Raw genomic sequence first — 106,986 nt, 5'->3', positions numbered from 1 at the left:
AGCCTGGGCAACACAGCAAGACCCTATGTTTAAACAAAATTGTGTACCTGGTTTAGAAAAAAAAGATAAAAGGATACAACTTAAAGTCAGTCATCTTCCTGCCTCTTCTCCAGCTATTTTCCCTCCTGACAGGCAAAGGCACTGATGCAAAAATCACTCAGGTCTCCTCCCTGTGACTTGGTGCACACCTGGGCATCACTGTCTTTTACACACTGATGTGTCCCTCACTTTCTTTTTTAAAGGGAGGTCCGTAACCACCCACCTGCCTCCCTCTTGTCTTTATGGACTGCGTGATGTCCCACCATATGGATGCTCTTGGGCCTAGCGTTCCACCATCTGCAGCTGGGGAACATTTTGTTTGCAGCTAATCATTGTCATGAATATCGTTTATGTGTGCCTTGCTGCGATGGTGTCTGTGGGATAAACTCTTAGAATTGGCATTGTTGGATTGAGAGGTATATGCCTTTTATTTAGATATAGATGAATTAAAAAAACCTCTTGAGCTCAATTTGTACTCAATATACCGGGGTGCCTGTTTGCCATGTTTTCAGCAACACTATATTAAAATATGTTTTTTTAACCTGATAGACAAAAACTATATTTTGTTGCTATAATATAATATTTACCTACTTATGGGGTACATGTATTCGCTACATGCATAGACTGTGTAATGATCAAGTGAGGGTATTTGGGGGTGTCCATCATCTTGAGTATCCTTTCCACATTCCAAGCATTTCAAGTCTTCCCTTATGTCTACTGTGAAATACACAGTGCATTGTTGCCGACTGTGGTCACCCAGTGCTGCTATAGAACATGAGAACTTATCTCTGCTAACTGTATGTTTGTACCCACTTGTGGGGCACCCGGTTCTGTTGCTGTTTGGGGTGCAACTAACTAACCCTCATGGACCTAGGGAGACTGAACAAAGGGGGCGAACATGGGAATAAAAGACAAGAGACAAAAGAGTATGTTTGGAAGAAGGGGTCAGGGGGCACCTTGCCTCTAGCGGACAAGGGCCCTGAACTTTACACAGCCCTCCGTATTTGTTATGCAAAAGACACAGTGAGAAGGGGGGTGGAAGAAGGGGTCAGCTGCTCAGTCCGGAGTAGGCTTGCAAGACTGCATTCCTCAAACAACAGGCTCTGGATGTCGCAGTAGATAACCTCGGTGACAGGGAGTGATGGCCTCCAGCAAACCTGTTGGCAGGAGCAGTCATGAGTTTGCCCACATCCTGCATTCATGATAAACAGTTTGCTGTTTGATCATACAGCCTCCAGTGGAATGCTGAGTTGGTCACGTCCCACGGGCCTTCGGCTCCCTGCACCCACTAGCCAACATCCCTTGCTCCCTCCCTCCCACCCATACATCCTTCCCATCCTCTAGTATCTATCGTTCTTTTCTCTACCTCCATGAGATCCCCCCTTTTTTTTTTCTTTAGCTGACATACATCAGTGAGAACATGCAGAATTTGTCTTCCTGGGTCTGCCTTTTTCACTGAGCATAATGACCTCCAGTTCCATCCATGTTGCTGCAAATGACATGATTTCACTTTTTATGGCCAAATAGTATTCCATTGTGTATATATACTCTTTCTTTTTTTAAAAATTATTTTAAGTTCCAGGGTGCATGTGCAGGATGTGCAGGTTTGTTACATAGGTAAATGTGTGCCATGGTGGTTTGCTGAACCTATCAACCCATCACCTAGGTATTAAGCCCAGCATGCATTAGCTATTTTTCCTAATCCTCTCCCTCCCCCAGCCCTACCACCAACAGGTCCCAGTCTGTGTTTTTCCCCTCCCTGCGTCCATGTGTTCTTACTGTTCAGCTTCCACTTATAAGTGAGAACATGCAGTGTTTGGTTTTCTCTTCCTGTGCCAGTTTGCTGAGGATAATGGCTCCCAGCTCCATCCATGTTCCTGCAAAGGACATGATCTCATTCTTTTTGATGGCTACATAGTATTCCATGGTATATATGTGCCACATTTTTTTAATCCAGTCTATCACTGATGGGCATTTGGGTTGATACCATGTCTTTGTTATTGTGAATAGTGCTGCCTTGAACATATGTGTGTATGTATCTTTGTAACATGATTTATATTCCTTTGGGTATGTACCTAGTAATGGGATTGCTGGGTCCAGTGGTATTTCTGATTCTAGATCTTTGAGGAATCGCCACACTGTCTTCCACAATGGTTGAACTAATTTACATTACCACCAACAGTGGAAGAGGAGTCCTGTTTTTTCTTTTCTTTTTTTTTTTTTTTTTCTTGAGACAGAGTCTCACTCTGTTGCCCAGGCTAGAGTGCAGTGGCGTGACCTCGGCTCACTGCAGCCTCCACCTCCCGGGTTCACACCATTCTCCTGCCTCAGCCTCCCGAGTAGCTGGGACTACAGGCGCCCGCCACCACTCCCGGCTAATTTTTTTGTATTTTTAGTAGAGACAGAGTTTCACCGTGTTAGCCAGGATGGTCTCGATCTCCTGACCTTGTGATCCGTCCACCTCAGCCTCCCAAAACGCTGGGATTACAGGCGAGAGCCACTGCGCCCGGCTGCGTTCCTGTTTTTCTACAATCTCATCAGCATCTATTGTTTCTTGACATTTTAATAATTGCCATGCTGACTGGCAGGAGATGGTATATACCGCGTTTTCTTTATCTGTTCATCCATTGGTGGATGTTTAGGTTGTGTCTACATCTTTGCTATTGCGAATAGTGCTGCAGTAAATGTGGGCATGCAGATATCCCTTTGACACACTGATTCTTTTCCTTTGAATAAATACTCAGTAGTGGGATTGCTGGATTGGATGATACTTAGTGATATTGAGCTCTTTTTTTTTTATATAGCTGTTGGCCATTATATGTCTTCTTTTGAGAAATGTCTATTCATATCCTTTGTCTACTTTTTAATGGGATTGTTTATTTTTAAATTGTTGGGTTCCTGAATTGTTTTCCCTGTTTTCTTCTAGTAGTTTTATAGTTTTGGGTCTTACATTTAAATCTTTAATTCATCTTCATCTGGTTTTTGTAGATGGTGAGAGGTAGGGTTTCATTCTTCTGCATATGGATATCCAATTTTCCCAGCACCATTTATTGAAGACACTGTCCTTACCCCAGTGTATGTTTTTGGCAACTTTGTTGAACATAAGTTGGCTATAGATATGTAGACTTATTTCTGGTTTCTCTATTCTGTTCCATTGGTCCATGTGTCTTTTTTAAAAATTTTTTTTAAAGCAATACCATGCTATTTTGGTTACTATAGCCCTGTAATTGATTTTGAAGTGAGGTGGTGTGATGCCTGCAACCTTGTTCTTTTTGCCCAGGATTGCTTAGGCTACTTGGGCTCTCTTTTGGTTCCATATGAACTTTAGGATTTGTTTTTAATTTTGTGAAAAATGACATATTTTGATAGGGATGGCATTGAATCTCTAGATGGCTTTGGGCAGTATGATCATTTTAATGGTATTAGTTCTGATCCATGAGCATGGGATGTTTTCCATTTGTTTGTGTCCTCTTCAATGTCTTTCATTAGTGCTTTGTAGTTTTCCTTGTGTAGATCTTTTACTTCTTGGTTAAATTTATTCCTAGGTTTTTTTTTTGTAGTAATTGTCAATGGGGTTATTGTCTTGAATTCTTTCTCAGATATTCCATTATCTGTATGTAGAAACACTACTGATTTCTGTATGTTGATTTTGTATCCTGTAACTTTACTGAATTTATGAGATCTAATAGTTTTTTGATGGAGTCTTTCTAGATATAGGATCATATCATCAGCAAAAAAGGGACAATCTGAGTTCCTCTTTGCCAGTTGAGATGCTTTTTATTTCTTTCTCTTGCCTGATTGCTCTGGCCAGGACTTCCAATATTATGTTGCACAGGAGTGGTAAAAGTGGGCATCCTTGTCTTGTTCCAGTTCTTAGAGGAAAGGCTTTGAACTTTTCCCCATTCAGGAAGATGTTAGCTGTGGGTTTGTCATATATGGTCTTGATTATGTTGAGGTATGTCCCTTCTGTCTAGTTTGTTGACAGTTTTTTTTCAGGAAGGAATGTCGTATTTTATCAAATGCTTTTTCTGCATCAGTTTACTAATTGCTTATATCTGATCATATGGTTTTTGTCCTTCATTCTATTAATGTGATGTATCACATTTATTGATTTCTGTATGTTGAACCATCCTTGCATAACTGGGATAAATCTCACTTTATTGTGGTGTATTATTTTTGTTTTGTTTTACTTTTTGAGATGGAATATTGCTTTGTCGCTCAGGCTGGAGTACAGTGGCACAATCTCGACTCACTGCAACCTCTGCCCCCTATGTTCAAGCAATTCTCCTGCCTCAGCCTCCCAAGTAGTGGGGATTACAGGCACCCACCACCACACCTGGCTAATATTTGTATTTTTACTAGAGACAGGGTTTCACCATGTTGGCCAGGCTGGTCTCGAACTCCAGGCTTCAAGTGATCCACCCTCCTTGACCTCCCGAAGTGCTGGGATTACAGGCGTGAGCTACCACACCCAGCCTGTTTTCTTTTTTTCTTTCTTTTTTTTTTTTTTTTTGATGTGCTGTTGGATTCAGTTTGCTAGTGTTTTGTTGAGGATAGCTTGCTTGGATGCTAAAGGGCAGCAGTGGGCCAGGTGGCTGGGCTCTTGGGCCCCTGGGCAGCCAGTGTGGCATAGGAGATGGTAGTGGCAGTGGCAATGGCAGGTTAACCCTCTGGGTCCCTAGTAGTGTACCTGGTAGTGGTGGTGGCTGTGATGAGCTGGGTGGGCCAGTCTCTAGGCCCACAGGTGGCATGTGCAGGTAGATGCCAACTAGTGCATGTAGTGGCAGGGTGGGTGAACCCAACCTCAGCAGTCTGAGAGGAGTGCTCAGGTACCAATAGTGGTGGCCTCGGCTGGGCCGTCCCCAGTCATCTAGACTGTGTGTTCCAGCATAGGGTGTGTGTATTAGTCCGTTCTCATATGCTGCTAATAAAGACATATCTGAGCCTGGATAATTTCTAAAGGAAAGAAGTTTAATTGGCTCACAGTTCAGCATGGCTGGGGAGGCCTCAGGAAACTTACAATCATGGCGGAAGGGGAAGCAAACATGTCCTTCTTCACATGATGGCAGGAAGGAGAAGTGGAGAGCAAAGCAGGAGCAAAGCCCCTTATAAAACCATCAGATCTTGTGAGAACTCACTATCATGAAAACAGCATGGAGGTAACCACCCCCATGATTCAATTACCTTCCCCACCCGGCTCCCTCCAATGACACGTGGAGATTAGGGGAAGTACAAGATGAGATTTGGGTGGGGTCACAGCCAAGCCATATCAGCATGTGCAGCAAAGCCAGGCTGGGCAGGCTTGTCTGAGGTCTCTCGATGGCATACGCAGGCATTTCCTGTGGTAGGTGGGGAGGTGGCAGTCCCCAGGCCTCCGGTGGAATGCTTGGGTGGGAGGTAACAGCAGTTGTGCTGTGACCTTGCCACTGGGGAGGGTGAGGCTGCTTTCAGTGGCAGCAGCCCATGCCAGTGAGTGGGAACACGCACCCCACTTGCACCTTGGCAGTGGCAGCCTGCACTGTGCTGTGCCTCTGCCCTGGTGCTGCTGAGTCCCAGGCTGGTGTGCAGTCTCTTGTGGGCTGGGCTCCCATGTGGTGTCTTGCTCAAAACTGTACTGTTTAAATTTTTCTAACGAGTGACAGTGAACAGCCTCATTTTTCAAAAGCTTTCTGTATCATATCTTTTTCTTGGTTTTCTAGGGTGTGGGTCTTTTTCTTATCGATTTGTAACAGTGCTTTTAAAAAATTAAATAGAAATGAGGTCTCAATATGTTGCCCAAGCTGGTCTTGAACTCCTGAACTCAAGGGATCCTCCTGCCTCAGCCTCCAAAAGTGCTGGGATTACAGGCGCAAGCCACCACACCCGGCCAACAGTGCTTTTTATGAATGAAGTAGCATTTCCCATGTATGGTCAATGTTTTTTACAGTTTATTTGACTTCGTTTGTGGCGTTTTTCTGCCCATAAATTTTACAGTTTCTGTCATATTTCCCAGCATTTCTGCTTAAGGGTCTTTGGATTTGCCGTTTGTTTAGGCAGTCTGTCTCTACTCTGAGTATTAAAAATATCATTTTCTTCTACTGTGGTTTCTGTTTTTACCTCTTAAATCTTTTATCTATTCAAAAGGCATTTATATATATATATGTGTGTGTGTATATATATATATTTTTATGTGTGTGTGTATATATATAAATTATATACGTGTGTGTATGTGTATATATATGTGTATATATATATGTGTGTGTGTGTATATATATATATATATATATGTATATATATATATATATAATTTATTTACTTTTTGAGATGGAGTCTCACTCTGTCACCCAGGCTGGAATGCAGTGGTGCGATCTCAGCTCACTGCAACCTCCGCCTCCTAGGTTCAAGATATTAGCCTGCCTCAGCCTCCCGAGTAGCTGGGATTACAGGTGCTTGCCATCACACCTGGCTAATTTTTGTATTTTTAGTAGAGATGGGGTTTCACCATGTTGGCCAGGCTGGTCTCGAACTCTTGACCTCAAGTGATCCTCCCATTTTAGCCTCCCAAAGTGCTGGGATTACAGGCATGAGCACCGTGCCTGGCCTTCAAAAGGCATTTAAACATATACTCCTATCTTAGCCCAAAATAAAGTCCCATTACCTTGTATATTAAGTGGTTTGTCTTTTTCCCATTGACTTCTAATGATACTTTCTCATCAGCTGAGTTTCTGTATGAATTGAGGTCTCTTTCTCATGTTTTAATTGCTGGAATTTGGTGATAAAAATATGTAAGAGCCGTTTTTCTCTTACTACTGTTTTTTGGAATTTTTTGGCAAATGCTTGGCTGCTTATTTTCTCCGACCTTTGCACTGTGACCACTTCTAAAAAATAGGATAGTACTTTCCAAATGGTTCTGCCTATGTTAATGTATATTTAATGCTGACATTTGGCTAACGTTGATGCTTCTATCCAAGAACAGGGACATCGAGCTTCTTAGGCAAATTTTTATTGTCATTTCTGGGACTGTCAGTGGACATTTTTTCCTAAGTGATGGTTATTTTAACATAGGAAGCTCTTGATTTTTGTAGTTTTTATTCCCAGTTACCTTACTGAATTCTTTTTTTTTTTTTTTTGAGATGGAATCTTGCTCTGTCATCCAGGCTGGAGTGCAGTGGCGTGATCTTGGCTCACTGCAATCTCCGCGTCCTGGGTTCAAGGAATTCTCCTGCCTCAGCCTTCCGAGTGGCTGGGACTACAGGCGTGCAACCACCATGCCTGGCTGATGTTTTGTATTTTAGTAGAGATGAAGTTTCACCATGTTGGCCAGGATGGTCTCAATCTCCTGACCTTGTGATCTACCCACCTCAACCTCCCAAAGTGCCAGGATTACAGGCGTGAGCCACCGTGCCTGGTTTTTTGTTTTTTTTTTTTTGAGACAGGGTCTTGCTGTATTATCCAGGCTGGAATGCAGTGACATGACCTCAACTCATTTCAACCTCCGCCTCCAGAGTCAAGCAATCTTCCCACCTCAGCCTCCCGAGTAGCTGGGACTACAGATGCACACCACCACTCCCAGCTGAATTTCGTGTTTTTTGTAGAGGTGGTTTCGCCATGTTGCCCAGGTTGGTCTCAAACTCCTGAGCTCAAGCAATCCACCCACCACAGCCTCCCAAAGTGCTGGGATTCCAGGCATGAACCACCGTTCCAGGCCTCTTACTGACCTCTTTTATCCAGTAGTTCTCCCCGCTTGAGCATGCATCAGATTTGCCTAGAGAGCTTCTTAAAATGCAAATTGCAGGTCTGCATTCCTGCTTCTGATGATGTAGGTGAGGATGGGATTAACTCTTGACAACCTTATTCATTTCTTTTACCATTGGATTGTTTTAAATCTCTGCTGGAAGTCTTCAAATTACTTTATGTAATATTGACCCCAAAGTATTGAAACTCTTTTGTAGTTATGTTTTTTTTCCTTTTCTTGTGTTTTCATTTTCTTAGATTGGATTCAGTTACTAATTTTGCTTTTATATTATTCCTGCTTTTCTTCAGTATTTTTTTTTCAGTTTTTTATTTTACTAAATAAAAAATAATGGAAGTAGATGAATACATAAAGCTATTACTTTTTTCTTGGGTCCTCAGTTATTTTGCAGTATTGTATAGATAGGTGTGCGTTGATCATAAGCTTCTATATTTTCTGTGACCTTCATTTTGATTTTCTCTTGTACCCAAGAGGTTTTAAATTTTGGTATGCTAGAGAATTTCCCCTAGTCCTGTCACTCGTCTTTAAATTAGATTGCATAGTGATTAGAGATGTCATCTGTATTATTATTTTTTTTGAGACAGAGCCTCACTGCATTGCCCAGGGTGGAGTGCCGTGGTGTGATCTCAGCTTACTGCTACCTCTGCCTCCCAGGTTCAAGCGATTCTCCTGCCTCAGCCTCCCGAGTAGCCTGGGATTACAGGCGCCCACCACCATGCCCAGCTAATTTTTGTATTTTTAGTAGAGATGGGGTTTCGCTATGTTGCCCAGGCTGGTCTCAAACTCCTTACCTCAAGTGATCCAACCGCCTCGGCCTCCCAAAATTCTGGGATTACAGGTCTGAGCCACCATGCCCGACCAAGAAGTCATCTATATTAGATCTACTCTTTGGAATCACTGAGGTTTTGTGTCCTTTCATGTGGTAAGTTAATATAATGAATTTTTTGTATCCTTTGCCTGAATTTCCCATACTGTTTCCTCTTTAAATTTGAATGTTGTGTTGGTACATAGTCTGGCCTATGGATTTTTCAGTGGTGATTATATCTTGTTAAATTTCCTTCTTGGTCTCCTTTAATGCTTTTGGCCTTTCTTTTAATCTTGTCTGATTAGACTGTGTCACCTTGGTCTTGTGTGTTGTTTGTCTTTACCTGGTGTATTTTTGCCCTATGAGTATATCTTATCTTCTTATACACTTTGAAATAATTTTAGATTCATATAGACTTAAAAAAATTGTACAGGAGTTTCTGTCACTCCATGAGTGAGTGGATAAAGAAATTGTGGTACATCCATGCAGTGGAATACTAGTCAGCCATGAAAAAGAACACACATAAAACAACTTGAAGGGACCTTACAGGTATTATGCTTAGTGACAAAAGCCAGTCTTAAAAGGTTCTATACCATGATTCCATTTATGTAACAGTATTGAAGGAACAACATTATAGTGATGAAGAAGGGATTAGAGGTTGCTGGGATTAGGAGGGTGTTACTATAAAAAGTAAGGAGGAGTTTTTCAGGGGCGATGGAAGTTTTGCCTCCTCATTGTACCAGTGGTTACCTGAATTGATGTGTGTCATACAATTTCATAGAACTTGTGTTGTGGGGGGCAGGAAACCACCCTCAGACCCAGTGATTTGCTAGAAAGACTCAGGACTCAGAAACTGTTGAGCTCAGAGGGAGAGGGTGACCATTCTCTGCAGTTGCAGCCCTGGGGCTGTTCTAATCTGTATCTTTTCCTGGTAATAGACATGGCTGTGAGCATGACAGGTGTCAGTGAGCTCTGTGTGCCCCATCAACGAATCATCCAACCTGAAGATGGTTGTGGGAGACTCTTGGACCTGCAGTCAGTATTAGAAGGCCTGGGCAGACTTGGCCAGCCACCTGGAGCACTGTGCCTTTAAACTCAGGTTTGCCTAACATCAGGTACTATGTAAAAACCAGTGAAATTGAAATAGGTCTGCTGATAACAATATCATAACAAGCTTGTTAGAACAAGTTTATCTGTGTCTTAAAAAAAAAAAAACCTGGAATTTTGATGGTAATTGTGTTAAACCTAATACAACAATCTGGGGAGAATTGATACTTTTTTTTGAGACAGACAAATAGTATTCAATTTTAAATTTCAGTTTCCAGTTGTTCATTGCTAATGTATAGAAATATGACTGCTTTTTGTGTGTTAACCTTGTATCTTGTGGCTTTACTAAACTCGTTAATTCTAGGAGGGTTTTTCTTTTTTAAAAAGATTTGTTGGGATTTTCTGTGTGGACAATTATGTTATCTGTGATTTTCTCCTTTCCAGGCTCTTTTCTAATGCCTTTTAACTTTTCTTGCCATATTACACTGGCAAGGACTTCTAATACTATGCTGAATAGGAGTGGTGAGGCTGGTCACCCTTGGACCTTATCCTGTGGGGAAAGAATTCAGTTTTTTCATCATTAAGTATGATGTTAGCTATAGGTTTTTTGTAGATGTTCTTTATCAGGTTGAAGAAGTTTCCTTCAATTCCTAGTTTGAGAGTTTTTATTACAAATGGAGATTGAATTTTATCAAATGCCTTTTCTGCATTAATTGATATAACCATGTGTTTTTCCTTCTTCAGACTATTAATATAGTGAGTTATATTGGTTTTTGAATGTTGAACTTTTCAGTTATATTGGTTTTTGAATTTTGAACTTTTCAGTTATATTGGTTTTGAATGTTGAACTTTGGAATGCTTGAATTCCATTCCTCAATTAACCCCACTTCGTTCTGGTGTCTTATATTCTTCGTACCTGGCTAGATCTGATTTACTCACATTTTGTTGAGGATTTTCGTGCATATATTCATAAGGGATGTTGGTCTCTAGTATTTTTCTCTAGTTTTGGTATCAGAGTGATTATTGACCTTATAAAATGGAGAAGTGCTCAGTCCCGTTTTATTTTTGGAATTCAGTGTATCGAATTGCCATTTCTTTACAAGTTTAGTAAAACTCACCAGTGAAATCATCTGGCTTCAGAAACTGCCTTTTTTGGAAGGGTTTCAACTTCAGCTTATCTATTTCATCTTCAGTGAGTTTTGGTAGTTTTTGGTTTTCAAGGAATTGGTTTATTTCATCCAATTGATTGAATTTAGGTACATAAAGATGTACATAGTATTATTTATTATTATTGTTGGAATATCTTGAAGGGTTTGTGGTGATATACTTTTTCATTCCTGACATTGGTCATTTCTCTTCCCTTTTTTCTTCGATAAGCTTATTGCAAGACTGATAGTTTTATTGATCTTTTCGAAGAACTAGGTTTTGATTGATTTTCCTGTATTTTTGCTTTTTCGTTTGATTTCTGCTCTTTATTTTGGTGACTGTCTATGCTACTCGTGATGGGGTGTTCTACAAGTGTAAATCAAGCTAAGTTGCTTAATGGTGGTGTTCAAGTCTACTGTGTCCTTAATGAAAAGAAGGTCTTAGTTTTAATGTAGTAGCATTTTGTGTCTTTCTTACTACAGTTTTATCCCTAAAGTTTTACATGGTGTAAGCAAGAGTTAAGAGTAATTTTTGTTGTTATTGCAAATATCAGTCGACCCTGGTATTTTGATTACTTAATTTTAAATGGGAAGTAAATGTCTCGGGCCAGCAGTGTGCCCAAGGATCCTGAAAAGTAGAGCAGGAATTGTCCCTGACTCAGGGGGAGGCACTCCTTAGCAGACTGTGGAAGTGGCACAATTCAGCCTTGACCTCTTAGTGGTTCCAGGGGTTGGCAGCTTCTGGGAAGACAGCCCCACGGCTCAAAAGGTTTCTTCTCCAGCCAGCCCTGTATCTGTGTCTCACTAGGAATGGCCCATCTCTGCATCTCCTCCTGTGGCCCTGGTGTCACAGGTTGGGCCGGAGAGGGGCTTCTTCCCAGGCTGTGAATCCTACTATGGAGGACTTTGGACTCTGCCTAGAACCCTGGCAGGGGTGCATTCTGACCTTCCTTATCTTTGTCTGACCCAGCTGTTACCACCCCTGGTAGCCCTTTTCATAGCTACCGTGGCTGGGTGCAACGGTTACTTTTATCTGACAACTTGGCCAGGCCAAGTTGATTTTCGTCAAACACTGTTCTAGATGGCGCTGTGTAACTAACACGTAAGCCCGTAGACTTGAAGTAAAACAGTTTATCCTTCATAACGTGAGTGGGCCTCATCCGATCAGTTGAGGACTATAAGAGGAAAAGGCTGAACTCCCTTGAGGAGGAGGAAATTCTGCCTCCAGCCTGCCTCCCCAGCTCTTCCCTGGGTCTCCAGGATGCTGGCCTGCCCTCAAGATGTTAGACTTGCCAGCCCCCAACATCCTATGAGCCAGTTCCTTAAAACAAATCTCTGCATCTCCCTCCATCCTGTTGGTTCTGTTTCTCTAGTGAGGCCTGACTAGTAACTGGGGGGTTCTATCTAGCTCTGGCCTTATTTCCTGAGAGATGGGGATGGAGTTCCCCTTCTGGTTCCCTTTGGTGGTTCTGGCGTGGCTTCAGGCAGAAGAACAGCATGGAGACCTCTCTCCTCTGCCATCTGTCATGTGGGAGAGCAGATCGGTTTTTGGAAGTCTTTGGGGCAGTGGGAAATCAAGCTTGTCTGCAGGCAGCAGGAGATACTACAGTTCCTGGTTCCGGAGAGAAGGGCCACTTTTTGAGAGAGAATCTTGCTTTGTTGCCCATGCTGCAGTGCAGTGGTACAATCTCCGCCTCCTGGACTCAAGCTATTCTCCTGCTTCAGCCTCCCGAGTAGCTGGGATTAACAGGTGTGCATCATCACGCCTGGCAACTTTTTTTTTTTTTTTAACTTTTAGTAGAGACAGACAGGGTTTTGCTGTGTTGGCCAGGCTGGCCTCAAGTGATCTGCCTGCCTTGGCCTTGCAAAGTGCTGGGATTACAGGCGTGAGCCACCATGCCCAGCCCTACTCTTTATCTCCAAAAGCCGAGGCCTTCCTGTAGGCCATTCATGATGGATTGCTGCTCACCCCACGTGGCCATTAACACATGGCTGTGGGTTTCCAACCTGGCCCCTTGTATGAAAAACCCTAGGTAAACACATCAAAATAATTATCCCCCGGCATAGCACTTTATTTAAAAAGCCCTCATTTTATGATGAGGAAATGGGGCCTCCAGGAGGGCAATGGGCAGAGTGTGATCATCCTACCCACTGCCTCTCAGGAGCCCCTTGTATCTGCCACGAGTGGCCTGCCTCACTGCAAGCTGTGCCACAGATACGTAGTTAGACATGGTTAATAAAAAATCATTGTGATTTAATAAATAGTGTGATGTTTCTGTACAGGCCCCTCCCTGTCTGTCCCACAGCCAGCGGGAACGCTGGATGGATGGGGGCCTGGGTCCCTGGAGCCCACGAGGTTCCTGCAGCTTTCCTAAGAGGAAAAGCTGATCCGGTGACGGAAGGCTGCGGCCTCCTAAAAGTCTCCCCTGAAGAGGAGACACGGCAGGGGCCACAGTCACAACCAGATAGAGATGATTAGGGAAAGTGCCACGGAGTGAGGTCCACTACACATCTTGAGGGTGCATCTGGACTCTCTTGGGGCTGCAACAGTATTTTTCACATAGTTTGAGGAGCTCTGACAAAATGAAGACGGATGAGGCCAATCCAGTTAAAAACAGCAAATCTGCCAAAGGAGAAAACAGAAAAGTCAGGACAGGCTGCAGCTCTGGTGCACCGGCAGGAGGTGCCTTCCCTGCCAGTCCTCCTGATAAAGTGAGAGGTGCGGAGGACCAGCCCTTTTCATTCCCCTGAAGGCAGGGACATCTTCCTAACCCAGGATCCAAAATGCTGCAGTTCCAGAAGGGCCTGCCTGTCGTTCCAGGCAAACACCAGGCAGCTCCAGAGCACAGGGTGGGTCTGGCAGGCAGCTGGGAGCATGTTATGGACTCGGGCTGGAAGGGGAATGAGTTTCCTTTCCCGACAGCAGCTGTCCCAGTGCCCTGCTGCTTGCAAATGTCCTGAGTGAGCAGTCTGGGCTCCCTGTCCTGTGCACCCCGACATGTTCCCTGGGATGAATTCCCAGCGTCTCCCTCTGCTCCTGTCACATGCTGTTTTGAGGAACTATCCCTGGCTCCCTGTTGATGATTCCTGATGTACGGGCTGCCCAAGCACAACCCCTTCAGCCGTGGGAAGCTGACTTTCTCCCCGGCGGGTGGAAACAGCCAGTGAGCAGAGGGTTTTGGGGGGTCCTCTTGTCTGTTCCTACAGGGCATTCACTGGTGACCCACACTGTCACTGCAGCCTCAGGTCTGATGCATAATCCCATGACCCTCCAGATCTAAGCCATGACCCACTCTGGGCCCTGCCAGGGGGGAGGCGGTGGGCCTGTGGGGGCTGCCTCACTGGCCTCCCTCGTCCTCTATTCCAGGGTGGGTGTGGCTCTCAGCACCCTGGAGAAAAGGGTGGGGTCGATGACTTGTCCCTGGCTCCCTCCCCTTGCCTGCCATAACCGCAGCTTCAGAGAAAGGTGCCACACTCGCTTGGCTGACAATGTCGGGGAGTCCCCTGGGCTCCACACCAGGGCGTGTGCCCTTGGAAAACCACGGTGACTGAATCATGTCCCTTTCAGTCAAAACTGGAAGACAGCCCAGCTCCCTGTCTTCAGGTGACCAGATCTCTAAGTCACACTACTGGCCCCAGGGTCAAGTCCAGGCTCCCCAGCTGGGGTACATCCCAGGCTGAGTCCAGGCCTTGCTCCCTCCCGGCACGTGCTCTGAGCCTCCAGCCCGATGCCTTGGATGCCGGTGCCCCTTGGGCCCCCAGACCCTACTACTCTTGAGTGACAGGCCTCTTCCTAGGGGTTTCTGTGCATCCCTCACATCACCCATGTTAGAGTCCCTTCCTGTGAGGACAGAAGGGCCCTGAAGACAGAGCCGGCCCCTGGTGAGCTCCGCTTTCCCGCACTGACCCCTCCTGGGCTGCAGCTCCCCACCCGGCAGCTGCCGCCCCCCCATGGCCCTGGTCGAGGTCACCTGTCGTTCCCGTCCCCACCACTCACCAAGCACTCCCAGGTTCTCCGTCTGGAAGACCCTCTGCAGTGGGGGGATGTAAATGACCGCCAGCTGCCCCAGGATGGACCCCAGGACGGAGTAGAGGAACATGTGGTTCCTGAGAAAGCCGATCTCAAATATCAGCTTGGTCTGCGGGGAGAAGGTCACACGGGGGATTGTGTGCTGTCCACACCCCAGGTACAGGCAGGGGAGCTCTGTCTGCCCACGCTGAGTCAGAGCTGCTCAATGCTGTGGGCAGGGCCGGGGCGTTGCTGTCGAGAACACACGGCAGCTCTGCAGCAAGGAGAGTCAGGCCGGGTCTCACCTGAGAGCGGCAGGTCAAGGCGTTGAAGAGATCGAAAAACACAAAACAAGTGAACGTCATTGTCGTGGTGCGGGGAGTGCTTGCTCTGTCTTCAGGCATCTGGAAGGTGAGCACAAAGGTGAGAGGTTAGGCGGGAAGAGAGAACCTCCATCCTGAACCAAAGGGCACAGGCCTGCCTCACTGCTCCTGGGGCATGGCTGGGGGCCACTTACAAGCTCATGAATCGGTCACACAGCTTCCTCCAGGTGTGAGGTCAGTGGCTGCTACCCCAGGGTCTCCCCAGCACATGGTGGTTTGCTGCCACCATGAGGATGGGGGCAGGGCACCTATGGGTGGAGGAAACACCACCTCCTCCAGGAAGTAACTGTCTCCCGGGGAGGTGATGCCACTCCATTTAAACCCAGAGTGAATGTCATTTCCTACAAGGAAGGCTGAAGGATGGCCTTCAGCAGTAGAGGGAGAGCTGGAGGGAAAATGGAGGCAGGGTACCCAACCAGGGTCCCCTCCTACTTCCTGCACATGGGCAGTCTGTGCTGTGGTCACATGGGTCACCTGCCTCATTTCCCACCTAGATCATTGCCCGTCCTGGCCCAGAGCTCCCTGAACCTGCAGGCCATGAAAAGGTGACCCAGGCCTAGATCCAAAGCAAACAGTCACCTCTAGAGTGTAACACAGGAGGATCTGTAGCAGATTTCACATTGTTTCCTGGTGACAAGGGAACAGGGGGCAGCCTGTCCTCATGTACATTTCAACTCCCGTCTCGGCAAAGTCATCTCCACCCCGCTGGCCTCTGCAGTTCCCAGGCACACAGCTGGCAACCTCCCTTTCAGGGGTCACCCAGTCCCTTTGCCTCATGCACCCCACCCCTCTGATGGCATCACATTGTCCGGTGTGTGTACATGTTTGCCTCTCCCAGATGTGAGCTGTAGCAGGAGGGCAGGGACTGCAGTCTCCAGCGTCTGCACCGCACCAGGGCTTGGAGAACAGGCTGGGGTGGCCCTCGCTCACCTCCTTCCAGAAGATAAACAGGGTCCCGCTGATGATGATGGCCGCAGACATGAGGATCTTCAGGATGAGGGCTCTGCTGAGGATGGTGTCCCGCACACTCCGTGGTGGCTGCCTGAAGGCGTCTTTGTCAACAGGCTCTACCCCCAAGCTGCTCCAAACAAGACACAGACACTTTGAAATGAACCAGGAATGAAATAAAGGACCCTTGAAACAGCTGTGCCTGAGCCTCCCAGGCCAAGTTGGCACAGGGGGCAGGGCCAGGCATTTGCTGAACGCCCCCAGGCATCGCACCTGCCCTCCTCGGCACCTTCCAGAAGCCCCAGAGCCTGGGTCCATGGGCAGCTGTGGCCCTCCATCTGTCCCGCAGACAGTGAAGGAAGACCACCCAGTAAGGCCAACCACACACAGTTCCATACACCCAGGTGATCTCCATCACCCCGACGGGACCACCCCCCCCCCCCCCAATGTTGCACCTGGAGAAACAGGCTCCAGGCTCCGCCCTCCGCAGGGCCCCTCATCGGCTGAGAGAGACCAGCCTCCAGCCAACTCCACACAGCAGGGTTGAGGCTAGACCAGCAGCGGGCGGTATGGTGGGAGTGGCCGGGTGAGGCCCTGCCGCTCAGACACAGCTGAGGCCAGCTTCGTGGTCCCACTTCTGCTCCCAGGGAGAGCTAGCAGGAGAGGTAACCCTCACACTTGGCTTTGGGGACACAAATGAGGACTCTTTTTCCCTTGGCAGCTGTCACTGGTGATAAGAGCAGCACTGAGCTCCAGCGGAAGCATTGGCTCTGTGCTCATACAGTTACGCACACGTGGCCAGATGGGTCCCCTGACTCCAAAGCGCATTCCTTCCCCCATACCACTTGGCCAGCTTGTTGAAGGGGATATTAAGTCGCGGAGTGGGTGGACTCCTGAGCACCTACTGAGTGGCAAGCCCTTTATCTCTAGACATCAGGGATGAAACACAAACTCCGCCTCCATGAAACTGATGTTCTAAAGGGGAGACAGATCACAATCAGATCCATAAGGAAAAGTGTGTCTGTGTGTATCTTCCTCTCTAGGGAAAAATACAGCAGGGTGAGGGGATTGAGTGGGAGTGCAATCAGGGAAGACTTCCTGAAGGCAGTGACTGGTGACTGGAATGAAGCATGAGAATGAGCCATGCAGGTTGCCCAGAGAGAGCATCCAGGCAGAGGGAGCAGAAAGTTCCATCCTCGCCCAGCTCTGCCGGCCCATGTACTTTCTCCTCTGCCTTCTACTCGCAGTCTCACTCCAGTGCAACACACTTCAGTTTTCTGGGAACTCCTGATGGAAAGTGGCTGTATTTGTTCATCCTATAGCCTTGGGGCACAGCCAGCAGCCCCTGGAGGAAGCCCCACAGGTGGGTAAAGAGACACAGGGCTCCCAGCCGGCCCGGCCTCACCTCTGCGCCGGTGGCCCATCCATGATGATGTTGATCCATAGGATCTGCATGGCGTTGAGGGGGCTGGGCAGGTTGAACACGGTGGACAGAGTGATGAGACTCAGGGCAGAGATGCTCCTGCGGGGCACACGCAGCCAGTCAGCGGCCACCCGCCAGTCGTGGTGCTTAATGACACTCGGTATGCTGGCCTCTACTTACGTGCTCAGCTGGAATCGGACAAAGTTTTTGATGTTGTAAAAAATCCCCTTGCCTTCCTCCACTGCATTCCTGCAAGAGAAGAGAGCCATTTACTCATGGAGCAGGCCTGTGGGAGGGCTCGACCAGTGCATCGGTTGCTGCAAGGGGCAGTGGTGACTCGCCCAGATTGATGTTATACTTGGGCCCCTGCTGGTTCCCCTTGCTGGCATTCTTGGGGACACATTTGTAGGAGACGGTGGTGTTCTAACAGGTGCCCCTCGGCCACTGGGAACTGATCCTCGAGCCATGTTCGCCCTTCTGTGCCAAGGGCACACCTGATGCCTCCAATTAGACCATGAATTACTCTCCGGCCGAGCCCAGGGGGCCCCATCCCTGCCCAGACTCCCGAAGTGCACCGTGCATCTCCGCGATTTACCAAAGAGGAGAGAGAGACGCAGCAAAACCAGTTCGGCCTAAAAATGAGGTCCGGAGGACGGTAAGGAGGGAGGGATGGGGAGGCTGAAGGACATTGCCTGCTTCTGTCTTTAGAAGGCTCTTCGCGGAAGCCCTTTTAAACCTTGACCTGGGGTCACTAATGTAGAAAAACAATCTATGCACCGTGGGTGCCCCCACCGCCAGATTTTACTAAAATATTTTGCAAAAGAACTATAGAGCTGATATTATGACTTTTTTTTTTTCTAAGTGTGTTAAGGCTTCCTATGGCGAATCAATTGTGGAGACACCTTTGTAAAGTGCACGATCCACCTAGCCTCAATATTTGTTTATTTGGATTTTTTGTATCAGGCTTAAAAAGTTTTCCCTCACCCCCAACTAACTACTGTGATTAGCTTATGAGGAGAGTCTCAGAACTAATTAAAATTAGGAAGGTAAATGTATTAAGAAAAAAATACAGAAAAGTGAAACAGAACAAATAGTCTTGTGCAACCCCCAGAACCTAGAGAGCACCTCCGTCAGCGATGGGGGTGTTTCTGCCCAGGTCTCTCTGCAGTGCCTGAGATGTATGTATCAACACGCGGGCCTCAAACTGAAGATGTTCATTTTAATCCTTTCTCACCCCACACTCAAGTGTGAGCACGTATTTGGCCACAGGTTTTCCTTACAGATTCAGCTGCTGCCCACCAGCCTGAGCCAGGCGGGCATTCCCAGTAACACATGAAATGCACCCGCAGGCAGCAAATCCCATCTCTGCTTCACGTCCGCAACATTCCCCTGGGGGCAGCATGTGACTAGCCCCAGGCATCATGGACCCCATGACCCTGCTATGAGAGGCTGTTGGTACTTGGGGTTGGGGGCACCTGCCACACTGACGAGCCCCGAGATTCAGCTCTCCCTGGGGACTCCGCGAGATCCCCCCTCCCCCATCTCCACAGTAGCAGGTTCCAGGGAGAAGCTGGTGACCCCAGGCATTTTTGCAACTGAAAAACAACCAGAAGGGCAGCTTACATGATGGCTGAGAAGTCATCATCCACCAGGATCATGTTGGCGGCCTCTTTGCTGACGTCCGTCCCTGTCTGCCCCATGGCGATCCCGATGTCTGCAGACTTCAGGGCCACTGCGTCGTTCACCCCATCCCCAGTCATGGCCACGATCGCCCCTGACTCCTGCAGAGCCTTTGGAAAGAGCAGGCAATGAAGGCCTGCAGCCTGAGGACCACCTCCCAGTGCCCGGCCATGCACACCCTGTGGCCAGCCACAGACACCTCTGTCTGGAGGGCACCGGGAATTCGAATCCCAGCTTCACCCACATTAGCTGTGGGAATTGGGCGAGCCCTTGACCCTCTTGACCTCAGTTTCCCTATCTGCAAAGTGGGAGCAACAGTTTCTTCTTCCCAGGGCTGTTGTGAGGCCCAAACTGAGATGATGGATGTGACGGTGCCCAGCACGGTCAGTAAAGGCTCATAAAGGTTATCCAGTCCCAGTAATAAACAGTAATCAACAGTGCGGCCCTGGAAACCATGGGGTACCTGGTAAGTATTACTACCTTCTTTGAGGAGTAACTCACATAGGGATTTACTCTGTAGAGCTAAAAATAACATGAAAGAAGAAAGCCCATCTACTAAAAGAGCTCAAGAGCAAACTTTCAGAGCACAGGCGAGAAAACCAAGCACATTTTCTACCTTTTTTTGGTATTCAGAGTCAGAAAAATCACATCAGCTCTTTATTGGGCTCCTGCTGTGTGCCAAGAGATTCATGGGCCTGGCTTTGTTTAATTCTCTACCAACCCTGTGAATCAGCTGACGGCATTAATAGTTCCCCCATTTTACAGATGAGGAAACGGAGGCACGGAGTTGAATAACAGGAATAAAGCCAAAAAGCACCCAGCACTTTGGGAGGCGAAGATAGGCAGATCACCTGAGGTCAGGAGTTTGAGACCAGCCTGGCCAACATGGCGAAACCCTGTCTCTACTAAAAATACAAACATTAGCCGGGTGTGCTGGTGCACACCGCAATCCCAGCTACTTGGGGAGACTGAGGCAGGAGAATCGCTTGACCCTGGGAGGCAGAGGTTGAAGTAAGCCGAGATTGTGCCACCGCACTGCAGCCTAGGTGACAGAGACTCCGTACCTACAACCCCACCCCCACAAAAAAAAAAGATAGCTTCTGTTTTAGTTTTTCCCTTTACGTTATCCAATTACAGCTCCCAGTTTTCAGTGTATGTAGCAAAGGTCCCCCAGTTCTCCCATCTTCTTTAAAATTATCCCCAGGTTTGGTGGGGCTCGTGTCCGCCCAGCTATAGATGACACTTCCCAGCATCCCCTGCAGCTAAACCTGGGCCCGTGACTGTGTTCTGGCCAAGGGGCTGTGAGCGCAAGTGTTGCTGGCAACTTCAGAGCCTCGTCCTCTCCAAGGGAGCTGCCCACGCGCCCCTGCTCATCCTCCTCCCCTCCTCCTGGCTATGAAAAGGTAACTCCCGAGGCAGCTGCCCTGGACCTAGAGAAGGAAGCCACGGTCGGGCCCTGCACTGTCACCCGACGGACGCATGAGCTCCTCGAGCCACAGTGTCTCTGGCCCGGCCCCAGCAGCAGCCTGTGCCCGCCTTGCCCAGCGAACCTTGATGATTTTGAGCTTGTGCTTTGGGCTGGTCCTGAAGAACACGGACACCTGGACACGGAGACGGGGAAGACGAAGAATCAGATTTCAAAGCTGTGACCCAGCCCCACCGCCAGCCGAGCCTCCGGGGACCCACCTTCCCCACGCGGTCGGCAAGCTCGCCCTTCTCCACGCTGTCCACCTCCTCCCCGGACATGGCTTGCAGCTTCCCGTTGCACAGGCCGATGTTTCTTCCTTCAGAAGAACCTGTTCTGAGGGCCTGCTCCGAGGCCCCCGTCCCCACCCCTCACTCCCGGCCCTACCTCGGCCATGGGGAACACCAAGAATAAAACCATGCTGGAGACGGTTTACTGAGGACCTACCATGCTGCACGGCCTCGGTTCTATCCACAGGATTAACTTACACCAAACGCCTCATTATCCCCACTTTAAAGATGGGGAAACAGAAGTGACTTTGCCGAGGACACACAGCTAGTAAGGAATAACATTGGAACCTGACACGGCTCTGATTCCAAAGCCCGTGAACCTTTTCCCAGCAGCAGGTTGGGACCACCCATATAATAGTAACTAGAGGGGCTGGGCGCAGTGGCTCATGCCTGTAATCCCAGCACTTTGTGAGGCCGAGGTGGGCAGATTCCCTGAGTTCAGGAGTTCAAGACCAGCCTGGGCAACACAGTGAAACCCCGTCTCTACTAAAATACAAAAAATTAGCTGGGCGTGGTGGTGGGTGCCTGTAGTCCCAGCTACTCAGGAGGCTGAGGCAGGAGAATTGCTTGAACCCAGGAGGTGGAGGTTGCAGTGAGCCAAGATTGCACCACTGCACTCCAGCCCAGGCAACAGAACAAGACTCCATCTCAAAAAAAAAAGTAACTAGAGGAGAAGGGCTGCTAGCCCTCTACTGATGAAGAGACTGACGGGCAGAGTGGTTCAATGGTTTGCCAAGGGTACACAGCTAGAGGCAGAAGGCAGACTGAAACTGTACATGGCCATGATGCTGCCTGTGAAGACAGCGGATGAAAAGCCCCTGACACACAGTAGGTCCTCAGCATCCATGAGGACTTCCCTTTTGCAGAACCTGCCAACATTTCAGAAACGAGAACACCTCAGAAATTGGAATGCTGGCACACGAATACTCAGCGTCTTTTCTAAGCCCATAGGGCTGGGCGTGAGCACTCCTGACCGAGTTTGCTGAGGCTTCCCTTTGGTAGCAGCCCCCCATCGTAAAGGATGGATGGGTCCTTTCGTCCTCACCCCCGACCCTGTCCCAGTTACCTATGGCCAAGGCCGTCTCCAGGGCATCTCCCGTTATCATCTTCACAGACACACCAGACTCGGAGAGAACCTGGACTGCTTCCTTCACGCCAACTCTCGGGGGGTCGATGATGCCCACAAGACCTAGAAACGTCAGCTGCCCCAGCTCGGGCCCAGAAGCCAGGGCCAGCACTGAGGAGAGAGGGGGAGTAAGGAGGGGTCACCGGGGGCTTAGGGGCCATCGTTTTTTGTTGTTTGTTGTTGTTAGTTGTTGTTTTTTAAGAGAGTTTTGTTCTTGTTGCCCAGGTTGGAGTGCAGTGGTGTAATGTTGGCTCACTGCAGCCTCTGCCTCCCGGGTTCAAACCGTTCTCCTGCCTCAGCCTCTTGAGTAGCTGGGATTACAGGCATGCGCCTCCAGGCCCAGCTAATTTTTGTATTTTTAGTAGAGACAGGATTTCACCATGTTGGCCAGGCTGGTCTCAAACTCCTGACCTCAGGTGATCTGCCCACCTCAGCCTCCCAAAGTGCTGGGATTACAGGTGTGAGGCAACGTGCCCAGCCCTTTGTTAGTCCCCAGCCAGCCCCTACCATGGCTCAGATCCTCCTCGGTCTGCAGAGGGCTCAGGCAACAAGTCCCTAGGCTGAAAGGGAGGGCAGAGATGCCTCCAGCGGCTCTCAGGCCTGCGCAGGTGCACAACAGATGGAGAAGGAAGCCAGAAACAGCTGCGTAGCAGAAAATACCACTGCTGTCTGCTTGATATGGTTTGGCTGTGTCCCCACCCAAATCTCATCTTGAACTGTAGCTCCCTTAATTCCCACGTGTTGTGGGAGGGACCCAGTGGGAGATAATTGAATCATGGGGTGGTTTTACCCATAATGCTCTGTGGTAGTGAATACGTCTCATGAGAGCTGATGGTTTTATGAGGGGTTTCCCCTTTGGCTTGGCTCTCATTCTCTCTTGCCGGCTGCCATGTAAGACGTGCCTTTCACCTTCTGCCATGATTGCAAGGCCTCCCCAGCCACGTGGAACTGAGTCCATTCAACCTCTTTTTCTTTGTAAATTACCTAGTCTCAGGTCTGTCTTTATCAGTAGCATGAAAATAGACTAATACACCACTCATGGTATAAGACCCACCCCACTTCCCAACAAAAGTGGCCGCAGAAACCTGTGAGCTGGCCCAGAATGGGACATGTGAGGTGGAGCAGGATGGGACGTTTCTAACAGTTCTTGCCCTCATTTGCTCTGTGCTAACTCATCTTGTCATCTCCAGCAGTCTTGGGGGTGCGGTACAGAGGTTAAGAAAAATTGACAGGGGAGCAACCCAGCTGAGGGGACTCTTGCTGTGAGCTTGCCCTGGGCCTTGACTCTGTTTCGGTGGCACAGAAGCCAGGCCCAGCTCCTGCCCCTGGGTGATCTGAGAGGGGGTGGTGTAAGAACATCCTTGCCCCCTCACTGACACCAAAGATGGGGCTGGCATGCCTCCTACACAGTCATGACACTGCGCCAATGACGCTGGCGCCCTTCCTCCCCTTTTCCAATGGTCCCCTCCCCTCCCTGAACCTGGGCTTTGCCAACCCAGGAGCATCCCCTGCTTCTAGTGGCCACCTAGTAGCGCTCTATCCCAAGAGGATACTCCTGCCTCCGTGCTCCCCTCACCCCAGCTCTCCTTCCCTCTCCGTGGGGTTTTTCATCTTCCCCTGGATGCATGTGGGGTGGGGGGTCTCAAAGCCTAAGCCACTCCAGGGGATCTAGCAGGTTGGGGGCCTCTCTGAGTCACTCAGGCACTGTCCCGGGCCTGCCAGGCAGTAGGCATCAGTTCACGGTCACCTGCTGAGGAATAACATCCCAGACTAAACACAGGTTGGAAAAACGCACAGGCCTTCTCTAAGGCCAGTTCCCAGGTTGTAGTTTTCCCAGCCACAGGTGGAAGACAAGTCCATTTGTAAACAAAAGACCTGCGTGTGGACTGGGGGAAGACAGGAAAAGGTCTCACTGCTCCTCCGCCACTGACCCGTTCTCATTACGCTCTCCCGCAAGGCCTGGAGCAAGTCCCTGGAACGCGTCATTACGCTCCGCAGCAGACATCCGGGCGAAGGTGCTGGCTGCACTAGGCAGGGCTGTGTCACCTGGGCCGGCTCCTCTGCCCGGTGGGGATTCAGGGCGTGGCCTCACACAGGCACTTAACCTGGTGCCCAGCACACAGGTGGGGCCCACGTGCCAGGAGCAGATTTAGAGGCCAGTGCCACGTGGGATGTTTACTTACTAACGTGTCCACTCTTAAGTGAGCCATTTCGTCAGCAGAGGCGTGATGTGACAAGAACAGGGAGCTACTGAATGGCTTAGTCGTATCAACCATGATGAAACCAGCTGCCACCCATGTGCCAGATTGTCTCCCAATCTCTCCACTGTGCAGGAGGGATGCCACAGCCCCGTCGCTGGTGTCAGCGAGGTGAAAAGGACCTTCTTATACCACCCCCTCTCAGATCACCTGGCTCGCAGAAGCTGGGCCTGGCTTCTCTGCCACCGAAACAGAGTCAAGGCCCAGGGCAAGCTAAGATGGGATTCACCGTCTCTTCCAATCCTCACAGCAATCAATGAAGTCACTGCTCTCGTGCCTTCCTTATGCATATGGGGAAACTGAGGCACAGTATTTACCTGTAAGCCTATTGTAGACCCAGCGCTACACAAACCATTTGGGGGGCAAAGTGCCAATGCTTTGGGGAACACTCCCCTCGCTCGGGAAGAGGGGACACGTGCTCGGCGCTGGCTTCACTGTGCCCCAGAAAGCCCCAAGGGTCTCGCCTCGTACACCTCTGAACAAGCTTGCCAGCAACCTACAAACTCTGTTCCCCGAAGGGGAAAACCAAGGCTCCTGAGCCAGTAAGGCCAACCCAACGCCTCTCACTTTCCCCGGAGGGAATACCTACCAGTGCTCAGGAGCACTTCTAAACGCTTCCTCTGTAACTGGCCAGGGTGACAAATGACACCAAGGGAAATGTGAGATTTAATGTTCAGCCCATCAGGGATGGCACTGGCTCTGCTGCAGAAAACTGAAAATGGCTAAGGGGAAAAGTATGTTCCTTGACTGAAAAGAACTTCGGGTTTTCCTGACAAGAGGCAATGAGCAAAAAGACCTATTGGGAAAATCAGTGTTTGGAGTACAGCCCATTCACCTGCCTTAGGAAACTCAGCAAGGGAGGGTACCCTCTTCTCTGGATTAACGGGGGTCACTAAGGAACTGGGATGAGGTGGGGACCTCTCTGCCTTTCATGTGACCATCAGGTTCCAAGCACACATTATTGCCGTCAGCATGCTGCCTGACTCCTTGGGACGGGTGACCTCCTTGACTGGGGACCCTGCTTGAATGCACTTAAAAGTCAATGTTACATGCAAGCTTAAAGCTCTGGGCTGGGACCACAGGCACTGACCCCGCAGACCGAGCGACCCCATCCTCTTCTCTTCCTGCAGGCAGAATGACCTCTGCTGGGGCGTCAGCGGCAGGGGGATGCCCCCGTTGTTGTACATGGTGCAGTAGCGGATCACCTCTTCCAAGGCCCCTTTCATGAAGTAAATGTCTTCCTGATCCTTAGAAAAGACAAAGGGAAGAAATCCACTATCACTGGAAGCCTTGGTTCATACTGACCATCACCCCACTCTGCACGAGGTTACAAAGACACACACGGGGATCTTTGCAGCGGAGTTATTTATCATGGGCTGGTGCTGTTCACGGGTGCTGGACAGGTTTGCTAAGTTCTAGAATCCATCCATGGAACGTTTTGCAGTCCAGAGAAAGAACAAGGCCAATCTTCAACCTGTACCACCCTTGTTCTTTTTTCAGTTCCCTTGTTATGGTCACTCAGAGTGTCTTGTATGTTTCATGCACGGGAGGTATCATCCCAGCTGGGACTGTGCCTTTGGGGGTGTGATTAACTGGGAATATTTCCATTAGACTGTTGCCTCCCTAGGGCAGCACCAAGTCTATTTTGTACCCACCCCCAGCACTTGGCTTGTAATAGTGAAGCCACACGAGTAGCTGATCATTTTTCCTGTGTTTTTGTTAAGCTCTGTCATGACAAACATGTAGATTATAAGCTCCACGCGGGAAGGCCCTGGATCAGTGAGAGTCACACTGTATCCCTAGCCTCAATACCGGACATACCTGGCTCACGTGGGTGCACAGTGTGAATGTAACATATATAATATTATATATATAATATTATTATATGTTATTAATATGTAATTAACATATTAATATGTTATTAATTAATATAATTATATATGTTAATACATTAATTATAGTACATATGTATTGTACTATATTATTTATATGTATTATATTAGATTATATTATTTATATGTATATTATATATTATATATAACTAATATATTAACATACAATTATATTACATAATATATATTAAATGATATATGTAATATATGTAATATATATTACATATTATATAATTAATATGTTAATATAACAAGCTTATATTAACCAACACAGGCATCTAAGACATAGTATTAAAAGAAAATCTTAGGGGGAAAAAGCAAATTACACACACTATAAACAGTGACCTTGTTTTGAAAATACCATCCAGATGTTGTCGTTTGCATATTTAGAATCTGCAATGCTCCATCCCAGACTTAAAATAGAATTACCTCTGGGTGGGTGGTGGGGAGGGAGGGAAGAAGGGTGGAATGAAAGAAGCTTTCATTTTTATGTCATATTTCTATACCTTTTCAATGAGAATATATTACCATTGCCTTGCAGGGAAAAAGATTGAAAGGTCTAAAAGTTTTTTGAAAATCTATAATCCCTTCTAAGCCCCTGAAATGTACATGTGTCCATCCATGCACAGGAAGGGCCTGGCAGGAGCTGGCTGAGCTGCCCACAGCCCTGAGTGGGAGCTGAGCAGTCTGCATGGGCAGACATGATAGATTCTAGAAAGAGTGGGAGGGAAGAGGAGGGGTAGAGAAAATGGTAGAAGGTAACAAAAACTTTAAAAAATAGCTTTTAAGGAAAATTTGAAAAGCCACAACAAATCTGAAAAGAAAATTTTAAAAATCAGCTGTAATGTCCAGCCGGGGTGGCCATAGCTTGGTATGTGTTCCTCTAGCCAGGGACAACACGTGTGCACACGCTGATGCACCACACAGACACGCCTTCCGTACTGAAGGATTTGCTCCCCAGTATGACGGGCAGATGAGCTGAGAAGTATGAAAAACTTAGCACAGGGCTGCAAAGAGAGGACTGGTAAGTTGGCGACTGGTGTTAGCAACAGGGCCTCAGTCATTGGATTACAGGCTGGTCGATCTCAACATTTGCACCTGCATCAGAATCTGCAGAAAACGAAGGTTACTGGGTCCCACCCCTGGACCATTCGACTCAGGAGGTCTGGCATGGAACCGGAGATTCTGCATTTCTAATAAAGTCTCACGTGATAACAACCGCTGCTACTCCAGGGACCCTGCTTTAAGAACTTCTGTTTTAAACAAAAAGCCAGAAACAGACCCAAGAGAATCAAAGGTATGATGGCGATTAAGTTTTTCCATGTATTTGGAACGTCACAGAAGCAGCCAGGAACTTTCAAATTATCCTTGAAGTGTGCATTTTGCTTTATCTCTGGGTGGGGGCCCGGGCAGAAAGAGAGAAGAGGTTGAAGATTGAAAAGCCTCACCTCAGTCTTCAGACTGCATTTCACCGCCATCCACTTCTGCTCTGAACTGAATGGAATCTCTTTTTTTCTTATATATGAATTTTTAATATCACTTAAGTCCATCTAGCATAATAAAATGACACATTTTTAGTGAGTCATCCGAAGCCAATCTCTATACAAAGCTCAGTCCATTTAAATTATTCATTGTTCAAACCACCTCTGGCAGATAAGAAATCCAAGCATTTAGCACACAGAAAAAAGGCCATTTGTCTTGGAATGTCCCACCCAGAAAAAAAAAAAAAGTCTCTTCTCTTGGCTCAAGGGCAGACACGACGGTCTTTGCAACAGCTTCTATCTGAAATCTGCTTAGAAACAAACCTGCAGTGTTTCTGCCGGGAGGAATGTCTCAGACTTGAAGGTGTAGCAATTTCTCAAAAGGAACCCCCTGAGTCAGTGAGACAGCCCTGCGTCCAGAGCATGGGGTCCTTGCCAGCCCCCCGTCCACAGCCTGGGGTCCTTGCCAGCCTGGCCCTTTGTTGCTCTTTGGTGGCTTTTGGATCAATGATGTGACAACTCAGAATCTCAGTTTCCCCAAGTGTAAACCAGTCATGACCCATGCATCCCACTGTCCCACAGGGGGTGAAAATGGGGTGCAGCAGGGGCACAAAAAACTACTCCTTTTACGTAGAAAGTGCAGATATGCGTACAGTACAGTGTATCTGCCGTATTAAATTTCATGGGGAGGGAGTGGGGTGATTAGGGAAGAAATGCCTAAACCATCTCCTTAGTGGGGTTGAATTGTACCCCACAAAAGATATGTTGAAGTCCTAACCTCGGAACCTCTGAATGTGACCTGATTTCGAATAGGGCCTTTGTAGATATCGTCAATTTGAGGCTATTAGGGTTGGCCCTAAGCCAACATGACTGGATATAAGAGGAGGAAGGCCGGGCATGGTGGTTCATGCCTGTAATCCCAGGACTTTGGGAGGCCGAGGCGGGTGGATCATGGGGTGAGGAGATCAAGACCATCCTGACTAACATGGTGAAACCCTGTCTCTACTAAAAATACAAAAAGTTAGCCAGGCGTGGTGGCAGGTGCCTGTAGTCCCAGCTACTTGGGAGGCTGAGGCAGGAGAATCGCTTGAACCTGGGAGGCGGAGGTTGCAGTGAGCGGAGATCAAGCCAATGCACTCCAGCCTGGGCAACAGAGCAAGACTCCGTCTCAAATAAAAATAAAAAAAAAAAAAGAGGAGGAAAACGCTGCGCAGAGCCATGGCAGGGAGCACCTCGTGACAGAGACAGAGCTTGGTGTGAGAGGCCAAGGCAGGGATGCGTCTGCGAGTCAAGGAACGCCCGGGGCTGCCAGTAACATCCAGAAACTGGGAGACGGAGCCTGGCCCTGCTCACACCTTGATTTCAACTTCTGGCCACAGAGCTGTGTTTCAGTGTGTTTTGGTTACTCTAAATCACCAGCCAGTGGTGTTTTATTTCAGTAACCCCAAGACCCTAATCCAGGAGCAATAATGGAAGAAAAGCTGGGAACCACTGGCCTGGCCTCAGTGCCATTTAGAGCAGGTGAGACAGGTAAGAACCACAAAGTGCTTGCCCCATGCCTGTCACACAAGCAGCACTTCCTGCATGCCAGCCAGTGTTTGTTCTGTATTCCAAAATCTTAAGCCAGGCCCCAGGAAAGAGGAAAATTATAACACATCAAGGAAATCTCCCAGCTTCTGGGTTCTGGAACCTCTCTCCTCTCTAGGCTGCAGAGACAGCTGGTGTCGGAAGCAAGGTGACACATGGGTGTCATTCCTGCCAGACGGTCAGGCTGGCACCTTCCCTTCTGGGCGGTGAGGAGTTGTTGAATGGGGCAGACTCAGCCCTATTTTAAAATGGGAAATGAGCTCCATTGACTATTACAGACATTGCAGAGAGAATTATCTTCTGTGAATGGAAGAAAAATAATACGATGTCATGATTTCTGTTTGTTTTTTTGAGACAGAGTCTTGCTCTGTCACCCAGGCTGGAGTGCAATGGCACGATCTCGGCTCACTGTAACCTCTGCCTCCTGGGTTCAAGCGATTCTCCTGCCTCAACCTCCCGAGTAGCTGAGATTACAGGTGCGCACCACCATGCCCAGCTAATTTTTATATTTTTAGTAGAGATGAGGTTTCACCATGTGGGCCAGGCTGGTCTTGAACTCCTGACCTCAGGTGATCCACCCGCCTCGGTCTTCCAAAGTGTTGGCGATTACAGGTGTGAGCCACTGTGCCCAATCTTTTTGGTTTTTTTTGAGGCAGGATCTCTGTCATCTAGACTGGAAGACAGTGGTGTGATCATAGCTCATTGCAGCCTCAGACTCCTGGGCTCAAGGGATCCTCCCGCCTCAGCCTCCTGAGTAGCTGGGACCACAGGCATGCACCACCATGCCCAGCTAATTTTTATATTTTTTGTAGAGATGGGGTTTCGCTATGTTGCCCAGGCTGGTCTCAAACTCTTGGCCTCAAATGATCCTCCCGCATTAGCCTCTTTAAGTGCTGGGATTTGAGCCAATGCACTCAGCCTGTAATGACTTTCCAATGTTCTTACACTGGGGAAAAGCACCTGATCTACCGTCACGGGGGCTTATGAGAGGGCGACCACCTCTCCCCCGCCCAGCACCAGCTTCGGGAAGGCAGTGGTGTGGGAGGTCGGAGTCTTGCACTGGAGGGAGGGACAGGTAAGCTGATAACAGAAGGCAGTGAAGTGAGCCCTGGTGCTCAGTGATGGGACAGGTAAGCTGAAAATACAAGGCAGTGAAGTGAGCCCGGGATGAGGAGAGGTGTCTGCTGGGGTGGAAACTGGAGTGAACTTGAAGAGAAAGTCGGCGCTCGCCAGTGAGGACAGGCAGGAGCGGTCAAAGTCCAGGAGGAAGCAGGAAGGGAGGGTGAGTGCAGGGGCCAGGCTCGGCAGCATCGAGGGGTCAGTGCTGGGGGATGAGCACCCTGAGTCGGGCTTTTCCCTTGACCTTGATGGAGAGGGTTCTGATCAGACCCGAGTCAGAGACAAGTCACACAACAGAAAGCACGGAGCGGGTTGGGGAGAGGAGCTCCCACAGTGGCCAGGGGAGCCCCAGCTCTGGCTGAAGAGGAGGGACCCAGGCCAAGTGGCCATGGAAACAGACGTGGGAGCTGACAGGGGCCACCTTCCTCCTTCCTTTGCTCCCTCCTCTTAACCTCCGCCGGCCCCTCCTTTCCCATGTCCTTTGTCCTCTCTTCTCCTTGCTCTCCTGTCACCTGCATTCCCAGCCCATGTTTTCTGCCTCTCCTTCTTCTAACTTGTCCTCTGAGCACAGAATGCAGCAGGCCCCCATCAGCCCCCACCCGTCCCCTCCACACTGCAAGCAGCCACTTGGTACCTGGTGCTGCGTACAGAATGGCCTGGGGCAACCCTGCACAGCCACAGAGCTCAGGGTCTAACACTGAACCCCGGAGTCAATTGAATACATTCCCAGGAACCAGCCCCTCCCAACGGTGCCTCGGTGAGCACAGGGTCGTGTTGGGTGCATAGGGAGTCTCGTTCCACTGTCTGTCGCCTCAACACCTGACCAGGGCCTGAACCACAGGGAAGCTCATAGGATTCTTTTGGAATTGCTGGTGGAGGGATTAGAGACCTGCAGAACTTGCTGAAGTCCCGTGTAATCTCAGAGCTCACCTCCTCCACCACCAACAGATGGCCCAAGGCCAGCTTGGGCCATTTTCTTCCATGATTACCTAACATCCCCAGTCCTGTTAGCTCAGACAGGAGCTGGCTTTCTACCAATGAATCCAGCCCCGAGTGAAAGAATTCCCCGCAGAGACACCCCAGGACCCCCTACCTTCATCGCCAGGGCCATCAATGCACCCTCGGTGGGCTGCCCCATCACGGCGTTCTTTCTGATGACCGCGTTGTTGGCGACACAGCCCGCCTAAAAGGGGATTGTCCGGACATCTGTAGTTAGTACTGGGCTCATGAAAAAGTTAGACATTGTGGGCTTGTCCCATTTTTACAGCTGGGGTTGCGGGGACAAGACTTGCTCTTTAAAACAACTCAGCGTCCCGGCTTTTTAAAAGAAACACCGTGACTATTTCTTGGCTGTGCTGAATGTTGGTTCCCATAAAGTTATCATGAGGGAACCCAGCAGGGAGGCAGGTGGACGGGTGGTGACGAGTGTGGGGTAACGGGGAGCGACCGATAATGGGGATGATGGCATTTCCACTTGGGGTGACAAAGTATTCTAGACAGTGGTGAAGGTTGCACAACTTGTGAACATATTGAAACCACTGAATTGTGCACTTTAACGGGGTGAATTCATGGTAGATGACTTCTACCTCAATTTATAAATAAATGTTTAAAAAATGAAAAAGAGACAAGCAAAAAGAGTGGGATTCCCAGCACTCTTCCTTCCCGGCCTGGTGAGCCTGGACACTCGCATTACTTCTCTGCCCATTTCTTTTCTTTTTTATTATTACTTACTAGTTTTGCATATTTTTGTTTCATTCATTCATTCATTCGAGATGGAGTCTCACTCTATTACCCAGGCTGGAGTGCAGTGGCATGACCTCAGCTCACTGCAACCTCTGCCTCCCTGGTTCAAGGCAATTCTCCTGTCTCAGGCTCCTGAGTAGCTGGGACTACAGGTGTGTGCCACCATGCCCAGCTAATTTTTATATTTTTTAGTAGAGATGGGGTTTCACCATGTGGGCCAGGCTGGTCTTGAACTCCTGAACTCAGGTGATCCACCCGCCTTGGCCTACCAAAGTGCTGGGATTATAGGCATGAGCCACCACGCCTGGTCATATTTTTGATTTTTAATCTGCAAAACCAAGACAGCGTTTGCTGTGATAGTGAAGTGGCCCCTGGAGGCAGGTCCTTTGCAAGTGGCGCTCACTGAACTGTACAGAGGAAGAAGGGTGCCTGCTACATGGGGAGGAGGGAGCCCCTGTGAAAGGGTGAGTACAGCTTGGACCGCAGGACTCATCACAGCAACAGGGGAACATCATCACAGGCTCACTAATAACAATAGGGGAAATTCATCACAGGCTCACTTTTTACCGTTCATCGGGCACGTCTCTGGGCAGGAGTCTCCTTAGAGCCTTCCCAGTGGGCAGTGATGAGTACAGAGGCTTCTAGCTCTTCTTTTTAAATAATTTTTTTAAAAAAATAATAGAAACAGGGTCTCACTATGTTGCTCAGGCTGGTCTCGAACTCCTGGCCTCAAGTGATTCTCCTGCCTTGGCCTCCCAAAGTGCTGGGATAATGGGCATTAGCCACTGTGCCCAGCCTAGCTGTCCTCTTACCTCTGATGTCTCCGTCAGTTTTGGTGCCATTTTTCAGTACTGTGACAGCCTCACCCCTGGGTGGTCCAGTCATTGTCAGGAACCAGTAGGTTCAATGGCTGTTTTCCTTTTCAGAGAGGAGCCCCAGAAGCCTCAATGTAAATGCCTGTTTCCCCCATAGCGCTTTTGACACCTACCTCCACTAACTTTCCCACTGAGACATTGGAAAATTCCTTAATGACTTCCTTGGATGGTAGAAGACACACAGTCCCTTGACCGTCATACCCAACTCCGCTGACCTGCAGGGCGAGGCAGAAGAAAGGGTGTCGCCAAGAGTCAAAAACATGCTCCCCCAGTTGGCCCACAATCTCTGTCCTGGGGATCCATTCCAGGGACATAATCCTAAACGGGGACAGGGCTTTCAGTATGAAGATGTTCTCTGAAAGATTATTGATTAATTGGATACGTCATGGATGGACACAGTACCAGGCATGAGTAAACTGCAGCAAGTTGACTCAGTGGGATACTCTGCAGCCAGTACAAGGGATGGTTAAGAAAACTAAGAACTACCATAGAAGAGTGCTTCTATTCTAAGAACAGAGCTGGGTAAACGTGTTAGCCTTTGCAGCCCATACCACCTTTGTCATGGCTACTCAGCTCTGCCGTTGCGGCACACTGAGGCATGAAAGCAGCCATTGGCAATATGTACACAAATGGGTGTGGTGGTACACCAAGGAAACTTTATTTTCAAAAAAGCACTGGCCCATGGGCCATCATTTGTTCACCCCTTGGTTTGGCCAGTTTGGTAGAAAAAAATCAGGATAAAAAAATTGCACATTCAGAGAGCTTCCAATCATGCCAAGCACACAGAGGACACTGAAAAACACGCGAGGACTTGGGAGGCTGAGGTGGGAGGATCCCTTGAGCCCAGAAGTTAGAGGCTCCAGTGAGCCATGATTGCACCACTGCACTGCAACCTGGGCGACACAGCAAGACCCTGTCTTAAAAAATAAAACAGGCTGGGCGTGGTGGCTCACACTTGTAATCCTAGCACTCTGGGAGGCCAAGGTGGGCAGATCACCTGAGGTCAGGAGTTTGAGACCAGCCTGGCCAACATATAGTGATACCCCGTCTCTACTAGAAAATACAAAAATAAGCTCGGCATATTGGGGCATGCCTGGAGTCCCAGCTAATTGGGAAGCTGAGGCAGGAGAGTCGCTTGAACCCGAGAAGTGAAGGTTGCAGTGAGCAGAGATCAGCCACTGCATTCCAGCCTGGGTGACAGAGCGAGACTCTGTCTCTCAAAAACAAACAAACAAACAAACCACAAATGGACTAATCACGGTTAGTTTATCATGGGAGGTATGGAAGATTTTTTTCTAGCTTTTAAATTTTGCAGTGTGCTTATAATTAATAAGTAACTAAAAAAGGAGGCTACCTTAAATTTGTCACATCTATTAAAAGGAAGTATGGGATGATTAAAAACAAAATCAGTCATGTTAGCAAGGAGATTATAAGATGACCCCAATTTATTTCTTCCTTATTGTGTTCTAGAAGACATTGTGTGCTTTGTCTAGAAAGGAGACAGCCTGGCTGGATGCATCTTTAAGGCTTGTAAATTCCTTTGGGACTCACCTCGGCACGAAGCCCATCTGACGTTACAAGCTGGGTCACTGTCATTTCATTGGCAGTCAGAGTCCCCGTCTTATCAGAACAGAGAACGCTGCAGCAACCTGGTACAACAAACATCAGTTTATAGAAAAGAGAAGTTGCCATCCTCAGGCTTGTGAAACCCCCAGGCTGGATTGCCCTGACAGCCAAGCCCCCATTCAATTCCACGTGTAAGGACTCCACCAGCTGGAGTTCCTCACCTAAAGTCTCCACGATGGGTAACTTCTTCACGATGAGCCGCTTCTTGGCCATCCGCAGCACTCCCAGGACCAGCGTCACCATGACGACGATGGGCAGACCCTCTGGAATGGCCGCCACCGCCAGGCTGGATCGAAAGGTCAAATGAGTCCTCTCTAACACACATTTAAGGAGTGTGTGACTCTCAGCTGGGGCTGGCAATGCTTTTGGCTGGTGAAGCTTGTCTTAGGTGTCCCCAGTGTCCTGGTTCTAGTCTCCATTCCCAATCCTAAGGTGCACCTGCCTCCTTCTGCAGCACCCACTGTCCTGAGCCCTCCCCTGCAGACCCCGCTCTTGGGAAGGGACCTCTCCTGTCAGTCATACACACCTTAATGTGAATTAGTCTGTCGGCTGTTTTGCCTCTTTAAAAGTATTTTCCATTTACATTATTCTCATTTATTAGAGAGAAAAGGCTTTGAGTTCCATAAAAGGAATTCCCAAAATCAGACAGTAAGTGGGATTAAGAGTTTTTGGTTCCAAGAGCCCTCGTGAGTCCCTTGAATTTCACTTTTCATGAGTGTAGTGGTGTAGACACTTCCTATGAGGAAGCCAGACAAGGAAGTCCAGGTCAGGGGAGGTGAAGGGCCACAGCGATACACTTGCCTGCTGCGTGGATCTGCTTCGGGGTGTCTGCTCACTTCTTTCTTACCCCTCCAACTCTCCCTGTACGGTGCGACCCCACTCTCTCATAACCAGGGTTGGCTGGATTTGAGGAGAGCGTGTGACCCAAGCTGAGCCGGTGAGATGCTCTCTTGGAAACGAGACTGGGGCTGCAGCACATGGATGCCCCTTCTCTGGGTGTGTCAACAGGTGAGAGCATGTGTAGAGGGGGCTCTTTCTATCCCTTTTGGCTGAGACTCCACAACATCGGGGCTGACTGGCCCCACATTCCACACTCCTGAAGTGGTGGAAAGGTATGATGCCTGGTGCCTGGTGTCCAGTTTGACATAGCCAGGGGTGGGCTGTAGAAAGGGCAAGAGTGTTTGCAAGTGGGCCACTGTTGAAGCTGGGTAGTGACTACACAGGTGTTCACTTTATCATCCTCTCTGCTTTTGTACATGCTTGAAATTTTCCTTTAAAAAATGTAAAAACAAACATGAAGAAACTATGACAACCCAAATGTCCATCAGTGAACAAATGGATGAGCCAAATGTGGTCTATCTATACAGCAGAATACACTTTAGCCAAAGAAAGGAACAAGGCACTGGCACATGCCACCATGTGGATGAGCCTGGAAAACATGCTGCTGAGTGGAAGAAGCCAGACATAGAAGGCCACTCAGAGCACGAGTCCATTCATAAGGGATGTTCAGAATGCGGAAATCTACACAAAAAAGAAAGATGAGTGATTGCTTAGGGCTGGGATGTGGGCATAGGTGGGAATGTAGAGTGATAGCTAAAGGGCACAGGGTTTCTTTTTGAGGCGATAAGAAAATGTTCTAGGCAGGGGGTGGTGGCTCACGCCTGTAATCCCAGCACTTTGGGAGGCCCAGGTGGGCAGATCACCTGAGGTCAGGAGTTTGAGACCAACCTGGACAACGTGGTGAAACCCCATCTCTACTAAAAATACAAAAATTAGCCGGGTGTGGTGGCATGCACCTGTAATCCCAGGTACTCAGGAGGCTGAGGCAGGAGAATTGCTTGAACCTGAGAGGCGGAGGATGCAGTGAGCTGAGACTGTGCCATTGCGCTCCAGCCTGGTGACAGAGTGAGACTCCATCTCAAAAGAAAAAAGAAAACGTTCTAAGGCCAGGCACAGTAGCTCACACCTATAATACCAGCACTTTGGGAGGATCACACTGGCAGATCATTTGAGCTCAAGAGTTCAAGACCAGCCTGGGCAACATTTTTTCATTTCTACAAAAAAAAAAAAAAAAATATATATATATATATATATATATGTGTATATATAAATTAGCTGGGTGTGGCAGTGTGCACCTATAATCCCAGCTACTGAGGAGGCTGAGGTAGGAGGATCACTTCAGCCTGGGAGGTCAAGGCTGAGGCTGCAGTGGGCCATGATCATGTCACTGTGCTACAGCCTATGTAGCAGAGTGAGACCCTGTCTCAAATAAAATAAAATATTCTAAAATGGACTGTGGTGATGGCTGGGTATATCTCTGAATACACTAAAAACCATTAAATTGTATGCTTTAAATGGATGAATTATATATGTGAATTATATCTCAATAAAGCTGTTTAAGAAAGAAAAAGGCCGGGTGTGGCAGCTCATACCTGTAATCCCAGCACTTTGGGAGGCCGAGGCGCCTCGATCACCTGAGGTCGGGAGTTCGACACCAGCCTGGCCAACATGGAGAAACCCTATCTCTACTAAAAATACAAAATTAGCCAGGCGTGGTGGCGCATGCCTGTAATCCCAGCTACTTGGGAGGCTGAGGCAGGAGACTCGCTTGAACCTGGGAGGTGGAGGTTGTGGTGAGCTGAGATGGCGCCATTGCACTCTAGCCTGGGCAACAAGAGTGAAAGTCTGTCTCAAAAAAAAAAAAAAAAAAAAAAGGCAGCCTTGGCTGGCGATGGGGAGGGGGAGGAGAGATTTTGAGCAGGTGAGGGAGGTTGGCCGGATCCTCCCCACCAAGCCTCCACCCGAGGCCAGGCTGAGGAGGGGGGAAGATGTGACTTCAATGGAGCTCCAAGTGCTGTCACCGCGTGGAACCACTCTGTACAATTTCTAGAAAGAGACTATTTAGGGTACTAGAAGTGATGAGGAATTTCTGTTATCTGAGATACCAGAAACATCCTGGGAGAAGGGGGCCACTGTCTCTCACCACACCTGCAACCCACCCACAGTCACTGCCAGGGACCCTGCAGAAGCCCCTCGAGACATGCCCGGTCCAGCCCTGGGGCCAGGCTGCCCAGGAAATACGTGAAATTGGCCAGGGTGAGCAACCCCACATGGCGATCCCAGAGCCCAGACCCTCCTCTAAACAAAGAGCCACCACCAAGTCACCAGGGACCACAGCAATGCACAGTGCTGCCGGGCCTCCCATGCTCCCAAGAGAAGCTGGAAATCCAGTATCTTTTTCATGCAAACTCCCAATTTTTAAACGTTGGCAACAAATTCCAATGAAAAAGATACAGTTCAAACAAAACACATTTTCTGGCTATATCACACAAGGGTGGCTGGGTTTGTTTGAGATGGAGTCTCACTCTGTCACCCAGGCTGGAGTGCAGTGGTGCAATCTCAGCTCACTGCAACATCCACCCCCCAGCTTCATGCAATTCTCCTGCCTCAGCCTCCTGCATAGCTGGAATTACAGGCATGTGCCACCACACCTGGCTAATTTTTGAATTTTTAGTACAGATGAGGTTTCACCATGTTGGCCAGGCTGGTCTTGAACCCCTGGCCTCAAGTGATCCACTTGCCTTGGCCTCCCAAAGTGGTGGGATCATACGCGTGAGCCTCTGTGCCTTGCCTGTTTTTTATTTTTTTTTTTTGAGACAGGTTCTTGCTCTGTTGCTCAGGCTGGAGTGCAGTGTCACCATCAAGGATCACTGCAGCCTTGACCTCCTGGACTCAAGCAATCCTCCAGCCTCTGCCTCCCTGGTAGCCGGGACACAGGCATGCACCACTATTTACTCCCTAATTTAAAAAAGTATTTGTAGAGACAAGGTCTCACTATGTTACCCAGGCTGGTCTTGAATTTCTGGGCTCAAGTGATCCTCCCACCTCAGCATTCCCAAGTGCTTGGATTACAGGCATGAGCCTCCAAGCCTGGCCAGGTGGCTGTTTTTATCCTCTGCATTAGAAAATCCAGCAAAGCAAGGAGGTATACAGTAAATATTTGCTGCATGAAGAAGTGGGTATAACAATGCTTAGGCCTGCGCTGGCCTAGCACACAGTGAGCACTCCACCTGGGTTGGCTGAACACCTGGTGAGAATCCATTCAACCAGGATCACACAGAGAGACCGTATTTCATCAGAGCTAAGACAGTTGATTGTGAAGGGCACCATTATTTTGTGCAGAGCTCAGAAAAGAATAAACACTGCCAATTAATCAGTAACACCATGCTTTCTAATTACATCACTTATTAGAAGTGATCTGATTTCAGAGGAGTTGAAATGTGAAAAAGAATGTACATCTCAGAATCAAAGAAATATGGTACACTAAATGTTGGCAAAAAATTCCAATTACAAAACAGGCAGTTTGAATAGAATGGTTGTGAATAGTGACCTTTCACCCAGGGACAATAGAACAGGCATGGACAAGTTATATAAACCAAGATTACAGAATTTGATCAAGGGGCTGTGCCCGGTTTCTACAGTGACAGCCAGAAGGCTTCGTTGGTTTTATGGCACAGGCTGTGAAGACCAGCTAAGCAAACATTTGTGGAGGGTTATGACGGGGACTTTCATCCCATATGGCAGGGGAAGGGCATCTTTGTATTACTTGGATGAATTCATAATAATAAAGAATTAATCCACAAACTAATAAAGATTAGAATGGGCCGGGTGTGGGGGCTCACACCTGCATTCCCAGCACTTTGAAACGCAGAAGCGGGTGGATCACTTGAGGTCAGGGGTTTGAGACTAGCCTGGCCAACATGTTGAAACCCCGTCTCCAACAAAATACAAAAATTAGCTGGGTGTGGTAGCGAGCACCTGTAGTCCCAGCTACTTGGGGAGGCTGAGGCAGGAGAATCACTTGAACCCAGGAGGTGGAGCTTGCAGTGAGCCAAGAACACATCACTGCACTCCAGCCTGGGTGACAGAGAGAGACTCCATCTCAAAAAAACAAAAGCAAAACAAAAATTCATTAGAATGGACCAGGAAAAGCAAGTGCCTTGTATCATCTTGAATGTCACTTAACATATAGGGAATTTTTTTGTTTGTTTGTTTTTTGTTTTTTGAGATGGAGTCTTGCTGTGTCACCAGGCTGGAGTGCAGCGGTGCAATCTCGGCTCACTGCAAACTCCCCCTCCAGGGTTCAAGTGATTCTCCTCCCTCAGCCTCCCGAGTAGCTGGGACTACAGGCGCCCACCACCACACCTGGCTAATTTTTGTATTTTTAGTAGAGATGGGGTTTCACAACGTTGGCCAGGATGGTCTCTATCTCTTGACCTCATGATCCACGCACCTCGGCCTCCCAAAGTGCTGGGTGGGGTTACAGGCATGAGCCACCGTGCCCGGCCCAGGAATTCGTTTTAAAAAAGTTATTAAAGTTTTAAAAAAATGATTCTCTCATTTTACTTATTTTGGAAAATCTCCGCTGGCTAAGCTGCCATCTCCACCTTCTGATTCAGTGGCTTTCAGCGGCTTTAATCGGGCACTGAAACTGAAAAACCTCACCCTTTCAAAATCACAAATGAGAGGGGGAAAGTGTCTCCCACGTGCAAGTCCACTCGCATGGATCAAGCGGGATGCCCGTGCTGCAAGGGAGGTTAGGACAAGAAACCAAAAGTGACCATAGCACTGGGTGGGGAGAGAATTCGGGTATTTGGGGCTTGAGCGCAGAAGCCTTTTTTGCTTTTTCTTCTGGAAATATTTAATTGTCTTTCTTGCCTCATGAAGCTTCTCATGGCTTATAAGACAGGGATTGGATGCACCATTATTTGCAGGAGGGTGTGTGCGTGTGTGTGTGTGTGTGTGTGTTTTGTTGTTGTTGTTTGTTTTGTTTTGTTTTTGAGACGGAGTCTTGCTCTGTTCCCTAGGCTGGAGTGCAGTGGTGCGATCTCGGCTTGCCACAACCTCCACCTCCCGGGTTCAAGAGATTCTCCTGCCTCAGCCCCTGAGTAGCTGGGACTACAGGCGTACGCCACCATGCCCGGCTAATTTTTGTATTTTTAGTAGAGACGAGGTTTCACTGTTTTGGCCAGGCTGGTCTCAAACTCCTGACCACATGATCTGCAGGAGATTTTTTCGTTTGTTTGTTTTCTTTTGTTTTTGTTTTTTAAGATAGGGTCTCGCTGTGTTGCCCAGGTTGGAGTGCAGTGGCAAGACCATGGCTCACTGAAACCTTGACTTCCCAGGCTCAAGCAATCCTCCCGCCTCAGCCTCCCAAGTAGTTGGGGCTGCAAGCGTGCACCACCATACCTGGCTAATAACAAAACATTTGTTTTTGTACAGACAGTCTCACTATGTTGTCTAGGCTGGTCTCAAACTCCTGGGCTCAAGGGATCCTCTTGCCTCAGCCTCCTAAAGTTCTAGGATTACAGGTGTGAGCCACTGTGCCCGGCCTACTTGGGGAAGTTTTTAAGCATTCTGTCTTCTGAGAGTCCTGTGTTCTCTGGCAGCCTCCTTGAGGCTCAAATGTCTCCCTCCCTGCCGCCACCCCTGCCTCCAAAGGCTCAGTCACCTGAGAATGCTGTTCAGGTGTCTTGGCCTCTTTCCTGGTCCTGTTCTTGCTGGAGCCCGCTCTCGGGGGACAGTGTCAAATCACAGCCTCATGCTCAGAGGGTGCTCCCTGGACCACCTGTGTTAGCACCCTTGAGAGCTTGTTAGAAATATGGGTCTCAGCCAGGCGCAGTGGCTCACACCTGTAATCTCAGCACTTTGGAAGGCAGAGGCAGGCAGATCACCTGAGGTCAGGAGTTCGAGATGAGCCTGGCCAACATAGTGAAACCCCATCTCTATTAAAAATACAAAAATTAGCTAGGTGTGGTGGCAGGCACCTGTAATCCCAGCTACTTGGGAGGCTGAGGCAGGAGAAAAGTTTGAACCCAGGAGATGGAGGTTGCAGTGAGCCAAGATCACGCCACTGCACTCCAGCCTGGACAGAGCAAGACTCCATCTCAAAAACAAGCAAGCAAACACTGCATGTTCTCACTCGTAAGTGGGAGTTGAATAATGAGAATACATGGACACAGGGAGGGGGACATCCATACCCAGGCCTGTCGGGGGGTTCGGGGGAGAGCATTAGGCCAAATACCTAATGCATGTGGGGCTTAAAACCTAGATGACGGGTTGATAGGTGCAGCAAACCACCATGGCACATGTATACCTATTTAACAAACCTGCACGTTCTGCACATGTATCCTAGAACTTAAAGAAAAATTTAAAAATAAAAAAGCAAACAAAAGAAATGTGAGTCTCAACACATTGGGTACAGTGTACACTGCTCAGGTGATGGGTGCATGAAAATCTCAGAAATCACCACTAAATAACTTATTCATGTAACGAAACACCACCTGTTCCCCAAAAGCCTACTGAAGTAATAAAAAGAAAGAAAGAAATGTGAGTCTCAGGCCCCACCCAGCCCCGAGTTGGGGGAGCGGCCATCCAGGTTTGCCAGCTCTCTCAGGGACCCTCCCATTCTTCAGCTCAGCGGGAGACCTCGGCTCTCCAGTGCCTGCCTCTGCAGGTGCTCTTCCAATGCCCCAAACCCCACTGTCCCCAGCACAGCTCGGCGTCCTGCTCCAGCGCCCCCTTCCTCCCAGACCCCACTTCTGTAATAAGCTGGGGCTCCCACCTCCCACTTCCTTCGGCCCCTAAATCAAGGGTGGCCAACACTTTTCATCTCTCTGCTTCCAAAGTGTCACAGAGACGGCCTGGCGTGGCGTATTGGGAAAGGCTCTGATGATGAGGTTAGGAATAGGAGAAGGGGCCATGAGTTTCCCCATGATCTAAGCGACTCCATCATCTCATTCTGCTCACAGAGCTCAGCTGTGGTCCCCCCCAAGTGACCCTCGGATATGTTCCCACCCCCAAACCTTTGCCTGTGCTGTTCCCCCTGCCTGAACACCCTTCCTGCTCATCTCCTGACTCCTCAACTCTCCACCCAAAACCCTCCCCGGCCACCTCTTCCAGTCCATCCCCTTCTACCTCCCTTTTTTTCTTCTTGAGACAGAGTTTTGCTCTGTCGCCCAGGTTGGGGTGCAGTGGTGAGATGTCGGCTCACTGCAACCTCTGCCTCCCAAGTTCAAGCGATTCTCCTGCCTCAGCCTCCCTGAGTAGCTGGGATTACAGGTACACCCAACCATGCCCGGCTAATTTTGTATTTTCGGTAGAGATGCAACACCATGTTGGCCAGGCTGTTCTTGAACTCCTGATCTCAAGTGATCTGCCCACCTCAGAGTCCCAAAGTGCTGTGATTACAGGCGTGAGCCACCATGCCCAGCTGGCTTCTACCTCCCTTTTAATCTCTTTCTCGGCAGTTATTCCTTCGTAGCACTCATAAGTTGTAATTATTTTTATTAATGTGTGCTTAAATTGTTAACATTCACTTTTTCCCCCAGCCAGAAAACTCCAGGAGGGCAGAGATCTACCTGATCCAGCTGGATCAGCACTTTTGATGTAAACAGAGAGTCAACAGATGCCCAATACATATTCATGGGGCAAACAAACTCGAGCCCATTGCCAATGGCTGCCAAGGATAGGGAGTGAGGGGCAGTGGCTGGCAGCAGAGTCCCCATCCTGCTGAGGTGGGGGGAGTTGGGTTGCTGACAAGGAGCCCGACTTTGGATCAGGCTTCAGTGGTTTGAAGTCTGTCTCTTCCATGCCCTGATCCCATAAGTTGTGCTAGTGTAAGCCTGTTTCCCAATCTATAAAAAGGAGGCCAGACTTACCCCATGGGCTGTGTAAGGATGAACTAGGATCACATGTTCTACTCCTGCTCCATCTGCAGCACCAACAGACCCTGGTCCCTCCCTCTTCAATTCCTTGAAGATTCTAGAACTGACTTTTTTTTTTTTTTTTGAGATGGTGTCTCACTCTGCTGCCCAGGCTGGAGGGCAGTAGTGTGATCTCAGCTCACTACAACCTCTGCCTCCCGGGTTCAAGCAATTCTCCTGCCTCTGCCCCCCAGTAGCTGGGATTATAGGCACGCGCCACCACGCCAGGCTGATTTTTGTATTTTTAGTAGAGATGGGGTTTCACCATGTTGGCCAAGCTGGTCTTAAACTCCTAACCTCAAGTGATCCGTCTGCCTCAGTGTCCAAAAGTGCTGGGATTACAGACGTGAGCCACCGCACCCGGCCCAGAACTGACTTTACCGTGTCCACCCGCAGGCTGCTCTTGGCAACTTTGCCGTTCGCATAGACGGGTCTTCCCAGCCCTGGCTCAGGCTTCCTTGTCCTCATCTCCTTCAATGAGCTTGTTGTCCATCCACCCCCTTCTCCCGGCAGCCCACTGCCTGCTGCTAAGGGGTTGAATTGTGTCCCTCCAATAAAATATGTTCACATCCTAACTCCTGGTACATGAGAATGTGACCTTATTTGCAAATAGGGCCTTTGCAGACGTCATCAAATAAAAATGGGGTCATTAGAGTATCCACCCTAGTCCAATACAACTGGCGTCCTTATAAAAAGAAGAGAAGAGACGCAGAGACAGAGGAGGAGACCATGTGACAGACAGAGACTGGAGGCAAGATATCTATGTGCTAAGGACTGCCTGTGACACCAGAAGCTGAGAAGCATTCGGCTGATTCTCCCCCTAGGGTCTTCAAGAACAGCACGCTCCTGCCACACCTGGACCTCGGACTCCTGGCCTCTAGAATGGTGAGAATAAGCTTCTGTTTCCAGACCTGCAGCCTGTGGTGCTTTGTTCTGGCAGCCACAGGAATCTGCACACCCAGTCTCCTCCAAGGCCTCATCACATCAGCCACAGCTCCTCCAGATCTCAGCTTCACGCTCCCTCTCCCACCTGCCTCTGCCTCTCTTCCCAGCTCTCTCCCTCTAGCCCTTGATTCCCATCGATTCTCCATCCCCACTGAGACCTACAATCTTTGAAGGTGGGAACCATGACTGTCTTGTTCACAACCTCCCCCAATCCCAACACTACATGAACATGAAAGGTATTCAATGAAAGTGATACGAACAGATCACACAGTCACGTGCTATACACAGTAACACCGAAGGATAAATGCTCCTCAAAAGCTCCATGAAGGCTGGACGCACTGGCTCACACCTGTAATCCCAGCACTTTGGGAGGCTGAGGCAGGTGGATCACCTGAGGTCAGGAGTTCAAGACCAGCCTGGCCAACATAGTGAAATCCCATCTCTACTTGAAATTTAAAAAATTAGCTGGGTGTGGTGGTGCGCCCCTGTAATCCCAGCTACTTGGGAGGCTGAGGCAGGAGAATTGCATGAACCTGGGAGGTGGAGATTGCAGTGAGCCAAGATAGTGCCATTGCACTCCAGCCTGGGCGACAAGAGTGAAACTCTGTCTGAAAACAAACAAACAAACAAACAAACAAAAACAACGCCATGAAGATCGTTCTGGTCAGGATATTAAGCCAGAAAGCCCCAATTCACTAGAGATCAAGACCATCCTACATTCAACAGACCCCCTTGGGTTTCATTATCCAGAGCCTAACATGCCCTTTCGCAGGGCCATTAGCAAAACAAACCGATGACCTGGGCATATTTTCAGGGAAAAAGGGCTGCAACCCAGCAAAGACACCTGTACAGCACCACTGCATCATTTTCATGGTTCCAAACACGTCTGGGGGGAAAGTCCAAACCCTGGCATTCGTCTCCGCTCATTTATAGGTTGTTTAAAGCTGAAACCTAAAGACTATTATCTATGAGTACAGCTTTTTTTCTTGTTCTTCTTTTCCTATTGAAAACTATCATTTAATGGTATTCTGACGTGGTTTGAATGTTTTGTGTGTCTCATTACAGGATTTTTTTTTTTTTTAAGGGAAGAGATGAACTTACTATGGCTTAGAATTTATCTGCGATGGGGTTTTCCAAGTGTCTGTCATTTGCATTTTGCTTTTATGATTTTTATCACATCTGTGTGCCCACATCATCACATAATATTCCAACTCCTCTTTTCCATGTTTTTTTTGTGTGCTCTCAGCATTTGGTGTTACTAAGATTTTGTTTGTTAAATACACTGAGTGACAAAGTATCCAAAGCCAGACACAGTATTTCCAATTCCCATTCACTCAAAAAACAGTTATTGAATGCTTTTGTCATAGGACACACACCTGCCCACACGTTGATTTTACCATCTGCCCCTCAATTAATGCATGCCGTGCAGTGTCGTTGAAAACATAAGGCATTTGGAATCTCTTCCACTACTAATTACCAGATAATCGTGTACACTCATGTATACACAGGCAAGCCTGACTATGCACCACAGCCATGTACACCTGATACTATGTACCTGATACCATGTACCAGACCCAGTACACCCAACCCTTAAAGCAAGATTCTCTTGCCCACACTGGCCAGCAGGACAAACCTCTGTGTCCCAGCACACACTCGGATGCCTCAATCCACCAGGAGTTTGTCTGCTGTAATTCACTGTAGTGATCATTACAGCACACATTTGCAATAATGGTTTACTCTTCATATATAAATTAGAAAGGCTCCGAGGACCCTTTCAATAACAGCATTCTTAGTTGCCTGTTCTATACCTTTCTGGTTTCTTTATTGATATATAATTTGTATATAATAAAATTCACTCCTTTAACATATATAATTGAATGGTGGTTAGTGTATGCAGAGTCGTGCACCTATCCCCACAATCAATTTTGCAACATTTTCTTCGCCCCCAAAGGAAACCCCGTAACTGTTAGTAGTCACTACACACTCCCCAACCCCAGGCCCTGGCAAACACTAACCTACTTTCTGTTTCTATGAAGTGACCTATGTTTTGGTTTGTTTCTTTTTTCAGACAGTGTCTTGTTCTGTCACCCAGGCTGGAGTGCAGTGGCGCAATCTCGGCTCACTGCAAACTCCGCCTCCCGGGCTCAAGCGATTCTTCTGCCTCAGCCTCCCGAGTAGCTGGGATTATAGGCGCCTGCCACCACGCCCAGTTAATTTTTGTATTTTTAGTAGAGACAGGGTTTCACCATGTTGGCCAGACTGGTCTAGAACTCCTGACCTCAGGTGATCATCTGCCTTGGCCTCCCAAAGCGCTAGGATTACAGGTATGAGCCACCGCGCCTGGCCGAGTGACCTATTTTTGAATATTTTATGTAAATAAAATCATATAACGTGTGCAACTGGCTTCTTTCACCTAGGAAAACGGGTTCAACATTAATCCACGTTGCAGTATGAATCAGTACTTCATTCCTTTCTGTGGATGAAAAATATTCCACTGTACCTAAGTTGTTTATTCTTTCATGAGCTGATGGACATCTAAGTTTGTTTACATCATGGGTTTGATGTATTAATATCATATATATAATATGAACAGACACGAGAATAATTTTCCACACATCACCTAAAAACATGTTGCAGACAGCAGCTGCGTGTGCGTTACTGTCTGGGAACCAATGGGCCTGACGTGAGCCTAGACATGGGTTGGTTCCTCCGTGTCCCAGAACAGCCGCTAGCCTCCCTTCCAATGGGACATACCCAGTTAGTGACAATCCCCGGCCTCTGCTTCCCTTGCCCTTGGCAAATAGCCACGGAAGAACTACTGACAAAGTCAAACCGCTGCACGATGCTGGGCCGCCCGTGCCTCTCCCTGTCTCGGCCACCAGGACCCAGGGGCTTGGGATGACTTATGAATCACTACGTAGAAGAAGGGCGGGTCCCCTCGACTTAGCATGATCGAGTGATGATGACTCCCAGCCCTGCTGTCCCCATGTGGCCTTGGGCTCTACATCCATTGCCGCTCTGATAGCCTCCTCTGTAAGACAAGAGCTTGAATCGAGTTCTAAACCAGTATTAAGAGGCAACACTCACTCTGCACTGTGTATCATGTGGGTGCTTGCACAGACTAACTCCTTTAATCCAGACAGTCGCCCTAGGAGAGGGTATATGAGCATTCCCATTTTTCAGAGGAGGAAACTGGGGCACAGAGAGCTAAGAAACTTGCTGGAGGTCACAGAACCTCCAGTTTTGTGGCAAGCGTAGAATTTAAACAGAGGCAGGCTGGCTCTGGGGTCCTTGCTCTTAGCCAGAAAGACCCAAACCCACAGGCAAAGAGTGACAAGAAAGCTGATACAGTTTGAATGTGTGTCCCCACCCAAACCTCAAGTTGAAACATAAGCCCCAATGTTGGAGGTGGGAGGAGATTGGACGATGGAGTGGATCCCTCATGAATGGATTAGTGCCATCTCCTTCGAGCCGTTCTTGCTGGAGTGAGTTCCTGAGAGATCTAATTGTTTCAAAGCATGTGGCATCTCCCCTTCCTCCCTCTCCTGCCCCTGCTCTTGCCATGTGACATGGCTGCTCCCCCTTCCCCTTCCGCCTTGATTGGAAACTTCCTGGAGCCTCCCCAGAAGCTGAGCAGACACCATGCTTCCTGTACAGCCTGTAGAACCATAGGCCAATTAAACTATTTTCTTAATAAATTACCAAGCCTCAGGTATTTTTTTTTTTAGCAATGCAAGAACAGCCTAATACAAAAGGGACCCCCTGGATCATTTGCTGTCACTCGTTTTGCAAGCATTCACCAGGCACTCTGTACCTATCGGAGAACGTGCTATTGGGAGGCTGGAGTTTGGGTGATGGGGCTGCACCTTCCCAACCCTTCCTATTCTGCAGCCTCCCCACCTTCTCTTGCGGCAGGGAAGGGCTCAGAGCCCATTGACCACCCTGGCAAGGCAAGGGGCGGCCACAGCACTCTTACCTGACCCCGATCGTGAACATACTCAGGAGCTGTTTCCCTTGCAACCAGCCAATGAGCATGATGAGACCTGGGGAAGAGACAAAAACATCCTTATCTCCATATGCACTACACACGCTGATGCCTGGAGGGATTCAAACCCACTTCCTTAAAGAGTTTACCGGAATGCACGCACAGAGGAACGCCTGATAACCTCAACCACTTTCAACCCGTCTCTTCTCTTTTCTAAGGGAGATACGTTTATACCTACAAAAACCTGATTTTACTTTCTTAGGAAAGGTCCAAGCCAAATTTAAGTTAAAGGCTCAATCAGTTTAGTTTGGACTGTTTGCAAGCACTGACATCTTATTCCCAAAGTTTACCATCGGCTGCGTGTATCCAGAACATCCCCCCACGTGGTGTTTGTTGTGGCAAATCCAACTGCTCCTGTGATGGGCAGATGGGCCACTGTTTTTTCAAATTATTTTACTCTGTGGTACTCATGTTTAAATATACTCCATTTCCATTTTCCTTCATTAATAATTTACCAAATATGTACTGCACACCAGTTACTGCACTAGGTGTAGGAGACACGGAGGTGGTTACGGATAGACCCTCAAGGCACAAATGGCAAGAGCTGCCCTGGGGCCTGTGGAAGTTCATGAGATGCTCTGGCCACAGGGAAAGGTGCTCGGGTTGCCTGGTGCAGCCTGCGTCTCCTCATCTGTAAAATGGGGCTCATGGCCGTGCACCCCTCAAAGAGTAGTTCCCTTGGTTTAAGGGGTGACAGTCTGTGCTCAGCACAGCTCCTGGACGACAGCAAACACAAGCCTAATCGTTAACTCTTGTTGCCATCATTATCGGAAGGAGTGAGTAGGGACTGGGAAGGTGGGTGGTGTTGCCAGGTGACAGCCTTGGAGAGCTTGCTAAAGAACGTTAGCTTTGCTTTGCAGGGGCCAGGGGACCAGGGATGTTTTCTGATGGGTGGTAGCGGGGTGTGTGTGTATATGTATTGAGGGGGGCAGCTGCCACAGTATCTGTTAGTTTTGTTTTGGGCATTCTACATTGGCTACTAAACTCAGTCATCAGCTGAAATCTTAGCTAGAAACCAAATGAACTGAAATGAAATAAATTAGCAAGGGGAGCTCTATTGGAAATAGGGGTGAGGCAGTGAGCCTAGAGCCACCCCCACTAGGAACTTACTCCACCCTTGTGGCATTCCCATAGTAGAAGGCTGGAGATTCCTCACAGGAGCTCACAAGAATCAACTAGGTACATGTCTTCCGAAATCCATGTTCAGTGTCTATACATTAGTAGCTTCAATATGGCCACACTGAGAGTATTTGCACCATGGGAATTGGCAAATGCTACTTTCCTCTAGAAGCACTGACCAGCACGGTGTTGCTTCCCTGCACCTGCCCCTTGGGCCTTCTAGGGGGTCCATGGGACTGAGTGTCAAAACTCTCCATCTGCTAGAGCAGTTCCCAAAATGTTTAAAAAAAAAAAAAAAAGCCCAGTGCGGTGGCTCATGCCTGTAATCCTAGCACTTTTGGAGGCCAAGGCGGGCAGATCACTTGAGGCCAGGAGTTTGAGACCAGCCTGGCCAACATGACAAAACCCTGTCTCTACCAAAAATACAAAAATTAGCTGGGCGTGACGGTGCATGCCTGTAATCCCAGAGATTCAGGAGGCTGAGGCAGGAGAACTGGTTAACCCAGGAGGCAGAGGATGCAGTGAGCTGAGATCACGCCACTGCACTCCAGTCTGGGCAACAGTGTGAGACTCCATCCCCCCCGCCCCCTCAAAAAAATCTGAGTGATATCATGGGTCTTGCTGTGGACATGTCAATTTAAGTTCTAATTTGACTTAAGAAACCTGGGCTTACATAAGCTGTTTCTCTCAAGACTGTTCTCTGGCTCCGCAGTTTTGGCTACACTCACCAGCACCTCCCTCATCACTGGATGTGCTATAGGCAGTGGCTTGTTGGTTTATTCCTTGATTAAATGTTTTACTCAACAAATATTTACTGAGAATCTATTAGGGGCCAGGCACGGGCCTGAGAATCTATTAGGGGCCAGGCACGGGCCTGAGAATCTATTAGGGGCCAGGCACGGCTGGAATAAAGGACACAGAAGTAAGGCCAGATATGGAAAGAGCAGGAAGAAGCCAGTGAAGGGACCGGGGCAGCACTATGGGGATGTCAAGCCTTAAGATCTAGATTCAGGACCGCAGCATCATGTCAATGCTGTTTGTTGTGTTACCAAAGGTCAGGAAGTAGTCCCAGTCCAGGCAAAGGCTGCTTAGAAGCATAGAAATATGGTTGAGTACACAGTTAAACTACATTTCCCAGTCTCCTTTGCAGTTATGTAGGCCATGTGACTCCATTCTGGCCAATAAAAGATGGTCAAATTGATGATTCCACTTCCTGGTCTATGCCAGGTCTAGGCCACAAGCCTCCATCTTTCCTCTTTCACCATCTGCTGGCTGAACAGAAACATGGCCTCCAAGGACCCAGAGGAAGATAGAGAGCAGCAATATAACAGGGGCCTGGGCCCAAGTCACTGTTTGTAGGCAAGCTATCCAGGAGAGCCACTGGACCAGGAATACACCCACGGACTTTGGACTGCGGTGTGAGCAAGGAACAAGCGTTTACTCTGTTAAGCCAAGAAAATGTAGTGGCTGCTTGTTACAGCAGCCAGCCTGGTCCAACTATACAGAAAGCTCTTGTTGCTTTTGGAGAGCCTCTGATCCCAATCCCCAAGCCTTATGCAGCTGAGTAGCAAGATATTTGAGAAACGGCCATGGCAACCCCCCTATGATGGCTCCCCTCCATCTGCAGAACAAACCCAGTATGGAAACTGCTTCACTCACCGATTATGCCAAAGGAGAAGAGTGTCAGTTGCTTTCCTAGCCTGTCCATGCTTTTCTGCAAAGGAGTTTTAGGTGTCTGAAAGCGTGAGCACAATGGGTTAGTTGGACAAGATCCTAGCTTCTGCCTGCTTTTGTTCAAAATGTCTTCACCTTGCCATCCTACAGCTTCAGTGATGATTACACAGGGGTACACATATGTCGACATTCATTGACTTTTGCACTGAAGATCTGTGCGTGTTACTGTCTGAAAGCTGTATCTTTATGAAAATGCTAACAAATGTCTTACGTGTTTAAAAAGAGGCCAGATGTGGTGGCTTATGCCTGTAATCCTGGCACTTTGGGAGGCTGAGACAGACAGATTGCTTGAGCTCAGGAGTTTGAGACCAGTCTGGGCAACATGGTGAAACCCTGTCTCTATTAAAAAAAAAAAATTAAATGTTTAAAAAGTATACTCATATTAACCATATGCCACTTATTCCTAAGGAGTAGGCAGGGCTGGTATTATTTGCCTATAATAATCTCAAACTCCAGCTTACAAAAGTCCGGAAGCCCCCTTCTGCCCCTTACCTCTTCGGCCTGCATCATCTTAAACACTTCTCCGAACTGAGAGCTTTCCCCTGTTCCAATCACGACCCCCTGTGTCCAGGAGAGAGAGAAGTATGAAATCTAAGGGCTGGGAGCCTGTGGGTTACGGGAGCCCAAGGCCTCGGTGTCCCAGGGCTTACCTGGCCCCTCCCATACTGCACCAGGGTCCCCATGAAGACGATGTTGCTGAGGGTGGTGAGGTCCCCACCGCCTGTCAAGGGGCTGTCTGTTTTACTACATGGCTCAGCTTCCCCGGTGAAACTGGATTCATCCACCAAGAGGTCCGTGACCTAGGAGAGCAAGGGGAAAAGGCTGTGGAATCTCCCTGTCACCCGGAGAATTGGTGTTAAAAGCACAAAATGGTACCAGCACCTTCATGGACACGAACTCAAGAACACAGTGAACCTACAGAATGAGTGTCACAACGACGGCCTCTGAGGCCCCCAGGATCAGAAAAGCTTTGAATGAGCGGCCTCTCTTAAAAACATGAAAGTCTCATATCTTCGCTTAATGTTGTTCGAAATTTTGATACAATCTAAAAAAAAAAATGAAGGTGATGGCTATTTTAGGATATACCTTTCAAAACACCTGTGTGAGTCTCCACATACGCAGCCCACTCTTCACCTTGGAGATGCCTGTACAATCTGTATGGTTCCCACAAAATCCCACACAATAACCAAGCCAGGTTATTCAGTCAGAATCTAAGGCAACAGTAACACCAGAAACACAGACAGGGACACAGAGACACTCACACACCCTGGCAAGGGGAAGGGAGGTACTGACATTTGTAGAACACTGACTACGCACCAGGCCCTGTGCGCAGCTCCCCACAAGGCTTAGCCCTCAGACCTCACCACCCCCAATGGAAGACTCTACTATCTTCCCCATTTTGCATATGGGGAAACTGAAGCATGGAAGAATTAAGTAATTTGTTCAAGTTTCCGTAGCTAGTTAGTGGCTATGGAACCGAAGCTCTGGATTTGAACCGAAGCTCTGTTCCAGAAACGATACTCTTAACCATCTTGCAAAACCGCAACTTGACCTCAGACTTAACACATCTCACTCCCGAGGTGAGGCTCCCAGGGCCAGAACCGTGCCAGACACCTCTGAGTTCATAGAGCGGGGCTGGGTGGGCCTATCCCTAGGGACCTGGTCATGTAAGCATGTAACACCAAGCTAGAGAGAAGCCATCTTCCACAAACCACCAGAGAACCACAGCTAGATCAATGATTCTCAAACAGGGACCTGCGACTTCTCTATAATTTAAAACTATTTAAATTTAATAGTCATCTTTTAAAAATATGTGCACTGCCATAGGATCTCAGTCCCCAAGAACGACAGTGGCCGCCTGTCACCCAGGTAATGCCCGTCTCTCCCCTTCCTTCTCAGTGGACCCCACAGCGTCAGGGAGGCGAGGCCTCCTGCTGCACAGCCACATTCCCACCTCCCTGTGGCTCCCGCGGCTCCAGCTAGGGACAATGAAGCATAAGAAGTCACTGAGCGATGCTGAGGAAAGTCTTCGAAGGAAGCCCGAAGAACATTCTGGAAAATACCTGGCTGGGGCTCCTCAAAACTGTCAAGGACGGCCAGGCATGGTGGCTAACACCTGTAATCCCAGCACTTTGGGAGGCCGAGGCAGGCAGATCACTTGAAGTCAGGAGTTCGAGACCAGCCTGCTCAACACAGTGAAACACTGTCTCTACTAAAAATACAAAAATTAGCCGGGTATGGGGGCAGGCGCCTGTAATCCCAGCTACTCAGGAGGCTGAGGCAGGAGAATCTCTTGAACCCAGGAGGCGGAGGTTGCAGTGAGCCGAGATTGCCCCACTGCACTCCAGCCTGGGTGACAGAGAGAGACTCTGCTCAAAACAAAAACAAAACCGAAACTGTCAAGGTCAAGGTCAAAAACAAGGAACATCAGAAACTGTCACAGCCAACAAGAACCTCAGGAGACATGACCACTAAATGTCACGTGGAATCCTGGAGCAGAAAAAGGACATTAGGGAAATCTATGGGGATCTGAAAGTGGCACAGACTCAAGGTAACAAGAAGGCATCAATATGGGTTCCTTAGTTGTGACCGATGTACCCAAGTAAGCTAAGGTGTACAGAGCAGGGAGGGAGGCCCCTGAGAAGAGGCGGCTGGGGGAAGGCCTGGGAGGAGGGACAGGGAGCAGAGACCTCCGGGATGAGATAGGTTAAGTCACATGTGCTGGGGGAGGGTTTTAGGTGCCCCCATGGCAGTTGAAAGTGAAAACTTATCAGGCTTTTTGGTCAGCATGAGACAAGTAGCTTGGGCCTCCTTTGCCTAAAACGGCTGTTTTGTGCCAAAAGCTGCTATCTCCAGGAAGCCCTCCCTGAGTGCAGCAGGCCAGGCGAGTCTCTCCCATTTGGGAAATCCAGGATTCCCAGTACTTCCACTCATGGGTCCCTTAGGAGTCCTGGAACAGTACTTGTCACGAGTAGATTTAGGTCAGTCTGTCACTCTGGGCTATAAACTCATGAGCACAGGGACCAGGTCTGCTTCCTGCACGGTGTCCTCGGTACCCAGCCCAGGGCCTCATACGTAGTAGGTGCTCAGGAAACACTTGTTGAATGAATGAGCGATGTGGATGGGGAGTGGGGTGGGGGGCCCCAAGGCAGGAAGGGAGGAGGGAGGAGACCTGGAAAAGGGCCGCAGTGTGGCCTGCTGAATAACGTCCCCCTGCCCCCAGCTTTCCCATGATGTCCGCATCCTAATCCTCAACTTGGGAATGTGTTCTCTGATGTGGTGACAGAGACTTTGCAGACGTGACTAACTGAAGGACCTTGACGTGGGGAGAATATGGTCTGGGTGACCGGGGTGGGCCCAGTGAGATCACAAGGGTCCTCATAAGGAAGGGGGAGGAAGGAGGGTTGGAGATGTGTCTGATATCAGGGAGATGTAACAGAAGCAGTGGTGCGGGAACATGGAGCCATGAGCCAAGGAATGCAGGCAGCTTCTAGAAGCTGGGAAAGGCCAGGAAACAGCTTCTCCCCTGGAGCCTCTGGAGGAGGATGGCCCCGATAGCACTTTTTTTTTTTTTTTAAAGATGGAGTCTCACTCTGTCACCCAGGCTACAGTGCAGTGGTGCAATCTTGGCTCACTAAAACCCCCACCTCCCAGGTTCAAGCAATTCTCCTGCCTCAGTCTTCTGAGTAGCTGGGACTACAGGTGCACGCCAACACACCTGGCTAATTTTTTTATTTTTAGTAGAGACAGGATTTTGCCATGTCGGCCAGGCTGGTCTCCAACTCCTGACCTCAGGTGATCCACCCACCTCAGCCTCCCAAAGTGCTGGGATTACAGGAGCAAGCCACTGCGCCTGGACCCTGATAGCACTCTTGATTTCCACCCAGTGAAAATGATTTCAATTTTGACCTCCAGAAGGTCAGACCGTATCTTCACCTTGTTTTAAGCCCCTAAGTAAGTGGTCATCTGCCACAACAGCCATGGGCAACGGATACATGGAGGAAACTCAGGGGGAGAGGCAGTGCCAGGAAGAGTCTGAACAGCTGCTCACAGGGAGAGAGAGAACGTCCTGGGGGTAAGGACATGGGCTGCGGAGCCAGAGGCCCGGGGTCACGTCCCCCTCCACCGCCCACTGCCGTGTGACTGCGCAGGGCCACGCAACCTCTCCGGGCTGCTGTGTCTGTGTAGTAAAACAACGCAGAGGAAAAATAACAGTGCTGCTTTCTTAAGGGTGTTGGGAGAAGAAATGAAGCAATTTTCATACGGTGGTTAGCATAGACCTGATATACTGAAAAATACTCATTGTCTTCATATGACAAAAGTAAAGGCAGGTAGAAGATCAGGTGGCACCTCCGGACCAAGAAGGAGTGAAGCTGGTTGTGTGTGGGTTCAGAAGGTGGGCAGGAGGGGCTTCTGGTGACCTCCCAGGCTCCCAGGGCACAATCTCAGGTAACAGGCAAGGAGGGGTGAGGGGCAAAAATAGAGTCGGGGGCACAGAACCCATAGCCACCAAGGAGGCAGCAGGCCGAGCCTGAAGACAGAGGCACAATCGCGGGCTCACCTCCTATCTCCCACACACAGGGCTCATGCCCACCCGGTGCCCCCGCCTCCAAGACGAAGTGTCACTTCGAGTCCCATCACCTCCGACCCAATTCCCTTTATCTTTTAGACATGGTTGGGGGGAAAGTGTGACCCAGGCTTGCTGGCTGTACCAGCTCAGCCTGTGACTGAGGGCTTCCTCTGTTTTAACTCCGGGAAAGGGAAAATAATGTTCTGGGACCCCCATATACTGTGCAAAAAGGTCTATTACTTTAAGAGCTTTCTTGAACTTGCTGCTTCCTGCTGAACCTGCTAGACCGAAATGGTTTTAAAATGTACACTTGAAGTACTCCTGGATCTCAGAGCTTAATAGCTGATAAGCATTTTCCACTGAATAGGCAAAGCTATTGATTGTTTAATGGAATTGCAGAATACCACCAGGAAAATCCATAGAGTGTTCACAGCCAGTAGCCTTAAAATAACCTTCGTGGTATCAATACACAGGTACAGTAATTTTTGTACAGATGGGGTGTCACTATGTTGCCCAGGCTGGTCTTGAACTCCTGGGCTCAAGCAATCCACTCGCCTTGGCTGCCCAAAGTGTTGGGATTACAGGTATGAGCCACTGTGCCCAGCCACAGTTTAATTTAACATAAGCAGGGCAGAGAGAAAGCCAGCTGAAGCAGTAAGGACGTTATCTGGGGTCTAAAAAGTTGTTTCAAAGAACCGTTGTATAGAACGATAATGATAAAAAATAAAAGCAATCACAAGTATCTGGTGACTGTTTACCCCACAAAAGGCACGTGCTAAGCACAGCATGGGTCATAGCTTGTTTCATCTTCACAATAACCCTGTGAAATGGAAACCAACATCAGCCCCTTTTAGAGATGAGGAGATCGAAGCTCAGAGAGGTGAATTCCTTCCCCGAGTCACACCCTAGGAGCTACGGGGCCTGGGGTTCTCTGACTCCCAACACACACTGCGGTACGGCAGCTCCCACACTTGCCTCTCACTCACCTGTGCCAGGCACCGTTCTGAGCACTTTTGGCATCTCTGAAGATCTGTAATCCTCACAAGTACCCTATGGGCATCACCACCCCCCATTTTGCAGATGAGAAAACTGAGGCACAGAGAGAGTAACTAACTTGCTCAAGGTCACAAGGCTTTGAATGATGGCCCCAGGGCTCAAGCCCAGCCCCAGGTCATTGGCCACCTCTCATACGGCCTCTCTCTGCCTCTGCACCAGCCCCTGGTCATTGGCCACCTCTCATACGGCCTCTCTCTGCCTCTGCACCAGCCCCTGTGGTGGACCTGTGTCCTTCTCACGAGCTGCCTGGCATCTGGAGCATCCCCTGTTAGGACCCCCCCTCTCAGGAGAAGGAAAACGTGGAAAACTTGAGACCAGCTTCCCCAGTCCTCCTTGCAGGCGGGGACTGGCCACAGACAGCAGTTCCTCTGACCGGATCCATGCACCAGACTTGAGGTCAGACGCTGACTGCCGGAGCTGAACACGGGGAGAGGCGGGGGCCACAGAGGATCTATTTCTGGTGCTACAGAGGGCACCAGCCTGAGCCCAAGGGCGAACCCTCCCTCACTTTGGTAACTGAACATCTCCTACCCTTATCCCTGCCCTGCTTGGAAATCTGAAGGTCACGGCAGAGAAGCTCAATGTCTGAGTGGCCACACATAAGCCCTGGCCCCTGCCTCCTATTTCACAGACAGGCTAGGAATGTTGTAAACACAGGTCCCAGGGGGTAGCTTCCAACCCTTTGTGCTCTTCTCCATCCCCTTCGCTGAAGCTGCCCTCTTAACAGCGGGTCCTTGATCCTACAGTTCCTGAGAATGCATCCCATCAGTAAATAAATCAGGCAGATAATCTGTGTCTAATTCTTCATCATGCAAAGCTTTGAACAGTCCTTACACATTCTTGGAAGGATTCTTGAAATAGATTACTCCCATCAACAAATCATGTTGAACTTGATGTAACCTCTTGGGAACCCAGGATAATCTCAGCAGAGTGCCTCAGGCATGGCTCTGTGAAGCCGTGACACCCAGAGACCCATGAAGCTTGCCCCACAGCCAATGTCCCCAAACCTCACTACTCTAAAAGCGTATGCTTCTTGCTCTGTTGCCCAGGCTAGAGTGCAGTGGTGTGGTCTCGGCTCACTGCAACCTCCGCCTCTAGGGTTCAAGTGATTCTCCTGCCTCAGCCTCCTGAGTAGCTGGGATTATAGGCACCCGCCACCACGCCCAGCTAATTATTGTAGTTTTAGTAGAGATGGGGTTTCACCATGTTGGCCAGGCTGGTCTTGAACTCCTGACCTTAGGTGATCCACCCGCCTCTAATATCACTTCTTTCTAACACTTGTGTGTCTGTTTTGAGAGGCAACTCTCACATCATTCCCCAAGCCCACCTTGGTTTAATTTGTTATTGCAGCCTGCTTTAAACTGGAAAATCATATAGCCACAAGTTGTTAGGCTTAAAGTGAGAATGACAATTTATGAAATATGGTTTGAGGGGCTTTATGCGTAGAACACGCTTGTCTGCTCACTTCCTGTCTTGTGTGCATGCATGTGCATGTATGTTTGAGCATGTGTGTATGAGAGAGACTATACATGCCTACAATTAGCTAAGTGTCTGCTCCTTGACCAGCTCCATCAAATACCCCATTGACAAGGGTTTGGAACCACTCACCTCAGTGAGTCGGATGTCTGCAGGGATCCGGTCTCCGATCGAGAGAGATACGACATCACCAGGAACCAGTTCTCGAGCAAGCAGGTGCTGGAGTTTTCCTTCTCTTAGGCTGCATTTGACATGGTAAAAAGCAAAAGCATCCATGCTGACATTTGTTTTTATGCACTTTGATACATTTGAACAAGGAGAATAGAAACACACTTTTCTCTTTTAATATACACCAACCCTGTGCCTTTAGGGTGTTATTATTTTGAAATTAACATATCCTATAAGACTTTAGAGAAAGTATGTGGTTTCTGGGCATCCCTGGGCCACATCTGAAAGATGAGGCCATTGCTGTTTACCCTGCCTGGAAACCAGGTGGGCCACATGCCCCAGGGAGGCTCCTGGGGTCAAGGTCAGCAGTTCTAAAGCCTCCAAATACAGCCGGCAGAGTTTTGTCCTCAGAGCACACAGCACTCAGGGTGCAGGGTCTGTCTCAGGAAGTCAGGGATGGCAGAGCCTTATCACAGCTGGGAGGAAGCCCAGGACCTCCGTTCCCGCAGGGCCATGACCAGCTGCCCTCAGACTACGGATGTGCTTCCGTGCAGGCTCCAAATGGAATCCCCCACACCCCCGCCCCTTGCCCGTCCCAGCTGACTCCGACCTCTGACCTGGCCCCTTCAACCCATCCTGCATATGGCAGCTGGAGCGCTCTTAGAACCCCAAACCAGATCCCAACTCCCTCCTGCTCCAAACCCTCTGATGGCTTTCCCATTACCCTGGTACCAAACTCAAAGATCTCGGGGGCCGGCCAGCCTCCTGCAGCTCCCATCTCATTCCATCCAGCCCCCTTAAACACACAGGCTCCTTCTGGTCTCAGGGGCTTTGCAGACCTCAAATGCAGGAGCAGAAATTCCCCTCTTCCTTGTTAATGGAATTTGATCTTGTTGAGGTATCCACCCTCTCCCCACAGCCACGTGCTCTGGGGAGTGGGTCATGCCTGGCTAAGACCCCTGCCCTTGATTGGCTTAGGTATCAGCACATCATGCAACACTGGCCCGAGAGACGTGAGTGGATGTTTGCTGGGGGCTTGTGGGAAGAGATTTCCTTACTGTACTCGCATGTGCATGCACACACACACACCCTTCTTCTATAGGGCCTTTGTGTGTTTGGCTGTGATGCCTGGAGCTGTGGCAGCCATCCGGGACCATGAGGAGAGCCAGCCAAGAACCAATGCAACCCCAATGGGCTCAAGGTGGCAGGGTAAGGAGGTGAAAGGGCCAGGCCCTGGGTGCTCTCCTGAATTAACTAACCCCACGGCTCCCACCTCAGATCCCTGGCTATGAGACAATATACTTTTCTTGGCATTTGTGCAATTGGACTTTCTGTTCCTTGTAGCCAAGAGCACCTGCCAGAGATATACCTGTTGCTCCCTCAGCTCCTCCCATGGCAGGCTCCTCTTCCTCAGGCCTCAACTTAAATGTCACCTCCTCTCTAAATGTCAGCCTGATCGACAGCTATTTAGGGTTGTCCTCACCCTTCCACCAGTCACTATTACATCTCAGTGGGGTTTTTTGTTTTGGTGGCCTCCGGTATTTTTTGGCTTTTGTGTACCTGGACAATTCCAAGGTTATCTTGTTCTTCACTGGCTTATTATGTACTCCCTTGGTAGGAATGTGAGGTCCCCAAAGGCCAAGGCCTCCCCATTTCTTCCACTTGTATAACCTCAGTGCCCTTTCTCCAGGCATACAGTAGGTGCTCAATAAACATTTGATGCCTGCACCAGGGATGGAGTAACACAGGGAGGGGGTCCCGCACAGCAGGGTTTCCCCTGACTTGGAAATGGGTCTCAGAGACTCAGAGGGTGGGCTTCACCTCTTCAGCGCTCTTTCAACTCTACTGCGCTGCCTGACACCGCTGCTTTTGTACATAAAACCGTCTTTTAGAAGTGACCTCCCAGGAGACATCAATAATGCACGCTATTCACCTGAAAGGCCAAGACTTGATATTTAAGCTTAAGATCGGATCATCAAACCACAGAAATCATTTATGCTTCCGTTTGCTCAGTTAATGATGTCACATGTCTGGATTTCTGACAGCACTGTTCATCCGACCAGCGAGCCCAGACATTTCTACTGCTCCCGTGGCCCTTCTACAATTGACTCACCCTCTGTGATGTGGGTCAGTTCTGTATCATCCTCTTCTTGTCCCTATTTGGTCCTTCGTCATTCTCCGCCTTGTATTATACACACACACCCCTTGAATGCTGACTCTTTGAGATGCGGGACCGTATCTCACTAGGGCTTTCTACCCTACCTAGCCCCATGGCTCAGTTGCACAACATGTGCCTGGGATATATACTAAAGCTCTCCCTGAAAATTATCCTTCAGAAAATACGGAGTTGCCATATGTTTGCCAAATGTTGGAAACCGGTCTTGGAGACTCAGAGGGTGGGCTGAGTTGTTCCCAGACACCCCAGACCATGAGATACTTCTTTTTTTTTTGAGACAGAGTTTCGCTCTTATCGCACAGGCTGGAGTACAATGGAGCAATCTTGGCTCACTGCAACCTCCACCTCTGGGTTCACGCAATTCTCCTGCCTCAGCCTCCCAAGTAGCTGGGATTACAGGCACCCACCACCATGTCCAGCTAATTTTTTTTAACTTTTAGTACAGACAGAGTTTCACCATGTTGGCCAGGCTGGTCTTGAACTCCTGACCTCAGGTGAGCTGCCTACCTCGGCCTCCCAAAGTGCTGGGATTACAGGTGTGAGCCACCGTGCCCGGCTGATCACAGGATACCTTCTATCACTTTGAGCAGCCAGGTATGTTCGGGAAAGACAGATCAGCCTGACAGGACCTCAACCCAATGTTAGTAGGGGTGGGGAGAAGACTTTGGCCTTTTTTGAAATCATTTCATTTTCTACTAGGAGAACGAGCTTATGGACCACTGCTATGCTAAAAGTTAAGCTTAGAATGAGCTGTTATCCCACACTGAGCAACATAGTGAAACCCCATCTCCACACACACATACACACACACAGACACACACATGCATACACACACGCACACACGCACAGACACATGCACACAGACACATATACACACACGCACACATACACATGCACAGACACACGCACACACACACGTACGCAGACACACGCATACAGACACACACGCACACACGCGCAGACACGCTCGCACACACGCGCAGACACGCTCGCACACACACACACGTGCACACGCGTACACACATACACACACAATCAGGTTTAAAAAATAAAAATGCAAAAAATGCAGTAACTTTTGTAGCAGCTGATACAAAAAAGTAGTCAGGTGTGGTGGCATGGCATGCACCTGTATTCCCAGCTACTTGGGAAACTAAGGCAGGAGGATCACTTGAGCCCTGGAGGCAGGCACAGGTTGCAGTGAGCCGAGATCCTGCCACTGCACTCTAGCCTAGGCAACAGGGCCAGACCCTGTCTCAACAACAACAACAACAAAAACAAAGAAAGGAAGAAAGGAAAAGAAAGAAAAGAAAGGAAAGAAAGAAAAGAAAAAGAAAGAAAGGAAAGAAAAGAAAAGAAAAAGGAAAAAGCCGTTTTCCCTCCTGGGCCTGTCAGCTTCCTCCACCAATGGCAGCTGTTCCTAGAAGGGCCCCTGCAGATGTTCTAAGCTGAGCTGCCCAATATGGTAGCCACTAGGTCCATGTGCATATTTAAATAAAAATTAAAATTAAATAACATTAAGAATTTAGTTTGTCGGCTGGGCACGGTGGCTCACACCTGTAATCCCAGCACTTTAGGAGGCTGAGGCAGGCAGATCATCTGAGGTCAGGAGGTCGAGACCAGCCTAGCCAACATGGCGAAACCCCACCTCTACTAAAAATATAAAAATTAGCCAGGTGTAGTGGTGCATGCCTGTAATCCCAGCTATTTGGGAGGCTGAGGCAGGAGAATTGCTTGAACCCAGGAGGCGGAGGTTGCAGTGAACTGAGATTGTGCCACTGCACTCCAGCCTGGGTGACAGAGCAAGATTCTATCTTAAAAAACAACAAAAAAAGAATTGTCAGATGCCATATTGGACAGGGCAGATGATATTAACATAACATTTCCTGCAAGTTCTATCACACAGGGCTACGCTAAGCAGAAATGGCCATGTGGTACTGGCAGACATTTTAATCTTTTCTCTTTCTTTGTTAAACATCTTTGGTAAGAGCCGTGCAGTAACCAATGGAAAACTCTGGGCAGGAAAGAGGCTGCTGCAGCTGCTGAATAGTTACTCAAGTTCACTCTGTCTATACCCTATGCTGCAGCCAATGTTCTGATGGCTCTGCTTGTTAAAGACCTGGATCTCACTATCCTGAGTCCATTCATTGAGAATTCAAATAAACCTCCAAACCCTCTCCCTAGAAAAAACGCACACAGTTCTGCACACTATTTCACAGGCTTTGTGGGCTACCGTCTTCCCAGAGTCACTCCTGCTACCTGTGGTCCTCAGGCTAGGCACCCTGATTTAGACACTGATGATGGAGCTGAGGCCCAGAGAGGTTGAGTGACATGCCCGAGGACACACAGCAACCTGTTGGCAGACAGAGACCAGGCCTTAGAACTCCCAGTGAGATGTGGTTCTCTTGTCCGACACTACCAAGGATACAACTTTCAGCAAACATTTGCCAAACTCTCCAGCTCCCTGGCTCCTCCAGTGAACCAAAAAGTCCCAGGGAGGCCCTGACTTACCAGTTACATTCTGGAGGAACCAGCTTGGTCAGCTCTTCCAGAGATTTCTCCGACCTGTACTCCTGGCAGGAAGCACATCAGATGTGCTGTTTAAAGGTGGGGACTCCATGAAGCTCCTGTCCCGCCCAGCTTACCCTGACTGGGACCTGAGGAAATACTCACCTGGATGAAGGCAACAGTGACCACGATGAGCACTGCCTAGACAGCAAACAGAGGAGGGTGTCAGTACCAGAGGCTCAGTGGGAGGGGCGACAGGGCGTGGCAGACTAGGGGCTTGTCTTTAATCATTGATTTCCTTTCTTCTTGCAAAGTATGTGCACAGTACAGAAATTTAGAAAATATACTAGCCAAAAGAGCAGGAAAAAATTGACACTATCTTTTACTACCCAGACGTGCACATTTCGGAGTACGCATCTAGATTTTTCTACGTAGACACACTTAAGGCACCGCATCTTATAATATGGACATATTCTTTTATAAACTGCCATTTTCACTGAACATGCTGCAAACACCCTTCTCCAAAGCAGATGTGGAACTTACCCCAGCCTTTTTTCTTTTGAAATGGAATCTTGCTCTGTCACCAGGCTGGAGCGCAGTGGTGTGATCTTGGCTCACTGCAACCTCCGCCTCCCGGTTTCAAGCGATTCTCCTGCCTCAGCCTCCCAAGTAGCTGGGACCACAGGCACATGCCACCATGCCCTGCTCATTTTTTTTGTATTTTTTGTAGAGACGGGGTTTCACCATGTTGGCCAGGATGGTCTCGATCTCCTGACCTCGTGATCCGCCCCCCAGGCCTCCCAAAGTGCTGGGATTACAGGCATGAGCCACTGCACCCGGCCTACCCCAGCCTTTTAATTGGAAGTAGGAAATTCCATCATGTGGAATGAGTCTGTGTTTGTATTTTAAAACACCAGCTGGAACAAACGGAAAGAAGTGGGGAATGACAGCCATCAAAAGGTGCTCAGGCCAGGCACAGTGGCTCACGCCTACAATCCCAGCTATTTGGGAGACCAAGGGAGGTGGATCACCTGAGGTCAAGAGGTGGACATCAGCCTGGCCAACACGGGGAAACCTCATCTCTACTAAAAATATAAAAATTAGCAAAAATTAACCAGGAGTGGTGGTGGGCACCTGTAATCCCAGCTGCTCAGGAGGCTGAGGCAGGAGAAGCAGAGGTTGTACTGAGCTGAGATCACGGCACTGCTGTTCAGCCTGGGCGAAACAGCAAGACTCTGTCTCAAAAAAAGAAAAAAAAAATGTGCTCAGGAGAAGCCATATACAAAAGGTCATGTATTGTCTGAATCCATTTTATTTTCTTGTTATACTTTAAGTTCTAGGGTACATGTGTACAACGTGCAGGTTTGTTACACAGGTATACATGTGCCACGTTGGTTTGCTGCACCCAACAACTCGTCATTTACATTAGGTATTTCTCCTAATGCTATCCCTCCCCCAGCCCCCCGACCCTATGAAAGGCCCCGGTGTGTGATGTTCCCTGCCCTGTGTCCATGTGTTCTCATTGTTCAACTCCCACCTATGAGTGAGATCATGCGGTGTTTAGTTTTCTGTCCTTGTGATAGTTTGCTTAGAATGATGGTTTCCAGCTTCATCCATGTCCCTGCAAAGGACATGAACTCATCCGTCTGAATCCATTTCTGTGACATATCCAGAATAGGTCATTCAACCCACAGAGATAGAAACAGATTGGTGGTTGCCAAGGGCTGGTAGGAGGGGGGACAGGAAGTGACTGTCTGGTGAGCACAGGGTTTCCTTCTGGGGTGATGAAAATGTTTTGGAACTAGGCAGAGGTGGTGGTGGCACCATGAATGTACTCAATTTCGCTGAATTGCTCACTGTGAAATAGTCAAGTTTATTATGTGAATTTCATCTAAATAAGAAAGAGTGAGTGCTCAGTGGTTACCTCTTGGTAATGGATCAAAGGTGTTGTTCTTCGGAAGGCAAATGTGCACAGCCCAGGCTCTATTCCCCTCATCCCAGGGTCACGGGAAAGAAATTCCCTGCAACACTGCTCTAGCAAAGACCCAGAAGCACCTGTGTGTCCACCAAGCAAGCAGTGGCCGAATAAACCAGGGCACCTTGATATTGGGGTAAAGAAGGATGTGGATGTGCTTTCCTTTCTTTCTTCTGTATGTTGCTTTTTCCCCCCTACAGCAAACTCTTTTTTTTCTTTATATACAATAACAAGCAGAGACTCAGCAGACCTGTGGCTGCCCGCCCGGGAGCCGAGCGCTGTCAGGGAACTCACCGTGGTGATGCTAACGGCGTCCTCATACTCCTTGGTGAGGACACTCACCAGGGCAGAGCCCAGCAGCAGCAGGATCAGGGGGTTCTTAAACTGAAGAGGAAATAACAGGGTGGGGCACGTTCTTTAGTCTCAGGGACCAGAATGAGTTTCTTACTGTGCAGAAGCTTGTGTGACAGGGGTCTCAGTTCAGGGCCAGGCTTCCAGGTCAACACCATGGTGACCGAGGGCTGGGGAGACCACCCCCACGCAGTGGTCCTCCTCTGCCTGGAACTCCACCCCATTGAGCCTCCCAGGTCCCAGTACTGACCCCCTGAAGACACCGGCCTCGGCCCTGCCTTTGAGTTCTTGGTCTCGCCTCTCCACATCTCCATAACGCTCCAGGCCGGCACTTTCGGCAAGATGCCAGTCCTGGCTCAGGATGGCCAAGGATCCTGTCTCACCACACCAGCTCCCCAAATCCTGCACATCCCAGTCACCAAACTCAGTACCAACCTGCTCCTGTAACAGCCTCTAGGGACTCCAATGATATCTCTCTCTAAAACAGCCGTTCCCAAAACTTCCTGAGAAGATTTTTACTTTATCTTATATATCTGCCCTTTCATTTCAGAGACATCTCATGGTAGCTCATGTTACAGAGGATTGAAAAGAAATGCAAACACATAAAACCGGATTCAGAAGGCAGACCAAAGATCAGGATAAGGAAGAGAGTTAAAATATCAACAAGGGCTGGGCGCAGAGGCTCACACTGTAATCCCAGCCCTTTGGGAGGCAGAAATGGGAGGACTGCTTGAGCCCAGGTGTTTCAGTCCAGCCTGGGAAACACAGCAAAATCCCATCTTTACAAAAAAATGAAAAAATTAGCTGGGCATGGTGAGGTGCACCTGTGGTCCCAGCTACTCAGAAGGCTAAGGCAGGAGGATCACTTGGGCCTGGGAAGTTGAGGCTGCAGTCAGCCGTGTTTATGCCACTGCACTCCTGCATGGACACCAGAGAAACCCTATGTCAGAATATAATAATAATAATAATGCACCAGGTCTGGGCACCTTGATTCCCAGGCTGCCAGGCTCCTGTCCCCTCAGGGACTCTGCACCCTGCCCTTCAGCGACGCCCTCCATTCACATCCTCACATGGCTTTCCGTCTCATTTCACTCAGATCTCTGCCCAGATGCCACCTCCTCAGAGCACCAGCCTAGTGCCTCCCTGCCATCCCGTCCAGAGCCTTAGGTCGTGCTAAGGTAGAATTCTTTCTTTTTTTTTTTTTTTAATTACTTATTTCTGCCATGTATTTTATTTAAATTATCTTGACTATTATTAGAAATGTTTGATTTACTGACTTAAAGATTTACTTTAAAGGGTTTTTTTTAATTTTTTTATTTTTTATTGATCATTCTTGGGTGTTTCTCGCAGAGGGGGACTTGGCAGGGTCACAGGACAATAGTGGAGGGAAGGTCAGCAGATAAACAAGTGAACAAAGTTCTCTGGTTTTCCTAGGCAGAGGACCCTGCGGCCTTCCGCAGTTTTGTGTCCCTGGGTACTTGAGATTAGGGAGTGGTGATGACTCTTAACGAGCCTGCTGCCTTCAAGCATTTGTTTAACAAAGTACATCTTGCACCGCCCTTAATCCATTCAACCCTGAGTGGATACAGCACATGTTTCAGAGAGCACAGGGTTGGGGGTAAGGTCACAGATCAACAGGATCCCAAGGCAGAAGAATTTTTCTTAGTACAGAACAAAATGAAAAGTCTCCCATGCCCACCTCTTTCTACACAGACACGGCAACCATCCGATTTCTCAATCTTTTCCCCACCTTTCCCCCCTTTCCATTCCACAAAACCGCCATTGTCATCATGGCCCGTTCTCAACGAGCTGTTGGGTACACCTCCCAGACGGGGTGGTGGCCGGGCAGAGGGGCTCCTCACCTCCCAGTAGGGGCGGCCGGGCAGAGGCGCCCCTCACCTCCCAGACAGGGCGGCTGGCCGGGCGGGGGGCTGACCCCCCCATAAGGTAGAATTCCTAATGATGAGACTCCTGAGACAGAGGAACAGGGCTGCCTTGTGAGGTGATGAGTTCCCTGTCACTGGGGGAAAGATAGGAGAATCACAACACTTGGCATGCAGCAGGAACTCAACACATGTAAGGAATTAATAAGGAAGAGCAGACAGAACCCGTATACGCAAGGGCAGGAAAACCCAGCCGTCAGGAGCTCCCGTCCAGTCCTACAAGGATTCCCAAAGACGCATTGCTGAACCGACAAGCTATAAGATGAATGAGCAAGTCCTCTGCTCTCAAGAAATTTAAGAGATTTCATTTTGGGGAACACCCTGGCTGGAGGCTGGAGGAGGATCCTTGGTGAGAAGGAAGATGTTCACGGTGGGTTTCGACAGGGCAGAGGGGAATGAGGAAGGAGGATAACCAGGGGAAGTGGGGGAGCGGGTCCTAGTGGAAGGGGTGCCAGGGCAGAGCAAAGAGATCTCCAGCCGCAGAGGGGAGCTCCTCCCTCACAGCCCATGTCTCGGCCTCCTTCCCTGAACCCCAACTTCCGGGAGCCTCCACTGCCTCTTCTCAGCCCTGCAGTTTTAGAAAGCTTCTGGGCTAGCCAGAACCACCTACATACCCAGAAGCCTATTTTGGTGCCAAAACGCATCGATGAATAACATTCCCAGAACACTGAGAACTGAGCCTTGATCAGGGAGGGGACCTCAAGGAGAGTGGAGACAGAGAATGCTGCACAGAGGACTGTGATTGGTTCCGGAATCGACCAATGGAGGAAGCTGTAAACACAGAGCCAATAGGAAGGCGGCTGAAGCCTGGGGCAGCCCAGGGGCCAGTGAATGAAGAAGGGGATGTCAGGGATGGGGCCAAGAGCATGCAAAAGGCTGGAAAAGGGGATCTAAGGCCATCTAAACGCCCTCAGGCACCTGGAAAATTCTGCCTGTTCACTGGGCCTTTCTGAACTGGTCCTGCAAAGGTGGCGGGGACTGCCGACTTCTAGAATGGAACTTGGAGCCATGTCAATTGCAGTTTTTTCTTTCCTCTTCTTAGTGGCTTCCATGCATTTGATTGTGTGCCATTCGTTCAGCACCGCGCCAGCACCGATGGCAGCAGCTAGCAAGGGAAGGGGCTCTGGGTGCAGCTCCCTGGCTGTATTGCTCTGCAGTGCTCCTCATAGCTATGTGACTTTGGGCTCAGGTTACAGTAGGACACCCAGTAAAATCTGAATTTCAGATAAACAAGGAACTTTTTGTTTTTAGTATAAGCACGTTCACTGTATTGGGACACACTTATACTAGAAATTGCTTCTTGTTTATCTATCTGAAATTCACTTTGTTTTTGTTGTTGTTGAGACAAGGTCTCACTCTGTTGTCCAGGCTGGAGCACAGTGGCACGATCTCAGTTCACTGCAGCCTCCACCTCCTGGGTTCCAACAATCCTCCCACCTCAGCCTCCTCAGTAGCTGGGATTACAGGCATCCACTACCACATCCGGCTAATTTTTATATTTTTAGAAGAGACGGGGTTTCGCCATGTTGGCCGGGCTGGTCTTGAACTCCTGGGCTCAAGTGATCCACCCGCTTCAGCCGCCCAAAGTGCTTGGATTACAGGCGTGAGCCACCACGCCCATCCTGAAATTGAAATTTAAGAGGGCATCCTATATTGTTGTTTGCAAAACCTGGCAACTCTGGGGAAATCTTTCAACCTCTGCACTTCTCCTTCCTCATGTGCAAAGGCGGGATTAGGAGGAGGATTAGTAAGTTCATGCTTACTTATTCACTTACTCATATAGCGTGGGGCCCGGGGCCTGCTCAACTGTCTACGAAAGTGATCACTGTTTTTCCTGATCGCAGTTGCCTGGGAGTTGGTGATTTGCTCATGATTGATGCTCAGGCTGGCTGGGGCAGCGCGAAAGGGGCGGGAGCTGTCCAAGGATGCCTTCCATCAACACTGAAAGATGGAATGGCTGCCCCACCCTCGCTGGCTTATGCTTGTTAATGCAAAGAATGATACCTCTGGTCCTACCTGATCCAGGTATTTCTTCCACACAGGTTCGCTGTTGTCAGCAACAAACTCATTCCAGCCATGGGCCAGCCGGCGCTGCGTCACCGAGAACTCCGACAGCCCAGTGTGTAAGTCCACCTGGAAGCAGAGGTCAGGCACAAGCTCACTCATGGGCGCAGCAAGGAATGAGGCAACAAGGTACAGACTCCCACTCTGAAAGGCAGCGGCTTCCATGATGGGCCAGGGACACGGGCTTGTCCACCAAGGTGCTGGGACTTGTTCAAAGACCCCGTGCAGATGGGGCAGAGAGAGGAGGAAAAGGCACAAGCCAGTGACCATTATAATTACAGCAGAAAAGATGACTCTGGTCTTAAAATTCAACAAATGGAAATGCAGCGTAGACTTCCAGAAATGCAGAAACACATCTTTTCTTCTTAAAAAAAAAAAAAAAAAAGGTCTTGGGAATGTAAAATGGTGCAGCTGTTATGGAAACTGTGTGGCGATTCCTCAAAAAATTAAAAAGGGAGCTACCAGATCCAGCAATTCCACTTTGGGGTATATACCCAAGGGAACTGCTAGTGGGGATCCAAGAGATGTTTGTACAACCACGTTCGTAGCACTGTTCACAAAAGCAAAAAGGAGGAAACAACCCACCAATCTGTCAAGGGATGAATGAATGCATGAAACGTGGTGTACACACACAATGAAATACTATTTAGCCTCAGAACGAAAGAAAATGCTGACACGTGCTACAACATGGATACACCTTTAAGTTGAACCTTGAGGATGAAGTTAAGTGAAATAAACCAGTCACAAAAAGACAAATTCTGTTGATTCCACATATGAATTACATAGACTAGTCAAATTCATAGAGACAGAAAGTAGAATGGTGGGTGTCAGAGGCTGGAGGGAGTGGGAATGGGGAGTGAGTGTTTAATGGAGACAGATTCAGTTTTACAAGATGAAAAGAATACTGGAGATGCTAATGTAACCCGCTTTGCTGACTGTGGGACTTAAGACCCTCCCATGAGAGGGTCCCACCTTATAATCTGGGGGAAGGAATGATGTCATGAAGCTTCCCTAAAAACCCAAAGATAGGATTCAGTGAGTTTTCACGTACCTGAACATGGGGATATTCCTGGAGAGCGGCATCCAGGGAGATGTTTGAACAACCATGTTCATAGCAGCATTGGGCATGGAAGCTCTGCGCCCCTTCCCCCATTACCCGCCCTATGCATCTCTTCATCGGTATCCTTTGCCTTTATAATAAACTGGTAGGGCTTGGTGGCTCAGGCCTGTAATCCCAGCACTTTGGGAGGCCAAGGCAGGCAGATCACCTGAGGTCGGGAGTTCGAGACCAGCCTTGTCAACATGGCAAAAGCCCGTCTCTACTAAAAATACAAGAACTAGCCAGGCGTGGTGGCATGTGCCTGTAATCCCAGCCACTCAGGAGGCTGAGGCAGGAGAATCGCTTGAAGCTGGGAGGCAGAGGTTGCAGTGAGCTGAGATCGCGCCATTGCACTCCAGCCTGGGCAACAAGAATGAAACTCCATCTCAAAAAAAAAAAAAAAAAAAAAAAGAATTCTGGAGATACAGAATGGCGATGGTTGTGCAACAGTGTGACTGTACTTAATGCAACTACAATGTACACTTCAAAATGGTTAAGGCCAGGCACAGTGACACCTGTAATCCCAAAACTTCAGGAGGTTGAGGTGGGGAGATCACTTGAACCCAGGAGTTCAAGGCTAGTCTGGGCAATGTAGCACGATCTTGGCTCTACAAAAAAATTAAAAAAATTAGCCCATTGTGGTGGCAGACTCCTGTAGTCTCAGCTACTCAGGAGGCTGAGGCACGAGGATTGCTTAAGCCCAGGAGGTGGAGGCTGCACTGGGCCTTGATTGCAGCACTGGACTCGAGCCTGGGCAACAGAGTGAGACCATGTCTTGGAAAAAATAACATGGTTAAGATGGTAAATTTTATGTTGTGTATTTACCACATATCAGACTTTTTTTTTAAATAGGCCTGTCTTAAGAAACAAGAGTATTTTTTTTAAAAGATAAACAAAACTGACAAACCTTTAGCCAGGCTAAAAGAAAAAGAGAGAAGAACCAAATAAATACAAACAGAAATGAAAAAGGAAACTTCACAAATTATATCACAGAAAGTCAAAGGGCCATTAGTGGCTACCAGGAGCAACTATATGCCAATAAAATGGAAAATATAGAAGAAATGGATAAATTCCTAGACACACAGAACCTACCAAGATTGAACCATGAAGAAATCCAAAAGCTGAATAGACCAATAACAAGTAATAAGATCGAAGCCATAATAAAAAGTCTTCCAGTTAGGAAAAGCCCAGGACCCAGTGGCTTCACTGCTGAATTCTACCAAACACTCGAAGAAGCGATACCAATCCTACTAAATTATTCCAAAAAACAGATGAGTAGGGAATACTTTCATTCTACGAGGCCAGTATTACCCTGATACCAAAACCAGACAAAGACACATTTAAAAAAGAAAACCACTGGCCAATATCACTGATGACTACTGATGCAAAAATCCTCAGCAAAATACAAGCAAATCGAATGCAATAACACATTAAAATGAAAATTCATCATGACCAAATGGGATTTATCCCAAGGGTGCAAGGATGGTTCACCATACACAAATTAATGTGACACATCAACAGAATGAAAGACAAAAACCATATGATCATTTCAATTAATGCTGAAAAAACATGACAAAATTCAACATCTCTTCATAATAAAAACCCTAAAAAAACTAGGTATAGAAGGAACATATATCAATGTAATAAAAGCCATATATGACAGACCCAGGGCTAGTGTCATACTGAATGAGGAAAAACTGAAAGCTTTTCCCATAGGATACCCACTTTAACCACTATTATTCAACAGAATACTGTAAGTTCTAGCTAGAGAAATCAGACAAGAGTAAAAAATAAAGGGCATCCAAATTGGAAAGGAAGAAGTCAAATTATTCTTGTTTGCAGATGATATGATCTTACATCTGAAAAAACCTAAAGACTCCACCTAAAGCTATTAGAACTCATAAACAAAATCAGTAAAGTTAGAGGATACAAACTCAAATTATAAAGATCAGTAGCATTGCTATATGCTAAGAGAAAGCAATCTGAAAAAGAAATCAATTAAGTAATCCCATTTACCACAGCTACAAATTAAATATCTAGGAATTAACTTGAAGTAAAAGATCTCTACAATGAAAACTATAAAACATTGATGCAAGAAAGTGAAGAAGACACAGAAAAATGGAAAGATATTCCATGTTCATGGGTTGGAAAAATCAATATTGTTAAAATGTCCATACTACCCAAAGTAATCTATAGATTTAATGGAATCCCTATTAAAATAACAATGACATTCTTAACAGAAATAGAAAAAAACAATTTAAAAATTTATATGGAACCACAAAAGACCCAGAATAGTCAAAGCTATCTTAAGGAAAAAGAACAACACTGGAGGAATCATATTACCTGACTTTAAATTATACTACAGAGCTTTAGTAACCAAAACAGCATGGTACTGTCATAAAAACAGACACAGAGATCAGTGAAACAGAATAGAGAACCCAGATATAAATCCATACATCTACAGTGAACTCGTTTTTGACAAAGATGTCAAGAACATCCGCTGGAGAAAGGGCAATCTCTTTAATAAATGGTACCAGGAAAACAAAATCTCCATATGCAGGAGAGTGAAATTTCACCCCATCTCTCATTATCAATAAAAATCAAATAAAAATGGATTAAAGATGAGGTGGGCAGATTACCTGAGGTCAGGAGTTCGAGATCAGGCTGGTCAACATGGCAAAACCCCAGCTCTACCAAAAATACAAAAATTAGCTGGATGTGGTTGTGCATGCCTGTAATCCCAGCTACTACAGGAGGCTGAGGCAGAATTGCTTCAACCCAGGAGGCAGAGGTTGCAGTGAGCTGAGATAGCACCACCGCACTCCAGCCTGGGCGACAGAGTGAGACCCTGTCTCAAAAAAAAAAAAAAAAAAAAAAAGATTAAAGACTTCAATCTAAGATCACAGACTATGAAACTATCAAGAGAACATTGGGGAAACTCTCCAGGACATTGAACTGGGCAAAGATTTCTTGAGTAATATACTACAAGCACAGGCAACCAAAGCAAAAATGGATAAATGGAATCACATCAAGTTAAAAGGCTTCTGCACAGCAAAGGAAATCATCAACAAAGTGAAGAGACAACCCACAGAATGGAAGAAAATATTTGCAAACTACCCATCTGACACGGGATTAATAACCAGAATGTATAAGGAGCTCAAACAACTCTATAGGAGAAAACCTAATAATCTGTTTTTAAAATGGGCCAAAGATCTGGATAGACATTTCTCAAAAGAAGACATATGAATGGCAAACAGGTACATGAAAAGGTGCTCACCATCACCGATCAGAGAAATGCAAATCAAAACTACAATGAGGTATCATCTCATCACAGTTAAAATGGCTTTTATCCAAAAGTCAGGCAATAACAAATCCTGGATATGAAGAAAAGGGAACCCTTGTACACTGTTGGTAGGAATGTAAATTAGTATGACTGGTGAACAGTTTGGAGGGTTCCTCAAAAAACTAAAAATATGCTGGGCGCGGTGACTCATGCCTGTAATCCCAGCACTTTGGGAGGCTGAGGCAGGCAGATCATGAGGTCAGGAGATCGAGACCATCCTGGCTAACACGGTGAAACCCCTCTCTACTAAAAATACAACAAAATTAGCCGGGCATGGTGGCAGGCGCCTGTAGTCCCAGCTACTCAGGAGGCTGAGACAGAAGAATGGCGTGAACCCAGGAGGCGGAGCTTGCAGTGTGCAGAGATCGCGCCACTGCACTCCAGCTTGGGTGACAGAGTGAGACTCCATCTCAAAAAAAAAACCAAAAAACTAAAAATACAACTGTTATATGATCCCCAATCCCACTCCTAGATACATAACCAAAAGAAAGGAAATCAGAATATTGAAGAGATATCTGCACTCCCATGTTTATCGCAGGAGCATTCACAATAGCCAAGGTTTGGAAGGAGCCTAAGTATCCACCAACAGACAAATGAATAAAGAAAATGTGGTACATATACACAATGGAGTACTATGCACCCATAAAAAAGAATGAGATCCTGTCATTTGCAACAACGTGGATGGAACTGGAGGTCATTATATTAAGTCAAATAACATAGTGAACTCCAGACACAGAAAGGCAAACTTTACAGGTTCTCACTGATTAGTGGAAGCTAAAAATTAAAATAACTGAACTCATGGAGATAGTAGGATGGTTACCAGGGCCTGGTAAGGGTAGTTGGGAGAAAGTGGAGAGGGCTATGGGTACAAAAAATATAGTCAGAAAGAATAAATAAGACCTAGTGTCTGCTGGCATGACAGGGTGACTGTTGTCAAAAATAATTTAATTGTACATTTTAAAATAACTAAAAGAGTGTAAGTGGATGACTTGTAACACAAAGGATAAATGCTTGAGGTAATGGAGACCCCGTTTGCCCTGATGTGATTATTATACAGTGTATGCCTGTATCAAAGTATCTCTGGAACCCATAAATATACACCTACTATGTGCCCACAAAAATTAAAAATAAAAAAGAAACAGTAGCTAAAACAATTATATTGTGCCCAACTCCATTCAAGCTCTTTCTGTAAACAAATTCGTTAAATACAGCTAACTTATGAGTCAGTCATAATGGAAGGAAACTTTGCTGTTCTGGTCACAACAAAAGAGTCCTTGTTTTTAAAAAGCCAATAACAAGAAAACTGTACTTGCTGGTAGAGGAAACAGGGAGAACAGAATTGATTTCTAGATTCTTTTGAATAATGAAAGAAAATCTAGCTCATTTTCTAGGTAGGGATAATATTCAGGCAGAGAAGAAATACTTCCTCCCCCTCTCCAAATACTAATACACAGGACTTGAATTGAAACAGACTTGAGTTATTCTCAAGAAAAGACACTAGCTTCCAACTTCCTGAAATTGTAGCATGTGCCCTTTTCCTGGGGGCTTTTTATTTGCTTTCCCAAAATGTAGTGGTTCTGAGTATGCACGTGGACGCACGTGTGCACACACACACACACACTTGTGTGCAGTGCAAATGTTTGTCTTGCACTGGCCAGGAATTAATTCAAACTGGCTTGAGAAACTTGGGAGAATTTGGTTTTAGTACCTGGCAACTCCACGGATTATAAAAGACGACGGTGGGAATACCGGATGACGAAGAGTTTGGGCTTTGATGTGAAACAGCTGAACTCCACGCTGGGCTGTGCTACCTCTAACACTGGACTGTGCTACTTTCTGTGTCTCAACTTCATCTTCCATCCCTTTATGTTTTTGCCAAGAAATGTGAGGCTGAAGAGAAGCAGCGTACAGAGAGTGTCTCAAAGGACGCCGTCTTCCGGTAAGGGCCTGGTGAAGATGAGCTCTACTGACAAGTACTGATATTCTACCTGTGGAATCTGAACCATTCAATATCAACAATATTTTCCAACCTTGATGATAAAATTGATAATAACACAGAATTTGAAAGCACTGTTCAGGGCTTTGTGTTGCTTTCTTCTAAACATAAAATCTTATCACAATTATCTCCAGATGCAAATTCAATTCTTACACAAAACGCTTTGGCCAAATCCTCTTTCTGGCATTTGCACGCTTCCTTGGGGGGCAGGGCTGTCACCTTCTTCTCTTTCTCGATGGCTTTCAGCTCACTCTGTTCATCAATCTGTGAAAAGAGGAGGGTTGCTGTTTAGCAGATTGAACTTTTGTACTGATTTTTAAATTTATTTTTTATTTTTATTATTTTATTTTTTTGAGATGGAGTCTCACTCTGTCACCCAGGCTGGAGTGCAGTGGCATGATCTCAGCTCACCACAACCTCCACTTACCGAGTTCAAGAGATTTTCCTGTCTCAGCCTCCCGAGTAGCTGGGATTACAGGTACGCATCACCACACCCCACTAATTTTTTTTGATATTTTTAGTAGAGACGAGGTTTCACCATGTTGGCCAGGTTGGTCTCAAACTCCTGACCTCAGGTGATCCACTTGCCTCGGCCTCCCAAAGTGCTGGGATTATAGGTGGAGCCACTGCGCCAAGCCACATGTGTTTTTTTTAAAGCATAAAACACACACAAAAACTGTGCATATGTGTACAGCTCACAAACTAACCCTTATAACCAGCCCCCAAATTAAGAAACAGATATGACTGGTCCCCTGATGCTCCCTTGGCCAACCTACCTACCTGAGGGGTAACTGCTGTCATGGTTTCAATCCTCATAGATTAGGTTGGCCAGGGTTTGAACTTTATGGAAATGGTGCCATGCAGTATACACACATACATGCTTTCTTGTCTGATTTCTTTCACTCAACATTGTTAGTGAGATTTATACAAGATATTGCATGTAGCAACAGTATGCAAATTTTCACAGCAGCTTAGTATTCCACTGTATGAGTAGATCACAGTGTATTTGTTCTCCTGTTGATGAATATCTGGGTTCCAGTTGTTAGTTGTTGGCTAATACTGATGCATCTATTTTTAAGCAAGCTTTTTTTTTTTTTTTGTCACCCAGGCTGGAGTGCAGTGGTGCAATCATAGCTCACTGCAGCCTCAACCTCCCAGGCTCAGGTGATCCTCCTGCTTCAGCCTCCGGAACAGCAGGACCACAGGTGCATGCTGCTGTGCCTGGCTAATTTTTTAATATTTTGTAGGGACAGGGTCTCCCTATGTTGCCCAGGCTGAGCAAACTTATTTTACAGAATTGAAACTTGTAAGCGGACAGAGTAGGGCAACAATATACATATTTAGAATCCTGAACCTCGAACTTCCAGGATTCTCCATCAAGTATGCACCATATTGCAGAGTGTGCCTCCTGCTGATGATAGGTGGTATCACAGCCTGGTTCTATGGGACATTTTAAATAACCAAAGAAAAGGGGAGGGGAAACACAACCAAGTTCTGGAAGTCCCAGCACTCTGTGTTGAGACCCGCGGGCCTGGAAAGAAGCCACGTGAAACACCTGGAGGCTTCGGGAGGCTTTGCTAATACAAAGGAGACCTCAGAAACAGGAAAGTGTGAGGTATTTTTGCAAAACCATTCCTAGCATCCTGATACCCAGGATGTGATAATCATCTTCTCCTTTTCCACCAGGTTATTGGAAACTGGGAAAGAGGAAGCAGGAGAGGTATTGAGTAACTTCCTCCTTTAGCTGTAACAGAGATTGCAAATCCCACTCTTCCTTCTTGCCAGCCGCCCTCCCCAACCCCAAACCATCTCCTCCCAAATGCCTATTTGCTTAGAAAAGCTGTGCTAGCCACCTCGGTTTCCTGCGGCTGCTTCTCACTCATGCCCAGTGCCCAGGAGCACAGCAGCGATTACGCAGATCTTTAAGCAGGCTTAGCCATCCATTGGGAACCCTCCTTAAGTCAACATTGCATTCTTTGTAGAGTTACTTCAAAGAAAAATGTGGATTGCACAAGACTTTCCCCCCCATTCTCAAGATCTGCTCCCGCTGTACCAAATAAAGTGCTTGATTCTCGCTCACACCACAGGTGGAGGCAGGCTGGGGACTCCCCCCATCCCCCACACTCACTCAGCTGCCCTCAGCCTTGCCATTTCTGACTCACTACACCGAATTCACTTTTCCTTTTTTTTTTTTTTTTTTTTTTTTGAGATAGAGCCTCACTCTGTCACCCAGGCTGGAGTGCAGTGGTGCAACCTCGGCTCACTACAACCTCCTCCTCCCGGGTTCAAGCGAGTCTCCTGTCTCAGCCTCCCCCGTAGCTGGGACTACAGGCACGCACCGCCACGCTTCGCTAATTTGTTTCTGTATTTTTAGTAGAGACGGGGTTTCACCATGTTGGCCAGGCTGGTCTCAAATTTCTGACCTCAGGTATCTGCCTGCCTCAGCCTCCGAAAGTGCTGAGATTACAGGCGTGAGCCACTGCACCTGGCTCGAAACACATAAATCCCATCACACGCGCGCACACACACACACACACACACGCCCCATGCTTGAAAACACTTGCAGAGATTCCAGTGCTCTCAGGATAAGAGCCCAATTACCTTCAATGTGACTGCCCAGAACCCACACATGCTACAACATGGATGAACCTTGAAGACGTTATGCCTGGTGAAATAAGCCAGACCCGAAAGGACAAATCCTATAGGACTCCAGTTACAGGAGGTCCCTAAAATAGTCAAACTCACAGAGACAGAAAGGAGAGCAGAGGTTACCGGGCTGGGAAGTTAGTGTTTAATGACTACAGAGTCTCTTTGGGAAAGATGAGAGTTTTGGAGGCAAATATTGGTGATGGTTGCATAACAATGGGAATATACTTAATGCCAGTGAGCCATACCCTTAAAAATGGTTAAAATGGTGAATTTTATGTTATGTATATTTTACCACAATAAAAATCCAGAAGAAAAGGGCCAGACACTGTGGCTCCTACCTATAATCCCAGCACTTTGGGAAGCCGAGGCAGGCAGATCATCTAAAGTCAGGAGTTCGAGACCAGCCTGGCCAACATGGTATTTTGTAAACATATAAAAATTAGCCAGGCATGGTGGCAGGCATCTGTAATCTCAGCTACTCGGGAGGCTGAGTCAGGGAGAATTGCTTGAACCTGGAAGGCGGAGGTTGCAATGAGCCAAGATCATGCCACTGCACTCCAGCCTGGGCAACAGAGTGAGACTGTCTCAAAAAAAAAAAAAAAAAAAAAAAAAAAAAGATCAAAGGCACCGATTCCCCTGCCTTTGAGGGCAGGACTAGCACGTGCCCCCAACCTTTCTCAGGTGCTCTGGACATCTAAAGGCCCAGGGCTGTCCACCCACATGTCCCTGGAGACTGAGCTAAGTGGATTGAGGAGGTCATGGGGTGACAGGGTGCCATGCTGCAGTGACACTGGAGGGGAGAGGGGGTTGGATGCAGAGACCTCCCTCACTCCCCTGTGTTTTGTGACTGCGGGGGCAGAGTCCAGAGCCCAAAGGAGAGAGGACCCAGCCTCCGACCTCCCTCTGTGAGTAAAAGCCACCTACACACTCCCAGCTCTGTAGCCAAGGGTACTGGAAACAGGGACTCTGCTCACAGCAGCACAGTTCACGAGACACAAAAGTCAGACACTGCCCGATGCCCATCCACGGATTATGGAGAAGCAAAATGTGGTCCCTCCAGACAGTGGAGCATCAACTCAGCGTCAAACAGGAATGCAAGACTGACGCACGCGGATGTTGTTAAACTGTGGCCTCTGCAAAACCGTTCTTTGAAAGCCTGACGCCTGGTACACCAGCATGTGACTTTATCTAGAGAGGGTCTTTACAGAGATGATCCAGGTCAGTGAGGTCAAATATGAGCGATGTTCTTGCAAAAAGGAGAAATTTGCACAGATAAACATGCACACAGGGAAGTCCATGTGGAGACACAAGAGAAAACCCTGTGATGATGGAGGCAGAGGCTGGAGTGATGTGTCCATCGGTCAGTGAATGCTGGGGATTGCTGGCCATGCTGGAAGCTTGAAGAGAAGCGTGGAGCAGATCCTCCCCTGGAGCCTCCAGAGAGAGCACAGCCCTCCTGACTCCTTGAGTTTTGACTTCTGGCTTCTAGAACTGTGAGACAATACATTTAAATTTAAGCCACCACATTTTTGGTACTCGGTGACCACAGCCCTGGGAAACACACCTGCTACAACACAGATGAACCTGGAAGACATCACACTAAGTGGAAGAAGCCAGACACAAAAGGCCACACGGTATGTGAGTCCACTCACACGAAATGCCCGGGACAGGCAAATTCGTAGGAGCAGAAAGCAGATTGGGACTGGGGAAGGGGGAATGGGGAGAAACTGCTAATGGGTACAGGGTTTCTTTCAAGTGTTTCAGAACTGAATAGAAGTGGTGGCCACATGACATTGTGAGTGTACTAGATCCCATTACAATGTTTACTGTGAGATGGTTGATTTCGTTATGTGAATTTCACCTCAATAAAATAAGAATTTTGTTTTTCATTTTTGAGGCAGAGTCTTGCTCTGTTGCTCAGGCTGGAGTGCAGTGGCGTGATCTTGGTGCGCTGCAACCTCAGCCTCCCAGGATCAAGCAATTTGATTCTCCCACCTCAGCCTCCTGAGAAGCTAGGACTACAGGTGTGTGTCATCACACCAGGCCTTTTTTTTTTTTTTTTGGTATTTTTAATTGAGACAAGGTTTTGCCATGTTGCCAAGGCTGGTCTTGAACCCCTGGACTCAAGTGATCCACCTGCCTTGGCCCCCTACAGTGCTAGGATTACAGGTGTGAGCCACCATGCCTAGCCTTTTTGTTTTTTTAAAGCCATTTACAAGCTACAGGCAGGAACTCCTTCCACCACTTAGAAACAGTCCTCCTGACTCTCTCCTGGGTCCCACCTGTGTCGGTCACAGCCCCCTCCACCCCCACTCCCCCCACACCCATAGCCTCCCTTCCACTGGCCTCCCATCCTCTGTCCTCGTCCCCTCTTTGCTGGCTCCTCCCATAAACATCTCAGCATGGGTTTCCACTTTAAACATAACCTCTTTTCTGGGTCTTGCATTGGAAATACACCTGCTCCTTCCTCATTTGCCAACATCGAGCTTTTAGAAGGAGTGTCTACACTTGCTGTCTCTATCTTTTCATTTCCTATCCACTTCTCAACCGACTTCAGCCAGATCTCCAGGTCATTTCAGTGTTTCAAGGCCACCGGGACATAGCCCTGGACCCAATACATTGTAAGTGAGGGCTTGCTCTGCCTCACTCCAGTCTCGTGACTCTCAGGAAACAGAGCCCCTGGGTTGGTGACTGAGCTCGTAGATGCTGCCACTCCTCGCCCTGCATTTGGGGGACTCCTACCTGGGATGCTCACCTGGGCACCCCCCTCATCTCCTTAAGAATGCATAGGGGCCCGGGGGCCTAATCTTCCCTGGGTTGATTCCAATCACACAGCTCCACAATCTAAATGGCACTTAATGTATCCTTTGTTGAAAACAGGATTGTCCACTCTGTTTCCAGAAACTACAGACTCTGGTATGGCCCCCATCCCTGTACCCAACCCCAAACACACACTCACTTCTTCTCTCCAAGTGGGCCCGTGCCCGCTGCTAATCAGGACATTGCCATGACCCAGAATGGCCCACCTTGAAGCTGAGGCACTCAAAAACTGGAAACAAACTCAGGGTAAATTGTGGGGAAGGTTGATCAGCCGTGATGCACCTACGCTGTCAGGCAGCCAAACATATCTCCTGAGTTGCACCAAGCCTCCATTCTAGGCCCACCCACCAGTTGACAGGAAATACTGGAGATAATAGACACGTTGAATGATACCATGGGGACATGATCACTAGACTGTGGGAATTGTAGGACACACAGCCCGGCCTCCCCAGCATGTAAACGACAACAAAAACACAAGAATGGGCCGGGCGCAGTGGCTCACGCCCGTAATCCCAGCACTTTGGGAGGCCAAGGCAGGCAGATCACCTGAAGTCAGCAGTTTGAGACCAGCCTTGTCAACATGGCGAAAGCCCATCTCTACTAAAAATATAAGAATTAGCTGGGCGTGGTGGCGGGCACCTGTAATCCCAGCTACTCAGGAGGCTAAGGTAGGAGAATCACTTGAACTCAGGAGGCAGAGGTTGCAGTGAGCTGAGATCATGCCACTGCACTCCAGCCTGGGCAACAAGAGCAAAATTCCATCTCAAAACGAAAAATACAAGGATGAAACGTGCAGACTCAGAGAACCATCAGAGACCCCAGCCAAGTGCAGGCTGAGACCTCACTTGAGTCCTGATTTGAATAAACCAGCGTGAAGCAGTGTTTAGGAGCCCAAGGGAACCTCAATATTGGCCAATATTTGATTTTCTCTAATTGTTAATATTTTATGATATAATGGTAATTGCGATATTTTAAAGAGTTCTTCTCTTTAGCCATATATATGCAGAAATATTTATAGATGAAACGCTAGGAAGCCTGAGATTTGTGTCAAAACAATCTGGGGTAGACAGGAGTCAAGATTGGCTCCCCTCATAGGCACTGGGTAACAGAGTCATGTGGGCTCATTCCATTATTCTGTCTATTTCTGCATATGATTGGAATTCTCCAATATAAAATACAAAATTAAATAGTATAAAATTAAAGAGAAAAGAGGTGTTATATGATTTGACCTAATGAGACATCACTGATATGTCATCAAATTAAAAAAAAAAACCTTTTGCAGAACAATCGTCATAATATAATCCTAGTTTTGTTTAAAAAAAAAAAGAGGAAGGAAGGAAAGATGAAGGGAGGGGAGGGAACGGGAGTCACATAAAAGAAATGGGAAACAGTTTCAATTCAACTTTGTGTGTGAGTTTCCCATGGCTGCTTGGTCTCCAGGGCTGTAACAAACAACCAACACAAACTGGGTGGCTTAAAACAACCGAAATTTATTCTCTCAGTTCTGGAAGCTAAAACTCTGAAACCAAGATGCCGGCAGGGCCACGTTCCCATTGAACCCTGCAGGCAAGATCTTTCCTTCCTCTCTCAGTTTCTGGCGGTGGCTGACAATCTTCCGCGTTCTTGGCATGTGCACGTATCACAGCAGTCTCTGCCTCTGCCAGCACATGGCTGTATTCCCAAGCGTCTCTGTCTGCTCTTCTTATAAAGACCCCAGTCACTGGGTTAGGGCCCACACAACTCCAGTGTGACCTCATTTTAATTTGACTGCGTGGATAAAGACCCTATTTCCAAATAAGGTTGCATTCACAGGTACCAGGGGTTAGGGCTTCAACATGTTTTTGGGAGGACACGCCTTGACCATAACAGCATGTATGTGCGTCCACAGAAGATGCGAGAGATGGCAGTAGCTGCCCCGGGGCTGTGGGGCTGAAGGGTCCGAGGCTGTAGCTTCTTGTTACTTTGTAGACATCAGTCCACTGTGAATCGCAAGTGTTCCTTTTGTAATGAGAGTGGCGCATCCTGGTAAAGGTCAGAGAGTGTCCCTAATTCTCCCTCTCCATCACAGGTGATTTAGGCAGAACCAAACCTTCCCTTCTTCTTCTTTTTTTTTTTTTTTTTTTTTGACTGAGTCTCACTCTGTCACCCAGGCTGGAGTGCAGCAGTGTGATCTCGGCTCACTGCAACCTCTGCCCCCAGGGCTCAAGCCATTCTCCTACCTCAGCCACTCGAGTAGCTGGGATTACAGGTGCCCACCACCACGCCGGGCTAATTTTTGTATTTTTAGTAGAGACAGGGTTTGAACATGTTGGCCGGGCTGGTCTCAAACTCCTGACCTCAGGTGATCCGCCCACCTCGGCCTCCCAAAGTACTGGGATTACAGGCGTGAGCCACCGCGCCCGGCCCCCTTTTCTTTTGTGTTTCCCTTTTTTAAAGCTTTTTATAAGATGAAACCCACATAAAAAAAAATTAACTGTTTTAGAGCATGCAGTTCAGTGCATCTAGTACCTTCGCAATGTTGTGCAGGCACCACGTGGAGCTCATCCCCAAACACTTTCACCGCCGCCAGAGGAAATGCTGTGCCCAGGAAGCAGGCACTCCCCACGCCCTTTCCAGCCCCCAGAACGACTCATCTGCTTCCTGTCTCTACGGACGTCACGGTCCTGCCTACTTCACATCCGTCTTCTGTGTCTGTGCCTCCTTTGGAACCCCCAAGATGTTATTTGCCTGCTGCAGATAGACCCACACGGGCGATGGTGAGCGCAGCCTCCCTAGCCCCAAGGAAACGGCCTAGAAGAGAAACGTTTCCAAGAGAAGCTGCACCCAACAAGCGCAGCTCAGGACTGACGTTTAACCTACCAGAGCTCCCGAGGGGACCACGAAGTGCACGTATGGCCCTTGCTGAAAGGTGAGTTGGAGCTGTGAGCTCACTCCAGAGCAAGGGAGCCAGCGGCACCTCCGGGCGAACAGCCTCCCTCAGTCCAGCCCCGCTGTGGCGCCCTCCCGTCCAGCCCCGGGATTCGGTTCATTGCGAACTTGGACGACGTTAGATCCTAATGATCTTCCCTGTTAGAGGGCTTATGCAGACATGCATTGCTTCAACATGTTTGACCAAAGCCTAGCCCGTGCCTCAGTTTCCTCCCCTGGAATGTGGGGGGCTAAGGGTATAACAGCCGGGGTCCACAGGGCTGCCGTGGGATAAAGGAAAGTGAGACTGGGCATGGTGGCTCAGGCCTGTAATCCCAGCACTTTGGGAGACTGAGGTGGGTGGATCATTAGAGGTCAGGAGTTCGAAAGCGGCCTGGCCAACATGGTGAAATCCTGTCTCTACTAAAAATACAAAAAAGTTAGCCAAACGTGATAGCACATGCCTGTAGTCCCAGCTACTCGGGAGGCTGAGGCAGGAGAACTGCTTGAACCCAGGAGGCAGAGGTTGAAGTGAGCTGAGATAGCGCCACTGCACTCCAGCCTGGGTGACAGAGCTAAACTCCATCTCAAAAAAAAAAAATAGGAAACAGTGAGAGTGAAGTTCCCAGCACGGTGCCCAGCACCAGGGAGCACTGAGGGCCTTAGGGTGACAGCGGTGACCAGAGGTGGGGACAGCAGGAGTCCTCGTCCTTAGAGGACACCAAGGGGCCCGAAGAGGGCTGCCGCGTTTAAGAAACGAAAATACAGATGCCAGTTACCTTTGCATTCCAGATAAACACCAGATGATTTTCCAGTATACACACACACACACGAGTACCGCATGGGACAAGCGTGCACTTAAATTATTGTTTGAAATTCAACCACGACTGTGTGTCATGTGTAAATCTGATGACACCAGAGGCATGAACAAGCCGAGCGATGCTCAAAACTCGCGTGGTGGTCACGCCCTCCTGGGGTGCAGCTAACCACGAAGGAGATGGGCGGGCCCCAGTGCAGATCGCAGGGAATCTAGAAAGGCACCCAGGAATTGTGAGAAAGCAGTTGAGAGAGGTACTGGAATGAGGGGCCTTCTGGGCTGAGGGAAGAAGACGCATGAAGGTGCTGAGAAGAACAAGAAAACGGCTCATGTGGGAATCCCAAATGCCTTAGGTTGTGGAAAGCACTTGGCCCCCGGGGGTTTCAGAGAAAGAGAAGAGGCAGAGAGAGCCCCGGGCCTAGTGAATCCTCCAGCCCCAATCCTTCGAGAATTTCACAATATAGGCCGGGCGCGGTGGCTCATGCCTGTAATCCCAGCACTTTGGGTGGATCACGAGGTCAAGAGATCGAGACCATCCTGGCTAACATGGTGAAACCCCATCTCTACTAAAAATACAAAAATTAGCCGAGCATGGTGGCGCCCACCTGTAGCCCCAGCTACTCAGGAGGCTGAGGCAGGAGAATCGCTTGAACCCAGGAGGCGGAGGTAGCAGTGAGCCAAGACTGCACCACTGCACTATAGCCTGGCAACAGAGCGAGACTCCATCTCAAAAAACAAAAACAGAAACAAAACAAAACAAAAAAAGAATTTCACAATATAGGGCACGTAATTATTGGGATCGATGCCTTTGGAGAGAATCAATGCAAGAGTCAGAATGACACAAGAACAAAACAATCGAGTGGGCTTCCTGACAAAGGTGACATTGGAGACACACACCCAAATAAGCCACACTCAGGCAGATGCTTCCTTCTTTCCAAGGCTTCTCTATCCTTCTCTCCCAAGGCACAGATCTGGGTATTCTCTAGTTTTATCTTAGGCCAGGTTTCTCAGAGTATGGGCCTCAGGCCAGCATCACCTGGAAATTGTTAGAAATGCAGAAACTCAGGCCCCACCCTGGGCCTACTACCTCAGAAGCCCTAGGGGTGGGCAGACAGTCTGTGTTCCAGCAAGTTCTATAGAGGACTCTGACTGATGTGTTCAAAAGTTGATACTAGTTTTTCTTTCTTTTTTTTTTTTTGAGACAGAGTCTCGCTCTTTCACCCAGGCTGCAGTGCAGTGGCGTGATCTCGGCTCACTGCAACCTCTGCCTCCCGGGTTCAAGCCATTCTCCTGCCTCAGTCTCCCGAGTAGCTGGAGTTACAGGTACCTGCCACCATGCCCAGCTAATTTTTGTATTTTTAGTAGAGACAGGATTTCACCATTTGGCCAGGCTGGTCTCCTGACCTCAGGTGATCTACCCACCTCGGCCTCCCAATGTGCTGGGATGACAGGCGTGAGCCACCGCACCTGCCTGGCCAAAAGTTACTGCTGGTTCTTATAAAAACACACCTGCTGTGGGCTCGCCCGAGACCAGCACTGCACAAGCCCCCAGGTGCTTCTATTAAAAAAAAAAAAAAATAGGGATGGGATCTCACTATGTCACCCAGGCTGGCTGGCCTTGGACACCTGGGCTCAAGCAATCCTACCACCTCAGCTTCCCAAAGTGCTGGGATTACAGGCATCAGCCACCACACCCAGTCCCCCAGGCGATTCTAATATTCTAAAATGTACCCAGAGCTGTCAGAGAAGGGCTGTCTTGGGAGATGCACTCAAGGGCCAACCCAGCAAGGTCCTATTCTTGAGGGGCCACAACCTTGGAGAAGGGAAAAGGCTGTGAGCTTCACTGGTGCGTTTCCATGAATAACTGCCACTCATTCTCTTTTGTTGCTTTATAGTATTCTAAGTACGCTGCTTTATGGCTATGCAACAGTTTATTTAAGTACGTGCACATGGCTCGCGTTTTGTGTCCAGTTTGTTTTTTTTTTTTTTTTTTTTTTTGAGACAGTCTCGCTCTATCACCCAGGCTGGAGTGCAATGGCGCAATCTGGGCTCACTGCAACCTCCGCCTCCCTGGTTCAAGTGATTCTCCTGCCTCAGCCTCCTGAGTGGCTGGGATTACAGGCACCTGCCATCATGCCTGGCTAATTTTTGTAGAGACGGGTTTCACCATGTTGGTCAGGCTGGTCTTGAATTCCTGAGTTTAGGTGATCCGCTCGCCTCGGCCTCCCAACGTGCTGGGATTACAGGCACGAGCCACCGCGCCCAGCGCAGTTTGGGCTTTTATATAGGACACTGCTGTGACCATTCACATGCAAGCCCTCCAGGAGATACGAGTGCCCAAATGTGCTCAGAAGTGGAACTTAGTCTGGGGTTATCTCAGTCTCAGGTCCTCAGAGCGTGGCATGCTTGTTCAGTGATAGTCGTCACTGCCAAACAGTTTTTCCCTCAGATCTGCACCCCCAACCCCACTGCCCACAGGTGAGTGGTGACAAGCTGAAGACCATGTGGGAAAATGGGGAAGAACACTGCAAGAGAACTCAGAAAGGCCTGCCTGAATATTTTTTAATGTTAGGGACCAAAAAAAAAAAAAAAACCCTAAATGCAGCCAACAGGGTAGAGGAGGCATCACCAGGCCCAGACTTGGCCTGGTCTGGCCCCCCCCCACCTACGCTGTGTGACCCTCAGCAAGCCGCTTGACTTTTCTGAGTCACAGTTTCCTCCTCTTTAAAATGGGAATGATGATACCTCGCACCTAGCATTGATGTGAGGAAGGGCTTCTGAAATTTCAGCCTCAGGTCAAGAGGGGCTTCAGAGATGTTTTCCAGCCCCTGAAGTCCTTTCTAGGTAGTACCTGTGTGCGTCTGTGTGTGCATACGCAGTGGGAGTGTGACACCAGTGAGCAAGGAGCTACCAACAGGACAAAGTGAGATACTTGGAGCATGAACCTTGCTCAAGGGTGGCCAGTGCATTCGGGCCAAGAGGAGACGGCTAGGCAGAGTGGTGGCCAATGCAATTGTTGGCAAGGTGAGGAGATGGGTTACATACAGGGAAATTGTGCAGTAAGGAAATATGCTAATGGTAATGGTATCCAGTGTTCTTACTGTTGGTGAAGAGTTAAAAATATACAAAGAACTGGTACAAACCCTGTGGTATTTATTGGAGTGGAATATATGGAGATACAGAGAGAGACAGATATAAAACTAAATATAGATCTCACAGCATATGCACACTTACACCCCCTCCACTGAGAGGGCCCAGGAGCCATGGCACCCAGTAACAATGAACACATACTACCAGATCTTGCTTTCTAAATATAATTCTTCCGGTAAAAAGAGCCAAGGATACTGGGAGAAATGGCTTTTTCCAGGGCCAAGGTACAGAAAGTACAAAATGAAGCTGAAGTTTCTCATGCCAGAAAGGGAAGAGCTCAAAGGATAACACAAAAAATGTCAAGAGGACATGGCAGCCACCTTGAAAGGGTTCCCATTGGCCAAATTAAGGCAATCAAGCATCAAAATAAATATTGATAGTAACAAATCATAACATATTTAATCAACTAGGACTCTGATATGGCCTGGCTCTGTGTCCCCACCCAAATCTCATTTTGAATTGTAATCTGAAGTGTAATCCCAACATGTTGGGGAAGGGGCCTCATGGGAGGTGATTAGATGGTGGGAGTGGTCCCCCCATGCTCATGATAGTGAGTGAGTTCTCACAAGATCTGATGGTTTCATATGGGGCTTCCCCCTTTGCTCAGCATTCATTCTCTCTCCTGCCGCTCTGTGAAGAGGTGCCTTCCGCCATGACTGTAAGTTTCCTGAGGCCTCCCCAGACATGTGGAACTGTGAGTCAATGAAACCTCTTTTCTTTGTAAATTACTCAGTCTCAGATATTTCTTCATAGCAGCATGAGAGTGGACTAATACAGAGTCCTTGCATTCCTACTGATATCAATGAATAAACGACCAAGTTAACAGGGAGAAGAGAAAGCTCTTCCTTATAGAAGACCGTAAATGAGGGAGAATGATGATGATGGTGATATGGTTTGGATCTGTGTTCACCCCAAAATCTCACGTCCAATTGTATTCTCTAATGTTGGAGGTGGGCCTGGTGGGAGGTGACTGCATCATGGGGGAGGATATCTCATGAATAGTTGAGCACTATCCCCTTAGTACTGTCCTCGCGAATGTGAGTTCTCGTGAGATCTCGTCATTTAAAAGCATGGGACACCGTCCCCTGCTCTCTCTCTTGCTCCTGTTCCCACCATGTAAGACACTTCACTCCTCCTTTGCCTTCCACCATGATTGGAAACCTCCTGAGGTCTTCCCAGAAGAAGCCACTGTGCTTCCTGTACAGCCTGCAGAACCGTGAGCCCATCAAACGTCTTTTCCCTATAAATCACACAGTCTCAGATATTTCTTCTTTTTATGTGTGTGTTTTTTGAGACAGAGTCTCACTCTGTCACCTAGGCTGGAGTGCAGTGCTACAATCTTAGCTCACTGCAACCTCCGCCTCCTGGGTTCAAACTATACTCCTGCCTCAGCCTCCTAGGTAGCTGGGATTACAGGCATGCATCACCAAGCCCGGCTAATTTTGTATTTTTAGTAGAGACCAGGTTTCACCATGTTGGCCAGGCTGCTCTTGAACTTCTGACCTCAAGAGATCCACCCACCTTGGCCTTCCAAAGTGCTGGGATTACAGGAATGAGCCACCATGCCCGGCTTCAGGTATTTCTTTATAGCAGTGTGAGAAGGGACTAATGTAGATGGAATTAGAAAATCACCATTCAGCAAACATTGTGATAGTAATCCGTTCAGCCAAGCATTGTCCATGCATGCCGAACTTAATGAGTGAAAATAAAACGAGAATCAGATACTGACACAGTCTCAACATGTCTCTCCGTAAAATACTTAATCATTACAAGGGAGAAAATAATAGCTTTAATTAAGGGAAACCTGGCAGACGCTGTCTTAACCAAGGGGCAAAAGTTACCCCCACCAGTAACGAGACAAACAGCTGGGTGGGCCTCCCAATACCATGTACTAAGGAGGACACAGTATCGTGCCACAGGGCTTTCTCCAGAAGCGCGTAACCTGAGCCAAATCCCGAGGAAACATCAGACAAACTCAAATCAAGAGACATCCTATGACGTCCCCGAGCCTGGAATCTGAGCCTGGAATCTCTAAAAAGGTCGAGAATACAGAAGACAAGGAAAATCCACAGGAGTATTCCACACAGAAGGAGAAACAGGGGGACGTGGCAACTAAGAGCCACATCCTTTCCCTGTTACCAGGACAACGCTGATGGGAACTTGTGGACTGGATGGTCATGTTGTGTAGATGTTCATTTCCTGATTTTTGGACTCTGTTGTGATTAATGAAGACTGTCACTTAAAGAAAATAGGCTGGGCACAGTGGCTGACACCTATAATCCCAGCACTTTGGGAGGCTGAGGTGGGAGGATTGCTTGAGCTCAGAAGTTTGAGACCAGCCTGGACAACAGGGTGAAACCCAGTCTCTACAAAAATACAAAAATTAGCTGGGCGTGGTGGCACATGCCTGTAGTCCCAGCTACTGGGGAGGCTGAGGTTGGAGGATCGCTTGAGCCTGAGAGTTGGATGCTGCAGTGAGCCGAGATTGCGCTACTGCTCTCAGCCGGGTGACAAGAGTAAGACGCTGTCTCAAAAAAAAAAAAAAAAAAAAAAACAAAAAAAAAACCAACAAAACCAACACCCCCACCCCCAACACACACACACACACACACACACACACACACACACACACACACACAGATGTATTCAGAAACAATACAGCATCATGTCTGCAATTTATGTCTAAATGGGGGCGGTGAGGCTGAGGACAAAGCAGCCAGTGTCGAAATGTACTAACGATGCTGAGAGACCCTGGAGGAAGGATGTGCTATAGTGTTTGTGCTATCATCTTCTTACAACTTTCCTGTCCATTTGAAATTATTTCCAGACAATAAGTGAAGAAATGATTCCAGAATAACGGTATGGCTGGGAAGAAACAGGTTCATTCCTATATTCAGGTTCAACCCGCATTGGCTGAGCACATACTACGGACCAGACATGGCTGCTTATCATCACGCGCACCTTCACTCCTCTATCCGACCAAAAGTTCAAGTTGGCAGGTACTGTGCCCATTTTGTTGGATGGGCAAGCCAAGACCCTGGATTTGAGAGCTTTGCCCAAGGTCACGGCAGGTGAGTGTGGAGTGAGGGTTTGATGCAGGCTTTCCTGCCAGCCCACCTCTCTGCCTCTAGACACACAGCTGGGCCTCCCTGGCACTGATTCACACTCAGTTTTGGGACAGTGAGGCTGGTTCCTAGTGGACCTGCTTGCGGCCTGAGTAGCAGAAAGCAGTAGGCCACTGAGCTGTGCCCAAGATGACAAGGACAGTGGCTCCCAGGAACCCACTAGCTTTGCTCCAGGGCAGGCCCAGCGCTGGATCCCAGCATGTCCCTGGGAGAGGAGGCACACCTCTGTCTCCAGCTGTAGACTCTTGCCTGTCTCTCCTGAGGCTGCTTTTGCCTGGATGGTCCAGGAAGAGGGGCAGCTCTTCCTCCTGGCTTGGCCATTTCTTTCTTTACTTTTTTTTTTAGATGGAGTCTTGCTCTGTCGCCCATGCTGGAATGCAGTGAAAAGATCTCAGCTCACTGCAACCTCCGCCTCCTGGGTTCAAGCGATTCTGGTGCCTCAGCCTCCCAAGTAGCTGGGATTACAGGCACCCGCCACCATGCCTGGCTAAATGTTTTGCATTTTTAGTAGAGACGGGGTTTTGCCACGTTGGCCAGGCTGGTCTCAAACTTTTGACCTCAAGTGATCCTCTCGCCTTAGCCTCCCAAAGTGCTAGGATTACAGGTGTGAGCCACCACATGTGGCCATGGCCTGGCCATTTCTATGGTCAGCCTTTGAGCCCTGGCTGCAATGGTGTTGAGCTAAACAGATCAGCCCCCATGCCAGGAGGAACCTGGCTGCCCATCCTGCCCCAGGACTGACCCTGAGAGATGGCAAAAGGCAGGGGATTGGGAGGCATGAGTCAAGTCAATCCAACTGTTCTTAAAAGGGGGTGGGGAGGTTTCTGTGAAGAATGTATTTGAAGCCCATCAATGATAGACTGGATAAAGAAAATGTAGCACATGTACACCATGGAATACTATGCAGCCATAAAAAAGGATGAGTTCATGTCCTTTGCAGGGACATGGATGAAGCTGGAAACCATCATTCTCAGCAAACTAACACAGGAACAGAAAACCAAACACCACATGTTCTCACTCATAAGTGGGAGTTGAACAATGAGAACACATGGACACAGGGAGGGGAACATCACACACCAGGGCCTGTCAGGGGGTGTGGGGCTAGGGGAGGGATAGCATTAGGAGAAATAACTAATGTAGATGATGGGTTGATGGGTGCAGCAAACCACCATGGCACATATATACCTATGTAACAAACATGTACGTTCTGCACATGTATCCCAGAACTTTAAGAAAAAAAGAATGCATTTGAAGCAGAGGTATTCCTAACACTGACAAGGAGTCCAGGGGACTCGAGCTTAGATTTCAGGCCGCCCTGGGCCCAATTCCATGAAGAGCTATGTGACCCTGGGCAAGTTACTTCATTTTCTAAGCCTCAGATTTCTACAGGGATTTTTGTAAGGAATCAAAACAATGTGGTATATCCATAGATGTTCATTATAACATTGTTCTAAAAATCAAAAAAATCAAACCAACTAACTGTCGGCAGGAAACGGGTTAAATACGAATGCCTACACTGCCATTGAAGATGTGTTGACCCACATACACTGCAGGAATATGGGAGCGTGGAGTGGGCAGAATAGTGTGCCCAGCATGAATCTATGAGGGAAAAGACACTTATGTAGTTGTATATTTTTTTAAAATATTTTTTCTTTTTTTCAGAACGGAGTCTTGCTCTGTCGTCCAAGCTGGAGTGCAGTGGCATGATCTTGGCTCACTGCAACCTCCGCTTCCCAGGTTCAAGCAATTCTCCTGCCTCAGCCTCCTGAGTAGCTGGGATTACAGGAGCATGTCACCACACGCGGCTAATTTTTGTATTTTTAGTAGAGATGAGGTTTCACTGTCAGGCCTCTGAGCCCAAGCCAAGCCATCACATCCCCTGTGACTTGCACGTATACATCCAGATGGCCTGAAGTAACTGAAGATCCACAAAAGAAGTAAAAATAGCCTTAACTGATGACATTCCACCATTGTGATTTGTTTCTGCCCCACCCTAACTGATCAATGTACTTTGTAATCTCCCCCACCCTTAAGAAGGTACTTTGTAAGATCCACCCCTGCACGCAAAACGTAACTTCACCGCCTATCCCCAAACCTATAAGAACTAATGATAATCCACCACCCTTTGCCGACTCTCTTTTTGGACTCAGCCTGCCTGCATCCAGGTGAAATAAACAGCCATGTTGCTCACACAAAGCCTGTTTGGTGGTCTCTTTACACGGACGCGCATGAAATTCACTACGTTGGCCGGGCTGATCTCAAACTCCTGACCTCATGATCCGCCTGCCTCGGCCTCTCAAAGTGCTGGGATTACAGGCGTGAGCCACCACGCCCAGCCTGTAGTTGTATAATAATAATTACTTATAATTAAATAATTATTGCTAATAAAAATCACCATGATCAGGTGCTACCCTACATGCTTGATGCATATTAAATGACTCCATTCCACAACAGACCCCCTGATGTATGTACACTTAGTTACTACCCCATTGTACAGAAGAACAAACAGGCAGGGAAAAGTTAAGTTTGCCCGAGGTCTCACAGCTGGCGAGTGGCAGAACTAGAATTTGCATCCAGGCAGCCTGGGCTGTAGACTTCCGTGCTCTTAACCACAATCCTGCAGCCTCTCTAGACTTGCACAGAAAAGGGGCCAAGAACACCCAAGCAAACAGTGACCTGATTACCACAAACTGATCAGAAACAAACAGGACCTTCCTCCCTCCACCTCCCCCAACCCCAAGTCACGGGGGAAAATAAGATCCATAAAGTGGGGGAGTGAAGGAGGAATTTTAAATTGTGCCAATTTTTATTTATGGTTTATGAGAAGAACTTAAGACAAGTTTAGACAGGAAAAGAAGGAAGGAAAAAGGGAAAGAAGAAAAAAAAAACATACAATTCCCGGTTCACACAAGATAGTAGATAAACAGCAACTACTATTAGCAGAATTCAATAATAAGTGAAGGCAAAACTGTCACTCAAATTTCAATATGCTGATATCTGGGGGAGGGGGTAGAAGGAGGAGAAGGCCTGGTGAGATAGGTGTTGCTGAAGGAGACTGGCTATTTATAGACTTTCCCTGGGGAACAGGCACCTCCCAGATCACAGGGGAGGGAGGCCAGCTTATCCTTCCTGAAATCTACTACAGGTCAGGCTGTAGGCTCCAGGGTGTACCAAATGTGGCTGATATAAAAAATAAAAATAATAAATGCAGGAGCACGTGTAGCCCAAATGCAAGGCTTAGTTCTCTGAGTTCCTGCCACCTCCTCCAGGAAGTCTTCCCAGATGGCACTGGACTTTAACAGTAGCATTCCCACCCATCCCCCACACCCAGGCCATACCTACCTTCTTTCTTACAGGCTCTGCTTTCCTCCCTGGGGTTTATCTCAGTGTGTAATTATGTACTCACTGGAGGAATTATTTGATAGACATCTTCCTTCCCCACCAGAACATGAGCCCCACCCAGTAGGATCAGCGCTTTGCTCACTCTTTTGTGTGTAGTCTGCAAGAGGGCCTGGCAAACAGGAGGATGGATCTGAGACACACAGAGAAGCTAATCATCCAGAGCAGCAGTACTCAAACTCCAGGGAGCCTCAGAACCCCCCGGCGGGGCTTGCTGAGTCTCAGATTGCTGGGACCCCGCCCAGAGTTTCTGATTCTGTAGTTCCAGGGTGGAACCTGAGATTCTGCATTTCTGGCAAGCTCCCAGGTGATGCTCACACTGTTGGTCCCCAGCCCACACTTGGAGGACATGTCATCAAAAGAAAGGATCAGCCAGGCACAGTGGCTCACGCCTGTAATCCCAACACTTTGGGAGGCTGCGGTGGACAGATCTCTTGAGCCCAGGAGTTCAAGACCAGCCTAGGCAACTTAGCAAAACCCCACCTGTTCAAAAATTAGCCAAGCATGGTTGTGTGCTTGTATTCCCAGCTATTCGGGAGGTGGGAGGATCACTTCAGCCCAGGAAGATTTGAGACTACAGTGAGCCATGATCGCGCCACTGCACTCCAGCCTGGATGGCAGAGTAAGACCCTATCAGGAAAGGAAAGGAAACGAAAGGAGAGGGGAGGGGAGGGGAGGGGAGAGGAGGGGAGGGGAAAGGAGGGGAAGAGAGGGGAAGAGAGGGAAATGGATGCTGGGCTTAATTCCTGGGTGATGGGATGATCTGTGCAGTATATCACCATGGCACATGTTTACCTATGTAACAAACCTGCACATCCTGCATGTGTACCCTGCACCCTGAAACTTAAAATAGAAGTTGCAAAAAAAAAGTAGGTGAGGGCCAGAGGAGTGGCTGGAGTAGAGGCTGAAAAAGAGAACCCCAAACAGCAAGAGCTCGCTGGTGTCTCCAGCCAGGGACCTGGCGATGGTGAGCCCACCAGGCCCGGCTCCACGTTCATGGCTTCGTGTGTCCATGGCAGCCTGCACTTTGCTCAGTCTCTGCTGCCGCCTTCTTGAGATTCTTAGTCATTTTTCAAGGAGGGGGCCGTTTTGCAGTAAGCCTGACAATCACGTAGTCGGTCCTGCCCCCACCACTGAGCGCTTTCTATGGACACAGCGCCTAGCACATGACCCAAGGTCAAAGCAAGACAGGGCTGGATTCTTAAAAACAAGATCATCTTGTGAACAAGGCATTGTGCAGAGGGTTTTAAACACCTTCCCTCACTTACTCTTTTTTGATTACTAACATTCACTGAGGGAGGCGTAGTGAGGGGAACTTTGTGGAATGCTTAGATCTGTTACCCAACACAGCTTCCACAAAAAGCCAGGGAGAGGAGGAACCTAGTAGTCAGAAGGGGAATCCAACACTGCCCTCCATTCTTGCACCCAACACCTCCACTTTCACACCAGGACACACGAATGTGGAGAGATTACACCTGCCTAAATCCATGTGGCCGGCGACGGATGGGCCCTGTCTGCCCTACACCAATGGCTCCTGGTTAAGAGTGGCCACTCAGACCAACACTCCTTCCCCTACACCCAGAGGCCCCAGATTCGGTCCAGCTGGAGAGGCAAAGACAGGGAGCGTCCTGAGAAGTGCATGGGGGTGAAATAAGCAGTTCTAGTTAGCCTGGGAGTCGGCGTCCTTGGTTTGGCTTAGGAAAGTCAGGTGCAGTGCCTGCCTGTGATCTCTTCCCCCTGCGTCTCTGGAATCGCAGATCTTGGGCCCTTCTCTTCCCTGTCTCTGTTTGCACTTGAGTTTCAAGGTGGGCCAAACAACACATGCTTTGCTGAGCTCTCTTCTCTCCAATAGGCCACAGGGAGGTCTTAGGGAAGGTCATAGGAATATGGCCCAGCTAGAGGGGCACCATGCCTGCATCTCCTGAGGACTTGGGGCAGACGGCAGAGGTGATAACCATTTCCAGAGGGGCGGCAGCCTCAAGACACAATTACACATTTTCTCCTGGTGGCCCACAGCTCCTCAAAGAAAAAAATAGCTTTCAAGTCAATTTCTACACAGAACATGGTGTTGGACTGGGTTGTCCAACCCCCCCCCCCACCATTCCCAGGCTGAAGCCCTAAACCCCACACCCCATATCCTCAGAAAGTGACTATATTTAGAGATGGGGCCTTTAAAGAGGTCATTACAGCTAAATGATGTCATTGGTGGGGCCTTAATCCAATACGACTGGTATCCAAGTAAAAGGAGATTAGGACACAGACATGCACAGAGGACAACCGTATGAAGACACGGGGAAGGCAGCCGTGTGCAAACCAAGAAGAGAGGCCTCCGGAGGAACCAACCCTGCTGGCACCTTGCTCTTGGAGTTCTGGCCTCCAGAACTGAGACAATGAATGAGCTGTGAGGAAGTGGAGTCTCCAGCAAGGGCAGCTGGCTGGACACCTTCGGGATTCACATTCATTGACAACAAAGATGCCTGTCCGGCCCACTCCACCTTCCAGGCAGGGAGAGGGAAGACAGGTGATTGGATTGAAAGCTCCCACCAGCTCCCACTTACCATATGATTTCCACTACTTCCTAAGACTTAGCACATGACTTCCACTACTACTAGGACTTAGCACACAACTTCCACTACTAAGACTTAGCACACGGCTTCCACTACTCGCTGAGACTTAGCACACGGCTTCCACTACTCGCTGAGACTTAGCACACGGCTTCCACTACTCGCTGAGACTTAGCACACGGCTTCCACTACTCGCTGAGACTTAGCACATGGCTTCCACTACTACTAGGACCTAGCACACAACTTCCACCACTAAGACTTAGCACACGGTTTCCACTACTCGCTGAGACTTAGCACATCACTTCCACTACTACTAGGCCTTAGCACACAACTTCCACTACTAAGACTTAGCACACAGCTTCTACTACTAAGACTTAGCACACGGCTTCCACTACTCGCTGAGACTTTGCACATGGCTTCCACTACTCGCTGAGACTTAGCACACGGCTTCCACTACTCACTGAGACTTAGCACATGGCTTCCACTACTCACTCAGTCTTAGCACACGACTTCCACTACTAAATTTCCCATGTTCTTATCACCATCATGTGAGATGCTTTAGAGACCAGAGGTGCTGGGATTATTAGCCTCTGAAACGTCCACAGATCCAGATTAACCCCATGACAATTCAGAAGAATCACTGACAGTCCACAGGGGAGGTATCGATTGGATGTTTCCTCTCCGACAAGAACCCTTCACCAGGGCCAGCCTCATGGGCATGAGGCCAGTGCAATTGCACAGAGATCCCAGTGCAGGACAGGTGTTGGCCTTGAGGCTTCATGCTCCACAGCTGCCATCTTGAAATGCGTAATCATTGGATCTGAATGTGTATGTGGAAATTTAGCCCCATGGGACGATGTATGCCCGGGGCTTGGCATCTCCCCTCCTCCACCCAGCGGCCATGACTGCCCTCCCCGATGGGGGATACCTGGCAGGGTCTACACAAGGGGTGTCCAATCTTTTGGCTTCCCTGGGCCACATTGGAAGAAGAATTCTCTTGGGCCACACATAAAATACACTAATACCAATGATAGCTGATGAGCTAAAAAAAAAAAAAAAAAAAAAAAAAATTGCCAAAAAAGTCTCATAATGTGTTAAGAAAGTTGATGAATTTGTGTTGGGCTGCATTCAAAGCTATCTTGGGCTGCAGGTTGAACACACTTGGTCTACACTCACCCAGTACTAATCCCTTGTTTGGTGGAGACCAATAATCTATAGCAAGTGGAACTCACCAGGACATTCGAGGGAGAGATCATAGAAGACAGAAGCAAGTGTCTTCCTGCTATTGGCAGTCTGCCCCACGAATTCTGTAGCCAGTCCTGCCCTCATGGCAACCTCATCGCCTCACCTGCCTTCCTTGAACCAGAGACCTTTCCTCCCTGCCCTTGGTCATTCCAAACTCCCCTGTGGAAGTTTCAAATGTGCTGACCCAAACTACTTATCTCTGTGTTGGGAAGCCCCAAGGGGTTGCAGGAGCCCCCAAATGGTCACGTACAGACCCCTGTCCCATCCACCTCTTTCTCCCACTGGCGTCCAAAGCTCTGGGCTGGCACCGCTCATACACTGCCACCCCTGGGGATCTGGATTCTTGCCTAATAATGCTGTTTACAGTACCACTCCCACCCAGCTACACCCACCCAGCTACACCCACCCAGCTACGCCCACCCAGCTACGCCCACCGAGCGCAGAAAGGCAACACAGACCTAAAAACCCACAATCCTTTCTCTCCCCTTCTTTTGTTCAGACTTCCTCTTTATTTTTCACATCTCCTTTTTTCCTGGCTACAAAATTAAACCATATTTTGTGGCTGGAAATTTGGAAAATGCACAAGATTACAAAGAAGAAAATTTGTCATCCCAAGATAAAAATACTGCTCAAAATGATCTTTTTCCAGATTGTATTCTCTGCACATTGTAAAAGTTTTTTTTTTTCCAAAAGAAATTACGACCACCTGTTTCCACTGAATGGTACATCATGCGGGGCAAAGATGGCAAAAGACTCGTGGAATCCACGTGGGTGAGCAGACAGCTGTCTAGTCCTTCTGTTTTTCTGTATGTATGACATTATTCTTTCTTTCTTTTTTTTTTTTTTGAGACAGAGTCTTGCTCTGTCACCCAGGCTGAAGTGCAGGGGCATGATCTTGGCTCACTGCAACATCTGCCTCCCCGATTCAAGTGATTCTTCTGCCTCAACCTCCCAAGTAGATGGGATTACAGGCACGTGCCACCACACCCGGCCAATTTTGTATTTTTAGTAGAGGCGAGGTTTCACCACGTTGGTCAGGCTGGTCTTGGACTCCTGACCTCAAGTGATCCACCCACCTGGGCCTCCCAAAGTGCTGGGATTACAGGCATGAGCCACTGCGCCAGGCCGTGTTTGACGTTTTTCATGTTAAAAACATTAGATAGAATCATAGCCGTCCACTGTGTCATTACATATGCTTCTACAGCATCTGTTTCAGTGTCTGTGAGAATTCTGCTATCTAGATATCCCAGTATATGTGTAAACAAACTTCTACTCATGGGCATTTTTTAATATTTTGAATATCTCATTTCATGTTTTAAAGTATTTGTTTTCATTGTATCTGATATGAGACAAGTCCTTTTTACCAGGCGTCTATATTAACCCTCAAACAGCCATCCAAATACCATCCTTCTCAAAATCTGACTTGGACAGGTTCATCTAAATACTCTATATGATTTTCGAAGTCCCTGAATAAGCTTTCTGCTAATTCCCTTTCTCTCCTTTTTGACAGATTATTAGGTGGGGTGGCAATAAAACCCAAACTCTTGGGTCTTTCATAACTTGTATTTCTTTGTCTCCGAAAGAGAAATAGCAGCTGAATGTCAACCCTTGAAGATATACCAGCTGACTGTGTTCTCATCCAGATGGCCTCTGCTTTAGGAGAAATACCAAATCTGCAAACAATTTGTGTGCACACAAATGAAAACCACAGGACCCCCCATCAGCTCCCAGTCCCACCCCTAATATGATGGCCACCAAGCAGCAACCATTTAACACACTGGAAGTTCCTTCTAGTTGGGACTCTAGGATTCTTTACCCTTATTTAAAAAAAGCTTGTGACATTTGGATTGGGGGCAGGGTTTCCGGGATGTCATCTTCAGACGTATTCTCAAGAGCCCTCAAGTTTTCTGAGAACTTATTAACCTTGAATGTGTGTTTCAATGACTGTCTGATCAACACAGACCTTTCGGGGTGGGGGGCAACTTACAACTAAGGACTGTGACATAACACCAGTGTGCATATTAGCACCCCTGACAACGATCACAGCACACACTGTAGCATCCCAGTGAAGGCTGACAGACACTGAAAGCTTCAATGGCTCAGAGAGAAAGGTTAGCAGGAGAATTGAGTCATCACACAGCGCACAATTGTGGATTCGGTGAGAAAACCCTAAGATACCTCAATATTGAGAAGTGTAGTCACGTCACAAGCAGGTGCCTTACATGAATCCAGTCTTTGTGCCTAGCAGCTGGCACAGTCAATGAGCACTAAGTGTAGTAGTAAATACAAATAGATACCAAATGAAGAAATATTCTTTCAACAACGCCCAACACTCACATTATCTTCAAGTGAACGAGCCAGTTCTACGGTTATCAGATGACAGCCTTAAAATTGGCATTCGCAGGCTGCTTGCTGGCAGTTGGACTTGAGTTTGAGTCTGATTATCCTAAACTAGCAAACAAAGTCCTGACAAATGTAAATGTCATTTTGTACATACACACATTAGCAGACATTCTTAGCATCAGTATTTTCAAAATCAAAAGTCCAAAAGAGTTTAAAGAACAGAACTCATGATGAATGAAAACACTAACAAAACTAGATAAGTAGTGAGCAGATGACATGTCAGATGTGGTTCTAGGATTTTTTTTAACGTGAATGACATCATTGAAGCAAATATTTCTTTCTACTATTCCAATGGGCAGCCTTTAAGGCAGTCCCCAGCCATCACTCCCTCCCAGTACCCATGGCCTGTGTAACCCCTTCCCTTTGAGTGTAGACTGGACCTAGACTTGCATCAAATGAATAGAATATGGCAGAAGTGATGAGACCTCATTTCAAAATGAGATTCAAAAAAGGCTTTGGTTTCCAGTCTCTTTTTTTGTTGTTGTTGTTGTTTTGAGATGGAGTCTCGCTCTGTCACCCAGGCTGGAGTGTAGCGGCGCAATCTTGGCTCACTGCAACTTCCACCTCCTGCATTCAAGCATTTCTTCTGCCTCAGCCTTCTGAGTAGCTGGGGTTACAGGCACCCACCACCACACCCAGCTAATTTTTTTATTTTTAGTAGAGACGGGGTTTTGCCATGCTGGCCAGGCTGGTCTGGAACTCCTGACCTCAGGTGATCCGCCTGCCTCGGCTTTCCAAAGTGCTGGGATTACAGGCGTGAGCCACCATGCCCAGCCTGATTGAGTTTTAATAGACATCACCAATATATCAAAATAAGGCTGTTCTATTTGTACTTTATGATTTTATTATAAATTTGACTTGATTTTTTTTTTTTTTTTTTTGAGAGGTAGTCTCACTCTGTCTTCCAGGCTGGAGTGCAGTGTCGTGATCTCAGCTCACTGCAACCTCCGCCTCCTGGGTTCAAAGGATTTTCCTGCCTCAGCCTCCCCAGTAGCTGGGATTACAGGTGCCTGCCACCACGCCTGGCTAATTTTTGTATTTTTAGTAGAGAGGGGTTTCACCATATTGGCCAGGTTGGTCTTGAACTCCTGAACAAGTGATCTGCCTGCCTCAGCCTCCCAAAGTGTTGGGAAAACAGAAGTGAGTCACCGCAACAGGCCTAAATTGAACCTGATTTTACAGTTGAGTTATAAGCAAACAGTTATGTTTATTACAAGTTTTATGCTTATACTTACTTGAAATCACACTTTTGTACAAATCATTTAAGACAACACTGGCCAGGTGCGGTGGCTCACGCCTGTAATCCCAGCACTTTGGGAGGCTGAGGCAGGCGGATCATGAGGTCAGGAGTTCGAGACCAGCCTGGCCAACATGGTGAAACCCCCATCTCTACTAAAAGTACAAAAATTAGCTGGGCGTGGTGGCGGGCGCCTGTAATCCCAGCTACTCGGGAAGCTGAGGCAGGAGAATCTGGGAGGCAGAGGTTGCAGTGAACCAAGATCATGCCATTGCACTCCAGCCTGGGTGACAGGGCGAGACACCGTCTCGAAAAAAAAAAACACTGTGGGGTTGCAGTACATTTCTTTAAGAAGCTGCCCACATGTTGCTAAATTCTGAGAAACACTAATGCTCTGTGAGTTTGGGCAAGCCTTGGGTTAAAGTTGTGTGTGCATGAGCCTCAGAATTCCCACACACATACTCTTTTCTGGTAACTGAGTGTAATCTCTTAAAAACACAAATCTGACTGTGCCTGTTTTATCACAGTTCTAATGTTTGGCCCATCTGGGAATAAATGAGTGACTGTCATGTCCTGACTTAAAACCCTTCAACGATCCCCCACTGCTCCAGGGATAAAGCCCACACTCTGACAAGGCTCCGTACGACCCTCCTCTGCAGCCTCATCCTACCAACCCCAACGCCTCTACCTCTTTTGTCTAGAACTCGCTGTCAACCCCTGCCCTTCATCCGGCTCACTCTTTGCCACTCCTATTCATCTTAAACATCATGTCTTTCTCCCAGCTCTGACACATTGGCATTAAACAGTGAACTCTGACCAGTTGCTGGGTGCCTGTCTCTGCCTCCTGGTTGGGATACCTGAGGGCAGGGAACTGGGCATCCTTATCAGCCCCAACTCCAGCTGGTAGCACTCACTTGACACACAGAGGGAGCCCCCTCCGTGAATCTAGGTTGAATGGATGGGTGGTCACTACATTCGTCTGTTGGGATCCAAGCCTCACCCTGGAGAGCCCAGAAGGATGAATCTGCTCACCAGCCAGGAAGGCAGTGGGCTGGGGCTATACCTGCCTCACTTAAGAGACGGGAGCCCTGAGGGGCAGAGACAGCTTCCCCCGGAGTTGGCGCTGAGTCACCTGGGAAGCAGGAATTTCTGGTCCAATCTCTTCCTTAACCTTAATGTTCAGGTCAGCAGTGAGAAGCTTTTTCTAGTAACTAAATTAAGGAGGCCTCTCAGAGACCTTTTTGTTGTTGTTTTGTTTTGAGACAGGGTCTCACTCTGTTGCCCAGGCTGGAGCACAGTGGCATGATCACAGCTCACTGCAGCCTTGACCTCCCAGGTGCAAGCAATCCTCCTGCTTCAGCTTGGTGAGTAGCTAGGACCACAGGTGCACACCACCATGCCTAATTGTTTGCAGAGATGGCATCTGGCTATGTTGCCCAGGCTGATCTTGAACTCTGGGGTTCAAGTGACCCTCCTGCCTCAGTCTTCCAAAGTGTGGGGATTACAGGCATGAGCCACTGTGCCCGGCTCAAACACCTTTCTTTCCATTCCTGGGAATGCTGAAATCCAGTCTCCAGTGCTTCTAACATGGGGTCGTCTCCAGTTCCCCTCTCAACCACCAGTCCTCTGTCTGGTCCTCTACTCTTTGATTCTCCAGTGCACCTAAGACCACTGGGTCTCAAATAAAGCATCTCCCGGTTTCTCAGCTGACCGTTGGCCTCCTTTATGAACTTTGTTTTGTACACATCTGTATCCTCAGCGCCTGGCAAAACTGGCTGTCAGGAAATGCTCACTGAGCAAACAAACGTGGCCCCACTAGGAGCCTCACGTCCTCATTGATCACATGGCGAGAGTAAAATTTACCTTGGAGGTAAGAGGCCCAAGAGAAGACACAGCAAGTTCTCAGTAACAATCACTGTTAGAACTGGGGTAACTGGTCAAAGTGGCTGGGGGAGGGGAGGGCTTAGAGGCCTCCTACAGGCATCCTGGATGTGGCATGTAATTAGTGCTCATAAAAGACGGTTCTATTGAGGAGTGAAAATGGAACCCCTAAATAAACTACTATGAAATAACGCAAAAAAAAAAAAAACAACAAAAAGACAATTCCAACTATTGTAGAAGTGATCACCTCAACACACATCGCCTCCTTTCCAAACCCTGGGAGAAAGGAGTTCCAGCGAGAGGACATGAGTATGACAGCAAAGGAGGTGTTCAGGTCTGAGCCAACTTGGCAGGAAGTGAGTGCCTCGCCCAGCCTCCCGGCCTCCCCACCTCCCTCCCTCCTCACACTTCCCATCGATCTTCATTGCCATTTCCTGGGTTTGCACATTTCCTGGGTTTGCACAAGGCTGCCTCTGGAGACAGCATGCCTTCTTTCTCAGCTGGCCTTTGGTGTCAGTGCTGGTATTACCCACCTCCTGGCGCTGCACACTGCCCATCATCATGCACCCAGGGCCTCAGGATGCTGCTGAGAGCACCCCGGTCCACAGCCAGGTGGGAGAGCACACTGACAGACCGGCTGAACACCTGTCAGAACTCTGAGAACTCTTCTGCAAAGCTTTGGAGGGACGAGTCCACCTGGCACAGAGATCAAACTCTCCCAGCATCTCCCTTGAGGTTACATCATCCATGCACCTGCATTCCTGGACATCCTATGAAACCTGATGGTAACCAACTACACATCAGGAGAGTTTGAAAAATACCTGGCCTGATGCAAAACTCAAAAGATGGAAAGGAAAAAACAGGAATGGCAACGTAGGAAAGGCAACCTGTGATGGCAAATAAACTTCAAACTCCTTTAGCAGAATGTATCACACAAGCAGAGAAATGGATCACAGCAAATTAATTGAACTCTATATCCTATCAATATTAACACGTCACTTCAGGAAAATTGAGATTGCTCAAAAACTGCTAGTTACGTGGTCCTGTGGCCTACCACCCTAACACCAGAATTCTTACATCAACAGGGATGTATAAAACACGATTTTTAAAAAGCACAAAACACTATTTTTAAAAAAGCACGAATACTTAATCTCACAAACAAAATGTTTTGACCATTAGTATTCTTTGGGAGAAAAAAATAAAATTTTAAGTCAAATATTTTTTCAGCTAATTTCTTTTTTTAATTAAAAGCTAAGTTTACCTTTGAAGTTTCCTTTCACTGGTCAAAAGGCCATCGCCAAGTCATATTTCTCATTAGCAACCCAGGGGACTCGTTCAGAAATGTTATTTTTGAATGACTGCTTAAGCGTAAATGAAAAAAAAAAAGTGCAACGACCCTCTGGCGTGCAGAGAAACGCTTCTGCAGAAATTCAGTGCCTCCCTGACCTTAAAGCATGCAAGGAGTTCCGTTTGCGAAGCTGAAAAGAAGGGTGTTGGGTCACCCTCAAGCCTGGCTTCACCCCTGGCTTCCAAGAATCCAAGGAACAGGAGGGGCTTTATTTGACAGCTTTGCCACTTCGTTCCCTCATGAACCGCCCTGCCCTGGCACCCTGCTGCTTTATCCCAGAGGGTCCCTGGAGGTTGCAAAGCAGGCATACAGCTCTGAGTGGCTTTCTAAAAGTACGTGACTGTAGGAAGTGAGGCTGGGAGGTCCCCCAGCTCCAGCTTTGCTTTCTATTATTGCTACAACATTTCAGCAATCTTTTGTTTTTTGCATCCCTCTTTTATTTTCTAATTTAAGTTTTAAAAATCCATAAAGCAGCCCAAGTCTGGAGACCCAGGAATTTTAATTCTCTGGAGTCAGAGAAACCTAGGTTAAGTTCCCAGCCAGGTCACTTCCTAGCTCCGTGCCCCTTAGGGAATATACTTAACCACTCTCGGCCTCAGTTTCTCAACCACAAAATGGGTTCACGTGAGGGTTCCATGCTGAGCTCTCCGCGCCAGAGCGCAGATGAGAGCGCGGTTGCTGTGAGGACGGCTTCTTTCCAGAGCCAGGGGAGGAGGGCGAGTTCGCGGATCGCAGCGCAAACGCGGGGTCTCGGGTCGGGGACGCTTACGACGGAGGGGATGGGGGGTCGGGTCGCACGCCCGGCGCGGAGTCGCCGGGACTCACCAAGGCTTCCTCTTCGTCCTTCTCCAGCGCCTGGTACTGGCGGCCCCCGCCCGAGAAGCCGAGTTTCTTCAGGAACTCGGAGACGCGTCCCTCGACCATGGTGAGCGGGCGCAGGCGTTGCCTGCGTCCCTAGGTCCCCGGCGAGGCCCGGGATGGCTGCGCGCGCCCAAGCCTCCTGGGCCAGACCCGGTTACCAGGTAGCTGTCTACCTGCCCGCGGCAGGTGAGGCCCCGCCCCTGGGGCGGGGCTGCGCACAGGGAGGTGCCGGTTCACCCGGCCCCGCCCCGCCAGCTCGCCTGGGACCCCAGGGGCCCTGGGGACAGCGCCGGCTGGCCATGGAAGGCCCAGGGAGAGGCTGCGTCGCCTCAGGGCTTGGGCTGTTTCCCAAACTTGCAGATCCTAAGAATCACCTGGAGTGGGGGAGGTGGAGGAGCAAATGCTGGTTTAAAATCCGGATTCCCAGACCCCTCCCTGCCCAGTCACGGTTTGGAGCCGCCGGGAGCTGGGTTTTTAACGAGCCCCAGGTGATCCTCTTGAGGAACCCAGGGTGGGCCGCTCTAAGGCGCCGGGAGCGAGGTGGCTGGAGCTCAGTCAGACTCACACCTGCGGCTGT

General features: G+C 48.3%; 1 protein-coding gene and 1 long non-coding RNA gene across 4 annotated transcripts; one reads left to right on the top strand and one right to left on the bottom strand.

The window, feature by feature from the left end:
- Positions 1-9,205: 9,205 nt before the first annotated feature.
- On the bottom strand, positions 9,206-106,605 carry ATP2C2 (ATPase secretory pathway Ca2+ transporting 2). 3 transcript variants are annotated; one of them, XM_063700371.1, is made up of 28 exons: positions 106,374-106,569; positions 76,157-76,267; positions 69,518-69,634; positions 65,502-65,591; positions 63,398-63,433; positions 63,236-63,297; positions 58,516-58,624; positions 51,932-52,081; positions 51,774-51,842; positions 51,207-51,282; positions 48,360-48,426; positions 34,835-34,959; positions 34,599-34,696; positions 33,161-33,262; positions 31,523-31,612; positions 27,691-27,792; positions 25,441-25,597; positions 22,033-22,203; positions 20,898-20,995; positions 20,762-20,812; positions 19,155-19,321; positions 17,712-17,780; positions 17,514-17,630; positions 17,309-17,395; positions 16,091-16,238; positions 15,083-15,181; positions 14,766-14,907; positions 9,206-13,391 (listed from the first exon to the last, which is right to left on the bottom strand). In XM_063700371.1, exons 1-28 carry the CDS (start codon positions 106,470-106,472, stop codon positions 13,273-13,275), a joined length of 2,928 nt encoding a protein of 975 aa, XP_063556441.1. In that variant the 5' UTR covers positions 106,473-106,569; the 3' UTR covers positions 9,206-13,272. The 3 variants fall into 3 exon arrangements, with proteins under 3 accessions (XP_063556441.1, XP_004058123.5, XP_018868381.3); XM_004058075.5 differs by lacking the exon at positions 17,309-17,395 and having other exon boundaries at positions 106,374-106,605; XM_019012836.4 differs by lacking the exons at positions 17,309-17,395; positions 63,236-63,297; positions 69,518-69,634; positions 76,157-76,267; positions 106,374-106,569 and having other exon boundaries at positions 65,502-65,527.
- On the top strand, positions 82,983-93,645 carry LOC129527762 (uncharacterized). The gene is made up of 3 exons (XR_008672824.2): positions 82,983-84,380; positions 91,174-91,417; positions 93,134-93,645. It is a non-coding gene; the product is annotated as an uncharacterized lncRNA (long non-coding RNA).
- Positions 106,606-106,986: the final 381 nt, after the last annotated feature.

Source organism: Gorilla gorilla, chromosome 18, assembly GCF_029281585.2.
Source record: "Gorilla gorilla gorilla isolate KB3781 chromosome 18, NHGRI_mGorGor1-v2.1_pri, whole genome shotgun sequence".
NCBI classification, from domain to species: Eukaryota; Metazoa; Chordata; class Mammalia; order Primates; family Hominidae; genus Gorilla; species Gorilla gorilla.
Note: the sequence above shows the minus strand (reverse complement) of the source record. Positions and strands in the feature narration are given on the sequence as shown.

What these genes read in the sequence shown, in the direction of transcription:
- ATP2C2 (XM_063700371.1), bottom strand. Translation starts at nt 106,472, where the DNA reads ATGGTCGAGGGACGCGTCTCCGAGTTCCTGAAGAAACTCGGCTTCTCG. An exon ending in AGATGATGCAGGCCGAAGAG is followed by an intron (nt 51,283 to 51,773) that starts GTAAGGGGCAGA and finishes TCACGCTTTCAG; the next exon opens with ACACCTAAAACTCCTTTGCA. An exon ending in ATGTTCACGATCGGGGTCAG is followed by an intron (nt 34,960 to 48,359) that starts GTAAGAGTGCTG and finishes CTTTCGATCCAG; the next exon opens with CCTGGCGGTGGCGGCCATTC.